General features: G+C 39.5%; 1 protein-coding gene across 2 annotated transcripts; it reads right to left on the bottom strand.

The window, feature by feature from the left end:
* Nucleotides 1–67,536: 67,536 nt before the first annotated feature.
* On the bottom strand, nt 67,537–137,950 carry LOC132113919 (gamma-aminobutyric acid receptor subunit alpha-2-like). 2 transcript variants are annotated; one of them, XM_059521977.1, is made up of 10 exons: nt 137,743–137,950; nt 137,316–137,392; nt 131,977–132,092; nt 119,084–119,151; nt 99,715–99,935; nt 94,648–94,730; nt 94,401–94,544; nt 83,451–83,603; nt 75,306–75,508; nt 67,537–69,101 (listed from the first exon to the last, which is right to left on the bottom strand). In XM_059521977.1, the coding sequence occupies exons 2-10, from the start codon at nt 137,375–137,377 to the stop codon at nt 68,796–68,798; spliced, it is 1,356 nt and encodes a 451-aa protein (XP_059377960.1). In that variant the 5' UTR covers nt 137,378–137,392; nt 137,743–137,950; the 3' UTR covers nt 67,537–68,795. The 2 variants fall into 2 exon arrangements, with proteins under 2 accessions (XP_059377960.1, XP_059377961.1); XM_059521978.1 differs by having other exon boundaries at nt 67,537–69,098.
* Between the last annotated feature and the right edge of the window lie 1,976 nt (nt 137,951–139,926).

Genomic DNA, 139,926 nt, shown 5'->3' with positions numbered 1-139,926 from the left:
TTTTAGCCTACGTTATTTGTACAAATAACTTCATAAAGACTTTCCGAGAATGTTGAAATCAGAATGTTTACTCTCAACGTTATAAGAACATATATCAAATCGTTTAAACATTTAGCAATGTTTTGTCCTGACAGTTTGTCAAATGCAACCCATACAGTAAGCTCATTAATTTAAGATAAAAACAAATATTTTCTATAAAAAAGTGTCACTAATTAATTATACAGTTATACATTAGTTATAGCCTACTACGTACTTATAGCCTGCACTCATATATATGTGAATAATAATAAACAAAAAAAGCCAATTTGTTTAAAAGAATGTAGTTTGAACGGTACACACGTGTGCAAAATACTTAAAATAATGAAAGATAATAATAATAAAACAATAAATTATAGCTCTTTCGAGCATTACAATCATTCGGTCATAGCTAAATTTTCACTAATACTATGAAGTAAAATTTCATTCAGTAAATACTTTTCTCGAATGAAAGATATTTATTTACACATATGATCTTAATTAGTTTTATTTCATTTGATTTATGGCAGGACGAAAATATAATAGGCCTATAATGGAAGGAAATTGAAGATGTTTGTTATGGTTAAAAAGTTTGTTGGCTAAGATTTAAAACAGTTCATTTGTGAATAAAAAGGAATTTTAAAAGTTCAAATGAGAAAACAGCAGCTTGAACACTTTTAGAATAGAATAGAATAGAGTAATAGATTTGAATGATAGAATAGTATAGAATAGAATAGAATAGACATCATATTGAATTTATTTACACTGTTTTATGGAGTTTTTGTCTACTGTGAGTTTTTCGTCAGCAGAACAATCAGTATTATTAAGCAACAGTACAACTCATTGACTGCACTTCTATCCCTCAGAGTCTTGTTGTAAGTCCTGTTAAAAATACAATGACTAAGGTCTATAGAATAGAATAGAACACTGTAAAACAAAACTTTCAATACTTTTCTTATAGCCGTTTACTGAGTGTACTTGCTCTTGGTACCCACAAGATGTCACCCTAAACACAATACATTAAGCAGCAGGAATAAGTGGGAAGAAAATCATTACCATGGCAACATAACAGCCCACTCATAGTGAGTAGGTCTCTCTGAATATTGCTTCAGTAAGAAATCAAATGAGAGATGCTTACATGGTTCCGACGGCTGATATTTATCATTGCCATGGCTTTCTGCAGCTTTGTGTTTGCACCTGTCACTTTCTCAACATCAATGCTGAGGACAAACCCTATTTTATTTCATGATCAGATGCCTTTATGAAGGATATTTATAGAATGCTGCTCATGTTCGCTTTGAAAAGTGTTTGCAGCTGTGAGTGTAGTTATGTGAAATTGCAGTTTTTATGTGTTTATGTATATATGCATGTGTAAATTAATCATGGAGAGTTTAATGTATGTATATATGAATTTAGAAGTATGCATCAAGCATTTTGTATGTTTTTGTGCGAGAGAGAATCTGGGAAGCAATAAATTAATCAGCATTTTAAATGTATTCTAAAAAGTGAAAGTGATGTGACAGTTTGCCAAGTATAGTGTCCCATACTCGGCATATGTGCTCTGCAATTATCCCATCCAATGTTAGATTGACATCCAACAAAACATATACCTTTTCATGAAAAAAAAAAAAAAAAACGTTCCACAAATGATCTATAAAAATGTGAATATTTTGAAACCAGAGATCTTTTAACAAACATTCTATTAATGGAAGAATGTTCGTTCATAAAGAGAACCTTAACAGATGTTCCAAACTCTAAAAACGTTCCCTGCTAGCTGCATTAGTTGATTTTATTTTCCTGACATCTGAGCACTTTATTCATCATCTGTGATGTATTTCCCTTCACTCTAAGGAAAAAAAGGTACATAAAGCTTTCAAGTTTGTATATCATTTAACATAAAAGATACATATCTGAAAGGTACATTTTAGTATCTTCTGAGATGTAAAGGTACAAAAGGAAAAGCTGGAAGCAAACAGACTGTGATGGGTTAAGTCACCATCATTAAAATTTCCTCTTCCCGCTGACCTCTCACACTGCCTGATGGATATTTGCTGTAGGCCTCAGCCCCATAATAATGATGTATGACTGTGTTTAACATGACTTTGATAGGCTGTGTGATAATGTGCCCCTCTGTAATGGGAGTTAGTAAAGTATTGCTCATTACAATCGTGCTCTACTGCCTTGCTGATCAGATCCTGAAATAAGCCCTGGACCCATGCGTTCTCCTTGGTGAGATTGTGCCACCCACGTCCAGCCCAGCACTTGCTCACTCCTCCAAGAAATCAGTCTGTTGTGCCGAGGCTGGTCCATAGAGCATTTGAGCATTTAAATCTCACACAACATTTGATTCAAAGATCAAACAGCAGGGTCGCTTATATACTGTACATGTCACATGACGGTCATTGCATAAAAATTTCAGTTGAAAACAATATGCTGCGATTGCAAAATGTTCTATTAAAATAAAAGCATGAAAAATCTTTTAAAGGGTTCATGAACTGCCTATGTTTTTCATTTAGTAGATTTTTACATCAAAATACGTCACAATTTGGGAGTAATAGGCTATTTTCTGTCCTGACACCCATCATCGAACATTCTGTTTGAATGGGCGTGGCAGATTGTAGACACGCCCACTGCAATGACTGGCTAACAATTGTGTATATTTGACAGCCTACATCCTTCACAGATGGACGCTGCTGTGATTTAGGTTAAGAACACAGTAAATACTCAGTTTATTTTAAACAATCTATAATAGCAGACAAAGCAATAGTGATCACATAATAAAAACAGTTACTCACACTTGTGTGGAGTGACATTACTGTCTGGTTTAATATAGTCGCACATCATCGTCTTTAGTTTCAATCTTTCTGAAAATCCTGTCTCGAATTGTGCTTTGTTTGTAAATGAATCTGTGGTATTATGAAGTGAACAAATGACCAAGTTCTTTCTGCATAAACCTGCGTTTGCCTCTCTGGTTATTTACACTACATGTGCTAATCTCTAATATATCAAAAGCTCAAAGGAAATTAGATTTCTAAGTTCATGACCCCTTTAAAGAGGTTTCATATCATATCCGGCAAACCAAACTTGGCATTAAATTAGTGAATAAGCTCTGAGATTTCTTTTTTAACACTTTCATTGAGATTTTGATCAGTGTATGATACACTGATTTAACAGAATACAAAGATGTCCATTTAAAAGTACTGCTCCAGTATCAAGCTGTTTTTCTTCCCTGTGTGGACTGGATGAGTGTGAGATTTCATGGCCTGAAATTGCATCCCAGTTCAGCCCTGCCTTCAACCAGTGTGTGCTCAGTTTTGCTCTGTGCTTTGTGCTGTTGTTATGCATTGACAACTTTCTGGCAGAGGGCAGCAGATTTTCCTCAATAATTTGATGGTATTTTGCTAAGTGCTCCAGTTCCTGCTGCAGAGAAACCCCCATAAAAGGATATGACCACCTGCTGTTATTTGGATGGTGAGCTGTATTGGATTTCCGCCAGGCATATTGTGGCCGAGACCAAATGATACAATTTTAGTCTCATCTGCCTCAGAATCTTTAAGGTGTGTTTAGTCAAAGCTCAGTTGTGACTTCATGTGGCCTTTCTTGAGGAGTGGCTTTTGTTCCTGCAACCCTCCCAAGATTTTGTAATTTTGTTGTCACATGCACACAATGATGGATCTTTGTCATAAATTCCTGCTGCTGCTTCAAAGTTACTGTCAGACTCTTGGACACCTCTCTGACCAGTTTCCTCCTGCTCTTTCATCCAGTTTGGAGCGGCGTTCCAATCAAGGGACGGTCTGTGTTCTTCCTCTTCTTAATAATGGACTTCACTGTACTTCTAGGCATTGATAAAGACTTTTTTTTTGTATCCATCTCCTGACTTGTACCTGTCCTGAGAGATCAGATTTTGACAGTGCCTTGCCACCCACAGTTGATTGTTTGCTTCAGTTGTACTACCAAGAACTGAAATGCTCCAGGAAAGCTCTTTTTATGCTGAGCTAATCAAAATGACCTCAGCTGATCACATTTGAAATTTGAATGGCTTTGTGTGCCATTGAGAAGGTGATTAGGTGCACATGATTGAGTTTACAAGTCAAGAGGGGTGATCCTTTCTTTTTTTCTGACATGTTGGTGTTATATCTTTCACTTGGATGTTATAAGTTGCACTGAATAAATACAGCTGGACAAAACAAAACTGTGTCCGTCTTCATTTCAGGCTGCAAAGCGATTGTGATTATTTTAAAGGTTTCTTTTAAAAGATTCTTTTCTATACCCATTATACACACACACACACACACACACACACACACACACACACACACACACACACACACACACACACACACACACACACACACACACACACACACACACATATATGCCTGATATGTATCTTTAACTACAAGCAGTCAACTCCATTAATGCAAGTCTCATTAGCAAAGCTTTAGTGTTTGATTCACTAAAGATAACTCATTGAATCAACTGTTTGTGAATCAGACTACACTGATTGTGCTATAGATTTTTGTTATAGAAAATAAAATAAAAAAAAATAGGTATGAATACGAACTGTTTCTTGATTTCTGACCCTACTTCTTAACATTTCCATGTATTAACAGCAAGGTTTGCCTGACCCAACATACAACACGTGGTTTGAAGAATGGATTGAATGAGTTTGTGGAAAACGGTCTTTGCTTGTTTTGAGTCTTTATCCACCTTTTCAGAGGATTTTAACATAACTAAGTGATTTATCTAGTAAATGGTTTTGTAAATAAATGCATCTGCCAAGAGTTTAATTGTAAATGTAAATTCATTTCCCGTGATTAAGCAGCCCTCTTGCACAACCTTTGCCAACTAATTATCTGAAAACTGTTTGACAATTATTCTTTTTCGACTTTTCACAATGTGCTTTGTTACTGGCGTGATACAACAGAGTGTTCCCTGCCAATATGCATCTTTTGCCTTGTTCATTTGAGAAAGTAAAGCTAAAGATTGGTTCATTTCTATTGCCTCTCCTCCCTCTTTCTGGAGCAGTTCCCTTGGGTGATTACAAAACAAGCCAAAGAGGGGCTTTGCCATATTGAATTTGAAATCAAATCAGTCAGTTTAAAAAGGTGCTCGTTGTCTTAAAAAAGCTTTGCTTTTTTCCCTCTGCTTTTACTCCCAATTACCTGAGCAGCATTCCACAGCATGAGTAATGGGATGCAAAGTGGTCTGTCTGCCTCGGCCACATCTCTGCAAAGCACTTACATCCTCATACACGCACACACAAAAATAATGCATGCATGAAAGTGTACACATAAATAAACAGTATATCAAAACAATGTGATGCTTTTATCAGCTGTTTAGACTCTCATTCTGACGGCACCCATTCACTGAAGAGGATCCACTGGTGATTAAGTGATGTAATGGTAAATTTCTTTAAACCTGTTTTGTTGTAAAAACAAAATCATCTACATCTACATCTACATTTATCCAAATATGTTCCGATGAAGGAAAAAAACTCATTTTGGAAGGCCTTAGAACATTGATCTATTCATCTGCTCAAGGTCTGATATTTGATCTTAGTATGACTTGATTGATTTCATTTATCATACATTAGTAATCATGCATTTAAATGTTTATCTCATCTAATGACTATTGCCTGCTAATGTCTATAATGCCAGATGGAAACCTCAGGAAGAAAATACAGATACGGATGCGGAGGTGGATGTGACGCCCTGGGTCGGTCTCATATCAAACACATGGAGGTCATTCATCAAACCTTGCTCCTGAATGACATCCACCCCCTCCTCACCATAATGCTTATCAGCCCTATGCTACCCAGAATGCAATATCCTGCTCTGACGACTGCAGACAATATCCAGTTCAGCGTTGCGGATGTGTATTAATTTCAGGAGAATTATACTGTCTTCATGATAGGAACACGCCATTTGAGGTTTAAATAACAGGACAGTGTGCACATAAGAACATATGGACTCATTATCATTCTTTTTCTTTGGATGAATATCTATTTTCATATTGGCCAGAAATAAAACTGAACTTGCACTGTCATATATGTTTTCACCCAATACAATTGAATTTTTTTCTTCTTTCTAACAGGATAGATCTCGTTGGTGTTCACTGTCATTCCAAACACTGCTGGATATAAATAGACTCTGTAAATGAGGACTGTTTCTTAAATTCCTCATGCTTTGCCAGATTTATTCTAGATCTCCAGTCATTTGGTCCACTAGCTAATTGTCTCCATGTCTCAGATCTTACCTGCTATAATTAGAACAATGCCAGAATGCAGAACGCCACACTGTCACTGATCTCAGATCAGAGGAACGTCAGACTTTGTGAAATGCTAACTAAACTGCTATGATAACCTGCTGATGCCTGCAGTAATTTGGAAGGATCTAGCTGCTGTTCTCTCCAGGTATACTTGGATACAAAACAAAATCCTTTTAAAATAATCCATGTGTGCTGTTTACACCATAGGCTACTGTACGTTGTTGAAAACAACAGTTGATTATGGGCATAACACACTTTTGTAAGTGTAATGTTTCTTTTATGCAACAGTTTAATTTACAAGTATGTAAAAACTATTAAAAACAGTTCCAAACAAAGCAGAAACTGAAAACCTGTGTTTTGAACAAATCGGTGGAGTGAATGAATGATTCATTCACAAAGAAAGTCACTCGTTTCGTTGCTGAATGAGTCCTCGATTTTTAACAAATTTTAATGACTAACTCAAAGACAGTCACTTGTATCATTACTGAATTAATTCCTGACTTTTATATTTCACTGCAAGTTGTGTATGTCAAATAAAAAGTCTCAATAAGAAGTAACATTTTTCATAAAGAAAATGAAGACTACTTTAAGACAACTACAAATTTTGCATCATGATATTGTTTATGAAACTTAATAGACATAATCTCAATTTCATTTTTCTACACATTAATAATATTGCCATAATGTGAAAATATCTCCTCTGAAAATTCTCATCTGTCCATCTGTTGGTCTATCTAAATATTTATCTCCAATTTAACGATATATGACCAAAATATTGACATATTGTACTACACAAACTAAGAAATACTGCACAAGGTCAGTGTTTTGTGAATTAAAATTGAATTCAATGGATTTATTACATTGCTTTATGAACCGTTCTCTAATGACCACAGCAGCGTGACATTATCTGCTGGTCTGAAAGGCCACAGGAAGACTAAATGTGCTGCTGCTGCTCACCTGCATGGCTCTCTGAAAGCTGCATGTGAGTTCGATTTGATTCCTGCCAACTGAACCATGAAGTAATCTAACCCTTCCTGACAGGTGCAGCAAGGGCAAACACAATCTCACCCGGTTAGTAAACTGTGTGTTTTGTGCTTGCACACATGAATGCTTGCATGCATGAATATTTCCAGGGGTTTTGGGTCTATGTTTGTCAATTGCAAAAAGGCACAGTGAAAAAACGTGAAGTTACACTCTATTTGTCTATTGAATTTTGTTATTGCCCTTCCAGCTTTGTATGTTTCAGATGTTTCTGCTACAATTCAGTGAAACAGGCAAATATAAGACAATAGCTGACATATAGTAAGTGACATTTCAGTAAATTTTCAGACAAAGAAAGGTTCATTGTCAATAGAGTAGAGATGTATGAAGCACAGCTCGAACAGAAGTCCCTTTCAAACCAAGCAGCTTTCTGTTGATCAGATTGGTGAATTCGCCTGACGAATCTGTGAACTTTTTTTAAAAATTTTTATTCCAGATGGTGCTCCTATTGAAATGTCTGGATCTCACCTGCAACATTCTGCAGAGTGACCAGACTTAATAAATACATATAAACATGGATTGCAGTTCATATAATTTGGTTTTGAAAGCAAGACTAAACCAGAGTCTTGGGTATCCATTTATTCACATTCCCAGCGACAAAAATAACATTACTAACATTCCCAATTAGTTATGAAGATGTTTTTTTTTTAATGTTCCCAAATGTTTTTTTTTTTTAAATCCAGTTTTTTTCTTTGTAGTGTGATACAGTAATTCAATGTTAAAAATGTTATGGTAATATTTCATTTGAATGTTCTCTGAACCATCTGAAACAAGTAGTAGTAATGTTTAAAAATGTTTCAGGAAAAACGTTTTACATGTACTAATAAATGACATTATGTAAGTGCAGCTTGTTAAGGTGATAAGGTGGATACAAATCATGTAATTTTAATTTTTGATTAAATTTTTGATTCATGTAATTTTAATTTTTGACTATCAAAATGAATCAGCTTTCATGCTATCACATTCAGTTTCATATTCCTCTGCTTTGACAGTTGGGTGATAACTTCCAATAGGTTATGCCTAGCCCTGGTGTGTGGGTGTGTTAATCTATTTTGCTTATTTAGATTGGGCAATAGCTGTCAGAGCTGTGAAAGCGTGACTTGTGGAGTGCGTGTGTGTCTTGGTCTCTTTTCATTTTGTATTTTTGCTCATGGGATTCCTTCTGCCATCTTGTCTGGCTCTCGCTGACAGTTCTGAAGAGAGAGAGGTAGGATTCCCTCATCCATGATTTTAACATCTGTTCCTGATTCTCTGCCACCCCACACAGGTTACACTCAAATCTGCTTTCCAGGCTGCGAGGCATCTCCAGTTCCAGTTCCAGCTGACCGTCTAATTAAACAGAAAAATTGTTTGGTTTGAGGTTTTGGTTATTAATTATTTTAATTTGGAATAGTAAATTAAAGCTGCAAACCAGAAGAGGCTATTATTTACAGTGACTTCATTGCGGTTGAAATCCAAATTGGATGCATTTACATTCTTAATGCATGTTCTTGTGCATGAATAATCCACGTGCATTATTCAAAATAATTAAAATGTATGTTTGTAATCTTTCATAAAATTTATATCTAGCTTTGCTTCCAAAATGATTTACCTTTTTGCTGTCATCACCCATTATTATTTTATACTCATCCCCTCTGATATTTTCACATTACAATAAAGTATCATTGGTTTAAATCAAGCCACATCTGCCGCCACAGTTGCTGACCACGTCATGTTACTCTCAGATTTGATGTCTTCCTGAATTAAGATGTGGGCACTTTAGCTCTGTTGTTGGCATGGCAACTGCTTGGCTTGTCAGAATGAAAATCTTTTTATTTACCAACTAGTGCTCTTTTATCTCTTGAGACCATCATGAAGATAATACTTACATACTGGGAAAACATTTCAAGTGAATGTTTAACCTTGAGTGTTATTCAAGTGTATTGTAGCATCCTTCAAGTTTTAGAGCTGTTTAGACATAAACAATAACTGAAGTGCCAAGTCTAACTTAATAAAAAATGGTTTATTTATAAAATGTCCTTTTTATGCTCATACATACAGTACAGACCAAAAGTTTGGACACACCTTCTCATTCAAAGAGTTTTCTTTATTTTCATGACTATGAAAATTGTAGATTCACACTGAAGGCATCAAGGGCTATTTGACCAAGAAGGAGAGTGATGGGGTGCTGCGCCAGATGACCTGGCTTCCTGGTCTGTACTGTACATGATTATTATTACTGTATTTCTCATATGGTATATGCAATAATACCTCACATCATGCGGCTTGTTAAAGGAACACTCTGCTTTTTTTGAAAATAGGCTAATTTTCGAACTCCCCTAGAGTTAAACAGGTGAGTTTTACCGTTTTTGATTCCATTCAGCCGATCTCCGGGTTTGATGGTAGCACTTTTAGCTTAGCTTAGCATAGATCATTGAATCTGATTAGACCGTTAGCATCTTGCTCATAAATGACCGAAGAGTTTCTATATTTTTCTTTATTTTATTGTTTCTGGGTGATTTTAATATACATCTTTGCTGCCCGGGGCATCCTTTGGTTGCTGAGTTTTGTAATATCTTGGACTCGTTCAGTTTTTCTCAAAACATAAATCAAGCAACTCATGGTCTTGGTCACACACTTGACCTTATTATGTCATATGGCTCTTCTGTAGTTGATGTTGTCATTAATGATGCTTCCTTCGCTGATCACAAACCCATTCTTTTTAAGGTTCCTGCTGTAACCTCTTCTAATGTGAATAAGCCTGCTGTTTTTTATTTTCGTTTTATAAACTCACTGACTGTTTCTCAGTTCAGTGATGACGATCTAGCTAATGCCGTTGACAAATCTATCTTACATGCTGCAAAGGCATCCTATGGGCTTGACAATTTTATTTCTCTGTTTTACACAGTTTGTTCTAATATTTTAGATTCTATTGCTCTTTTTAAAATGAAACTACCAAAGATAAAATGTTATTACTAGTTGGATGACAATGCTTGCTCTCTTAGACAGGCGTGCCTTAAGTAGAGAGGAGATAGAAGCATGATCGTCTTACTGTGTCTTTTGAGATTTTTAAAGATTGTCTGGTCAAGTTTCAGAGCGCTGCTAAGTCAACTAGATCAAAATATTTTTCAGAACTGATTAACACACACTGTCATAGACCTAGGGTTTTATTCTCCACAATAAAGTCAGTAATTAATCTGAAATTCCTAGTTCTCTAGGGAGCCGTCAGCAGGGCTCTGTGAGAAATTTTTGACTTTTTATGTTGACAAAGTGAGTGCCATTCACTTATCTTTTACTTCACAGCTCTCAGACATGTCTTTGAACTCACCTGCTAGTCCATTTTTATTTAGGCATTTTCAACATATCTCTTTAATAGAACTTTCCGATCTCATTGACAAAATTAAGTATACTAACTCCTCACTGGATGTTGTTTCTTCCAAGATCATAAAAGCAGCTCTTCCAGTAATTGGCCCCACTGTCAAAAGTGTTGTTTAACTCATCTTTGGACACTAGCGTGGTTCTGAACTGCTTTAAGCATGCGGTTGTTCAGCCTTTGCTTAAGAAACAAGGTTTGGGTGACAGTTGCTTTAACAATTTTCGGCCTGTCTCAAAGTTATCATTTTTGTCAAAGCTTTTGGAAAAGTTGTCCAGTTACAGCTGATCACATTCTTAAATACAGCTAATTTATTAGAACCTTTTCAATCTGGTTTTCCTACTAATCACAGTATGGAGTCTGCTTTGCTTAAAGTGTTCAATGATATTTTGGTTGCAGTTGATTCCGGTAAAAATGTGGTATTGATTCTACTGGATCTTACAGTTGCCTTTGATAACGTGGATCATAATGTTCTTATTTGCCATTTAGAACATCTGATCCGGTATCAGGGGCAAAGCCTTATGATGATTTCGGCTCTTATCTCAAATATAGGTCTTTTTCTGTAAAGCTAGGCAAGTTTTCCGCATCATCTGCCCCAATTATTAGTGGAGTACCTCAGGGCTCTATTCTGGGACCGCTTCATTTTAACTTATATATGCGCTCTCTGGGGGATATTATCAGGAAGCACAATGTTTCTTTTAATTTATATGCTGATAATACACAGTTATACCTACCGTTAAAAGCTGGTGATTCTTCCTCAGCCATTGCTTTCATGCCTCCAGTTGGTACAAAATGCAGCTGAAAGGCTGGTGACTGGGGCAAAGAAATATGACCATATCACTCCAATTTTAGCTTCTCTTCAGTCGCTTCCGGCCCATTTTAGAGTTCAGTTTAAGATTCTGTTGTTTGTTTTTAAAGCTATTAACAATCAAGCTCCATTTTATCTTAAAGATCTTATAATCCCTTTGCCATCTACCAGACTTTTAAGATCTGCTGACAGGGCTCTTTTATCTGTCCCTTGTTCCCGTTTGAAACTTTTCAGTCACTTCCCCCATCTGTGGAACCAATTGCCTCTATACTGCCGCCTTGCACCTTCCATTACCATTTTTAAATCGAGGTTGAAAACATATCTTTTCTCCTTAGCATTTTAATTTCACTTCATTGTTGTTTTGTTGTATTTTAAATCTTGTTTGCTTCTTTTCTGTGTTTCCTTTTCTCTTTTAATTTTATTTTACATTGTTCAGCACTTTGGATAGCTTTGCCATGTTTAATGTGCTATATAAATAAAATTTACTTACTAAGGCCGACAGAAAATGAAAAGTTGCGATTTTCTAGGCTGATATGGCTAGGAACTATACTTTCATTCTGGCATAATAATCAAGGAACTTTGCTGCCATACCATGGGTGCAGCAGGCGCAGTGATATTACGCAGTGCCTGAAAATAGTGTCCAGCTAGTTTGGGTAGTTGCAGAGTTGCTGGGGACTATTTTCATGCTATGGCAGCAACGTTCCTTGATTATCACGCTGGAATGAGAGTATAGATCCTACCCATTATCAGTAAATCGCAACTTTTAATTTTCCGTCGGTCTTAGTACACGATGTGGCAACAGAAGACTCAAGTTTTAAATAGGAACATTTTTGAGCGAGATGCTAACGGTCTAATCAGATTCAATGATATATGCTAAGCTAAGCTAAAAGTGCTACCGCCTGACTGGCTGAATGGATTCAAAAATGGTAAAACTCAACTGTTTAACTCTAGGTGAGTTGGTAAATTAGCCTATTTTTAAAAAAAGTGGAGTGTTCCTTTAAGGAGTGATTGATTTTATAATAAAAATGAATGAATCACTCGCTATTTTAAAATTACACATGGCAATGACATTGAGACTGAAACACTTTTACGCCATGTTTTAATGTTTCCTGCCTGAAGTCCTCATTAAAGCTGAGGAAAAAAAGCTCTTTTATAACATCTTTTCCCACCAAGTGCTAGCTTTTCTGGGCATGGAGGATCTTGTATGGGCACAGAAGCTGGGGCATCCATTCTGCCTGGCCCCTGTGATACAGGTCCATATGCCACTGCGCAAGATGCCAAGAACAAAGTCATGGCAGCCGGAGCACTCTCTAATGTCTGTCTGAGGCAGTCTGGTGCAACCGAGAGAGGATAAGACAGCTAGAACTAATGAAAAACTAACAAGGTCTGAGACTAAACTGTCTAACCGAGAAGCTGAGCTCTGCATGTGTCTTGGAGTCATGTTCAAAAACTGTGAAAAAAAAAACTGTGAGCTTGTCCCAGTTTTAGCATAAAAAACAAGGCAATTTCAATTTACAAGTCTTTCCCTGCATGTAAATAAAACTAAATTAATTACTTGATCATTATAACTGCCTTATAAAAACAAATGATAAAAACAACTATTTTATTATTATTACAATTTGTTATTATTTATTATTTTAAAGTCTATTGTTAAATTAATAAATTAATAAATTAATAATTTTGATAATCTTTCAACAAACAATCTTTCCCTGCATGTATAAACAAATCATCTAAAGTTGACATGTAAATCAAACTAAATTTTGTTTTGATTTATAAATTGGATGAATAATAATAATATTAAGTTGTATTATTATTAATAACAATTATTAAATAAACTATTGTTATTATTATTATTATAAATAGCAAAAACAAAAACAATAAAAAACAACCATTTTTAAATATTAATAATTGATCATGTCTCTGGTTTGATCAACCGGCTTTTGTTTTTCCCACCCTCTTATTATTATGTTCATCGTATCATTATCGCTTCATTCCTCACACCTGTTATCATTTGCTCTCCTCATGAGGTCCTCTATATATTCTCCTTATGTTTTCTGTCTTGTGCCAGTGTTTGCCTCTTGGAGCGCTTCTTGTCTTGTGCCTGCTGGAGAACCAGCCCTTTGTCAAGGACGAAGAAGTGCAAGTTCCAAGCCAGTCATGTTCCTAAGGTATGTCATCTCAGCTAATGGGGTTAAAGCAGATCCTGCTATGGTAATGGCCATTGCAAAGTGGCCACTTCCCTACACCTGTAAGGCTCTGCAGTGGTTTCTGGGTTTCAGCAATGTCAAACCTGGCCCTTGATATTGTCACTTGCCTTCCACCCTTGAAATGTAACACTGGAATCTCGACGGTGGTGGACCGCTTCTCCAAGGCTGCCCATTCTGTCCTTTTGCCCAAAATTCCCTCAGCCAAGAAAACTGCTTGGGTGGTGACTGATCACATCTTCTGGATTCTTTGTCTTCTGGTCAATGTTCTGTTTATCGACCTCCTCTGTTTCTCTCACAGGAACCCACTGTTGCAGTCCTGTCTGTCTTAGCATTTGTCCAGAAGTGTCTACGCACTTGGAGATGGGCTGAGAAGGATCTGGCCCGGACCTCTAGACAAACAAAGGCAGCGGCTAACAGCCTCCAGACTCCCCCTCCTCGTTATGTCTGTGGTCAAAGGGTATGGTTGTCCACCAAGGGTGGCCTCACCTGTAAGTAAGGCACCCAGGTTCATTGGTCCATACCTAATCACTAAGGTTCTGAGTCCAGTGGGGGTTCGGCTCAAGCTTGTTCCTGATCAGCCTGGCTTTGTCTGTTGTGGTCGTTGTCTGAATGTTTTTGTTGTCTTGCAGCACTTTTTATTTATTTTTTGACAGTTTACCATGTGCTTCGCTGTCTTTGTGGTGTTTTTCACCATCCTCTTGTTATCCTGTTCATCATATCATTATCACTTCATTCCCCTCAACCCTCAACATTTACTCTCCTCATGAGGCCCTCTTATATATTTTCCTTGTGTTTGCTATCTTTTCTTGTGTTTGCCTTTTGGAGTGCTTCAACCCAGCCTGTATTCTTCTCGATTCTAATCGCTGTATATTGTCTTGTTTGAGGCTCCTGTACTGTTTTGTTTATCTCTTGATCTATCTGCCTCCTTGGCCACCCCACCCCCTCCGCTGCCTGGCATACTGCGCCTCTTCAGCAGCCTGATGTGCCACTCCTTTTCCGATATCTGAACATCCTGTTACTCTCCGTCGCCCCATAACTTAATTTTAGTAATATGATCTTCTATACTGTAATGCTGTGTGTGTGAGAGAGAAAACAATGGTCAGAATACATGTCTATTTTTGAATGGATGGCAAAGTAGAAAAACTCTTGATGTTAGGTTAGTTGCAACATCTACCAGCAGGTTGTGAAATTACCTATTTAAACAAACAACGTCTTTCAGTAAGCGCTCTGTGTGTGCATGTCAATCTGTCTTGTCAGTCTTATTTATTGTCGTTTGTCACTTTAGCTCCTTTAAGTAGCAATAATATGTCAAAGAGCAAAGCTAAGACTGGCATCTAAAGGCTGAATCCAGACTGCGTTTCAGATTGTGTGTTCCTCCCTGCTCTCACTACATCAGAGCCGGACACACACACAGTCTGTGCGTGGTCTGCCCGGGATCAAAGTGCACTGTGTATGATAGAACAGATGCGGATGCTTCGATCCTGGAGGGCTCTCTTCGAGAAGTAAGCCTTCGCCAGTATTCCTCGCGGTGCCGGTGCCGGTCCCGCTTTCGCCAAGGTGGAGCGGTGCCTGCATTCACTGAGTTCGCAGATAGATCTGTTGGAGGGAATGGAGACGGGCGCGTCCCTATCTCCTACCTCACCCACCAGATCTGCCCGATCTCTGGGTCCGGAAGGCCGAGCTGTGGTCCTTCCCCCGAGGAGCGAGCTCGCCGCTCCACCTTTCTTCGGATCGAGTCGATCCTCACGTCAGTCAAGAGAGTCAAAGAGGGCCAGTCACTCACTGTCAAACAGTTTCAGAGACTGTTAGGGCTGATGGCAGCTGCGTCCAATGTGATATCTTTTGGCCTGCTGTACAAGAGACCACTACAGTGGTGGCTCAAGACCAAGGGATTTTCCCCGAAGGGGAATCCACTTCGAACGATCAAGGTCAGGTGGCGATGCCTTCGTGCTTTAGACACAGGGGCGGACTGGCCATCGGGAGCACTGGGACATTTCCCGGTGGCCTGACGGTCATTCTGGCCTGCCGCTGTGCAGTCGATCAGGCTGACGTGCAATAGACTGGTATGCAACTGCGAATTTATTGATGGACTTATGAATCAGGTGATCTCTGAGTGAAAATGACACCACCACATGACCAAACATCAGCGAAGCACTGCCTAGTTGGCTATATCCAGAGGCAGGCTTTATCTTAGAAAATCGCGCATAAAATGGAGCGTAAACGCAAAGGAGGAGCAGAGAGGGAAAGTATAAAAAGGAGAAAAGCCCTGGCCACAGACGCAGCAAATTTCTGCAAAATCCCAGCCATGTTCGCCAGTAAGGGACCAGGTCAGTCAGAATTACATTTATATTTACTAGGGATGGGAAGGTTCACTGAAAAAAACGAACCGTTCAGTTCACCACACACGGTTCGGCATGCGCTGGGACCGCTGTTCAACTTAAATCTGACAAAGCATCTGTAATATGGTTTACTATAAATAACACGTAAAACAAACAGGGTTCAGTTAATATATGTTTCTGCTGATGGAAGCGCATTCTGGATTCCCAGACATTACAACAGCGATGAAAAAAAAAAAAAAATCCTGTGCAAATTATTCACTCTTGTTCAATAGTAATACGAACACTGGATCAGTGCATTCTCTTAAAGTGACAGTCTTTATATTAATCGAACAGCTACAGCAAAGAAATCACTCACTGCTCTTGATTAAAAAGCTTTTTTTACTTTAATAAAGAATAATCTTTAATTTATAGTCCAAAATGCAATGTTTTACATTTGTTTACTTTATTAAATTTCTGTACCTAAAAACTAATGCAAGACCTACCTAAAAAAACCCTGAAAGTCAGTTTATTTTATTTGTATCTTTACTCTATTGTATTTATTTGTGCTGTTGCTTGTAGTAGAATATTCTTAATAATATGATAATATATATATATAGATATTTTTTGAAAGTATAGTTTTTCCATAAACATAGCAAATACAACGGTACCGAAACCGTGACTCTAAAACCGTGAAACAAACCGAACTGTGAAAAAGTTGAACTGTTCCACCCTAATATTTACATAATCATTTGGCAGATGGACGCTTTCATTCAAAGCGACTTACAATAGATAAAATCTATTTAAAAAAAGAAAAAAAAAATATATATATATATATTACAAATGTATATAATGATAGATGTTTTAAAAGAGCATCTTAATGACAAACTAGAACACAGTTTTACATATGGGGATACAGTATTTTTTAAGTGCCAAAATTGACCAGAAATTGATTTTCCATTTCTAGCCTACAATATGTAACCTAGTGTACAATGCTTATTTATTTATTTTGAAGGTGACGAAGGAAGCAACTGTAGCACTAGTGCTGCTAGTGCTCCCGCTGTTGAACAAGAGAGGGTGGACAGTTCAGCTTTTGAGTCAGAGCAGGAATCTTCAGTTAAAGTTTAAGTTATAAGCAAAACTAAACATGCTGACAATACTCTTAGAAAAATATGTGCTTTTATGATTTATAAGGTCATCAGGACTGTGATCATTGGGACATACAATTGATGGCTGCATAATTAATATAGATTATTGAAAGTGCTTATTTCATATTGCAGAGAAACTCAATGTGCAGATTGAGAGAGAGGGGGATTAAGGGAAAGATGATAGATAAAGTGAATGCCTTGATACTTCTTGATACTTCGTTTGATTATTTTGCCCGTCCACAGTCTAAGGTTTTTTATTTATTTATTTAAGTATAACCCAATTCAAACAACTGAGAGAGCCAAAGAGTTTAGCAGTCTGGTGGACACATGAATTGGGTGGTGGTGACTGCAGCAACAGAGGTGGCCTGGGGTGGAGTCAAATTCCCGGCCTGATTTACTTTCCCAGTCCGCCACTGCTTAGACATGTGGAAAGAACCTTGGTTTTGAATCAGGGCCCGGTGCAGGGAGCTCTTTGTTGCCGTGTAATGCTAGTGACAGATGCGTCCCTCACTGGTTGGGGTGTGGTCATGAGTGGCCACCCTGCCCGCGGTCGGTGGAGCGGTCGCCATCTGACATGGCATATCAATTGTCTAGAGATGCTAGCTGTGTATCGAGCATTGAAATATTTCCTCCCAGACCTGAGAGGTCACCATGTGTTGGTGCGCACCGACAACACATCGGTGGTCTCTAATATCAATCACCAGGGAGGTCTGCGTTCGCACCCCTGCACAAGCTGGTACACCAGATCCTTCTGTGGTCCCAGGACAAAGTCCTCTTGCTCAGAGCAGTGTATATTCCTGGGAGATTGAATGTGGGTGCAGACATACTGTCGAGACAGTGGAGGCTTCACCCCGAGGTGGTGAAGCACATATGGAGAGTTTTTGGACCTCTCTGTGACTCAAGAGACATCGCAAGGTCCCCTCTGGTTCTCTCTAGTTCATCCAGCTCCTCTGGGACTGGACACTATGGTACAGACCTGGCTGAGGCTTCGTCTGTATGCCTTTCCACCTATCGCTCTGCTCCCGGGAGTTCTGGCGAGAGTACGCCGGGACGGGGTCCGTCTTCTACTAGTAGCCTCGTTCTGGCCGGGCCTAGTATGGTTCTCAGATCTGATCTCTCTCCTCGATGGTTCTCCAGATTCTGATCAGGACAGATCTACTCTCTCAGGCGCAGGGCACGATAATTCACCCTTGCCGGAGTTGTGGAAACTGTGGGTGTGGCCCCTGAGGGGGCACAACTCATAGCATCCGGTCTCTCAACCGAGGTTGTTGAGAACCTCCTCCAATCCAGAGATCCCTCAATGAAGAAACTATACACCCTGAGGTGGAAACTCTTCACCTCATGCTGCAGAGACCTCCAGCTTGACCTTGTTAACTGCCAAGTTGGTACAGTTCTGGAGTTTCTACAAGCCAGGCTCTCTGCAGGTTTAACCCACTCCACCTTAAAGGCTCACGTGGCGGCCATTGCAGCTTACCATGTCCCTTCCGGTGATCAATCAGTGGGTAGTGACACGTTTCCTCCAGTACAGTCCCGTGTCCCCCCCTGGGACTTGGTTGTGGTTTTAGAGGCTCTTTGTAAGCTTTGAGCCAATTTGAGATATTTCAGATAGACATCTGACCCTTTAAACTGTAGGCTCCTTCTGTGGCCCCTACCTTCCTAGACTTTACGCCCGGCATGGCCAAAGCACTCCTTTAGCAGGTTATGTTACAAAAGTTTCCTTTGTCACACCACAACCAATAGTACAGCAGACCTTCTGCCCTCCTCCTCCCTTCCGGGAGTCCGACCAGAAGAAGCTAATTGTATGTATCCAGCTCGAGCGCTGGACACATACGTCCACAGAGCTGCCCTGTGGACAAAGACGGACTGACGGCTTGTGTGCCATGGTCCCCCCGAAGGGGGATTTTTCCTGTAACTAAGCAGAACTTTAGTCAATGGATATATGAGGCTATCAACGTTACTGTGGCAGGGGAGACGTGGTTTAGTGAGGTCTGCGACTGGAGAGAGAGTGAAGAGATCAGCGGTGGTAAGTGAGTTAAGTGAGAGACAAGTGACACCTGCTTCTCATTGCAGTGATGGGCGTGGGAAGCAGTATTTAAACCAGCCGCTAACCGGAGACGAGAGAGAGACCTGAGGACTCGTGGGAGGAAGCAGCCGTAAGAACGCGAGAAGCACCTGAGAGTATCAAAGTGAACGTTATTATTTATGCGCATGTGGCGTGAGTTTGTTTTCCCTTCCTTTTATTTTTGTTTGAATAAAGTTCCCACAAGTCTCAGTACGCCGACCCTGGTCTCCTTCCTTCTCTGCCATACGAACATTGCTACACTGGTACCGAAACCCGGGAAGGAAGGAGAACGACGCCGCCATGCAAACCCCGTCAGGATCATCGGGAACGCCGTTTGCGGAGCTCATTACATCGCTCGCGGGCCTGCATCAGGAACAACATCAAGCCCTGCTGGAGCTGCGAGCCGGCCACGAACATCGGTTTCAGGCAATGATGCAGGTCCAGCGGGAGGACCGCGAGCTGTTCCGGAGCATGCTGGACCGGGAGGTTCGGACGAGGTCGGCCTCCCCCAGTTCCAGCCCTGTTGCCCACATGCCTCTTACGAAGATGGGGCCAACAGATGATCCGGAAACGTTCCTAGATCTGTTTGAGAGGACGGCCGAGGCATGTGGGTGGCCGGAGGACAGCTGGCCTGTCCGGATAATTCCTCTGCTGTCAGGGGAGGCCCAGAAGGCTGCTCAACAACTGCCCGTCCAGAACCTCCTGGTATATGCAGACTTAAAAAGAGCAGTGCTCCAAAGGGTCGCCCTCAGCCCCGAGCAGCACCGTCAATGCTTCCGGTCGCTAGAACTGACCGAAGCGGGCCGGCCCTTTGTCTTAGCCCAGCAGCTCCGGGACTCATGCTGCAAATGGCTGTTGGCCGGAGAAAGCGACTCTGAGACCATTATCAACACCGTGGTGCTTGAGCAGTTCATCTCACGACTCCCGAAAAGGACTGCTCAGTGGGTCCAGTGCCACCGGCCGGCGTCACTGGATCTTTCCATCCAACTGGTGGAGGATCAGCTGGCGGCGTGTTCCGGGGTCGGCGAACCCCTTCCATCTGTCTCTCTCTCTCATTCCCCCCCTCTCTCTATCCTCTTTCTCCAAAGCCTGTCCCTTTACCCAGGTCTCGGTACACGGGGCCACCGAGGGGCCGCACCCCGTTGGAGAGCAGGGACGGAGCCGCACGGGGAGGGACTGGCTGAGCTACCTGCTGCTTCCCCACATCAATCACCTGACCCTCTTCCAACCACTAGGGTGGCAGGAAGGCCTGGGCCGGCCTGCTGGCGTTGCGGGGATCCAGGCCATTTCGTGGACCGGTGCCTGGTCATGGAGGTGGGGACGTTGGTCCGGATCCCGAACGACCCGCAGGCTGCCCCCGATCGAGCCGGGTTGTACCAAATACCCGTGAGTATTAAGGGGGGTACCTATCAGGCTTTGGTGGATTCAGGTTGTAACCAGACCTCCATCCATCAAAGCCTGATACAATCTGGGGCATTGGATACGGGCCGCGTGGTTAAGGTGAGGTGTGTGCACGGGGATATAGTGGAATACCCCGTAAAAACCATAGGCATCAAATTTAGGGGACAAAAGCATTATGTGGAGGTGGCCGTTAGTCCGCGCCTCCGGCATCTACTGATCTTGGGAACCAATTAGCTTTTGAACAATTATTGGGGTGTTTAACAGTGGATGCCTCTGGGAAGAAGAGAGGCCCGGTGGGCGGGGCGAGCACTCAGGTGGGAGAATCTGTACCAGGACCCAGTGGGGAAGCTTCAGGGGAACCGAGCGATTTGGCGAGGCTAAACCTTTCCAGTCGCGATGACTTTCCTCTGGAGCAGTCCCAGGATGAGACCCTTAAACATGCATTCGAGCAGGTCCGTTCCATCGATGGGCAGGTCCACCATCCTGACCGCGTGCTCTCTTATCCGTATTTTGCCGTTATTAAGGACCGGTTGTATTGAGTGACCCATGACGCTCAGACAAAGGAAGATACAACCCAATTATTAGTACCTAAGAGCCGTCGGGAAATGCTTTTCCAAACGGTACATTGTAATCCAATGGCGGGGCATTTAGGTATGACAGCCATGCTAAATCGTCTAATGACCCGATTTTTTTGGCCGGGCATTCACGAGAACGTCCGCAGATGGTGCGCGTCGTGTCGGGAATGTCAGTTGGTGACGGACGTTCGGATAGCAAAAACGAAATTCAATATATCATGGACCTGAGAGCAATACTCCATACACTGGGGCGTCTCTCAATGGAGAATTTGCTTCAGGCCCAGAGCAGACAAAGCCAGCTGTATAACAGGGGAACTAAGCTCCGAGAATTTGCACCGGGAGATAAAGTGCTCGTATTACTGCCAACCTCCAGCTCCAAATTATTATCAAAGTGGCAAGGACCCTTTGAGGTCACAAAGCGAATAGGCGATCTCAATTATGAAGTAGTACGGACAGACAAAGGCGACTACAGGCAAATTTACCACCTCAACCTCCTTAAAAAATGGAGCGAAGAGGAGTCAGTGTTGCTAGCGACGGCAGTGAGCGGAGAGGAGGATCTCGGGCCAGAGGCGGTCATTAAAGAAAAATCCCTCGCTCTGGCCCCGGGAGGGGATCACCTCTCGCCCTCGCAGCTCACTGACATTGGACAGTTACAGTCCGAATTTGCAGACGTGTTTTCGCCTCTACCTGGTCGTACTAATCTGATTCAGCACCATATTGAGACGGAGCCGGGCGTGGTGGTTCGCAGCCGGCCATATAGATTACCTGAACACAAGAAAAAAGTGGTTCAGACAGAATTAGAAGCGATGCTGGGGTTGGGAGTAATCGAGGAGTCCCACAGGGATTGGGCGAGCCCGATTGTTTTGGTCCCTAAAACGGACGGCTCGGTGCGATTTTGTGTGGACTATCGCAGGGTGAACGCAGTGTCAAAATTTGATGCTTATCCAATGCCACGGATTGACGAGTTGCTCGATCGGTTAGGTACGGCTCGTTTTTATTCGACATTGGACTTGACAAAAGGATTTTGGCAGATCCCCTTATCTCCCATGTCTAGAGAAAAAACAGCCTACACCATGCCGTTTGGTTTACATCAATTTGTGACGCTTCCGTTCGGCTTGTTCGGGGCCCCCGCTACGTTCCAGCATCTCATGGATCGAGTACTGCGCCTGCATGCTGCATATGCCGCCGCCTACCTGGATGATATTATCATTTATAGTGGGGACTGGCGGCGGCATATGGAGCATGTGAGAGCTGTCCTCGAGGCGCTGAGACGGGCAGGGCTAACGGCCAACCCGATGAAGTGCGTGGTTGGGAGGGTGGAGGTAAGGTATCTGTGCTTCCACTTGGGTCACGGGCAGGTGCGTCCCCAAATTGACAAGACGGCAGCAATTGCGACTTGCCCCAGACCCAAGACCAAAAAAGAGGTGAGGCAGTTCCTGGGGCTGGCGGGATATTATAAGAGGTTTATTCCTGGTTATTCGGACCTCACTAGCCCCCTGACTGACCTCACTAAAAAGGAGGTACCAGATACGGTCCAATGGACGGAGCAGTGCCAACAGGCCTTTACCCGAGTTAAGGCTGCCCTGTGTGGTGGACCGCTCCTGCACTCTCCTAACTTTTCTCTCCCCTTTTTGTTGCAGACTGACGCGTCGGACAGGGGGCTGGGCGCGGTCCTGTCCCAGGAGGTGGGGGGGGAGGATTGCCCGGTGCTGTACATTAGCCGGAAGCTCTCTAAGAGAGAGGTGGGTGGTCCTCACCCTTCGCTACTACCTCCTGGGCCGGGAGTTCATCCTCTGCTCGGACCACACGCCCCTCCAGTGGCTCCACCGCATGAAGGATACCAACGCGCGAATCACCCGTTGGTATCTAGCTTTACAGCCATTTAAGTTCAAGGTGATTCACAGGCCGGGGGCGCAGATGGCTGTAGCCGACTTCCTCTCCAGGAATGGGGGGGGGTGTGGGGGTTGGGCTGCAGGCCGGGTGTCGGGTGGTGGGGGTATGTGGCAGGGGAGACGTGGTTTAGCGAGGTCTGTGACGGGAGAGAGAGTGAAGAAATCAGCGGTGGTAAGTGAGTTAAGCAAGAGACAAGTGACACCTGCTTCTCATTGCAGTGATGGGCGTGGGGAAGCAGTATTTAAGCCAGCCGCTAACCGGAGACGAGAGAGACCTGAGGACTCGTGGGAGGAAGCAGCCGTCAGAACGCGAGAAGCACCTGAGAGTATCAAAGTGAACGTTATTATTTATGCGCATGTGGCGCGAGTTTGTTTTCCCTTCCTTTTATTTTTGTTTGAATAAAGTTTCCACGAGTCTCAGTACGCCGACCCTGGTCTCCTTCCTTCTCTGCCATATGAACATTGCTACAGTTACCTATGAGTCCTCTGGTCTTCCCCCGCTGTTGGGAGCCAAGGCTCACTCTACACGGGGTATGGCAGCCTCTGAGGCCTTCTTAACAGGTGCGTCCCTATTGGACATCTGCAATGCTGCGGGATGGTCCACACCCTCCACTTTCATCAGATTTTACAATAGAGATATGCGAGCCACTCCTGGCTCTTCTGTTCTCTAGCCTTAGCTGTGCTCTTCGGATACACACTAGGCAGGGATTTGGAAGTCTGGCAGCATGTGCACATCGTTTCCCAAAGCGTTCGACGCAGCTCGATTTCCTGAAGAGGAACGTCCCAAGGTTACGAATGTAACCCTAGTTCCTTGAAGGAATGAGACACTGCGTTATATCTCCATACTCCCAGCACCCCTGCCGGCGCTTGCTTCCCTACTCGAAGCTGAAACCAGCTGCATGGCATGTGCTTTTATAGCTTCCTGGTTGTTACCTCACCCCTCCCATGACGTCACGCCCTTCTATTGGACATATTGCACACAATATTCAGAGTCGGTCTCGCCAAAGGCATTCCCCAAAGCTTTCAACACAGCGCCTCATTCCTTCGAGGAACTAGGGTTACATTCGTAACCTTCGGACGTTTTTCTAACATTGATGGTGATCTCACTCCTGAAGGAGAAAAGCAGCATTCAGAAGATGGTGGGCTTAAAAGCAATGCCCCGCTCATGTTGTTGTCATTCTTCACTTTGCTCCTGTCACGGAAAGCTTAGCTGCTCAAACTAGAAAATCCCTTCTTTCTATGGTTACCAAGGAAACTGTTTACTGAGACCCCCCCCCCCCCCACAGCATTTTGCTCAGTTTCCAAATCAAGGAAATTGTTACTTTTTGACTTCTATTCTGTGCGTAATAAGACTATTACAAACACAATATATTATCTGCCTGAAATGCCAGAAGATTGCAGGCTTGTGAGGACCTATGACAAACTGACCTGTTTTTATTGTGTTCCCCCGTAACGCTGAATTGATTGTAATTGGTGATGTCTCAGACATGTATTAGCTTCTGAATTCTGTCATGGTTTGAAAAGGTTTAAAGGATTATTGTGGAAAAGGAGCATGACCTGTAAATGACTGCCTTCATTATTTCACCAACAATAAAGCCACATCAACATTTATAAGTACGAGTGACTTGTGGATCTACTGTATCTGGGTCAGTGCTCAAATCGAAGAAAATAGGTCAAGAGACATCAGAGTCAAAAAAACTAAACACACAAACACCAGTTTTTTTTTTATTCTGGTAGATCTAATCCCAACTGCATAAGAATGTCTGTAATTTTGGATGTAATATTTTTCACAACGCAATCTCATTTATTTTTGTTGAATACCATAACCACTGCTATTTTTCTGTTTGTGGTGCCTTTAAGAATGTATCGATCTGTCCGGGTAAAATACCAATTAGTGCTATAATAAAAGTATTACTGGCTTTCATTTGACATAAAGTAACTGAAAACAATAAAGGAGAGTCAGAGAAACTGCTCATATAGCCATTGTTGCAGAAGTATAGCCATGTATGATCTTCATCTAGTGAAGTTTTTTTCAGCTGTATAGACTGTATAGACGGCACCCATTCAATGCAGAGGATCCATTAATAACAAGTGATGTAAAAAGAAACAAACTCATCTACATCTTGGATGGCCTGAGGATGAGTACCTTTTCATCATATTTTTTTGGGTGAACTATTCTTTATAAATTAAAAGGTAATTAAAAGAATTCTAACAAAGGATTATGTAATGATTTACTCCAAAAAAAATATTCATAGCACATATCATTTGAACAGACATGAAGTGAGAGCTCTACACCAGGAGAATAAAGTGTGCCCACATTTGTGTATTCTCTGATACGCTATGCATAAATAATGTTCTATGTGTCCATTCACTCAAGCACCCACTCACCTGTGTGTTTGTGTGCAATCTTGCATGAGCCAATATGGGCTGATGTGTGTGCATCTGTATGCATGCATGTGCCCACTGCTCTGTGTGTGTTTTATAAAGGTATATAAGTTATGTGTTATGCACGGGAACTAGACAAGGACACAGGGATCCCCTGATCCCCTGCAGGCCCCTTGACACACTTGACATCTGCCTCTCTGGCTAATGTCTGCAATCAACTGAGGAACCTCAAAACAGCACCTAAGCAAAATCTGAACAATGTCCCAGCTGAACTCTCCTCAGGGGCTGAAGTCTGCTCTCACCTCATCTGACACTCAAATGGATTGTGCTCTGTTTCACTAACATGATAAACACACCTCACACAACAGAACAAAATGAAAGGCACAAAGAAAAGGTTCTGCCTCAGAGAAATGAGGAGCATAATGAGACATTTCTCCAAAGCATAATAATGATGAGCAGAGATTAACTTTCGCCGTGTACACACTGCAGCTAAATTCGATTGTCAGTTCATATTAGTGCTAAATCCTGTTCTGTACACACAGAGTTCAGTAATTTACGGGAGAGGTGACCACATTCTACAACCGAATTAACCCCTGAAAATTTCAGATAATGACAACTGCATTTACAGAAATTCTACACAGTTCGTACAGAACCAAACTGAACAACCATTATAATGGCATATTTAAACACATACCAGAGTCTTTTCTCTCTTCAGTATGCACGTTGCAAGAAATCACAGAGAGGGAGGTACGTCTTGAATCATTAGTGTTGCCAAATTGTTCTTTAAACAAATACAAATAAGAACAAGCCCATAATAAATTTAAATCTAAATGATTTATCTTAAAATAATGACCTGCACCTGCCTACTTTATTTGCTTAAGTGTTGCTTATATAATTATTAGGTACACCTTGCTAGTACCTGGTTTGACCACATTTTGCCTTCAAAACTGTCTTAATTCTTTGTGGCAAAGATTCAACAAGGTGTTGGAAACATTCCTCAGTTTTTTTGTTCCATACTGACATGATAGCATCATGCAGTTCCTACACATTTGTCGGCTGACATCCATGATGCGAATCTCCCGTTCCAAAGCACATTCCAAAGTTGCTTTATTGGAATGAGATCTGGTGACTGTGGAGACCATTTGAGTAAACTAAACTTATTGTCATGTTCATGAAACCAGTCTGAGATGATTTGAGCTTTGTGACACAATGCATTATCCTGCTGGAAGTAGCCATCAAGAGATGGGTACATTGCAGTCATAAAGGGATGGACATGGTCAGCAACAATACTCAGGTTGGCTGTGGCATTTAAACGATGTTCATTTGGTACTAAGGGGCCCAAAGTGTGCCATGAAAATATCACCCACACCATTTAACTACCACCACCAGCCTGAACCACTGAGACAAGACATGATGGATCCATGCTTTCATGTTCTTAACGCCAAATTCTGACCCTACCATCTGAATGTCGCAGCAGTAATTGAGACTCATCAGACCAAGTAGTGTTTTTCCAATCTTCTATTGTCCAATTTTGGTAAGCCTGTGCGAATTGTTGCCTCTGTTTCCTGTTCTTAACTGACAGGAGCAGCACCCGGTGTGGTCTTCTGCTGCTGTAGTCCATCTGCTTTAGGGTTTGACGTGTTGTGCGTTCAGAGATGATATTCTGCAAACCTTGGTTGTAATGAGTGGTTATTTGAGTTACTATTGTCTTTTTATCATCTCTAACCAGTCTGCCCATTCTCCTCTGACCTCTGACATTTCAAGGGAACTTCGAACTGCATCCTCTAGGGGGCACGTTGGGGAACACCTCGTCGTGACCCATGTCTGAAGCATACTTTGAAAAACACCAATGCGTTGGCCAGCGACAGCCTCTGACGTCACTACCGGCTTCGTCTTCATTGGCTGTTTTGTTTGAAGCGTGCATCTGAGAAACGACCATGGTAAGAGCGATCTTTCTTTGTTTATCATGGCATCCACTAGCAAGGCGTTTAAACAATGTGTACATCCGTGTCGGCATTATTTGACACCTGATGACAAACAGTCTTTGCGTCTCTTATTTGGGCGAAGAGCACTCGCGGGATGTCCTTGAGGGGGCGATCTGCGTGCATTGTGAGCGTTTTTCTATGAAAACAGCTCCGCTCTCGTTTGTCTCTCTTTTCGAGGAAAGAGGGACAGCCATCTGTGTCCCGCGGTTCAGGACCCGCCGCCGCTGAGGCAAGGAGGAGAATGAGCTTGTGGGGATCACAGGTGGATCTTGTTGAGGAGTTTAGAGAGGGACTTTCCCTTTCACGCTCTTCAGCGGCAGACGAGAGTGAACTTCAGGAGGAAGATGTGTTGTCATTAACCCTTTCTGATACTGAAGTTAGTGCTCTGCTGGGTTCTGCCCAGGAAGAGCAGGAGATGTCTGAGGAAGGCGAAAGAGCTGAGGCCGAGCCTTCTCAATACTCCTGCCCTGCGTATGGGGAGCTGTTAGTTGTTATGGATCGCGCCACGGCAAAGTTGACTTGCCATGGAAGCGTGCAAGCAAAGTAACGCCGCAAGGTCACCTTGATGAGCGTTATTTGTCTGACCACAGCCCTCCAGCCCAGGTGAGCCTTCCATTCTTGCCTGATTTACACACTGTCCATAAAATGTAAAATGTAGTGCTTGTCTTGGTAAGTTTTCTGTTGTGCTTCTCTGTTGTTCCTCCTATCCACACAGGTTGGGAGAGATACCTGAATTCCTTGTATTCCAGCTCGTTATGGTGTGGGTTGAGCACTATATAAAAGATCCAGAAACCTCCAAACACAGAGAGAGAGAGACTGAGGCTTGCTTCTGAGAGACTGTCACCTTCAGGTCCCAGCACTTGTCACTTTCAGAGTGTTTTGTTGTAACTTGTGGGGTGGTGTAAACACTAAAGAAGGTATGCTGTGTGCTAATTTCTTTAGAGTATGGTAACTCTGTGTGAATAGTTGCCATTAATAGTTGGAGTGTTACAATAACCCTTAGTTGTACGCAGTTGTGCTATGTTGGCCTGTGTGGCCAGATTTACCATTAAGATGATGTTTGTCAACTTTGTTCTATTGTTATTGTGATATCATTTGTAGGGAGGAGGATGCCCTTTAATTTGAGAATCTGTTTTCCCCTGTGTTTGATCAGAGAGTGATTAAGGGAAGTGTTTGTCTTTTTTGTTTCATTTCTTTTAATGCTAGGGAAGGTAGTTTTATAAACCCTCAGTTAGAGTTCCTTTTGTTTGTTGTTTTAGCTTTTTCTCCTCCCGAAGCCTTATGTTTGTATCCCATTGATTCATTTAAAATAAACCTTGTATGTCTTTTTATATTTACAACTGGTGTGACGATTTGTTTGTCCTGGGACCTGGAGACGGGAGTTCTCTCACTCTCTCCCCACAATTTTGTTACGCTTTCCCCCAGGCCCTAGACTAGAAAGGGGGGAAACGTAACACGAAAAAGAATGGAAGAGGCCATTTTCTTCTCGCATCCATCGGTTTCAGCATACGAGTTATGCTAACATCGAGGGCATGCGCTGAAAATGGCTATGAGAAGATGCCCCGTGGTTTGGTTGCACACGATGGCAGTGCTTCAGGCCTATCAGGCTGACCTGCTGAAGGACCTGGATAAAGGCGAGGACCTTTCAGCTGACCAGGTAGACGAGCTGTGCCGCACCACAGACCTCTCTCTCCGTGCTACCAAGCAGGCCGCCTCCGCCATGGGTAAGTCTATGGTGGCCATGGTAGTAACGGAGAGACATCTGTGGGTGAACCTGGCAGACATCGGGAGGAAAGAAAGGGGATTTCTTCTCAATGCTCCGGTCCCAGAGCTTTTCGGTACCTCCGTCGACGGTGGTCGAGAAGTTCAGGGAGGCAAGGGCATGCTCAGCTGCCTTTAAATCCTTCATTCCATGAAGGTCCAGGTCCGAGCCCAAACAACATAGGGGTCCTGGCCCATCTCGATCTGAGGATCAAAGATGGGCGCAGAAGGATAGTGTCGCGGCTCGAGCTCCTCCCCCGCCTTTGGGTGGGGGAAAGAGGAATCGTGGGTCACGAGGAGGTAAGCAGGACCTGAGGGGTGTGATTCAGAAGAGGCAGCGTTCTCGTCCGAATCGGAGCGATACCTAGGTAGCTACTCATTCCCTTTGGGTGTTTTTAACTTCTGCTCTTATCCTCCCCTGCCTAATTCCCCTGTAACCACCAGCTCTCCACCTGATCAAGGTTAGGTAGAAAAATTTCTATGCTGGACCTATGATGTTTTTGGTTGGTTCTATATTCATAGTAACCACCTTACTGATGGTCCGGACTATAAGGAGGCGCACCCCGTGAGCGGGGCTCCAGTACAGGAAGGGGGTGAGTATGTAACCCTTTCTGTATATACTTTAAATTGCGCGTGGTTATGTGTCTACTAAAAAATTCCGTGAGTCTCCTTTACAGTGCTCAGTCACAGCATTTACTAACACCCGTCAGCACCGACCTTCCGGCCTCGTGCTCTGGTAGGCGGCGAGATCACAGACTTCTGCGGGAGCCTCGCTGATCATCAGAATTGGCTCAGCACTGCAGGGGATTTCATGGATGTCCGGCCAGGTCACCCTGAGGGGCCTCCTGGCTGCTTATATGCGCTGTCACATCCAGCAGGAAGGTGGAGGTGGTAGTTACAGAATTCTTCCTGTATATACTGCCTTAGGTGATGCTCCCCTCACCAGAGGTTTGCAAAATTGGAGCTTTCCTCTCCCGTGCGGTTCAGCACCTCTGCGATACTTAGGAACCTCTAAGGGTTCCTAGTAAGGGTTACGTGCTCAGCTTCGTTCCCTTTTCGAGATGGCTAGACCTTGGTTCCTTTGGCTCCATTCAGCCAGAGTGTATCCATACACTCCATATTATGGTAAGTGTGTATGTGAAGTCATTGCGCACTTTCTGAAATCCACACTGTGGTAAGTTTGCACGCTAGTGCTCTGCGTTCTTTCAAAAATCCTTTATGGTGAGGGCTTCACACTGTTGCTTCATGTCCTTTCTTGAGTTGGTGAAAAGCCCCGTTTTATCTTGGGCACCACTCCATTTATGTATCCTCTAATACCGATCTAAACAGGGTATTGCTACCAGGGATCTGTTGAGACAGCTCCTTCAGCAAACTTGTGCCAGAGCAAGCGGTAGCCCCTGTGTGACAGACAAGACCTTGTATAAATACTGGGTTCTTAGCCGTATCCCTTTAAAGGAATCCTTCCTGATTCCAAGCCTTCAGCTCTACCCCGGGCCAAGGCTCTAACAAATAAAACTGGGTATGTAGCTTAGGCCTTTGGCCGTAAGGGATAATGTTACTGACAGCCGTCTAACTGTCCCAGGGGCAACTCCCATGGAAATGGTAGAGTTGGTACTTAGTGTTTGCCATGATTATGGCTTGCACTCCCCTCAGCATGGCGGCATGGGTATACTGTTCCCCAAAGCGCCCCCTAGAGGACGCAGTGTGAAGTTCCCTTGAAAGGGAACATCTCAGGTTACGAATGTAATCATGGTTTCCTGAGAAGGAAACGAGACTCTGGGTCCTCTAGCTCCCTGCCATGCTTTGGACGCAAGCTTCGACGAAGAAGTAAATGACGTGCTCTCCGGGCACTTATTTATAGTCGTGCCGGTAGTGACGTCAGAGGCTGTCGCCAGCCAACGCATTGGTGTTTTTCAAAGTATGCTTCAGACACGGGTCACGACGAGGTGTTCCCCAAAGTGACCCCTAGAGGACGCAGTGTCTCCAGTGAACCATGGTTACATTCATAACTGTTACGTCTGGTGCGGAAAGAAAGGCAGAGAATCCAATAGCGAGTTAATGACAGAGATTTATTATACTCAAGCACTCGTGAAGTGATAATAACAGTTTCGCTGGACGAAGCACAGACAAGTGAAGACGGGCTCTGAGGCAGGCAGGCAGGCAGGCTGAGGATACCACTGCTCAGGACCGTGACGCAGGGAAGCAATGGGCGAACCAGACCGGCGGGATCCAGGAATCCGAAACGGAGAGTGTAGACCAGGAAGAACATGAACAGCCGGAACCCCAAACACATTGAAACGAACTGACAACACGGCTGGGTGAGAGACAGGTTAATATAGCCCCGGTGATGAGTGCAGCAGGTGGCAGTGATCAGAGTGATAGGTAATCAGTAACCATGCCTCCAACACAACCGCATGCACAGAAAAGGTGAGACAGTGAATTCATGAACCGTGACAGTAACCGGAGACGATTTTCGTTCACACTCCACTCACTGGATATTTTCTCTTTTTCGGACCATTCTCTGTAAACCCTAAAGATGGTTGTGTGTGAAAATCCCAGTAGATCAGCAGTTTTTGAAATACTCACACCAGCTCGTCTGGCACCAACAACCATTCCACGTTCAAAGTCACTTAAATCTCCTTTCTTCCCCATTCATAACATTCCGATCAGAAGTGTGTTTACACTTTTCAGTGTGTATGTGGACAACATCTGGATACAGGTCGCATGTTATTGCCAAGTGTAAATGCAGCCTAAGTGGACATGGCAACACTTCAAGATCATGCTCTGCAAAGCAGCTCTCCAAACATAAAACAAGACGGCTCTGTCAGGGATGGTTTAGGTAAAAATCAACAAGCATAGTTAGGCTTTGGTTGGTGTAATATTACTTTGGTCAAAAAATATATCTCACAGTTGCTACTTCATATCTCACAATATAACGGTTTCTTATGATTTCTTACATCCACAAATTATTTTTTGCTCTGAGGCAGGAATATCTTGGAGAAAAACTGTCTTCTTAAAACTGTAAAGACAACATCCAAACAGAGGCTCAAGCTAGTACTTGAGTGTTCTGATTGGTGTAGGATGAGTGGGTGGAGACAACAAGCTTTTATAAGACCAACACACATGACTAGCAGACATTTCAATTAAATTAACAGTGCAAAGCAATAAACTCTGACTGAAAAAAGAAGAGTATATATCCAGTGTTGTAAATTTATCAACATTTCAGACCACTTTAGAAATTTTTAATTTCAAACTTTTATTCAGAATACAACATAGATGACATATCAAATGTTTAAACTGAGGAAATTAATCATTTTAAGGGAAAAATAAGTTGATTTTAAATTTCATGGCATCAACACATGTCAAAAAAGTTGGGACAAGGCCATGTTTACCACTGTGTGGCATCCCCTCTTCTTTTTATAACAGTCTGCAAATGTCTGGGGACTGAGGAGACAAGTTGCTCAAGTTTCGGAATAGGAATGTTGTCCCATTCTTGTCTAATACAGGCTTCTAGTTGCTCAACTGTCTTAGGTCTTCTTTGTCGCATCCTCCTCTTTATGATGCGGCAAATGTTTTCAATGGGTGAAAGATCTGTACTGCAGGCTGGCCATTTCAGTACACGGATCCTTCTTCTACGCAGCCATAATGTTGTAATTGATGCAGTATGTGGTCTGGCATTGTCATGTCATGCAAAATGGAAGGTCTTCCCTGGAAGAGACAACGTCTCTTTCCATGGGAGCATATGTTGTTCTAGAACTTGGATATACCTTTCAACATTGGGGCAGCAGTAGAGAAAACAATTTTTATGTCTAAAATGTAAGTGCTTTAATATTACCTTGTTTATTTAGCACCCTCGCAGTCTTGCTTCTGTTCTGAATATCTGATTGGCTCGTGTGATAGAGTTCAGTTTTCTAATTTGTACTTTAAGCACAAATTCCCAACACTGCTTTCACTGACTGTATCAGTGCTTCCTTAAAAAAAAAAAAAAAAAACCTCCACCACTGCTTCACCTCCATAATAATGGCAAAGAGACAAGTTCTTTAATGTTATCCCTCATCAGCCAATGGTCATTTCTGGCAACCTGACCTCCGGTCACCTCTGCACTCCTCACTGATGGAACATGTTATAATGTCCAGAGAGATTACAGTTCATAATTCACAAACTCCAGTCAATAAAGGAATCCCTGCTTCTTATAATTTGATGTGATGATTCATTATTGTTCCCTAAGCTCATCTCAAGTAGATGCACCTTCAGCTATTAGTACAAATGATATCGAGAACAGCACTTCTTGCTGTTATTATGGGTCACTCATAAATGCAGCTGCTAGCATGCAAGCAAATAAGATGTGGTAAACGTCCTTGCCATTAGTGTGATGGCAATAACACAAGATTGCTGCAAAAATATATGACTGTTTTCTTGATTGGTGAAAGTTTTCAGATTACTGCACATACTGTATAGACAAACATTTTCTATGTCACTTAAGGGTTTTTGTATTTCACCACAAATAATCATTTGTCTTGACTGCGGCTCAGAAAACAAAGAATCACATGGTTCACACAGATTATATGTAAACACAGTGATACTGGTGGTTTTCTTGCCAAATGTCTGACAGGGTTTTAAGAGACTGTTAAAACTTGTTTAGCAGAAGATGAATAGATGTCCTATAGAAAAAATATGGAAGCCCGTTTCTGCCACAAAAAACAAACAAACAAACAAAAACTAATTGCAACTATATCTGCAATTCTTTTTTCTTGGACTTTTGGGTTTACACCTCAGAATTATGACTTTTTTTCTCAGAATTCTGAATTTATATCTCCCTATTCGGTTAGTACCTGCTGCCACAAATACAAAAATAAAAATTGTAAGTGTGACTTTTCATCTCACAATTCTGAAGGCTGTTTAAAACAGGACAAGACCTTGAGTATGTACTCAGCTTGATGTTTTAATAGAAAATACATTAACACAAGAACAACTCATGCTTATAAGTAATAACATTGCAGTATTGCCACCAACAAACCTTTAACGTATTAAATCACATTAGTTCTCTTTACGCTAAAAGCACATTCAAATCATAGACTGAGACATAAAGTACATGAACTACAAGAAAAGAGTGTGTCAGGGTAAATGAGGAAATGTAATGTTAGTCATGGTAAAGAACATCATTTGTTTCCGATTAGCGGTCTCCATAAAGTTTCCGGTCTCTAATGCATCATCCATTTATAGAGTTCACCACATCTCTTCAGGGAATCAGGCAACTTTAAATCAAACGACTCCTCTAAAGTCGGCTGGAATCAGAGGAGTTCAATGATGGTAGTTCTACAACCTACAATGACTAACGACTTAAATCGCTCAATAAATCTACCTGTGACGTTAATGTCTTCTCTCCTCATGACTTCTCACAGAAGGTACTTCATCATTGCACTGTAACACAATTATAATTGTGAAATTAGCTTTGTGATTATGCCATAGGTGCACCTGAGGCGTGTCGTGGAACCGCAGAGCTGAAGGTTCTGTCGGGAATATATTACTCCCACAGTGCTCCCAGCTATTGAAGGTTGAAATTTTATTTCAGATTGCATTGCAATGACAAGCAGAGAAGTCTTGGGTGATAGGAAGTTTAGGAGAACTTTTTTATTTTAGTTTTCATAGACATAGAAAATATTGTTTAGGGCAAGTAATTTTTCACTGGCTCAAGATAAAAAAAACATATGCATCCTAATTGTTAAATACTAAAGATCATATGCTGCGTTCACACCATGTTCTACTTAGAGCTGTTCAAGTCCTTGGACCAGGAACTGTGCATTTGTATGGCAACATTATCGATGCCTAAATTAATGGCATAAGTTCCCATTTTAGATAAAGTAATTTGAATGTATGTACATGTCTGATGGAACAACAACATTATTTTGTTCTTGTATAACTTCCATGTTTGAACATAGAGACAGGGTTTCTTCACTTATAGTAATTAAGAACTTTACTGGTGTGCATCTTGAGACACGACAATGGCAGTGACATATTTTAAGATTTATCAGTACAAGATATTTTCAGTTAAGACAGCTTGATCATGCATTTTAGACTGAGACTGGCCTGTGAATCCGGGGGATAATGTTTATATGACGTTAGCTGTGCTTTCTTTTCACAGTTATGAGGGCCATTCTCACTCTTCCAAAGCTTCTTTTCCATTACTTCTTCCTTCAAAAACAACATAGTAGTTAAGAGGGCTCTGAACCTAGATAGAACAGAAGTATATTCATCCGTTTTTGTATTTATACCATTAATTAATTTAAACGTAATGTTACTTTTTTCGAACAACAGCCATGTCTATTAAACATGGTCATTAAATTATTGCACTCACCATTTTAGTACCACCATCGTCTATCCTCCGCTGGAATCACGGCTGCTGTATGAGTAAAATTAACTTACACTCCTCATAAACAACATCGAGTGAAAAAGAAAAAAGAAAAGATGAAAATGATCTCAGTCTATCTCACGGGTCCAGGGTTCAAGCTCGGTTTTGTCCGCTGCAGGCACGTGAGAAAACTAGCTAACGTTAGCTAACAGATGAGAAATGTCCCATCGTTTAGACAAACAACAATGCTCGCTGATCACAAACTGTCTCTTGAGGAAAAGAAATAGCAAAAAAAGATATATGGCGGAAAATATTGTACATGCACCTAACTTAACTAAAATAAAAATTTCCACCTTCTCATCCACAGCTCGTTAAATTTACACACAATCATGGTGACAAAATGGGGTGCTTCTCAGTATCCCTCCTTGGCTGCATCCGAAAACTGAAAAAGGCTACCTTCGGAGGATGCATTTCAAGGTAGGAAGGCATCAAGTCATGTCCGAATTCAGTGTTAGCTTCAGCTCCTGTCTCATTCTGTGACAGTTAAGCCCAAAAATAAAGATGGCTTTGAAAGTTGCGGTCGGTGGACAGTTTGTGTGTAAATGTATGTTTTTGATCAACGTTTTCCACTTTTTATGTAATTTCTAGTGAGAAATTAATATTGCAGTAATGAAATATCCATTAGTCATCACCAAAGCTCTCTATATTTTGCTGTATATCATTAAACCATTACTCTGCCTCAGAAGCCTGTCCAAAATCAGTTTCATGAGGTGCCTTCATGCAAAATCGCTGCCTGCAAAGTCATTGCCTGATACGGCAGCGAGGCAGCAAAACACCTGTATATGTTTTCTGATGCAGCCCTCATTTCCATGCTCCGCTATCCTATGACCCAAAAACCGATCAAGCTCAGCCATTTTGGAGGACATCTCAATTCTCTAATTGCACCACGAGGATCGAGGAGTAAGGAGGCTTCAAGAGGAGTCATAAGTGAGGATACACAGGTGTATCCTTTGCGTAAGTGTTTTTCATCTAAATACCTGACACACATAAATTCTCCTCCCCCTTCACATCTGTTGTAATAAATTTTATTTTTATTTGAACTTTGCAGTTTAAATAAACCATACATGTCATATTTCAAACAGGACATCTTGGTTAAAGTTTGTTATTTAAGACATTCATAATAAATATTGACAGCATGAATGCAGTCTGGTGGGTTTGCAGTAAAAAGATTAGAAGTGAGTATTGATGACAGTACTGTTGAGACAAGTGCAGCACCTAAACACACAAATGCATGTCACACACCATCATATGCACAAGAGACTGCAGTACGGTTGAGTAGAACATGACACACCACAGAATTATATCACATCCATGCTGAGGAGGAGATGGATTGAATCATTTATCTGCCAAATGAGAAGAGGGAGACTGGGAGGAGAAAGGGGCCAGAGAAAAGATTGATGTCAGATGTGTGTGTGTGAGTAAAGAGAAAAGAAAATATAGAGAGGAGCAGCATTTCGGTGACACTGAGGTCAATTTCTGTCAGCGATGGAGGGAAAGGAGCTGTGAACGATGTCATGTGTTTGAAGTCCATCAGATCAGAGTGCTGACAGATTGTTTTCTGAGGGTGAACACTGACTACACACTTTCTATATTGGGTCAAACTGAAGAAACAAGATTATGGACTTGGCTCGGACTGTCAGGGGCCGACAAAACTGTCTGTCCGGGGTTCTTGCAGGACATGATGTGTGTGTCACCATGAAATACAAATTACATATCAAACGTCTGTATATAAAATATAAAAAATGTCCATATCCCCATCAGATGGTCACTACAGTTTCCTGGATACAGTCCATATACTATCCAGATGGTGGCTGACAGGATCAGCACCTAGAAACGACCTCTACAGCCCTGAATGTCAGCGGAGCCGTAGAAACGGATCCCCTGTGAAGACCTTGTTGGCCATCGACACAAGACCATGAGTCCTCTGCTCAATCTGAGCCGTGTTGCTGCCTGGAATGAATCTACACCATGCTGGTTTCATCTGGCCAGAGGGGAGCGGGCCCCCCAACTGAGCCGGGCTTCTCCAAAGGCTTTTTTTTTTCTCATTTCTGTCACAGATGGAGTTTTGGTTCCTTGCCAATGTCACCTTTGGCTTGCTTAGTTGGGGACACAATTTCTGGCATTGTTGACTTGACTGCACAGCCACTAGAGAGCTGAACTGGATGACATCACTGAACCATTGATGAACTGACCTTAACTGATAAACTGACTGTTTTCTCTTGTCCTTTTGCATTATTACCACATATTTTTCCTGTTTATAACACACTGTAAAGCTGAAGTGCTATATAAACAGTGGGGGGTGGGGGTGGGGGGGGGGGCATGTATAGGTGCATAGAATGACGTAGAAAAGTTAACTTGTGCATTAAATAAATTCAATGCACACAGACTAAAGTAATTTAACTCTTGGTTCTTTTAATTGTGATGATTTTGCCTCACATTAAACGAAGACCCACCAATTCAACAAATTTGAATATGGTGAATATGGTGAATATGGTGACATGGCAATCAGCTAATCAACTCAAAACACCTTCAAAGGTTTCCTGAGCCTTCAAAATGGTCTCTCAGTTTGGTTCACTGGGCTACACAATCATGGGGAAGACTGCTGATCTGACAGTTGTCCAGGAGACAATCATTGACACCCTTCACAAGGAGGGTAAGCCACAAACATTCATTTCCAAAGAAGATGGCTGTTTACAGAGTGCTGTATCCAAGGATGTTAACAGGAAGTTGAGTGTAAGGAAAAAGTGTGGAAGAAAAAATGCACAACCAACCGAGAGAACCGCAGCCTTATGAGCAGGGGCGGACTGGCCATCGGGAGCACTGGGACATTTCCCGGTGGCCTGATGTTCATTCTTGCCTGCCGGCTGCTGCTGTGCAGTCGATCAGGCTGACGTGCAATAGGCTGGTATTAAACTGTGAATTAATTGACGGTTTTATGAATCTACGAATCAGGCGATCACTGAGTGAAAATAACACCACCACATGACCAAACATCAGCGAAGCACTGGCTAATTGGCTATATCCAGAGGCAGGCTTTATCTTAGAAAATCGCGCAAAAAATGAGGCGTAAATGCAAAGGAGGAGCAGAGAAGGAACATATAAAAAGGAGAAATGACCTGGCCACAGACGCAGCAAGTTGCTGCAAAATCCCAGCCATGTTCGCCAGTAAGGGAGCAGGTCGGTCAGAATTACATTTATATTTACTAGAGATGGGAAGGTTCACTGAAAAAACCGAACCGTTCAGTTCTCCACACACTGTTTGGTCCGCGCTGGGACCGCTGACAAATCATCTGTAATATGGTTTACTATAAATAACACGTAAAACAAATAGGGTTCAAATAATATACGTTTCTGTTGATGGATGCGCATTCTGGATTCCCAGACATTATAACAACAGCGATGATAAAAAAAAAAAAACAAAAAAAAAAAACAAACACACCTCACTCAAAAATTCACTCTTGTTCAATACAAATTCGAACACTGTATCTGTGCATTCTCTTTAAGTGACAGTCTTTATATTAATCGAACAGCAACAACAACGAAATCACTCACTGCTCTTGATTAAAAAGCTTTTTTTACTTTGATAAAGAATAATCTTTAATTTATAGTCCAAAATGCAATGTTTTACATTTGATTACTTTATTTAATTTCTGTACCTAAAAACTAATGCAAGACTTACCTAAAAAAAAACCTGGAAGTCAGTATATTTTATTTGTATCTTTACTCTATTGTATTTATTTGTGCTGTTGCTTGTAGATAGAATATTCTTAATAATATGATAATATATATATATTTTTGAAAGTATAGTTTTTCCATAAATATAGCATATACAACTGTACCGAAACCGTGACTCTAAAACCGTGAAACAAACCGAACGGTGAAAAAGTTCTGTTCCACCCTAATATTTACATAATCATTTGGCAGACGGACGTTTCATTCAAAGTGACTTACAATAGATAAAATCTATAAAAAAATAAAACCAAATTTATATATATTTATTTATATATATATATATACATATATATTACAAATGTATATAATGATAGATGTTTTAAAAGAGCATCTTAATGACAAACTAGCACACTGTTTTACATATGGGGATACAGTATTTTTTTAGCGCCAAAATTGACCAGAATTTGATTTTCCATTTCTAGTCTACAATATGTAGCCTAGTATACAATGCTTATTTATTTTGAAGGTGATGAAGGAAGCAACAGTTGACAGTTCCCAAGAGAGGGTGGACAGTTCAGCTTTTGAGTCAGAGCAGGAACCTTCAGGTAAAGTGTAAGCTAGAAGCAAAACTAAATATGCTGGCTATACTATAAGAAAATATGTGCTTTTATGATTTATAAGGTCATCAGTAGTAGGACTGTGATCACAGGGACATACAATTGATGGCTGGATAATTAATATAGATTATTGAAAGTGCTTATTTCATATTGCAGAGAAACTCAATGTGCAGAGTGAGAGAGAGGGGGATTAAGGGAAAGTGATAGAGACAGTGAATGCCTTGATACTTCTTGATACTTCATTTGATTATTTTGCCCGTCCACAGTCTAAGGATTTTGATTTATTTTTTAAGTATAACCCAATTCAAACCACTGAAAGAGCCAAAGAGTTTAGCAGTCTGGTGGACGCATGATTGGGTGGTGGTGACTGCAGCAACAGAGGTGGCCTGGGGTGGAGTCAAATTCCCGGCCTGATTTACTGTCCCAGTCCGCCACTGCTTATGAGGATTGTCAAGCAATATCGATTCAAGAATTTGAATGAACTTCACAAGGAATGGACTGAGACTGGGGTCAAGACATCGAGAGCCATCACACACAGACGTGTTAAGGAAATTGCTGAACCACAAACAACAGAGGTGTCTTACCTGGGCTAAGGAGAATAAGAACTGGACTGTTTCCCAGTTGTTCAAAGTCCTCTTTTCAGATAAGAGCAAGTTTTGGATTTCATTTGGAAACCAAGGTCCTAGAGTCAGGAGGAAGGGTGAAGAAGCTCATAGCCCAAGTTGCTTGAAGTCCAGTGTTAAGTTTCCACAGTTTGTGATGATTTGGGGTGCAATGTCATCTGCGGGTTTTGGTCCATTGTGTTTTTTGAAAACCAAAGTCACTGCACCCGTTTAAGAAATTTTGCTTTCTGCTGACCAGCTTTTTGTAGATGCTGATTTCATTTTCCAGCAGGATTTGGCTCCTGCCCACACTGACAAAAGCATCAAAAGTTGGTTAAATGACCATGGTGTTGGTGTGCTTGACTTTTATTCCTAAAAACTGATTTATTTTTTCTTTTTGTCTTTTTGGTTGTTGACCATATTTTTTGATGTATGTAGTGATAAAATGAGTTGTCCAAAATGTAAAAACCTATAAGTAAAAACCTTTAAAGGGGTCGTGAACTGAGAAATCAAAATTCCCTCATTGTCATTGTATTATAAAAACATCCTGAAAGTTTCAGAATTCAGAACTTTCTCAGTTAAAAACAGCTTTATATTGAAGCAAATCTGTCAAAATGATAGCTTGGGGAATTTCACTTTATGACGTAATATTTTGGCTAAATCCTGCCAGCACGGCCGAAGATCAATGCCTGCTTCTACATCACTGCCGGTTTAGCTCCGCCCACTGATTCACGTAAATAGTGTAAATGAGAGAAATGAATGCAGTTATGCACAGAAACCAAAACGATACAGATGGCTCAGAAAATAAGATGCTGTGCAGTGCCAAATTGTAGAAAAACACAGTCTTTTCATAACCTTGCATCGGATCCCAACATTAGGAAAGAGTGGATTAGCTTTATTTTTTATGAAGATTCAGAGCATGTCAGTAAAAAGTTGGTCGTTTGTTTACTAATTTCACCATGGATTCATTTACAAAAAAGGCACAATTTGACACCGGATTTTCTGAAAGACTGAAATGAAAAGACTGTGCCAAAAATATTGTATAATACAGTAATCTTGAAAACATTAAGTGGACCCTTAGATAACAGTACAAAATAAATAAAAAAAGTCAGTTCGTGACCCTTTTAAATCCCAAAAATGAAACTAGAATCGTATCCATTATTCAGATTTCTGTTCTGGAAATTTATGCAAATATGTGCATTTTTATTAGATTTTTAATATTCACATAGATAAAGCAGAAAACAAAACTACAAACGAAATGATAACACTTTTGAACTGATTCAGCATGTGCATGGACACACACAATCAGCTGAACAAATATGAACAAACTCAAATGGATACCTGGACAATTTTCAATCTGGTTTCCGACCACATCACAGCACAGAGACAGCACTCATTAAGATAATAAATGATATTCACTTAAATTCTGACTCTGGCAAAATATCGGTGCTGGTATTGCTAGATCTCAGTGCTGCGTTTTACACTGTCAATCATAACATACTACTAGAGAGACTGGAAAACTGGGTCAGGCTTTTTGGGATGGTACTCAAATGGTTCAGGTCATACTTAGAAGGGAGAGGCTATTATGGGAGTCTAGGAGAGCATAAGTATAAGTGGACGTCCATGTGGAGTCCCACAAGGCTAAATTCTTGCACCGCTCTTGTTTAGCCTGTATATGCTCCCACTAAGTCAAATAATGAGAAAGAACCAAATTGCCTATCAAAGCTATGCTGATGATACCCAGATTTACCTAGCCTTATCTCCAAATGACTACAGCCCCAATGACTCCCTCTTCCAATGTATTGATGAAATCAATAGTTGGATGTGTTCAGTTAAACAAGGAAAAAACTGAAGTCATTGCATTTGGAAACCAAGATTAAGTGTTCAAGGTGAATGCATACCTTGGCTCTAGGGGTCAAACAAATCACAAGAAGACCATTAGACAGCTGCAGCTCATCCAGGACGCTGCTGCCAGGATTCTGACTAGAACCAGAAAATCTGAGCATATCACACCAGTCCTCAGGTTCTTACACTGGCTTCCAGTTACATTTAGGATTGATTTTAAAGTACTTTTACTTGTTTATAAATCACCCAATGACCTAGGACTGAAATATATTGCAGATATGCTCACTAAATATAAACCTAACAGAGCACTCAGATCATTAGGATCGAGTCAGTTGGAAATACCAAGGGTTCACACAAAACAAGGGGAGTCCGCCTTTAGTTACTACCGCAGCTGGAATCAGCTCCCAGAAGATATCAGATGTGCTAAAACAATAGTCACATTTAAATCTAGACTCAAAACTCATCTGTTTAGCTGTGCATTTATTGAATGAGCACTGTGCGATGTCCGAACTGATTGCACTGTATTTTATGTCAAATCATTGTATATTTTTAAATGTTTTAAATTTCAAAAATGAAACAAGCAATTTAAAAACATTGAAAATGATAAAAAAATTTGTTTTATTTTTGAAATTATTTTTCTTTATGATTTTTACTTTATTTTATGTAAAGCACTTTGAATTACCATTGTGTACGAAATGTGCTATATAAATAAACTTGCCTTGCCTAGATAACGGCACATTTGCATATGTAAACATGTTACACAAACTTTTACATCTTAATTAACTGTATTTACATAACTGGAGAAGTTTGATGAAATATAATAATGTCACCCCATTCACCTGTGGTGTCTTGCAATGCAATGCAAATATTTTTTTTAATTAAGATTTTATTTTTAATGTTCGTTTTTCATAGAAATAAATATTTTATCACAACTAATTTATTTGTCTCAATTTTCATGTTTTACAGTTTAAGTGCAAGTTAAATAGAGTAAAATGTAATTATTTAAACTCAATTTAGCTTAAATTTAGCTATTATTGAAATAAAATTATTATGCTATCACAGCCTCTCTCTCACTCTATTTTTTTTCCTTTAACTTAGTTGTGACATTTTGGCATCATATTTAATAATATTAAAAAAATATTATACTGGGTTTTATAAAATTGTTATTAACATGTTATTAATATAAAATATGAACTGATGAAATCATTAAAATATTATTGCATTACCATACTGATCAATTAATTTCTACAGAAAATATGAATTTTCTGTTATGAATATTAAAGTGGGAAATGTTGTCAAATTTTTATCCTGACCAATGTTTTTACAGAAAATATATATTTTCTTTTATGAAAACTAAAGTGGGCAAATATTACAAAATTATCATACTGATAAATGTTTTTACAGAAAATATTTATTTTATTTTATGTATAGCAAAGTGGGAAAATATTATTAAATTATCTGCAGTTAACTTTAAAAGTTTTTTTTTTTTTGTTTTTTTTTTTTAGCAAAAATGATACCATTTCCTGATAATGACCCACTTACACTTAACCCAGAATGCTACACTCAGCTGCCCAAGTGTTTCTAATGGACATGTGCAGTGATTCATGTTGCACAATTCTCTTATTTTTTTTCTATAATATCTCCATTACCAAAACACATTAGAAACTACACACACACACATTGTGTTATGGCCTTGAAGAATTTGTTTCCTCTCCAAGCGCTGATTGATTTGTCGGAGCAAAAGCAAAACTATTTTTCTGATATAACAGAAACAATTTAACAACCCAACAATCTCAGAAGCAATTCCAGTATCAAGCTGCTAGGGCGTGTTTTTTGAAGAGTGGGTTTCAATCATAAAAAAAAACAAAAACAACCCAATCAGGGATTCTCTACGGTGTTGCCTTGTTCGTGTTTTGTATTCCTCGCAAATTAACCTTCTGCTGTAATGGCCAACTGGTGGGCAACCCTGTGTTATTTACTTAACCAAAGCCAGGTTTACTCACATTTGGCTGTGTGGCGAAGGTAATTTAAGACTCTGCCGGAAGTGTTTTCTAGAGATGAATCGAGAAAGACATTCATGCAGTAGAGTTTACAGGCCTCTCGTCCCTGATGTGAATGCCCAGTTTGAGTGGAGTGACTGGTAAGCAATATGCAAAGGGTATCCCTGTTGGTGTAGCTTTCTGGACAGAGTAGGCCAGAATATTTATTTCAATCTCGCCACACATTCAGATCCATCAGCCTCTGACAAGTTAAATCCAATTTTCAACCTCTCTATGTCTGTCACAATTGCTTTCTGTTATGTTGGACACTGAGAGGCTGTCTACTCACCGGAAATGTTGAAGTTTCAGTAACAGGCTAAAATAAATCACATTTAACACACAGACATTTCTACCCATCTAGAAAAGACCTGAAGATCAGTTTGCATATTTGATTGATCGCAAAAACCCTTTTAAATGGCTTAAATGTGCCATTTTACTTCCAGTGTTTACTCTTTATATGGAACAGGAAGTTAATATCTAAAGGTTGGAATACACACACACGACTTTTGCCAAATGCTTCACATTTTGAGCCAATTTTCGACCATGTAATGTCTTCATTTTTGTCACGTGTCTCCTTTAAATTTCTGTGTGAGTTTGTTGTGTTTGGAATGACTTGAAAGTATTTTAGCATGTGATCCTCAGTGATTTTGATGACTAGTTTTTCCTTTGTAACTATTTACAAAAATTCAGCAAGTGTATGATGCCTAGTGTTTTAAAATCTTCTTTTAAAGTCCAGATTTTAAAAGTTGTGTAGTATATTCCTAGCCTTTATCAAAATTACAGTTGTTTACATTCACTACAGACTATTAACATCACGCTTTTACTTAATCTGAAAAAATACTGTGAATCATTGCAAAGATTTAAGTGTCCGGCTTGATAAAACTTTGTTACAGTGACTGTAATTTTTTTAAATTACTGCAGGAGGGCAAAATCAACATACAAAATCAATCAGTAGTTATGGAAATTATAGAAAACCTAGTCTAATATATACAATGTTTCTCTCTCATATATATATATATATATATATATATATATATATATATATATATATATATATATATATATATATACGTTTGTCTTTGAAGGACTTCATTATATGTCCATTCTGGCCTTTAGCTCATTTACAAAAGTGTACATATTTGAAAAAACAAAACAAAACAAAAATATTTGGTGGGGGGGGGGCGTTGTTGGGGGTAGATATGGTCGATCTAAAAAGTAATGGATAAAAAGCCACACACTACCAATTTCGATTTTACGGGGTCTTATTTTTCTTGCTCATTTGCAATAAAACAATTCAATGTACTATGTAGAAGACTCAACTCCCTCTCCAGTCCACCCACACTTTTTTACTAAACTAAATTGCAAAAATGACTCGTCATTGTTCCCTAATGCACTGAACTCTGGAATGAAGCATCAAGCTACATGGCACTGCGTAGGTGGTGCGGCACGAAAACAAAAACACAGACTGATCCCCGTGTCTATCTACTGTACATACATCAAGTTGCACAATACAAAGGCATGTCATTCAGAGAATAACCACCATAGTATGAACATTATTCTTTGCAAATAAATAAATTCGAAATCTACCTTTTTGTCATGTTTCGTGTAGAGGCCAACTGGTGCATGGCACTTGTGTCGAAGTACATTGAGATCTTCATTGGAGTCATATGAAGGTCTTTGGAATGCATTGTTCCAAATTCAAATAATTATACATTATACAACATACTAGTTGATAATCTTGAGAAAAGACTCAACTAGATAATAGTCACTGAAGTTTCTTTGCAGGATCAGACTGAGACAACTTGCTGGGAGGAAGACAGAAGATGATGGCAGACAGATTCAATGAACAGGTTGGCAGAGCAGGTAAGTAGTCAGGTATGTTGATGCACATTTGTGAATACGACTAAACAGTAAGGTGTTGATGGGAAGGTGGCTTTATACTGTGACTTGATTAGTGTTGACAGGTGAAGTGCATCAGCTGGAAGATCTGTACTGTGTCCGAAAGCTCTTAAATGCTGCCTTTGGAGGCAACATTCCAAGGCAGCATAGATGTTTCCTTCACTGCCTTTGATATCCCAAAGTCCTGTGCATTCCATTCTGTGATGGTTGAGCTAAAAAAAAGATGGTGTCTGAAAGTTGCGTTTGGTGGTCAGATTGTGTGTAAATGTATATTTCTTTTTGCACTTTTGATGTTATTTCTAGTATTATAGTAATATCAGTATCATAGTAATTAAATATTTGTTTAGTTATCACCAAAATTATTTCTGCTTTGTTGTAGATCTTTAAACCATTATGTTGCCCCAGAAGCTTGTCTGAAATCAGTTTAATGAGGTGTCTTCGTGCAAAAACGCTGCCGGCAAAATCATTGCCTCATACTGTCACGATCATTAGACGGAGTGCCCATGAACTTCAGTAGAGGGCACTCCACTCAGGACCATTCCACCCATCATACCACCAGATGTCACCATATCATCACTTGGACACTAGCACCTCTCATACTGTTGCACCACACCTGAGCTACATTCCCCATGAGTCACTGCATCACAATCACCTTGCCACACCTGCACCTCATTCATCAGCCAATTTCCTTGCCACACCTGCACCTCATTTACACACACATAAAAGCAGCACAATCACTCTCACTCACTGCGAAGTCTTGTTTAGCCTGTCTAGCATTTCCGAGCAGTTTCCCTTGTATTTGTTCTTCCCGTGTCTGATCTTGGATTGTATATTTCGACTCTGATTCTCTGCTGCCTGCCCCGATCTCTTGCTTGGTTCTGTTTTCGATTCTGGTTACCCCTAACATACCTGACACCATTCCTGATTTCTGCCTGTCTGACTATTCTCTGAATAAAGTTCTGCAAATGGATCCGAACGCCTCTGACTCTCTTCGTAACAGAAGACTTTGCCACTCAGGATCCAGCAGCTTTTTGTATGGACACTGGTCAGGTATGGAGATGGCAAGCCTATTAGCCCTCAAGCAGGGCACTGGATCACTCGAGGACTATGTACAAGAGTACTTAGGCCTCACTTATTTCTCTGATCTGCCGGATTTTGTGCTGATTGACTTTTTTTGTGATGGGCTAAATGAACCGCTAAGGTCACGAGTAATCAGTGAGGGTCCCCGCTCATCTCATCAGTTTATGGACTATGCATTGCTGATTGTTGGCTCAGCATTCACTGTGGGTGTCGCAGAGGCACACGACCCTGGACTCACTCACGTCATGGCCGCCAGCCCAGCGCCGCTGCACAAGATGGCCGCCAGCCCAGCGCTGCTGCACAAAATGGCCACCAGCGCCGCTGCACAAGATGGCCGCCGCAGTTGATCTTCCAGAGCCAAGTCAGGCCCCCGTCGACTTTCCAGAGCCAAGTCAGGCCCCCGTGGATCAGTTCCCCGTTGATTTCCCAGAGTCAAGTCAGGTCCCCGTGGATCAGTTCCCCGTTGATTTCCCAGAGTCAAGTCAGGTCCCCGTGGATCAGTTCCCCGTTGATTTCCCAGAGTCAAGTCAGGTCCCCGTGGATTAGTTCCCCGTTGATTTCCCAGAGTCAAGTCAGGTCCCCGTGGATCAGTTCCCCGTTGATTTTCCAGAGTCAAGTCAGGTCCCCGTGGATCAGTTCCCCGTTGATTTCCCAGAGTCAAGTCAGGTCCCCGTGGATCATTTCCCCGTCGATTTTCCAGAGTCAAGTCAGACCCCCGTCGATCAGTTCCCTGTTGATTTCCCAGAGTCTAGTCGGGTCACAGCTGACCGTCCAGAGTCAGGTCAAGTCACCACTAACACCCAAGAGTCAATTAAAACAGCAGTTAAACTTGTCACGATCATTAGATGGAGTGCCCATGAACTTCAGTAGAGGGCACTCCACTCAGGACCATTCCACCCATCATACCACCAGATGTCACCATATCATCACTTGAACACTAGCACCTCTCATACTGTTTCACCACACCCAAACTACATTCCCCATGAGTCACTGCATCACAATCAACTTGCCACACCTGCACCTCATTCATCAGCCAATTTCCTTGCCACACCTGCACCTCATTTACACACACATAAAAGCAGCACAATCACTCTCACTCACTGCGAAGTCTTGTTTAGTCTGTCTAGCATTTCTGAGCATTTTCCCTCGTATTTGTTCTTCCCGTGTCTGATCTTGGATTGTATATTTAGACTCTGAATCTCTGCTGCCTGCCCCGATCTCTGCTTGGTTCTGTTTTCGATTCTGGTTACCCCTAACATACCTGACGCCATTCCTGATTTCTGCCTGTCCGACTATTCTCTGAATAAAGTTCTGCAAATGGATCCAAATGCTTCTGACTCTCTTCGTAACACATATGCCAGCGAGGCAGCAAGTCAGCTGCCTAGGCTTTCGAATGCAGCCCTGGTGTTGTTGGTGACAAATTTGTACATTTCGCTAATGTTCAAGTTATGAAAATGTTAATTTTTAATGTTCCTTTAACATTGAAAACATAAAATTTTCTTTGTTATACATTATTGTTGAGTAAACATTCAATTTGATCTTTTTGCAAATATTATAGAATTGTTACCTTTGAAAGTTGTCTGAACTTTCTGAAACAAACAATTATATTTAAAAAAATTTTTAGACAAATATCCAGCTAAAATGATTCAGAAAAAAATAAATAATCATAAATCATAATAAAAATGAATAATTATGATGTAATTATAATCATGAGTGATGTATAAATAACGTTTTAAGATAATGTTTAGAGAACATTATTAAAGAACAGATAACTTGAAACTGACATTCTATTAATGTTACTGGAACTTTGTTCATTCGAGAGAACTGTGCTAGAACGTTCTGAGACTATTCACTGTTAGCTGGGATCTTTGTGTATTTGCATTATATGCACCTGTTTCCAAATTCAGAATTATTCAGAGTAAAAATATCATATAACTCAATATTCAGCATCTATGAAAAGCACAGTTAAATAACACTGGAGCTGCATCCGTCTCCATGTATTTCTTCAACAATACAGATACAAATGTAATGCATGAGTCAGGTTTTCAAATGGCTCTTGGCTTGAAAAGAGATACGCAAACACACACTGTGAAGATGCAACCATGGAGTGTGTGTGTTCTTGCTTCACATATGCCATTCTGTTCTCCTTCACTTTTCATGGCTGAGCAAATAATTAACGAGAAACAGCATGAGTTTTGCTTTTCGTGACGTGCACAAACACATTCAACTCCTCCCCTCTTAACACGAACTAGATTTAAAGAGTTCATCTGGACAATTTGAATGCAAATGATGCATCTTTTTTCTTCTGATATTTAATATTTATCTCCGCATTTCCAAGTCTATATTAAAAATCGTAGTCTGGAGTGAAAAGTGACATGAGCTGAAGCAACAATGATTATTCTGAGAGGCTGTGACTGCGAAAGTTGACCTTGTTATTTTTATGTTTGTATGTAGGCCCAGACTTCTTTGTTACTTCATAATAGACTTTAGGCAGGGTAGTGCCATATTTAATATTTGACAGGTTGTGTGTCAGGAAGCACACAGCGGATCCAGTAGCAAGTACTAATAAAGTTTATTGTAAACCGTCAGTAGACTAAACAGAATCGCTGACAGACAATGGGCACCAAGCAGGTCCTAGGAAACACAACAACTGCAGTGTAGACCCCAAACAGGGCAGACAAGAAATGTGATTTGCCGCGACTATCCTCAAACACAGGCAGACCACAGCTCAGGCAGACATGAAAGCAGGAGATCCGTGCAAACCGAGAGAAGGCCCAGAACTGCACAGAACAGAGATCAGAAAAGGAACAGCAAACCAACGATCGGACACTGAACATGACTGACACAGCCCTACATATAGGACTAATAAACGAGACACACATGCGACTGATCTGATTGCTCGTCAGTGCAGCTGTCGCTGATAGGCAATCAGATCAGTGCAGTACACACAAAATGAGCAAACAAACCCGTGACATTGACTACGTTTAGATGCTGTTAAAATTCGGGTTATGGTCGGGTTAAGGTCACTATTCGGGTTTCTGAAACATTCGGGATAACCCGTTTACATGCGTGAGCAGAGAGAGTTACTCCTGTATGCATGGAATGTGTAATCAGTCGCCAATCCCGATGTAAACGGCGACGCACGGTTAGCGTCTGGACGTACGGACAACAAGACGTAATATGCTTAATTTCCGATTCTTCTTCCTGTATCCAAAGACAACAACAACAACAACAGCAGCAGCAGGCGGATAATGAATAGTTTGGGGCAGATAGCGATAGTCTTTGTTTGCGCTTTGGCGCTGGTACTGATCCACCAGCAGCACTTGACACTACTGTGCCTCTATACTGCACGCGGGGTTTTTTTATGCGCCGTCTCTACTCAAAAGACCAAGATTCCTTGCGAATAGAACATGCGCAGAACACACATTTTGATGGGGATATGCCGAAACGCGTTTACAAGACCAAATATTAGGGTTAGAAAAGGGGTACCCCAGGTATAATATATGAGCATATGAGCATATCAGGGTTTTTACCAGTGTTTACATGGCCGTGCGCGACCGGGTTATTGCTAATATCCCGGTTTTGAACGGGTTATTGGCTGCATGTAAACGTAGTCACTGTGAGGCACTGAAATACAGTGTGGTCAATAGATTTTGTTGTTTAATAGCCGATTGTTCCACTGACGAAATATCTTCTCAAATTTAAAAAGATTTTAAAGTTGTGAGTTATTACATGCTCTAGAACCTTCCCAGACAGCAACATAGTGTTGGCCAATATCCGGCCCATATCCGGCCCATGTGAAATCCATGTGGGCCAGATGTGGGCCGGATTCGGGCCGACACTGCTGTCTGGGTATACAGTGCAAGCCATTGCAAATAAGATGTCAAGTCAATCCCACATTGTTTTCATCTGCGTTAAATTCAATATGACGCCTACCACTGACTACCACTGAATTTTTTTTTTAACAAAACAATCTCACACTGATAAACCCTCATTTAATTGCAATGGTATTTTTGGGTTGTTAGTGGATATTGCATTAATCCTAAATTCTCTATGGCCCTAAAATGTAACTAAATGCAACAGCACTTACCTTTATATCTCAAAACCATGTTAAATATTTTGCTTTAATCAGATCTCCCAGGTGCTAAAAATAGACCAGCATTCACCTTGGCAATTAAACCACTACTTGATCTAATCAGCCTAGCCAAAATTACTGGAAAAGCCCTATTAACTGAGCCTGTGAAATTTTAATAATAGTTTCATTCTCGTGGCGTTAAAGCCAAGTAAACTGCCACACATTCATTTGTCATTATTTTCATTAGGTTGCTTGATAGAGCAGCGGAAATTGTAGCCTTTCCATTTCACTTAGTTTTCCATTAAATCAACAAATTAAAATGGCAGGGTGCTGATCAGTCAAGCCATTGGTTTAGCTACAAATCTGGTTAAATGGAACTTTAATGTGGTCTATTAAACAAGCAGTAGCAAAACCATAGCAGCACTAATTTGCTCGCAGCTAATGGGCAAGAAGCATTCTGTTGATCGGTCATGGAGATCCATCTCACACAGTCACTCAATCCCCAAAAGAATTCGATAACAAACCTAGCCAAGCCAAAAGAAAAAAGACACAAGGAAGGCAATCATTTATTTGAAGCATAGTGCATTCACCAGAAAGGCCACAGATAGCGGTGATAGCTACACAAAAACGTTTGAGAGCTTTTTAAAAGCAGATGGGTGGATCTGGTATGCTGCTGACATCTTAACCGTCAGGCATCTATCACATCCGTGGAAATGACTCTTCTATTTGCGAGCACCAGCTGACGCACAAAGACAACAATCTGTTTAGGGCGGCTCTCGCTGGGTGTACGGCGGGCTGCTGCTGTGCTCGTTCGGTGGATAAATGAGGAAGAGTTTGCAGTTATTTATGAGGGACGGTTCTCACTTTGTCATAGTGTTGCATTTCAGAGAAGGAAAATAGTCTACATAGAAAAACCAGAAGAGAGAAATCTGTGTAGAGAAATTACTTGACTCAAACTGTCTCTTTGTTAAAGCAGCAGTTCAGTACATTGACTGACACAATTGTGTGCTGGAGCCATAATTTTGCCAAATAAAAACAATATTATTTACATTATTTTATATTATTACATTATTTATATATCTTTAGAATGTACTATGTATCAGTCCAAGTCTTAAAAAAAATAGAAATAATAAAAAAAAAATATTAAGCAAGGAATACATTTATAATGTTACTATATATATATATATATATATATATATATATATATATATATATATATATATATATATATATATATATATTAACTTTCTATTTAAATAATCCTGAATAAAGGTGTATTATGGTGTCCAGGAAAAATATGAGGCAGCTGTTTTCAACATCGATAATAATAAATATAACATTTTAAAATATATGCGAATATAAAACAGTTATTTTGAACTGTGTTGACTTGACTTCACTTGACAAATCATTATTTATGAGCTTTAAGTCCTTAAATTTGGATTTGCTGCTTGGCTTATTCAGAGTATGAAATCTTATCTTTAACTCCCTCCTCATGGTGACATTTTCAAAAATGTCACAAGCGAGAATCATATGAAGTCCCTGGTGAGAGCACACCAAAGCCACACTGCAATAACAGCGGCAAATTCCTTTCTTTCTCAAGGGTGAAGAAAATCTCCACAAGCACACTTACATAATTGCTTTTTTTGACCTATACGACCTTGTGAAATACATGACAATCACACATTCCTCTAAAGAAGGACAGAAGATCTTGAAATTCTTAATGCTAGCAGCACATTTGCTAGTAAGATTTGATTCTTATAAGGCAATCCTCACAGGCTTCTAACAGAGTCTCAGTCAACAAGTTCAAACACTACTTTAGCGGAACCTGACTTTGGCAAGAAAAACGTGATATTAAGATTCTGTTTAAGGGATTTTTGTAGATGTGAAGTCATATTAACGCCCTGCAACTTTAAACAGCCATTGACAGATGTAGCAGCAGAGTGAATTTGGCCTTTGACGTTAATATGTAGGTGTACTGATTAACTTTATGCTGAAAAATTATTTGGTTTAGGCTTAAATAAACTGTAAAATGTGCAGCTTGACAATGTCAATAGATAAATTCTCTCTAGCCTAAATGAAGTGCCGTAATCCTTGGTGTTGATAGACAGGAGCCATCTTTCACTGTCATCGGGCCCTTCCTCTGCGGACTGATGAAGGATAACGACCTCTTCCTCTTCCTCCTCATCCATTTTTAGAACTCCATTTAAGGGTTATTCTTTAATCAGTCAGAATAAACCGTCTGGTGCTGCTCGGGAAAACTGCGGCCTTTTCAGAACTGAGACCTCATCTGGATTTCTCTGCCCTCAATTTCATGTGTGATGCCGGGTCACGTATGAAAAACCCAGGATGCCTTGTTCTGCAATCTGGTTTGACAACCAATACAACAGGTTGGGCTCTAAAAATACTAGTTTTAAAATCCCATAAAAGGGACGAACAAAAGGTGAATCTGACGAAATGAAACAAATGTCTCGGTCTCATTTTGTACCCCAAATCAAAAGCAAACAATTCAATAACTTTTCCATGAAGAAAATCCTATTTTAAGATCACTAAGATAATTTGCATTCACATTTTAATGATAATTTATCATATTTAATATTCTCAGTTGCATTACATTACAGTTGCATTACATTTTCTTTTTAATTAAAGACAACACAACTAATAGGAAAGTGCAGTTAAAAGAATATTAAGCCCTGAATGTAAGATTTATGTTTTTGAATATATTGCAGATAAATTCCCATAAATAATTTCCATCCATTTGAACCTAAACTACAACCCGAATTCCGAAAAAGTTGGGACGTTTTTTAAATTTTAATAAAATGAAAACTAAAAGACTTTCAAATCACATGAGCCAATATTTTATTCACAATAGAACATAGATAACATAGCAAATGTTTAAACTGAGAAAGTTTACAATTTTATGCACAAAATGAGCTCATTTCAATTTTGATTTCTGCTACAGGTCTCAAAATAGTTGGGACGGGGCATGTTTACCATGGTGTAGCATCTCCTTTTCTTTTCAAAACAGCTTGAAGACGTCTGGGCATTGAGGCTATGAGTTGCTGGAGTTTTGCTGTTGGAATTTGGTCCCATTCTTGCCTTATATAGATTTCCAGCTGCTGAAGAGTTCGTGGTCGTCTTTGACGTATTTTTCGTTTAATGATGCGCCAAATGTTCTCTATAGGTGAAAGATCTGGACTGCAGGCAGGCCAGGTTAGCACCCGGACTCTTCTACGACGAAGCCATGCTGTTGTTATAGCTGCAGTATATGGTTTTGCATTGTCCTGCTGAAATAAACAAGGCCTTCCCTGAAATAGACGTTGTTTGGAGGGAAGCATATGTTGCTCTAAAACCTTTATATACCTTTCAGCATTCACAGAGCCTTCCAAAACATGCAAGCTGCCCATACCGTATGCACTTATGCACCCCCATACCATCAGAGATGCTGGCTTTTGAACTGAACGCTGATAACATGCTGGAAGGTCTCCCTCCTCTTTAGCCCGGAGGACACGGCGTCCGTGATTTCCAACAAGAATGTCAAATTTGGACTCGTCTGACCATAAAACTCTATTCCACTTTGAAATAGTCCATTTTAAATGATCCTTGGCCCACAGGACACGACGGCGCTTCTGGACCATGTTCACATATGGCTTCCTTTTTGCATGATAGAGCTTTAGTTGGCATCTGCTGATGGCACGGCGGATTGTGTTTACCGACAGTGGTTTCTGAAAGTATTCCTGGGCCCATTTAGTAATGTCATTGACACAATCATGTCGATGAGTGATGCAGTGTCGTCTGAGAGTCCGAAGACCACGGGCATCCAATAAAGGTCTCCGGCCTTGTCCCTTACGCACAGAGATTTCTCCAGTTTCTCTGAATCTTTTGATGATGTTATGCACTGTAGATGATGAGATTTGCAAAGCCTTTGCAATTTGACGTTGAGGAACATTGTTTTTAAAGTTTTCCACAATTTTTTTACGCAGTCTTTCACAGATTGGAGAGCCTCTGCCCATCTTTACTTCTGAGAGACTCTGCTTCTCTAAGACAAAGCTTTTATAGCTAATCATGTTACAGACCTGATATCAATTAACTTAATTAATCACTAGATGTTCTCCCAGCTGAATCTTTTCAAAACTGCTTGCTTTTTTAGCCATTTGTTGCCCCCGTGCCAACTTTTTTGAGACCTGTAGCAGGCATTAAATTTTAAATGAGCTAATTAAGTGGATAAAAGTGTAAAATTTCTCAGTTTAAACATTTGCTACGTTATCTATGTTCTATTGTGAATAAAATATTGGCTCATGTGATTTGAAATTCTTTTAGTTTTCATTTTATTAAAATGTAAAAAACGTCCCAACTTTTCCGGAATTCGGGTTGTAAAACATAAACTAATAACCTAATTGTAATGCACATTTGTCAGTCATACATAAATAAAACATTAAAGAAACGGGTAAGATTTCTATAATAGTACAAATAAACTGACTTTAACACTTAAACACAGTCTTAAACACACACACACACACGCACGCACACACACACACACACACACACACACACACACACACACAGAAACAGTTCCTCTTCAGGAACTCGAGCTGCGTCGAGAACGTTTGGGGAACGCGTCCAGTATGACGTCTCTGAATAATGTGTATAATCAGTCCAAAGGAACGGCGAGACGTCATAGACGGGTGATGTCAGAGACCAGGAAGCATAAAAGCATGAGCGGCGAAGCCGGTAATCAGCCTTGTGTCCTTAGCAAGCAAGCAAGCAAGCTCTGTGTGTGTGTGTCAGTCGCTATCTGTTTGTGAGACTTATTTAGTGTCATTTGTCCACTGATAAACTCCATTGTCAAAGCTTCAATCAAGAGAAGTTTTGGGCGAGAGCAGGCAGCGTTTAGGCTGTGTGTTTTCCCTGCCAAAAACAAAAAAAGGTAGGGACACACGCAGCTCGTGTGTTGTCTGCTTGAGAGTGAAGAGCGCAGTGTTAGCTCTTGAGGGAGTTGACGGCTGCGATGCAAGCATTTGCTTCACTCTCAGAAGGCTCTCTTTGAGGAGAGAGCTTTCACTGGCGTTTCTCACGGTGCCAGCCCCGCTTTCACCGAGGCAGAGCGGTGGTTCTGCTCGCAGGATTCGCTTTTCGGATCTGTTGGAAGGAATGTAAGACGGGCAAGTCCCTATCTTCTTTCTTAGCCACAAGATCCGGCGCCCGCTCTCGGGGGTTCGGAAGCCCGCGTTTGCGATACTTTCTCCCCGATGAGAGGACGCGACGCGCTGCCTGTCTTTCTCTGATGAGATTGATATGGAAAGGCGTCGATGAGCTCACCAGTTGTTCAAGCATCAGTTGCACAAGCACCAGTTATACAAGCATATTATGCCTAATATTATAATAAGCAGCATTAATGAAGAGTGGAGCTCGCGCAGTCGGCTCTCGGGGGGCTGATTGTGCTTTTCTTGCTGTTAAGCGCTCCGCTTTCGCCGGGCATGCTCCGAGGAGTGTGTCCATGCATGCGATCTTGCGGTCGCGGTCGCACTGGGGCTGAGGCACGGCGGCGACCACGATAGCGGGAATCACACATGATCTGGCAAACGGGTTGGAGACGGCCCGTCCTATCTCCACCCGTGTTTACTTGATCTAGAGCTCGTTCTCGAGGCTTGGAAACCAGTGCTGCGGTTTCTTCGCCCTCTGAGACAGCTCGCTGCTGCTGCTGCATGCTCTCTCGCCGGGCATGCTCTGAGGAATGTGTCCGTGCATGCGATCTTGCGGTTGCGGTCGCGCTGGGGCTGAGGCACGGCGGCGACTGCGATAGCGGAAAATTGCACATGATCTGGCGAAAGGGTTGGAGACGGCTTGTCCTATCTCCACCCGTGTTCACTAGATCTAGAGCTCGTTCTCAAGGCTTGGAAATATATATATATATATGTAAAATAAAATAAAAAAAGACATGCATGCTGCCGAGGCAACACGTGTATTACATTGTTTCATTTTTATGTGAGTTTTTTCTACACCAGACCGTGTTGACTTGTTTGGTTGTTGACTACATTTAATACTAAGGAATAAAATGAAAGCATATTTATCTGACTATGTGAAGTTTGATTGTTCAGGGGCTCTAGGGATGTAATTTCTTATGTGAGAACACGTGTGTACCGCTCTTCCTCTGAGGAGGTTGAGGCGGTCAGGGGCTGCTGGACGGAGCAGTCCCAACCGTGTTCCAGCCCCTCGTGCCGGGGGTGTCACTTTTGTACTCCGCAGACGCTAGAGTCAGAGTGGCGCTCCCAGGCTCAGGAGCTCGGAGGGCAGGCCCCTCTGGGGAAGAGCAGTGTGCACCGCATTACACGGGGCCCGTCTCTCCTCAGTGCCCACAGGAGATCGATCTGCCAACCCTGCCGGTGTTCCAGGGCGCAGCGGTCTCCAGCGAGCGCTTCTCACAGTTTCCGCCCGGAAACGTAGCGTGTGAGAACTACTGCCAAATGTGTCTCAGTGGGTCCACAGTCCACAGAGAGGCCACAGAATCCAGTTCTGGTGGGCCCCAAGTAGGCTCTGGTAATGGAACAGAAGTAGACTCTCTCTGAGGACGGAGGCCATCGAGGTGGTCCCTCCTTGGGTTGCAGAGTCCGGGTCCTACAGCTGGTACTTCACTGTTCCGAGGAAGGATGAGGAGTTGTGTCCTTTTTTAGATCTGTGCTTTTTGAACCGCTCAGTCAGGGGACTGAAGTTTGCATGCCTGCACAGGCCAAGTCCGAGGACTGGTGTGTCACGATCTATCAAAAAGATGCACTTATCTCCATCCTTCTTCATCAGAGGTTCCTGAGGTTTGCTTTTGGGGGCAAAAGCCTACCAAAACGAATTTTCCACTGGCCTTGCACTCTCACCCCACACTTTCACGACTCAACCACATTGACGATTGGTTGATATCAGCTCAATCTTAGCAGATGACGGTTCAGCACCGAGGTGTCATTCTCGCTCACATGAAAGAGCTGGGGTTAAGACTTAACGCCAAGAAAAGTGTGCTTTCTTCAGTACAGAGAACCACTTATCTGGGCATGGTGTGGGATTCGACCACGATGCAGGCACGTATGTCACCTGCTCGGATCGAGTCAATCCTCACTGCAGTCATGAGAGTGAGAGAAGGCCGGTCACTTACTGTCAAGCAGTCATGAAGATTGCTGGGTTCTGATGGCAGCTGCGTCCAACGTGAATGCTATTGGCCTGCTGTACATGAGACCCCTACGGTGGTGGCTCAAGACCAAGGGGTTCTCCCTGAAGGGAAACCCACTTCGCATGCTAAAGGTCACGCGGCGCTGCCTACGTGCCTTGGATATGTGGAAGAAGCCTTGGTTCTTGTCTCAGGGCCCGGTGCTGGGAGCTCCTTGTTGCCGCGGGATGCTAGCGACGGACGTGTCCCTCACCGACTGGGGTGCGGTCATGAGTGGCCACCCTGCCCACGGTCTGTGGAGTGGTCGCCATCTGACATGGCACATCAACTGCCTGGAGATGCTGGCCTTGCTTCGTGCACTTCGTTATTTTCTCCCAGACCTAAGAGTTCACCATGTGTTGGTGCGCACCGACAACACAGCGGTGGTCTCTTACATCAACCACCAAGGAGGTCTGCACTCACGCCGTTTATACAACTAGCATACCAGATCCTTGTGTGGGCCCAGGACGAATTCCTCTCGCTCAGAGCAGTTCACATTCCTGGGCATCTTAAAATGGGAGCAGACATCCTGTTGAGGCAGGGGCCGAGGCCCGGGGAATGGCGGCTTCACACCGAGGTGATGAAGCAGAGTTGGAGAGGTTGGCCAGACTCGGGTGAATCTGTTTGCGACTCCAGAGACATCGCACTGTCCCCTCTGGTTTCCTCTGACTCATCCAGCTCCACTGGGGCTGGACGCCATGGTACAGACGTGGCCGAGGCTTCATCTGTAAATTTTTCCCCCGATTGCTCTGCTCTCAGGAGTTCTGGAGAGAGTGCGCTGGGACGGAGTCCGGCTGCTGTTAGTAGCCCCGTTCTGGTTCCTGGGCCTGATTTCTCTTTTTGACGGCACTCCATGGGAGGTTCCCGTCAGGAGAGATCTCCTCTCGCAGGCGGAGGGTGCGCCCCCGCATGGAGCTAAGAGGCTGTAGGTGTGGTCTCTGAGGAGGCACAACTCTTAGCTTCCAGTCTCTCAACCGAGGTTGTAAGACCGTTCTCCAATCCAGAGCTCCCTCAATGAGGAAACTTTATGCCTTGAAGTGGAAGCTTTTCACTTCTTGGTGCGGAGACCGCCAGCTCGACCCAGTTAACTGCCCGGATGGTACAGTGCTGGAGTTCCTGCAGGCTCTCCGCAGGGTTGACCCACTCCACCCTGAAGGTCTACGTGGCGGCCATGGTGGCCTACCGCCCCCCTCTCGGTGGCCAGTCAGTGAGCAAAAACCCTCTGGTTACATGTTTCCTCCATGGTGCGCTGAGGCTGAGGCCTGAGGCCAGAAGAAGCTTATGCTAAGCGGTGATCAGGATGCTATCCTAAGCCTCGAGTCCTCTGATCTCCCCTCTCCTGTGGGGTCAAGACTCACTCCTTCTGAAGTTTGGCCATTGGACGGGTTGTCCGCGATTTCTGTCAGGCTCCTTCTCATTCTCTTGCTTTAGCTGTGCTCTTCCACACTAGGCAGAGATTTGAAAGTCTGGCGGGCATTCTCGTTCCCCAAACGTTCTCGACGCAGCTCGAGTTCCTGAAGAGGAATGTCTAAGGTTACGTATGTAACCCTGGTTCCTCGAAGGAACGAGACGCTGCGTCGCAGTGCCACACTTCGGGCATCTCTGGCTGGCGCTTGCTTCATCCTTTGAGGCTGATTACCGGCTTTGCCCGCTCATGCTTTTATGCTTCCTGGTCTCTGACGTCACCCGCCTATGATGTCTCGCCCTTCCTTTGGACTGATTATACACATTATTCAGAGACGTCACGCTGGACGCGTTCCCCAAACGTTCTCGACACAGTGTCTCGTTCCTTCGAGGAACCAGGGTTACATACGTAACCTTAGACGTTTTATATTATATTATATTATTGTCACGGCTGTATACTTGGTATTGTCGTTTTTGCCGTGTCTGGGTGTGTTTTGCTCCTCTTACAGGTGTGCTGCGGAGCTGAGACAATCAGGTGGATTGGGTACACCGGTGCACAGGTGTGCCTGTCATTAAAAGCTTCCTGTTTGGCGTCCTCAGTTGAGCGTTCCATTCTGTCACATCGATCCCTGGCCAGGACCGAGATGTTGATCGACGTTGCGGCGTATTGCGAGAGCTTGAGAGACAGTCTTTGTTATGAAGAATGTGAAAATAAATAAATATTGTAACTGCCGTAAATGTTTTATCGTCCTTCATTGTTGCTCCCTAATAATCCCGATTTTTGAATTGAAATGTTGGAACGCTCCATTAATTAGTTAGGCTCTATAACATGAGATGTTGGGAATAGGCTATTTAAAGAACAAACCTTCCGGGTAGGTTTAGTGCGTGTCTTTGTGCACGTAGTTTTTTTTATTTTAGTTTGTTATTTTTGGTTGGCTCGGGGCTTAGAGCAGTTGTCTCGGGGGCACAGCCGAGGTTTGGAGGGCGACTTGGTAATTGGTCGTCTTTCCAAACTTGCGGGATTTAGTGCGTAAGTACCCGGTCTTGGGCCAACTGAAGACTAGGGTTTGTTTAGTTTAAATGGATGGTTTAGTTTCTTTAAATAGACCTTGATTTGTCATTTAAAAAAACAAACAAAAAAAAAAAATCGTTTTGTGCGTAATATTTGTTGAGCGTGTGTTTTGTAAGCGTGATTAGTGGTAATTATGGTGACCGATGTTATTGAAACATTTTCTCAGTCTCCTTCTGAGGAATTGTTAAAGGAAATGACCAAAGAGCAATTGTTGGAGCTAGCTGCGCATTATAAAATCGAGCTAACGTATAATCAAAAAAGGTCGAAAGACGGAATTAAGCTAGGCCTTGAAACTGCGCTGGGTGATCTTCAAATCTTGAGAGGATCTAAATTGCCTGATTCAGCTGCGTTGCCTGCTGTAAGTACGCCTATTTCAACTACCCTTCCATTGTCTGCTTTAAGTACCCTTTCATTTGAGCAACAGAAAGAGTTGTTGCTGATACAACGTGATACTGAGTGTGAAAACGTAGCTTGGAATGTGAGAAGGTCCAAATGGAGTTGCAGTTGGAGAAAAGCCGGCAAGAATTAGAGCAACAGAGTTTAGAGATTGAAAGGCGTCGATTAGAGTTACATGAAGAAGGTAAGCCGGTGGGTGCAGGTGTTAATGTTGATTCAGCGAAACTGAGTGTGGCTCGTAATTTACGTTTGGTACCGCCGTTTAATGAGGCTGAGGTGTAGATTTTTTTTCTCCTATTTGAGCGAGTCGCAGTAGCGTATGATTGGAGTGATGTTGAACGCGCTATGCTGCTTCAGTGCGTTTTAACAGGTAAAGCGCAACAAGCCTATTCTACGCTATCTGATGCTGACAGCCAGAATTATGAAGCCATTAAAGTGCCGGTGTTAAAAATTAATGAGTGTGTTACAGAGAGCTATCGGCAAAGGTTCCGTACGTTACAGCGAAAGGTGATTGAAACAAATGTTGAGTTCGTAAGAGAATTGACTGTGCAGTTTGATCGTTGGTGTACAGCGGCAGATAGTACAACAGTGGATAAGCTGAGAGAGTTAATTTTATTTGAACAATACAGAAATACACTACCCGAGATGATAGCCACATGTTGCGGAGCGTCAGATTAAAACCGCTTCAGAAGCTGCACTGCTGGTGGATGACTGGGAGCTTATTCATAAGCCCCGTGCTGATAAATTCAGTGATCGTCCGGTTCATACACGGGGGAATTCTTCCGTTGTCCCTTTGGGTCCAGTCAGGCGTTTTGTGAACTACGACACCTGTCCTTATGGCACCTCAGTTGGAGAAAACTTTTTAAGATTCAGGTAGATGCCAGTAAAGAGGGAGCAGGGGCAGTGTTAATTCAAGAGGATGATGCAGGTATTGAGCGGCCGGTTTGTTTTTTCTCGCGAAAGTTCAATTGTCATCAAATGAACTACTCCACAATTGAAAAGGAGGCACTTGCGTTAATTTTAGCACTCCAACATTTCGAAGTGTATGTTGGTGGGAACAGTTCAGCGGTAATAGTTTACAGTGACCATAACCCGCTTACATTTTTACATTCTCTTAAAAATCCAAATCAACGGCTGATGCGTTGGTGCTTGTTTCTTAAGCCCTTTCATTTGGATGTTAGGCATTTGAAGGGCTCAGAAAATATAGTTGCCGATGCGCTGTCTAGGGCACCATTGTAAAACACATGCTGTGCCTTGAAGAGTTAACAGGTTTGTTTTTCTATTTATTATTCTATCCACGTGGGGGAATGTTGTTGATATTGTGTAAGTATAGGCCTACTAAAGTGTGTTGGTGCGGTTATGTATGCTTATTGTTGGCGGAAACTTATTTGTTTCCTTTTCTTAAGGGGGGGAGTGTCACGGCTGTATACTTAGTATTGTCGTTTTTTCCGTGTCTGGGTGTGTTTTGCTCCTCTTACAGGTGCGCTGCGGATCTGAGACAATCAGGTGGATTGGGTACACCGGTGCACAGGTGTGCCTGTCATAAAAAGCTTCCTGTTTGGCGTCCTCAGTTGAGCGTTCCATTCTGTCACAGGCCAGGACCGAGATGTTGATCGGCGTTGCAGCGTATTGCGAGAGCTTGAGAGACAGTCTTTGTTATGAAGAATGTGAAAATAAATAAATATTGTAACCGCCGTAAACGTTTTATCCTCCTTCGATCATTGTTGCTCCCTAATAAGGGCGTAACAATTATATTACATTAATTTAATATGTAATTCAAACACATTAATCTTACAATTATTTTAAAGTTTGTTGGTTTAAGGTATATATTTTTCTTGCATTTAAGGGAATGAGAATTTTCAGGGGGAAAAATTGCAAAAATTGCACTGCAATGCAAAAAATGCAAAAAATACAATAAAAATAAAAATCCCAATAAATTAATATATAAATAATCATAATGGTCCTAAACATGGGCTGTTTTATCTGTTAAAGCAAAATGAAACTCATTATTTCTTTCTTTTAATATGATCCAGACAAAGTTCTTGACAAGTTTCAGATTTTGTATGCTGTGCTCTGGACAAAGACTGTGCACTTTATTAACTGATGTCCAGACAAAGGGATTAAATAAATAAATAAATCCAGACTCAAACCATTCCTGACCTAATTGAAGCATTGGCTTAAAAATCGTTGACCATTAACTTCCTGCTCTCAGTGTCTTGCTAATGGAATTCTCTAATGGATTTGATGGTGGATCTCAGATCTTCGGAGTAGATGAGAGTTAAGCTGCAGTGCAGAGAGAAGCCCCCTCCACTAAAATCACTCTGAATGGGGATTTAGCTGAAGTATTGTATGTCATGCTCATATTATTTTGTTCTCTGACCCTTCCAAGAAAGTCTTGGAGGGAAATCCCATCTAATAGTGTAATTCCATGAGCCCATGTTCTGAAGCGTAAGCTCTTGTCTTAAAGGAATAATTCACCCAGAAAGGAACATTTGGTGAAAATGTACACACTCTCCCATTACAGACTAGAATTTTGTCCAGAAGTTACTGTTTAAATTTAAAATGCCTGAATGATGGCTTTATTTAATAGAAACAAGCAGCTTTTCGTTTAGCAAAAAATGGTCTGCAGTTGTGTGGATTACTTGTGTGATGTTTTTATCAGCTGGTTGGACTCTCATTCTGATGGCACCCATTCATTGCAGAGAATCCATTGGTGAGCAACTGATGTAATGCTACATCTCTCCAAATCTGTGAAGAAACAAACTCATCTACATCTCAGATGGTCTGAGAATGAGTACTTTATTTATTTTTTTATTTTAAGCAAATGTAAATTTTAGGGTGAACTATTCCTGTACTGTTCTAAAGTTGTTTGGATAAAAGTTTCTGGTAAATGCATAAGGTAAGACTTATTTTAAGGACTAAATTATAGCTATTAATTAGTTGCTTATTAACATGCATATTACTAGCATATTGGTTGTTTATTAGTACTTATAAAGCACATATTAATGCCTTATTCTCCATAACCGTATTTTAGATCCCTTAATCCACCCTGTACCTAAAATTAACAACTACCTTAATAACTAATCAGCAAATTAGGAATTTGTTCAGGCAAAACTCTTAGTTAATAGTGAACGTGTTCCCTATTGCAAAGTGTTACCATGCATTAATGTAAATGTAACGATTATCCTAGAGCTTACTTTGCCATTTCAAACTGAAATTCACAGAACATTTTCTTTTTTTTCTATAATAGCAAAATCGAATCAGTTTTTAAACGGAAGAAGAAACACTACTTGCATTTTTTGCTAATGATGCATCCAGTCATACTATACAGTATTTTACACGATAATTTATGTGGCAACATTTTTGATTAGGGAACACATATTCACTATTGATTAAGAGTTTTCCCTCAATAAACTCCTAATTTGCTGCTTATTAATAGTTATAAGGTAGTTGTTAAGATATGGTCATTATGCAACCTGGGACAAAACAATGACAAATACCAGAAAAAGAATGTACAGCAGCATGTGTTTTAGCCACACTAAACACTGGAAAAGGCCCTAAAATAGATAGAAATAAACAAATCAAACACAAATATATTTGTTCCAGTTGTTTATTTAGCAAGAAGCTGTTGAAAGAGTAAGTAGAATGAGGTTTGAAAGAGAAAGTACCAATATTTAGAAAATGAGTCCCAGCAGTTAAAGGACTAAAGCGGTTCTGTTGTTGGTCGTGTGCCTTAATTCACATTTACATTATAGGAAACAACATACTAATTATATAACAGACATTAGTGAGTACTTAACCGGCCTTGGTGATTCATTTCTAAAGACATACAACTAATTGATTCTTCCTCACGTTTTCAGTTAAAGGAATAATTAACCCAGAGTGAAAATGCTGTCATTTACTCACCGTCATGTTGTTCCAAACCTGTATGCAAGTATTTTGCCTGAAAAGCGCAAAATAAGATTTTCTGAAAGATCTTAATGCAGCTTCATAGTAATCATGTCTGTAAACATCCAAAAAGTACACATAAAAAAAATGCAAAATAAATAAATAAAAATAAAATAACAGCATACGGGTTTAGAGCATCATGTAAGTGGCCTAAATGCGACCAAAATTTTATTTTTGAATGCAAAGTTACATTAAATAATAATGCTATCATTAAAAGCTGATTGACATATCAGTTGTAGCACCTATCGAAAAATCACCTACAATATTCAAACATTCTGTTCAAAACATCCCATCTGAAAACATGAACCACCACATGAAACTTTCATTCAGGATGTATTTGCATCGTCTTTCAGCAGGACAATGACAGAGAGCTATACATTCTGTGTGTGGAAAGCTCTTTTCCATGCCAGGAAGTTTACATGTTCACCTCTTCTTTTTTTATTGCTCATACAGTTTATGTATAACAAAGATGCAACCATCATTTAATACAATCCAAGCAATGTGGAAATTAAAGCAGAGCTTCAAACTATATTAAAATCATGCAGAAAAAAATATTTAATATGATAGCATATCGAATAATACTGATAAATAAAGATGATAAATTAATATGCATATATTTAAATAAATATATTGTTAAATAAATTTGAGCTAAAAATACCGAGAAACATATATGGATACTTTAATAAGAACTCAAAACATATTAGAACATTTATATATACATATACAGTATATATATACTGTATATATATATATATATATATATATATATATATATATATATATATATATATATATATATATAAAACAACAACGTATATCATTCTGAAACAATTTGATCATTTTCTATACAGCCAAAAATGCTGCAGCATGCTTAAATGAAAATCATACATCTTTTCCTTAAAATAAATAACTTAATAGCTTGCCTGAAAACTCTGCAATGCTTATTTTTCTGTGTATAAAACTGTACAAACAGACAACATAAAAACAGGCTCATGGTAAATCACACACAAGTGTACCACAACACCTACATAAATATTCCTTATATATATATATATATATATATATGTTGTCAACTCTGTAATAGGCAATTGAAATTTTCAGAATTCAGAGTCAGTGACATTTATATGAAGTTACAGTATCATATTTTGTAACACACTCAATTTTAAGAATATTTAGCTTCATTTAAGAGGGTAAACTATTGTAGTAAACATGCAGTAGTTGAAGCACTTCGGTCTTTTGGTCCAAAAAAATCATCGTCCGTAAGAGTCCAATAACAGTAAAGCACAGTGGAGAAATCAGGATATTACTGAACATGAAATCATCATGATATTATATATATATATATATATATATATATACACACACACACACACACACACACACACACACACACACACACACACACATAATTGTTTAACATGTTCACTAATTTCCTTAGCTCCAGCATGAAAGATGAAGTGGGTCATTGCTGCATCATTAGCAACACCAAACAGCTCCCATTAGTTGAAAAACGAATAGCTCCGCTCTCTTTAAGAAGGCCATATACAGATGTCTTATAATTGGGTTTTCACATTACACCTGGAGAAGGAGTAAAGTATAAAAAAATTATGCACTTCATCTTTGATGGAAGGGTGTGAGGAAAGGTCATCTTGCTGTTATATTCATAGTGGGTTTATTATTATGTAATTTAAGAATAATGAAAAAAAAACAAACAAACAAAAAAAAACCTGCCTAGAAAATAGTGCATTTGTGAACAATCATGAAGCACCAAGTCTAGTTACATTTAATGTTTTATGGAATGAAACTTACTTTCTTAAGGCTAGTTCTTAAAGTAAGAGCACACAAACAATGAAAATGTCCCTAAAGTATTTCACCCTCAGGCCATCCAAGATGTGGATTTGTTTGTTTGTTTCTTTATTGGAGCAGATTGATACAAATTTAGCATTACATCACCAATGGATTGTCTGCAGTGAATGGGTGCCGTCATTATGAGAGTCCAAACAACTGATAAAAACATCATCACAATAATATACAAATCATGTAAATAATACACAAATGGAATGTTTGTAAAAACAAATCTATCATTAAAATAATACACTTTCTTCAGTGAAAAAGTTGCCTCATCTGCAGTCTACAAAAGCAAAAACAATCCAAACGTTATGGTTTAAAGTTAAAACACATTAATGATGGATATGTTTCTTGGAAACGCAAAGCTTTTCACTTCATAAGACATTATTTGATGGACTGGAGTGGTGTGGATTATTTGTGGATTACTGTGATGTTTGGACTCTCATTCTGACGGCACCCATTCAATGCAGAGGATACATTAATGAGCAAGTGATGTAATAATACCAAATATGTTCTGATAAAGAAACAATGTAATCTACATATTGGATGACCTGAGTTGATTTTTAGCAAATTAAAATTTTTAGGTGAGCAATTCCTTTAAGTCAATTAAGATAATGTGTATTCCTAATTCCTTATCCATCAAAATATAACAAATTGCTCCAGCTCTGAAGAAAAAAAAAAGAGTAAACCATGCCATATTACTTTCATAATGTGTCCTATTTTAATAAAAAAAGGACACATTATGGAAGTAATATGGCATGCAATTGTGTTTTCTTCTTAACTTCAGAGTTCAGGTTGAATGAGCTTCTCACACAACCCTGATACAAGCTACTGCATTACAGACCTTTATAAAGGGATGTAGAGTCAAAAATCTGACAGTAAACAGATCTTGCAAAATGCTGTTAAAGGAACATTCCCAGTTCAATAGAAGAAAATAAAATCACATACAGTAAAGATACAGTGATGTGTGTAAACGGTTGATTTTATAAGTTTGGGGCTCAGCACAAAATATCAGACCATAAGCATAAAAGCTTGGTCTTATTAAAAAAAAGAAAGAAAAAAAGAAATATATATTAATAGGATACTTAAAAACAAACACATCACAAAAAGTTTACCTTTTACACCAAATAAATAAATAAATAAATAAATATATTAATCATTATAATTTTCTAATCTATATCACAGATTGAGGTCCAAAGTCAGATTCTCACAGAGCGAAACACGTCAAACTAAACATTACATGTCATTTTCACTACATACATATATACAAAGGCAAATGTCATTTCAAAAGCACTGCTGAAAAAGCTGTAGAAAAGAATGACAGAAAGAGAGAGAGAGATAGAAAGGCATCTTGCAACAATCCACGACACGTCTTTGTGGAGCAGATGGGAAAGAGCGTCGAAGCGTGATTATATTCAGTCCCTGGGTGGTTTTGGCCTAGTCTTTAGTCCTGCTTAATGGATCCCATCACATCCCTGGACATCGTCTAATAAGAGGGCATCATGTCTTTGATCACGGGTTCTCTGTTCAAATATGTTGCCCAGTATACCAGGTTGAATGTCCCGAAGAGAACTGGGAACATGATACGGGACATGCGGTCGATTTTACTCACACTGTTGAAGGTTTTCTTCGCCTCGGCTGGTTTCCCATCAGCTTTGGCCTTACCCTGTTCAGCTATGCTTCCCTTGGCGATGGTGGGGAGGACTGTGTCCTTGGTGATGTTGGGGGCATAGTTCGCTACGGCTACGGCATAGGCGTTGTTCTTCTTGATGACTGAAGCTTTCTCCTTCTTCTGTAAGGAAAGAGAGTTTGTCACTTTTAAAATGGAATACATTTGTCTGTCCTGTGTGGAGTGCTTAATGCAATTCTGTTGACACAATTTGGTTATTATACTGTATATGAAAGTGAGCGAAAACTATAATTTATAACCAGTTAGTGGGATGGGTTGGGGATTGCTGTGGAGTTAACAGCTACACTGGAATACTTATTAGTTTTTTATTAATTGTGTTTTGTTTTGTTTTCCAGTACAAAATATCTAAACATTCTTAAATCAAAATATATTTACTTGAGAAACACAAATACTTCAAATATTAAGTACGTTTTCTGAAAAATGTACACAAACGAAATTAGGTTTTTGCTCAAATCTAGTAAAACACGTACCAAAGTGATAAGAAAGTGTTTTTGTTTTCCTTCATTCATTCTGCCATCTGCAGATATTTTTCTTGTTTTAAGCAAAAATCAGCTTGATACATTTTTCTGCAACTACAAACTTTTCAAATTAAAAAGTGTTGAAAATTTTAATAACGACAACAACAAAAAAAAGACTATTCTATCTAATCTATAAATAGGTAGAAGACCATTCGTGTGCAAATGTAGACAAAAAACAAACAAACACATATAAAGGTACAAATCTTAAAATGCATAAATATAATGTCTAAATATTAAAACTAAAACCATTAAAACTGTTTTCTGTAAGTGCAACAAAGCAGGACAAATTTTATGTAAAAAATGCATGCCTTTTTTGGGGACTAAGGACTAAACTAAAATATATGTAAATATATGTATGTGTGTATGTACTGTATATACTGTACATATATACTTTAAATAATACTACAATAACACAGTGAAGGATTAGGTAGTTTAATTCTTCACTGTGTATTCTCAAATTAAACAAGATTTGTATTGCCATTTGCAGCTTATTATTTGACCAATTTCTGAGTGAAACAGGATATACAATGAGAAAAAAACCTAGGATGTGAAAAGTGGGTTACACACCACAATAAAGCTATATTTAATGTGTTTGCCTTGCCAAAACAATGCTAAATAGCTATGTCTCCTCTTAGTTAACATTCTCTATTAGCTTGTACAGCGTACGTGATTTAAAGACGACGACTGGCTACTGTCCACACTGACAGTATTCAATCTGCTCCAGTCTCCTGTTGTACAAACAGGACAATCTCAGTCTCAGACACTGTGGGAATGCAGCCTGTGTGTCTTATACATCATCCACTTGCCAGAGAAACCCGCCCAAGTTGTAGAACATGTGCGGTAATATGATGAGGAGTTGATGGGACAACTGGAGGTGTCGAGGATGAGCAGACTCATGATGAAGAATGGGAGGAAGATTCATGATTCAATAAGTTCTTGTCAAAACAGCAGCAGGAAAAAATTCAGTTGTGCCGGCGCAGATCGTACACAGAAAAACAACAAGATCCCACACATGAAAAACAGTCATTAATAACAACTTTCTCTCTCCATTAGCATGCGCACACAACACACACACACACACACACACACACACACACACACACACACACACACACACACACACACACACACACACACACACACACACACACACACACACACACACACACACACACACACACTGTAATGTGATACTTTAATTACAATTATGCAACATTTATGCCACAATCTTGCTAAATTTAAAAACAGGTTTATTGGCAGTATGGCAAAGAGAAATTAAACATTTTTGTATTTCTTCCTTTTAGAGTGAAAGCATGACATTATCTTGACAGGTAATAAAAGACTGATTGGATCTATTTCAAGTGCATCAGATTTAGACACCAAAAACTTGGACCACGAAATGGACATCTAGGTCCTGTGACTGACGGAGGAAGACATTGCAAAAATCAGCATAAACATGCCAATTCTACAGGCTGTCATTTCTGATTGGCTGAATGACCTTTAGTGGGAAGAATGTGATTTGTGGAAATTTGAAGGCTTATGAATAAGCAATGATCTTGTGCTACAGAGTCTGACTAGGGGAAGGAAGAGAACCTATGAAACTGATATTAATCAATCTCAGATAATGAGAATAAGACTCCAGATTGGAATTTGTGGTTGTGATGAAGATAAGTCTGTCTGAAAGACAGGCTGACAGTACATTTCAGGGTTGGCTTCACTGGATTACAAAAATTCTTTCAATCACTAAAATCAAATAGTCATTAAAATCATTTGACTGGAAAATAGCATGTAATGCAGTTTTGCTTGGGCTTAATTTTAACTGACAGTGCTGTCATAAATTTTGTCTGCAAACAAATGTCAGGTATATACTGGTCTTGGATCATCTTTCTCTCATTATCGGTTTATAAATGAGATTTTAAAATCTCTAAGATTAACTATTACACTTTGGGGTGTAACTTTTCCCACACTGTTTGCATATGAACATTATTTTAACATAACATTTCCCACCATATCTGCACCATAATCCATATCTAGACCATACAATCATAGAGATTTTTGACCTCAACAGTAAGCAACCATCTAGCAAACACCCAAGCATCAGCTAAAACATGTCAGCAACCACACATAAATGCCCTAGCAACACCTAGAACTCATTAGCAATCCACATCAACGCCTACAACATGTTATCAGCCACATAGCAATGCCTTAGAAACACAAAGAGCTTGTTAGCAAGCTATAGCAACAGATTGCTAACATGTTAGTAACCACATAGAAGAAAGTGACGTGACATACAGCAAAGTATGGTGACCCATACTCAGAATTCGTGCTCTGCTTTTAACCCATCCAAAGTGCACACACACAGCAGTGAACACACACACCATGAACACACACCCGGAGCAGTGGGCAGCCATTTATGCTGCGGCGCCCGGAGGGCAGTTGGGGGTTCGGTGCCTTTCTCAAGGGCACCTCAGTCGTGGTATTGAGGGTGGAGAGAGCATTGTACACGCACTCCCCCCACCTACAATTCCTGCTGGCCCGAGACTCAAACTCACAACCCTTTGATTGCAAGTCCGACTATCTAACCATTAGGCCACGACTTCCCCATAGCCATGCCATAGCAACACCTAAAACTTGTTAACAACCCTATAGCAACAGTTAGAACACATTATCAACCCATAGCAACACCTACTGTAGAACTCATAAGTGACTGCATAGGAATGCTTTAGCAACCTCCCACAGCAACATGGCAAAGTGGCAGTGAGTTTTACACAATAAATCACCACTCACATTTTCTTTACAAACTATATAAATAAAGAAATTTTCTTCTGTAATCAATCAGTTCAGATTGTTTGCATGAATAATTGCTAATGAATCTGTTCTAATAAGATCAAGATGAGTAATCTGTTTAATCTGACACTGACTCTGGCTCAAATGAACAAGATATGAGTGAAAATCTGCAGTACTCCGTAATAAGATCATAATGGACTAATGTGTGGTTATCTCACCCTGACCTGGAGCAGAAATACAGCAAGCTGAATGTATCATAGATGGCGTATGATTCTATCAGCATGGCTTTACAGGCAGGATATCAGGGAACTGCTGGAGAAGAAATTACTTTACAGAAAAAGACACAATGAAGTGCTGTTGTTAAGCATATAAAATTGTGACGAGTGGGGCGGGGCCGAGGGATGTGGAAACGAGCGAGGCCGGTGGAGTGATTGGAGATGAACGAAACCTGTTCGACCCACCGGTCTCGAGTCCCACGGAGGAGATGGAAGGATATAAAACTGGAGCGACGACAGTGAAGGACGAGAGAGGACCAGGCCTGGGCTTTACTTTATGTTTTGGTTTTTATTTGTGCGCATCAGTCGTCCGCAAAGGGGCTGATGCGCTGGTTTGTGTTTATTTTGATTATTAAAGTTTCATTTTGATTGTCCGCCGGATCCCGCCTCCTTCTTCCCGATGATTATGGAGTTTTGATTATTACAAAAATCAACCCCCATCTATTTTAAAAAGGTAAAGCATAATGAGACACAAATTGCTTTGTGTCCTAATCAAATGGAGAAACTTATTGGAAATGCAATAATAAAACATAAAATATAAAAATAAAATAATGGACGATTTATATAAAAATTAATTTATGTAACAACGTTGTCTCATATGTTTCTCCTAAAAAACGTTTGTCAAATATATGAATTTGACAAGAAATATTTCATATGGAAAGATTATGAAATTAAGGAAAGTAAGGCCTGGCATATTAAATAATCGTCTGAAGAAAACAACTTTTTTGAAACCATTTATCGAATATTTAGACAAAAATCTAAACATTTGATACATCAGGCTTTTATGGCTCAGTCTGATGTATGAGAATATGGAGCTCATGGGGAGAAAAAAAAATCACAGTTTTATTCAAAAGCCCAATCTGAGCAAAATATGCAATTTGTTGCTGTTATTTATATGGCCAAAAAGAAAGACACAATGCTGACAGCTTGTAATGTAAATAGGTGATAATATTTATAAGAGTATGCCAGACTACTTAGATAAAATTAATATAAAATATTAGTTGTCACTCTATACCATATGTGCCAATAATATGTCTTACATGTAATGCATAGCTTTATGATCTAAGCTCTGTAGTTTTATTGTGGAGGCAAAACATATAATTCAATGATTATTGAGAGATGAACAAATAAACATCCATCTGACAATCATATTTGACATTGACTTTCAATGTGATTTAAAAAAAAATGTTTATATATATATATATTACATCAAAATATATATTTATATATAAACAATCAGTATTTGCCCCACTCTGTAGAATGTTGCTCCACTCCTCTTCAATGGCTGTGCGAAGTTGCTGGATATCGGCAGGAACTAGAACACGCTGTCATATACGCCGATCCAGAGCATCCCAAACATGCTCAATGGGTGACATGTCTGGTGAGTATGCTGGCCATGCAAGACCTGGGATGTTTTCAGCTTCTAGGAATTGTGTATAGATCCTTGCAACATGGGGCTGTGCATTATCATGCTGCGACATGAGGTGATGGTTGTGGATGAATGGCACAACAATGGGCCTCAGGATCTTGTCATGGTATCGCTGTGCATTCAAAATGTCATCAATAAAATGCACCAGTGTTCGCTGTCCATAACATATGCCTGCCCATACCATAACCCCACTACCACCATGGGCCACTCGATCCACAACGTTGACATCAGCAAACCGCTCACACACACAACACCATACATAGTCTGCCATCTGCCCTGTTCAGTGAAAACCGGGATTCATCCGTGAAGAGAACACCTCTCTAAAGTGCCAGACGCCATCGAATGTGAGCATTTGCCCAAGTTGGTTACGACGACGAACTGCAGTCAGGTCGAGACCCCGATGAGGATGACGATCATGCAGATGAGCTTCCCTGAGATGGTTTCTGACAGTTTGTGCAGAAATTCTTTGGTTATGCAAACAAATTGTTGCAGCAGCTGTCTGGGTGACTGGTCTCAGATGATCTTGGAGGTGAAGATGCTGGATGTGGAGGTCCTATGGCATTGTGCTGTGTGATAAAACTGCACACTTTAGAAAGGCCTTTTATTGTGGCCAGCCTAAGGCACACCTGTGCAATAATCCTGCTGTCTAATCAGCATCTTGATATGCCACACCTGTGAGGTGGATGGATTATCTCGGCAAAGGAGAAGTGCTCATTACCACAGATTTAGACAGATTTGTGAACAATATTTGAGAGAAATAGGCCTTTTGTGTACATATGTATGGATAATCAAATAAACATAAATTGCTACAGTCCGGTATGGGTATATATCGTAAAATATTGCTAACAATATCAAAGCTATTCTAACATTTACTTTATAAAATTCAGTAAAGATTTCATATAGAAAAGACATGTGAACCACGAGCTGAATGTGGACAGATTTACAAATGTGTCTTTTACTTGCTAAAACAATATATAAACGGTCTATAAGATGATAGAAGGCATGTACTACTGTAGATACTGTAGGCTTTATAGGGATAATCACATTGCTGTCTAGGAGGAACAACTGAGATATTTAGGTGATCTTATTTTTTATTTTGATTTCTACATTTTTTTTGGACAAGCCAAATTCACAACAACATGATGTGCTCTTGAATTACCATCAGTCACTTCATTTGCCCCGTGACATCACATCACTCAAAAATGTACTGGACTGTTACCACATCAATCAATCTGATCCATACGCCACCCCACCCAAACAACACAAAGCATGCTGGGACATGATTAATGATCATTACCTTGTCATTGACCACACTCTTGCCATCCCAAGCCCAGCCCCGCTTGGTGAAGTAGTTGACGGTGGCGAACTCGATCAGGGCGGAGAAGACAAAGGCATAACACACTGCGATGAACCAGTCCATGGCTGTGGCGTAGGCTACTTTTGGCAGGGAGTTACGGGCGCTGATACTCAAAGTGGTCATAGTCAGTACAGTGGTCACACCTGAGAGGAATACAAACAGTGTTGGGGAAAGTTACTTTAAAAAATAATGCAATACAACATTGGACTACTTCCTAAAAAAGTACCGTATTATGTTACTTTTTATGGAAAGTAATATGTTACATTACTTTTGAGTTACTTTTAACATCTGGGCGGTGCTTGATTTTTGGTTTTTAATATTAAAAGTTCTTCTTTTACAAATGTAAAAGCCCTTTCACATCAAAAGTTACGTGAATGAATACGTGAATACATGAATACGCCTCAGGGTGAAGGAAATGTAAACTGATGTCTGTACAGTAGAGGGCGCAGCACAAACAAATCGCAGGAGAAGAAAGTTCAACACTATTCAGCAATAATAAAACTGAACACAAATGTGTAATTTTTGCTTAGTATGGTTGAATTGGATCATTGAAGGTCAGATGATAGATGATATTTTGCTGAGTGTGATGTTGTGCTGATATCTTAAGGACTACTGTGGACAGCTGACTCCTAAAGTTTTTGATATTCTGCATATTAAGTGTGGTGGTCAGTTCACAGCAGTGATAGAAAATTTATATTTTCCAATCTTTTAAATGTATTTTTACCTTTTATTGGGCATTTGTACTTTTTTCTAAAAGTGTGTATCATATTTTCAGTCAAATTCTTAAACAGAATCAGTCAATTAGAATATTAAGTCATTTGGGCTGTTACCAGGCAAATGAAATCAGTATTGACAAAATTAATCTTTGCAATGCAGAGAAAACACAGAAGCTGCACTAGAAGGGGCATTTAGATGCATTCACACACTGTGTGAAATGAAAACCGCCAGTAGCTGACAGCAAGTCTCTTTTAATAAGTGAGTAATTATGACTGAACCGAATCATTTAAATGCTTGATTCATTCAGAAACAAAACAGCGTCATATTGCTCAGAGATGCAAATTGGAATTATATTTGTTTGGTGAAATACAGCAAGAACAGTCAATATTGTGTCAAGTGTCACAATTAAGGGTTTTAATATTAAATTCTTGTTTATTGAACTGCTGTATAAAATCAATATTACATTTGCGCGATACAGATTAACTATATGAAATTAAATAAATATATACATTTGTAGCCGAAATGACTCGAACCAGACAAATTAAAGAGTCGATCAGGGCTGTGTTTGTTTCACAGAACAGCTTTCAACATTAACACCACTAGAACAATTATTGACTATTTCAATTCGGAGAAGAGATTTGTCAAATTTGTTGTTCGTAATTGAAATGCAACGCTGGGCATCACATGTAAACCCATGAGAGGTAAACACTTCCATGGACTTCCCCCACTTAACAGAACCAGACTGAAATTCCTAAGGGGGAAGGGGCTTTGAACCTCCGGTCTCTCCACAGAAGTCTTTGTAAAGAGAATGGCAAATAAACTGTCTTTTGTACATATATATGGACCAGAATGAACTCAAAAAGACTTATAAATGAATCAGTCCATCGCTTAACTCCATATTCATTTATATGTAACCCACACCTTTGACTATCTTGTTATAATCACTTATTGTGAATGTCTTTTAATAACTATGGGATAACTTAAGGATTCATAATCATGTTTGGTATGTTTGTGATGGAAACTGCTTGCTTTAAATAGGCCTGACAATCAAATATTTATCAAATGTATCATATTCGTGTTATAGGAAACATGTCCAAAATTATACCCTGCAAGAGCGGGAAAATTCGGACCACATGCTTGGTAAGATAAACATATGATTTATGATGCCCCCGAGCCAAGACAATATCTGATTGGTCAAGACAACATTTGAGGTGTGGCCAACAGTCCAGTTTAAATACACAGGACCCCATAAAATCTATGCTTTTAGTTGTAAGCTTTTAGTCTCTAGCTATGCTTCTGCTATTAGTCATGTCTGCTTTTTAGTTCTAGCCTTGCTTTGGCTATCAGTCATGCCAGCTTTTAGCTTTGCTTCTTAGCTTTAGCTTTTAGCCATGCTGTTTGTCATCACTGTTCTTTGAGCGCGGTTCCAGAGTGCTTCAGCCTGCATGCTGGTTGCTACTTAGCCACGATGAGGAGAAACACCACCTATAGTCTCGTCAAACTTTATTTCTTTTCTTTTCCGTTTGAGAGTTTCGTGTTCTGAGTTAAGTTTTGTAACGCCGTCTGACCTCGTCTGCGCATTCAACTTCAACCAGCCCACACAACTCTGCATCTTCAGCCAACGCCCAACCAACGGGCTTCCCAAGACGTCACTTCAACGGCTACTGAACTTCCAGCCAATCAGCAACAACTTTACACAGGCAATGTACCTTCAGACATTTGTGCTGGTGTATCTAATATAATTTTAACCTCATTGAGGAACTCAGTGCGAGGGTTAATTAAGTGATTGATGGTTGTTCATGTCTATGCAATTTAACATATTGCTGTAAACTTGGGATTCCATATTTCCATTCTCTTAAACTCATCCTTCCCTAACTTTTGATCTTCCTGCAACTTGTGTGAATGTATGAGTGCGTGCGTTTATGTGTTAAATTAGTTTATATGTCTTAGATTTATCTAATAAAGCCTTATTCATATTGAAAAGAGAAGTATCTTGTGTTTTGTGCTTACAAGTTAATGTCTTAAACTGCCGATCTTGTTACTGTGCTAATTAATAGTGTTTTCACTATAGTTTGGATATTAATATCCAGCGCAGATTTGATGTTAAACGGCTCGTTCAGTGAATTGCAGGGCGTCTCAGTGATCAGCCGTGAAACAGTGATTCTGTTCAAATTCCCTTTAAAATCTTAAATGATTCCCTTTGAGCTAAATTGACCTGTTCCCTTTACATATTTCTGCCCCCATATCCCGAATTTTCTGATCACTCAAATGCATATTAATAAACTGAATCATGCAGTGAAAGAACGTGCCCTGGTGCAACCTACTAGACTTCCTTTATTGCCTTAGCTAACTTTAGCTAACTTGCATATAACTTAGCTTTCTCATGAGTCATGGATGTTAGCAAGACAAATTAACTATATTTGCCTTTTGGATAATTAGCTGTAAATTCGAGGCAGGGTAGCTTATTCTGTTTTTTTTCTGATTTCTCTCAATATGTCTACACAAGAGCTGTCAGTCAATACATCGAGAACAAAGTAACTGGCATTACTTATTTGAAAAAAGTAACTCAGATATTTCCTTCTAAATTGAAAAGTAATGCATTACTTTACATGGTTTCCTAATCATCCAAAAACAAGACAAACCTTTGGCCTCTAACGCCTGGATCGTTCTCATTCTTTTACATTTCTGTCAATATCTAAGAACTCTGCTGTTTTTACTGCAATAAAATTAAAAGGAAAGGCTTGAATAAATCCGTTTTTGAGGGGGGCAATAACCTTAATGAGAAATCTCCGGCACTTTCACGACTTTCACTTTGCAGTGCTCTGAAAGCTCTCAGCTGAGACTCTGTGAAATCTAAAGGGATTCTGGAGAGGAACCTGTGCATTCCTGACTCCTGCCTGATCCAGGTCTGCAATGACAGATCGGCCTGACAGACGGCAAGCTTGGGGATGCCAATCGTGAACATGCACATAAACAAATGCCTCCAATTAATTTCCATCGCCGTCAAACTCTTCAGTATTCAATCCCAGGTGGGACGAGCATGACAGTAGTTTGAAATGGGCTGACAAACAGAGAAGTGCAGATAGTGAGTGTAGGATGGATCACCTTCCCCTGACTGTCAGACACCTTCAGCCATAATGCAGGTATCCATCCAGTGACAAAGGAGTCAAAATCTAAAAAAGCCGCTACAGTAAAAGTGAAAGGCGAAGGAGATATATAATTGCACAAAATGGACACATTTCAACTGACCATCTTAAATGTTATTACAAATCATAGGAAGTGCATTACTTCAGCCTGCAAATATCATAGAGAACACATTTACACAGGAAGTGGAGAGACATTTACTGATTAGTCATTGTGAGCCACATCATTAGGCCTACTTCTCAAAATATGGCTAAAGCAAATGGTTACTAGGCAAGTAAAGTGCACCAGTTATGTGATTATAATTTTATTAAAATATTATTAAAATAATAATACATAAGTAAAAAGACATACTAATTCACAACTAATTGGACAATTAACTATTTTTTATATTAAATATCACAACAGTCATTAATCAATAAAATTTAGGGTTTAAATAAATAAATAAACTAGGCAAGTGTACTAGTTTAAAGCGCAAAAGTTATGATTTTAATTTAAATAAAAATAAAAATAATATTTAAATAATACAATTTTACAGTAAGACGACACACTTTAGCCCAATCGTTGTTTTATATTAAACTTCACAACAATCATTCATCACATAATCTAGGGAAGTAAATAAACGAATGAATAAATAAATACTAGTCAAGTGTACAAGTAATGCAATAGATATGTGATTATAATTGTAATGGGGGAAAAAAGACAGTAAAAAGACACCTGCTGTAAATTAATCTAAATAATTTTTATATTAAACATCACAACAGTCATGAATTGTAGGGATAAATAAAGTATAGCAGATTATACTGTAATTTATTGAATATGGAGTCTATTATACAGGTGTACAGGGAGGAGTGAAGAACACAGAGGAACCCCTGATTGCCTGGGTAGCAGGTGATTTGCTTACTGAAATGTTCAAATCTTTAATCATCTCATTCGTAGAGATGCTGTCAGACTCTAGACCACAGGATGGAGAAGTATCAATTTTGGCATGAAGACAAATGTAATAGAACACACTTCAGCACTTCAGGGAGATGAAAGGAGCAGACTCCAAACTACCTGAAACGACTTCAAATGCTTCCTTTGCCACTTTAAAAAAAAGCAAAACACCCTCTGAAAATCCATCATCCTAAATTTAGGTTATAAAATAGCACAGTGACCAGCAGAATGACTGAATTCTGTGAATTTATTTTTCAGTTTCCATCAAGTACCATTATGGACCAATCTGCAAATAAACCCAGCTGAGCCATCATACATGGCGAGACCAGACAATTTCTTTTCCACTGTCAAATTAAAGAAATATTTAACCTAATAATGAAAGTATAATTACCCTCAGGCCATCCAAAATGTAGATCAGTTTGTTTCTGCATCAGACAAAGTTATATTACGGATTGAAGTTAAAAATGTCTTGATGGATTTGTTTATTATAAACATGCAGCTTTTCGCTTTACAAGATGTTAACTGATGGAATGGAGTCATGAGGATTTCTTCTGGATTATTGTGATGTTTTTATCAGCTGTTTGGACTCTCATTCTGATGGCACCCATTCACTGCAGAAGATCCATTACTCAGCAAGTGATGCTACATTTCTCCAAATCTGTTCTGATGAATGAACAAATTAATTTACATCTTGGATGGCTTGATTGTGAGTAAAATGTTATTTTCTAGGTAAACTATTCTTTTAAACTTTGCTTTCAATTCCTTTAAGCATTTGAATGCATTTTCACAGAAAAAAAGAACATTCTTCTCTGATTAATTCACACATGTTGCTCCAAACCAGTATGACTTTCTTTCTTCTGTGAAGCACAAAATAAGATGCTAGGCAGGGGCATTTCCCAAAAGCAACTATGGTCGTAAGTTCCATCATTACCAATAGAGTTCAATGGAATTAATGACCATAGTTAGCTAACTATGCTTTTGGGAAACGCACTGCAAAATGGATGCTAATATCCCTTCAACAAACATAAACATGCACTGATGTGCTGTCAATATCCAAAATTAACAAAAAAATTGCTACTTAATTATTCAACATGACTCACTCACTACAAGTCTTCTAAAGTCACATGGCAGCTTTGTTAAGCATTTAGCATATTCACCCCCCCCCCCCCAAAAGACCTTTTAACTTAAAATCTGTCACAATGCGATTATTCACAACATGAATAACCAAGACATTTGTCATCACTGTCGTCAAACCTGTGGTGCAATGTGCTTTTTTAGACACCATATTTGAACTGAACTTGTTGGAAGATTTGAGAGTTGTTGCTGATGGCAAGATTTTCCTCAAACGGCTTCATCATTTTGGTGTACTCCTTTCACGAAGCTATTGCATCACATCAGAGGACTAGAGAATATAATGCATGAGTCATACAGAATGATTTTATGGTGCATTTTTGTTATTTTTGGAGCTCAAAAGCCCCAGTCCTTTTATGAAAAGCACTCTGGGCATTCCAGCGATATAACTGCTTTTGTGTCTCACGGAAGAAAGAAACTCATATGGGTTTGCAATAACATGAAGGTAAGCAAATGAACAGAATTTTCATTTTCAGCTGGACTAATCCTTTAATACTTTTCTAATGCAACAAACAGTGTATGTACAAGTGTCATAATAAAGTATACATTAGATAACGCTCTGGAGCTATTTAGCCTGGAGCAAGTTTTCAATTATGTAGCTCTCGACTGCCTTCATGCTTATCTGAGCTCCATTTTAATGCCATTCTCTCTATTTCGCCTTGATATCTCAACACCTCATAAAACTCTAATAGGCAATCAATGACATGGTAAAAATGTCATAGCGCTTTTCACAAATTCAGGTTCTACAATTAATGCACCCCATTAATACACTGACTTTTCAGGGTTATTATTTGACAAGGCAAGATCTCTTTCGGGAGCACTAACTCTGAACATTTGCCTGATGGCAGGTTGTTTAAAAGGCTCACATAATAGACGGATTAAGCGAGAAAGATAAGAAACAGAAAGAGTGACTGGGACAGCTGAAGAACTGCCAGAAAGACTCCAGGGGACAGAGAGATACAGACAAGAGAATAAAGACACAGGCAAGAAGAAAGAGACAGACGGTAGGGGCAGTAAGACATCTGAACCTATGCCAGATGGGCTCATCTCCTCAGTGTTACCTGCTTAGCAACACAGAGCTCAGGAAATCTCCACGGTAACTGAATTGTTCCGTACCTGAGCTCCATAAATCCTCACAGAAATGCTCAGAAAGGACCGATTTCCCTGTGAAAAGTCTATAATCTAGGGCAGAAGACTCTGGAGCCAGAGGTTCCCTGGGCTCCCTGTGCATTTTATGACTTGAAGGTCACATCTTCAGCTACAATAGTGTTTCTAAGGATCCTGGAGAACAGCGACATTTTGGATGTTTTCAATACCTAAAATAACCAATTTAGGTCATAGAGTCTAACCTAATGAACTAGAATCAGGTGTACTGCAAACTGGAAAACATGCTCCAATTCTTTCGTACTTTCAGCCAAGACATCTATTCAGTTTTCTCCTTAGAAATTAATGGGTAACTATGGTAACTGAGATTTTTATATACCATGAATATTTCTCAGTTAATTTGTTCAACAGCATGCATAAATTATATATAGACAGACACTACATAGAGCACATATATCCATTGTTAGAATTGTAAATCTAAACTCAATATCAGCCATGTCAGTTTTAATCTATGATCATGCCTTCACTTCTTTATTCAGCTCAGTGTGATGTTAGTCCTCCATTAATCACTCACAGTAAATTAATATATGCAGACTTTCTGCATCAGTTCGGCTGGAGGCCAACAGTGCATCATAAAATCCTATATAAAGTCAGAAAATCAGAAACCGTGACTGTGTGGAAAGTTTGCAATTGTAATCAACCATTATATTCATCACCATATGATGGTTATTACTGTCTATTTATGATAATAAAACAACTCACATTTGAATTCTTAAGCAACGATACACACAAAAATAGGCTTCAATTAACCAAAAAAGGGGTCTTGAGCCATGTGAAATCCTGTAAAACTGAGGAAGAACTGCATGCTCATTGAAGTCTCTTAAAGTTGTCAAAATTAATTATGCTCTCGATTTTTACTTTTACTTTTGCCTTTGCAATACTAATGTGGTGTCATAATTCACTTCTTTGAAGTAGTGTCCAAAGTTTTAAATATGTCAAAAACCCAGATCATTCTTTGTTACTTAAGTTTGAGATTCACTCAGAGATTAAACTCACCAAAAACAGTCCGGGCCGGAACAGACTCTCGGTTCAGCCAGAAGGACACTTGGGACAGGATGACGGTCATGATGCATGGCAGGTAGGTTTGAATCACAAAATAACCGATCTTCCTCTTCAGGTGGAAGTGGGCCGTCATCACAGTGTACTCACCTGTGAGGAAAAAAGAGGGGTGTCAGTCCAAAATTAGTCTAAAATTGGCTTTGTTGGGTAAATGACACCAACTGACAGGTATCTTTTGCATTCTCAAAAAAAAAACATGGTTTAATTCATAATATAAATGCAACATTAATGAGTAAGTAATGTGAGAGATTCAAGTCAGATATACATGTGGTTTACTTATAAAGCTTTGTGACTTCTGACAACTTTTATCTTATTGGAAAATTCATCCATTAGATGTTTATCTAGCCTACAAATATTTCTCTAAAAATAAATAGCATATATTTACATGAAATTATATGTTCACAAAGAAATTGTCCCATTTGAGGAATAGTTCTCCCCAAAACAAAAAAGTACTCATATACTCTTCCTCATTAGTTTTTTTTTTTCATGTACAGATTGCAGATTACATCACTTGCTCACCAATTGATCTTCTGCAGTGAATGGGTGCCGTTACAATAAGAGTCCAAACAGCTGATAAAAACATAAAATTCACAAGTAATCCACACACAATAACTACAGTGTGCATTTAGTTCCCAAGGAAGCAGAATGCGTGAATTGAAAGGATTTCTCAATGAAAGCTTAGTTCGTGCCATTCCTATTCTTGAGGGATGTGGGCTGAGTTTTTGCATGGAATGCTGTCTTCTCTATGAGCAAGCTGGATGTGCTAGGTATGATATATTCACAAGACTGACTATGAGAGACAGGAAGGAACTTCTTCCTTTCTGCTGTCTCCTGAGGGATAGCAGTTAATGTTTGCACAAGCACGTTCAGTTTTCAAAGGGGTTAAAGGCACTCATAGTGATTCATTGGCATCTGTTCTCAGGTGATTCTTTAAAGAGTAATAGAATCTGTCGTTTGAAATAGCATGTTTTGAGGTTAAATGCACGCTTTGCGTGATGCAGTCACAGTAATTGGTTCCACTCAGGCTTGGTTCTCTCTTGGCACAGACGAGTCAAAAATTTTTCATATTTTGGCTCCTTGTTCTTAATGTGCCAAGTTCTGAGTAATAAGGGACAGAAATGTGCTGTAGTTAGGTAGAAGCCTAAGTTGTTAGGCTCTCTGTGAGCCTTCTTTTCTACAGTGAGTTAAACCTCCCACTTTAGAGGGTTACCTTTTTTGAGGCTTTCACTCCTTAGAGCTCCGCTACAAAAGCTATTGTGAGTTATACAGTAGGCTCTCTGTGAACATCCTTTGTAAATGCCTTCTCTAAAATCCATGCTTATGGTAAGACCATGCGCTATTGTTTCATGCCTTCTCTAAAATCCATGTTCATGGTAAGGTCACGTGCCGAGTGCTTTGTTGCTCTTAATTAGAGTAGGTCTGCCAAGTTGACTAGGTTATCTGTGAGCCACTGATGATACACGGGGCGACTTTTTTAACAGTGTTGCTGGGCAACTTTGGTTAATGTTGCTGTCAATGGGCAATCAGGTGAGAAACAGGGCCCATGACTAATCTAAAATATTAACACTGCTCCAAAAAAGTTGCATGGCAAAATTGCTCAAAAAGTTCACCCGTGTATCATCAGCCTTAGACCTCTTCTTGCTGGAGAGAGTTATCTTACTGAGGACTGACCGTAGGATATCGTTAGTCTCCTCTTGACTTTAGAGAGTCGTCATGCTGAAGCTTTCATTTCCAGAGCTCAGTTTGCATTTGCTATGTGAGCCTCCTTGGCCATTGTGAGCTTCATCAAGGCCTCCTCTCGTTTGAGAGAGTTAGCTTTATTAAGGCCTACACTCTCCAGTGGTCTGCTAAGACATCATTTTGCAGGTTGTAGGCTCTCTGTGAGCCTCCCTGCACAGTATCCTATGCGTTAAGGGTGTAGTTAGACTTCCTCTCATTTTAGAAATTTGTCATGCTGAAAACTCCATTTCTAGAGTTCTGCCATCTACTGTGAGTGTCATCAGGCCTTCTCTCACAACAGAGAGTTATCTTCATTGAGTCCTCCACTCGCCAGAGTTCTAATAGGACAGCATCTGTGAGTTGGAAGCTCTCTGTGAGTCTCCTTACATGATATTCCGAATGCTGGGCATAGAGAGTGGTGTTGGATACTCAGAAGCGAAGACCAGGAGACTCTTGGGTAATCTTCAGCAGAATTCTTTAATGAGAATGCTCTGCGTGGCGCTGTAGTCATCAAAAGTCTAACTAGTCCTTAATACTTTGTAGTTTATATACATTTCAAGGAGGGGGGATACATAGAGGTGGAGACAATTTAAACAAGGCATGAAAATGCAATACAAGGATCGGCCTGATACTGGCCATCTTCCCATCTTTGATCTTGTCAGCATAACAGTGTCATTTTTAATACAGAGGTGCCTGACAGTATCACCCATACCTTCACATTATCATAGAAACAAAGGCACAGCTGTGCCTTGAGTTTAGCAGGCACCTTTATCTTGGGACCTTGCCCAATCATCAGGAAGTGCATGAAGACAAAAGGTTAATGTCTCAGACACTTGATTTTCCCGATTTGATCTTCTTGGATGACAGCTTTATTACCCCAAAATGTCTACTATTATATTGGAACCTAAATTTAACATTTTATAAATTTGTAATCCCACAATGGTCATGCTGAGGCTTCTGCTCCTAGAGCTCGACTAGGCAGTAGGGTAGTATGCTAGGATGTTAAGCTCTCTGGGAGCCTCCTTGGCTACTGGCCTTAGTATGGTGTGTTGCCTTTTTGTGCTAGTTAGCTCTTAATATTAGGCTTTCTGTGAACCTCCTTGGATGCTGGCCTGAATAAAAATGTACTTAGGCTTCCACTCTCCTGTTAAGGCCTCCGTTCTTGAGAAGCTCCGGTCTATGGTTAGGTTGCTTGTGCAGGGGGGAGGACTCCTTTGGGTCTTCTACTTAGCTCAGCCAATAAAGCACTATTCCCTTCAGCATGGCGGCAAGGGTATACCATTCCCCATAGCGCCCTCTAGGGGATGCATCATGATACCCATTCGAAATGGACCATCTCAGGTTACGCATATACCCATGTTTTCATGATCACTAAGAAATATGTATGGCTGATGAATTTCTGCAACTCACTCACCATCAGAAAGTGCAGACAAAATTCAAATTTTTGATCCTGATGGGAAACCTTAAGAAAAGAGTGTGCAAAATGGGAGCAGGTGAAGAAGTGGCACTCTGTAAACAGAACATCAAAGAGCAGGATTATGAAACGCATATTGCAACTGGGGTTATTCTGAAAGAGCTGATGTCACAAAGCAGGGGAGGAAAAGATAAATGTAATTATAAGCTGGGAGCTCTTTGAGGCATCCCACAATTACACCTAATCTCATGAAGCCCTGGATGAAGAGATCAGGTCAGTATGCAGCGAATCTACAGTTTGTTACTGAGCAAAATGGCATAAAGAGAGAAAATCTCCTTGACATAATCATGAGGTTTTTAACCTCATTATCACACAGCATTATCCCAACCACATAAAAAGACACAGAAATGTGGCAAGCCGCCTGGAAATGGAGAATCTCTACCGGCAAGCGGCCCACAAGACAGAGAGAGTGAGAGAGATGGAAGGCATAACCTGAAAGATGGAGGAAGACATTGGTTGCCCATGGCAACAGAAGAGAGAAATCTATCTGGTGCCTTTGAATCTTGTGGAGGATGCCACACTGGTGCCATTTGGCAAAAGGGGGGATCTCCTCATCCTTTCTGCAGCGGAAGCACAGACAGATTTTAGCCAGCTCTAATCCTGTAAAACCCACTTTTTTCTTTTCTTGTTCAAGTGCACACGGTATCCATTTGGAGTTCCTCCTTTCACAAGCACCAGTTAGCTCAGCACGAAGCTGTGGGTGGGGGGGTGGGGGGGGGGTTTAAGCACAGATGAGGCTGAGCCACATCTGATTTAATTTAATTAACAGCAGTCCACTGGAGAAACAGCATGATGAAATGTAAATGAGTGAACAGAGAGACACAAAAAAGAAAGTGAGAGTTCAGGCCTGTATGTGTGTGAGAATGTGTCTCTACTGGCTAAAAAGATGAGTATTTTAAGAGACTGTATTGCAGAGAAAGAAATAGCTCTTTGAAAACCTGGAGTGCTGTCTACTTTAAATTTACAGGATTTTAAAAGGATTTTAAAGTATCATACAGACCACACTTGACATGAAGACTGGTCCAAATTATAGGCACCAACCTGGCTGGCTTCTTGTATACCACATTGTATACAAAAATAAATTAAACATAAATAAAAAAAAATAATTAAAAAAAGAGAACTCATTAAAGTATTATAAATATAAGATTTAAACCTTACACTAAAGAAAAGTTGGAAAAATTTGTTGAATCACTAAAATTACTATTTGAGAAAAAACAAAACGAAAACTGAAATAACAATAAATGAATCCTAAATAGTAATATCAAATAATAATAATAATTATTATAAAAATGACATAAGCAGATAAAATGACACAAAAAATGTACTAAAATCAAAACAGAAACCGAAAAAAAAAAAGAAACACTAAAGCTGAAATAAGTACATGTTAGATGAAAAATGAAAATCACAAATATTGCCTTGGCAGCTAAAATAAGTTTAAACTGAAGCACTAAAATTACTTACTGGATATAAATAAAAATGGAAACTGAAATAAAACAAACAAAATAAAAAAACAAATGAAAATGACAAAATATAAAAATTAAAGATAAAATAAAAATAAGTTGCACGTGAAATTAACTGAAGTAAGTTCAAGAACTAAAATGACTTAATTTAAATAAATAAAAAATAAAATTGAACTAAAACTAGACTGAAATAAAATAAATGAATCCAAAATAAGAAATAATAATAAAAAAAAGTAATACAAATGACTAATTAAACTAAATAAATTAAAATAAAATGAACTGAAACTTAATTGATAATATAAAAATAAAAGCTAAATAAAATTATTTTATAAAAACTATTATAATATATACATAATAGTAAAATAATTATCCTGCAAGGAGATTTGCAGTCCCAGAATGCATTGCGACAAGCTCATTGAAAAAATAAATAAATAAAAAAGTCCAAGATGGTGGTTTAGCTGAGAGAAATGTTAAATATATTTACTTCAGTACGTATAAAAAAAGGTAAATAAAACACTATTTGTGCTTTATATTATGCATATTAGTGTGTGTTGTTAGCTTAGCAACACGCTAATGTCAGTATCTACTGGAATCAATTGTGTGTTCAAATAGGTTTAGTCTATGCAGATTGTTCCAAATCATTCTCTTATGAGGTCCCATTTTAGTGAGGGTTTTGCCTATGTAGGCACTATAAAGCGATGGAGCTCACCAGGTTTTGTAACAGAGCTAGGCTAGCGCGTGTGCACCGGTGGCGCCAGGGGGGGTCTTGGGGGGTCTCAAGACCCTGCCAAAAAACGCCTTGACTCCTCATTTGACCCCCCACCCTCTTCCTGATTAAAAAATATATATCCGGGATAAATATTAAAAAAATGTTTCTCTTCAAACTACACAGAACAATAATAATAAATAATTATTTCGACATTTATACGTACACTGAACCGAGAACAGTTTCTGTCAGAAGCGTCCGATTCGAGAACAGAGGAGCTGATGATACTGCGCAAGTGTGATTCAGCGTGAAGAACTGATTCTGTGCTAATGTTATGAGCGCGGGTAAACTGAAGGCTTGAATGAAGGGCAGTCATCGCCAATGATATTACATTGGGTGCAAAAGAACCGGTGAACCGTTTTTTTTTTTTTTCAACTGGTTTTTTTGATCGAGCTGCCCGAAAGAACTGGTTCACTTGAGCACCTGCTCCTTTGCCCCTTAAGTGCCCTTTTGTCAAAGCAAAATTTTCTAGAATATTTTTGTAATAACATTCCCTTTTGTGAATGTCTGCCCACAATTTATTAATAATAATTTAGCCGTAAATAAAATGACCAACATGATGACCTTTCACCTGACGACGACGACCTCATCCTACCGGGATTTCTACAATAGCAACAGTGTTTACAACAGCAAGACCACTTTAGCCTGTAAACTCAATAATATCTCTCTGGAAAATAAATGTACAAATATCAATGTCAATAAAAAATGCATAATATACATGACATCAAAGTGCAGTGTGAAGGATATGAATAACAAATGTAGCCTGTCATTTGTTTACATTGCGAAGGTGTTCAGTTTTAGACAACAACAACTACAACAGTAATAATAATATTAATCACTATATTCCAATGTATCAGTTTTTTAATGTTTTGTATCAATATTTAAGGTGGACTTATTGATTAGGTGCAAGAGATATAGATTAATGCTGAAATAGTAAATTGAGCCTTGTTCCTAGATGGACAGAGAGTGGAAAGTAATAGATCAAATGAGGAGATGGAGATAGAGGAAGAAAAAGAGGGAAATGTAGAGGCACAAGTGACAAAGAGAGCAGGTAACAGCAAGTCAGGATACAGAGGCTGGTGAGAAAGAGGAAAATGTAGAGGCATGAGTGTTTTCTATAGTTTTTATTATAACCGCTGTTCTTAATTAACAGAAAAGAAAAAGCCATTAGGTTGGGACAATTTAAGACATTTCAGTTTCTAATCCCAGAGCTGCTATTATTTTAAACTTAAAATTGTCTTTTGTTTCTTTTTCAAAACTGCATCAAAGCATTTGCTGCTATATCAATACATAACCATCCATATCGATACGCGAATCAGCAAGGAATGCATCACAATATATTGCTGTATTGATATTTTGAACAGTGCCATTTAAAGCCTTGTTCCATGTGCCCCTTTTATACTGTGAGCACCTGCCCCTACAAAGGTCCCTGCACGGCCCTGTTCAGAGGGAGTGTCAGCCACGTTAAAAAAGTTAACCGCTTAAGTAATTTGTGGATTAATGTGTATTGGAGACGCGAACTACGCTACGCTTGACACAATGACTCTCATTAATAAGAATCCTGACCTCACCTTGACCTGAAGACCAACACAGGTGTTTTTTTTTTTTTTTTTACACATCATTTAATGAAACAAAGAAATGGCCCTCTGAGACACGACTATGTGGTGGGTCTTTAAAAAGGGCTGTGAAACAGCAATGAAACATCTGCTGAAATCTGTCTTCAAACACAATGTTATGCTCTCAACAGCATTCAATGTACAATATATTATACTGAAAAACGTTTGTCCTTAATATTTCATAATTTTTTACTTAGAAATATCTAAACATTCTTAAACCAAGACACATTTAAACAAAATCTTGTTTTGCTGAAAAAAATTATCAAAAATAAGTCAAAATTAAGTTTATGCATAAAAACAATATTTGTTGTAAGAAAACAAGCTCGTTTAAATTAAGTTTATTTTTCTTACCCCATTGACTAATTTTTTGTAAACACTTTTAATCAGGGCTCCTATAAAGTTAGTTAATTCATTAATTATTGATTTAAGGATGCTTAGATATTTGCACTGAAAAAAAAAGTAAAACTAATACTAAATAAGAAAATGTTTGCAGTGTGAAAATAGCAAATTATTGTGGTCAACACGGTGATGCTGCCTGGGATCCAGATGTCTCAACTCCTCAGCATGATGTCACTGACAGTATGCCAGCATTTGATCTTTCCCATTCTCTCTCTGTCTCACATTTTCCATCTTTTCGTGCTGGGGAAACTCAGCTTCTTTGATGAAACTATCCCCATCAAGCATGTTTGCCAGTAATGATCTCACAAAAACACACAGATCTCAGTGTGTGAACATCATGATAGACAGAAAATGGGTGAACAAAACTGATAGGGGGCAAAGCAGTAGTTCACCTAAAAATAAACAAATGTCATTGTCATGTCATTTCAAACCCATGTCTGTGGTGTTGTCTTGTCATTTTTAAAATTCAATTACATTTTACCATTAAGGTTTTAGAAGACATTGGGTTGAGTGAATAACAAGAGAATGATAATTTTTGGGTGAAGTAGACCTTGAACATTTGCTTTGTACAAGTGAATATCCTGAAAAGGAAAAGGGCACACTTTAACCACTAACCAATATTTATTTATTTATTTAAATGTATTATAAGTATACACACATTATACAGTAAATTAAGAAAATATCTTCTGTCCAAAAGTCCTACAGTGAATTAGGGTTTTCATTTTTGGGCAAACTATGATAACGATGAATGCACACTTGGTGTTGTATAACAATGAGTGAATCTTTTTTCCTGGCCATATTTCACCCCAAAAATCAGGAAAGGAAATACTTGAAATAATATTTTTCTTAAAGAAACATGAAACCTATTTTTAGGACAATTAATTTATGATATTATTTTCGTGTGAGTTCAAGCAGTTTGTTACATTAATGAGAATCTAATGAGAAATTCCACTGAGAATAATGAGAATTACAAAACAAAACAAAAAAACAAATAAAAACATTGCTGGTAAAATGTCCAGAAGTATTACACTAATGAGAATAATGGGAGGGGCGGGGGGTTAATTATCATGAAAATAATGTCACAATACAGCAGATCTTAAAAGGAATAGTTAAAGCCAAGACAAGCCTGAATAACACATGGGCATCACGCACCCTGACATCATGTTTAAGTTCCCTCCTTACACTGTGCCTTTCCACTGCACTTGGCTTTTGTAAACACACCCCTTCATTGCATCATTAATCAATGCACACACACACACACACAAATACACAAACCTGGAGTGATATTACTCTAAGTGTTTTCTGAGCCTGTGACCTTACTGAAGAAAGGTATTAAAAAATCCTTCAGATATATTACGAACACTTAAGTATGCAAAATATAGTGCACACTCAAGTGTAGCAGATGACCCTCTGGAGAAAAGAGCCTCAGGAGAAAAGACCCTCAGGCTCATGCATGTGTGTTTGTGCGAGTGAGTTGCTGGTTCCAGTTTGAGTACATCCACTTGCTATGTGTGATGTAAACAGAGCTTAGCAAATGGGTCTGAATGGAAGACACCAATCCCGCAGGACTTGACAAGCAAAGCCACTTCTCTGGCATAGGAATACTGTTTTAGGAAATTAAATGGAAACAGTTATCAAGTATATTTGAGCATAATGAACAGAATTAAGACTCGTCTCATTACTTTCATGCCCTCACAACATCAGATAGATCACTGATTTGATTTGAGTCAATTTGGGTTATATGTGCATCTACTTTCACTGTACAATTCATTCTAAAAACAGCTTGTTCAGCAAGATTATTTTAAAATGGTTGCTTTTCAAGATACAAGATAGTTTAAGCTTAAAAACGCACACCTGGTGGCAATGCTGAGAATGCATTTGATTAAAAATCTCCAAAATCCCCAAAAAATCCAGTATAAAGCAGCAAACTGTTTTCAACACTGATAATTTTAAGAAATGTTTTTAAGCACCAAATCAGCATACTAGAATTATTTCTGAAGGCGAAATTTCAGCTTTGCCATCACTGGATTAAATTACATTTAAAAATATATTAAAATTGAATATGCAAACCAGCAAAAGATGAAGCAAATGTGTAGGCTTACTAGAAAATTTATATACTGTATATCAAAGTTGATTATTAGCCTACTCTTGACAGAGAGATGGTGTGGTTTTTGAGAGATGGCAAAGCGGCTGTTTGATTGGTGTTTGCCCTGTGCTTATTCCATTAATTTGTGTATCATATCATTCAAGGTTTGAATCACTGACATTAAAATATACACAAATAGTATATTGTACTGTATATGATGTAGTATTTTAGTTGATATTCTCTGATTTCTGGGAGATGCACATAGAGGCAAAAGCAATGCAGTTGTATGATTCTCATTTTATTCATAAACTTCCATTCACTTCGCACACTTATTATAGAATATTGACTTAAGAGGTTTATGTATAATATCGCGCTGATCCCTTGGCTCAGTTTTCCAGCAAATATGACGAGGGACAGTGCCAGCCTCAGCCGAATATTTTCCAGAGGAACAATTTATGTTTTTTATTTTAAAGCCATTATTTGTTCCTTTCCGAATAAGGTATTCAACTTTGAGCACACCCTTACTGTTATTACTGTGCTTTTGATCAATCGAATGTAGCCTTGGTGAGCATTAGACTTCTTACAAAAGCATAAAAAAATCTATCCTTTCAACAGTAGTGTATAGGCCTATTACTTATAGTATATCTGCCATCAGCCATTCTGCCACTTCTCTAGTTACAAGTATCCACATATTTAATCCCATATCTGTTGACGGTTACTGTTGTGCAAGAATAAAATGCTTTAATTTCTTGTACGTTTTGAGTATGCTATCCATTTGTAAAGATAATGTTATAAACCTGACATAAAGTGTGTCTTTTGGGTGTTGTTGTTGCACAGTCCTTCTGGTTTCTCTGTGCTCAACTGAAGTGGAATATCTTGTCTGGCCTCAATCTCACCCCACGTCAAGGATGTGTTCACTTTTTCTAAGCTACCAAATGCCAACACACAAAAAAAAAGCCACTGCAAACCAAAGATGTACATGAGAGAAAGAGAGAGCGACAATGAGTTTGAACCAGACGAAGTGACAGGCAGGATTTGTTGAGTCTTGCCCAGAGATAGTGTTAAAGCAGATTGCAGATTTAGCTTAACAGAACGGATGTGTGCTTGATAAACTATGATAGAATGAAGGACAAATCTGCTGTGAAATCAGGCAATCCTTATATATCCAACATGTCTGTTCATTCTTTGTGGCTTTCAGAGCTTTTGTTTGAGGACAAACTTAACCAAAAATGTAACTTCTGTCATCATTCACATGCTGCCATGTTGTTTCAAATAGATGCAATTGATTTTGGAAGAATTCCTGAAGAATCTTAGATTTTTCAATAGTATGAAACCATATCTAGCAATCTGTAAGTGTCTTGACTCACCAGTGCTGGATCTGATGGTTTCGTTCCCCACGGTTTGCCCCAGTAGGTCATACTGGTTTAATCTAGAGCTTTCCTCTTCTACCACCACCGAGTTGGATGCGTTCTTTGTCCAGGTGTACGTTACTTCTGTCGTTGTGTAAGCATCTGTAGGAATGATTTCAGTGGGGCCACAGTTAAAACTTTGCAGATGATTGTTTGAAATTTTAAACCAATGGGTATAAGAAAGCCACTCCATGCTGTTACTCACAGCTGCCAAATTTGAGAGGACAGGAGTGGAAGTCCATGGGGAAATCTTCAAGATGCATTGGACACTCAGCATGCACTGTCAACCTGTGATTTACATTCACAAACACAACTAAAGCAGACATTTAATGCCATTACCATTACTAGCAGGACTGGACATTTTCTATGTAGTTTGAGGTAAGTAATGAAGGAACTGAAAAATAAATTATTTATTTAGCAAAGATACATTAAATTGATTAAAATGAAAAAGATAGTAAAGAAATTTACACAGTTAAACACGACTCATATTTCAAATAAATGCTGTGCTTTTGAACTCATTCACCCAGTCATCAAAGAAACCTAGAAAAAAATGTATTGCGGTTTACACAGAAATATGAATCAGTACAATTGTTTTCAACATAATAATAAGACGTATTTAAGCAGCAAATCAGCATATAGCATATATATATGTGTGTGTGTGTGCGCGCGTTCTACCATATATATATAAATAATGATCACAAGGAATATTATTTAATCCTTTTTATTCATGCACCTTAAAATATATATTGTAAAATAATGCCACACAAACAAATCTTTGAATCAGAGTTTTGAATTGATTCAGTGACACAAAATAAATTTAAGTTTACAACTCAATTGTGATATTTATTTTCTCTTATCACTCTTATACACATGAAACAAGTGTTTAGCTATTTAGAAAATTTAATTGCAAAATAAAAATGTCAACAATTTAGTTCCAATTCTCACTATTAAGATGCTTATTAGCATGCATATAACTATTGTTGATTAGTACTTAAAAAGCACACGTCTTATATTGCATGCATGACCATATTTTAGATCCCTCAATCCAACACCATACCTACATTTAACAACTATCTTACTAACTTTATAAGCAGCAAATCAGGAGTTTAGATGCAAAAGTCACAATAGTGAGATAAGTTAATAGTAATTCTATATTCTCAATAATCCATCCATCCATCCATCCATCTTCTTCCGCTTATCCGGGGCCGGGTCGCGGGGGCAGCAGTCTAAGCAGAGAACCCCAGACTTCCCTCTCCCTAGACACTTCCTCCAGCTCTTCTGGGGGGACACCGAGGCGTTCCCAGGCCAGCCGGGAGACATAGTCTCTCCAGCGTGTCCTAGGTCTTCCCCGGGGTCTCCTCCCAGTGGGACGCGCCCGGAACACCTTCCCGGGAAGGCGTCCAGGAGGCATCCGGAACAGATGCCCGAGCCACCTCAGCTGACCCCTCTCGATGTGGAGGAGCAGCGGCTCTACTCTGAGCTCCTCCCGGGTGACTGAGCTTCTCACCCTATCTCTAAGGGATCGCCCAGCCACCCTGCGGAGAAAGCTCATTTCGGCCGCCTGTATCCGGGATCTTGTCCTTTCGGTCATGACCCAAAGCTCATGACCATAGGTGAGAGTAGGAACGTAGATTGACCGGTAAATCGAGAGCTTCGCCTTGCGGCTCAGCTCTTTCTTCACCACGACAGACCGGTACATCGACCGCATTACTGCAGAAGCTGCACCGATCCGTCTGTCAATCTCCCGTTCCATCCTTCCCTCACTCGTGAACAAGACCCCAAGATACTTAAACTCCTCCACTTGAGGCAGGAACTCTCCACCAACCTGAAGTGGGCAAGCCACCCTTTTCCGACTGAGGACCATGGCCTCGGATTTGGAGGTGCTGATTCTCATCCCAGCCGCTTCACACTCGGCTGCAAACCGTCCCAGTGCATGCTGAAGGTCCTGGCTTGATGGAGCCAACACGACAACATCATCCGCAAAGAGCAGAGACGAAATCGTGTTGTCACCAAACCTGACCCCCTCCGGCCCCTGGCTGCGCCTAGAAATTCTGTCCATAAAAATCATGAACAGAACCGGCGACAAAGGGCAGCCCTGCCGGAGTCCAACACGCACCGGGAACAAGTCTGACTTACTGCTGGCAATACGTACCAAGCTCCTGCTCCGGTCGTACAGGGACCGGATAGCCCTTAGCAAAGGGCCCCGGACCCCATACTCCCGGAGCACCCTCCACAGGCCGCCGCGAGGGACACAGTCGAATGCCTTCTCCAAATCCACAAAGCACATGTGGACTGGTTGGGCAAACTCCCATGAACCCTCCAGCACCCCGTAGAGGGTATAGAGCTGGTCCAGTGTTCCACGGCCTGGACGAAAACCACACTGTTCCTCCTGAATCCGAGGTTCTACTATCGGCCGGATTCTCCTCTCCAGTACCCTGGCATAGACTTTCCCAGGGAGGCTGAGAAGTGTGATCCCCCTGTAGTTGGAACACACCCTCCGGTCCCCCTTCTTAAAAAGAGGGACCACCACCCCGGTCTGCCATCCCAGAGGCACCGTCCCTGACTGCCACGCGATGCTGCAGAGGCGTGTCAGCCAAGACAGCCCCACAACATCCAGAGACTTGAGGTACTCAGGGCGGATCTCATCCACGTAGGGCGCTGCTTCCCTCTCCTGAGGCGCCGGACGGTTTGCCAGAATCTCTTCGAGGCCGACCGATAGTCCTTCTCCATGGCCTCACCGAACTCCTCCCAGGCCCGAGTTTTTGCCTCCACAACCACCCGGGCTGCAGTCCGCTTGGCCTGCCGGTACCTATCAGCTGCCTCAGGAGTCCCACAAGCCAACCAGGCCCAATAGGACTCCTTCTTCAGCTTGACGGCATCCCTTACTTCCGGTGTCCACCACCGGGTTCGGGGATTGCCGCCTCGACAGGCACCGGAGACCTTACGGCCACAGCTCCGAGCGGCCGCTTCGACAATGGAGGTGGAGAACATGGTCCACTCAGACTCAATATCTCCAGCCTCCCTCGGGATCCGGTCGAAGCTCTGCCGGAGGTGGGAGTTGAAGATCTCTCTGACAGGAGGCTCTGCCAAACGTTCCCAGCAGACCCTCACAGTACGTTTGGGTCTGCCGAGTCTGTCCAGCTTCCTCCCCCGCCATCGGATCCAACTCACCACCAGGTGGTGATCAGTTGACAGCTCCGCCCCTCTCTTCACCCGAGTGTCCAAGACATACGGCCGGAGGTCGGATGAAACGACCACAAAGTCGATCATCGACCTACGGCCTAGGGTGTCATGGTGCCACGTGTACTGATGGACACCCTTATGCTTGAACATGGTGTTCGTTATGGACAAGCTGTAACTAGCACAGAAGTCCAATAACTGAACACCACTCGGGTTCAGATCAGGGGGGCCGTTCCTCCCAATCACGCCCCTCCAGGTGTCACTGTCGTTGCCCACGTGGGCGTTGAAATCCCCTAGTAAAACGACGGAGTCCCCAGTCGGAGCACTTTCCAGCACCCCTCCCAGAGACTCCAAGAAGGCCGGGTACTCTGCACTGCCGTTCGGCCCGTAGGCACAAACGACAGTGAGAGACCTATCCCCGACCCGAAGGCGCAGGGAAGCGACCCTCTCGTTCACCGGGGTAAACTCCAACACATGGCAGCTGAGCTGGGGGGCTATAAGCAGACCCACACCAGCCCGCCGCCTCTCACCATGGGCAACTCCAGAGTGGTGAAGAGTCCATCCTCTCTCGAGGAGTGTGGTTCCAGAGCCCAAGCTGTGCGTAGAGGTGATCCCGACTATCGCTAGTCGGAACCTCTCAACCTCACGCACAATCTCGGGCTCCTTTCCCGCCAGTGAGGTGACATTCCACGTCCCTAGAGCTAGTTTCCGTGTCCAGGGATCGGGCTGTCGAGGCCCCCGCCTTCGACTGCTGCCCGATTCTCTAAGCACCGGCACCTACAGTCCCACCTATTCTCAATAATATTTTTTATATTAAATAGATTAATAATCCCCAATTACTAGTAGTCCTATAAATGCAAGATCATCACATTCATTTCTCCTCTGTTTCACTCTGTCTGCTGCATTCTATTTCTTAGTCTCTCTCTCTCTCTCTCTCTCTCACTCAGTTTGTCTCCTTTTTTTCTTCCTGCACTTCATGGCTGAGTCAGGCTCTCATTGATTTGGGAGTGGTGAAGAGCATTTGTGCTCATAGGAGAAGCTGTGAGCGAGAGAGCGATTCAGAAAAGAGAAAAAAGCAAAAGAAAATTGAGAAGGTACATGTTGGAGAGTGTCATGATGTGTTCTGGAGCGGTGTCAGGATGAACAGAGGCAAAAGCGAGTCATTATGAAAGCAGTGTTAGTTGTGTACACAACACATAACAAAATATCACAGATTCTGCTCTTCCTGTTTCATCTGCAGGTAATTAAGGAGATTGATGAGCATCTTCTCAGACTCTTGAATATGTCAATTTTAATGAGAACTGCGCTTCACTACTTCACTACGAGGAAGTCACTGGTTTTAACTAAATCGGATCCTACAAAAGTGAGTGTCACATTTCTGAAAAGAGATTGAACATCTTAATTAGTGGCTAAATCAATACGGCCGCCTGTCATACTGTGGGAGCCAGTAAGGGGTGAATTATTTTAATTCACGGGAGTACAAGGTGATTCAGGGATTTACATGAGGAATGACTCCATCTGCCACCCACAATATGAGCTAGATGGATCGTTCTACAAAAAATATAAATTCCTGATAACATTATGTGAGGAACAGATCAAAATGAAAGTCATTATTCACTGAAAATTCACTGGAGGGCAACATTTCTTTATTTTGGATATGTTCCTTGTATCAAAAAAAATAAATAAAAATAAAATAATAATAATAATAATAATAATAATTATACATTAAAATCCACAGGATTATAGGCCAGTGTCATTGTGGGTTTTGGTTCTTTTCCTGCTGTAGGCTCTAAGGATCTTTGAAATAACTAAAATAATTAGGTGAAATGATATGGACACTATTTTCCCTGAAAATAATTGCACACCTTAGTTTGATAACCAGTCACGTTCAAGCATTCAACAGCACTGTAGTATAAAAGACAATAAATATTACGTAATAGTACTTAATTACACTGACACTAGCGGACTAGAACAAAATTTCAACTTGAAACTTTAAAAGCACAGCACTTTCCAAATTATGTTATGTGTGGTATCTTTTGAAACTCTTGAAAAAGCAGAGATATGAAAACAGTACAACTAACACCTTGGTTACCTCATGGTGTACAGCAGGGTGCCGTCATCTTGAATCCGCAGCAGTTTGTTGGGCATGGTCATGTTGTGTGCCACAGATTTCTTCCCATTGTGAAAGAATGTGTCTGGAGTCCAGATCTTACTAGCCATCAGGTTGTTCAAACGCAGAATGTTCATCGGTCCCTCAAACTTCAGCCGTTCATCCTTCCAGCTCTGCCTGAAAAATACATCGATGGTGTACTCCTGCATAAAGATGAAACAAAAGCACATTTTAGACTGTATGAGGTTCTGTTGCTCAGACAGTGTTTTGTTTGTGACAGTTGAGCAAACAAAATACCCTCTTACACTGATTGACTGGTGTTTTTTACTGTTGTGTTCACAACTGTAGCAATCCAATCAATTAGACGACCTTATAAAAGTCTGGGATTGTGCTCCTCCTCAGAAGCAAAGCCTCTGAATGCAATTCAAATTCAAACATTTTCTTGCCTTCAAATGACCTGTAGTGTAACATTTTCTATCCGCTTATATTTGCTCTGGTGGATAAACACAGTACGCCAACTGATTTGCAAATGGAGTTTACTGCAAGAGCTGTAGGGGAGAGTAAATCGCTCAAACCTTTAACTAGTACTGAGGGTGATCAGATGCCACTCATCAGATGAGACATTGTGCAGCCCAGAGATATTAAGATCTCATCTTGGCTGGTAGAACAGGAAAAACTTTAAAAAATGCTTTAAAGAATGATTACGAGAAGGTTTTGACTTTAGATTGGGAGATGAAAAGGTAACAGAGTTCTAACTAACTATTCAACTAACAGTGAACCTGCTGTGTGAAGTGACACAATCGAAGCCAAGTAAGACATATTTCCATAAAACTGTAAAGTACTTTGTACTCAATTATTTCTATATTAATATGTAATATGGATGCTTGCAATATTATAAGCAGTGCAGACTGTATCTGTTCCATGTTCATAAGTTGTTTGTGGTAGATTATTTTTTCTTCAGTGTTTTGAAAAAAGTATTCAAAAACTAAATCATAAAAATAAACACATTTCATGTTTAATATATTGATATGTGGACTGGAATTTTGTACCAATTTCACAATGCGTAGGGCTACAAAACGCGTCAAAACACTGACCTGGCATTTCAAATGATGATAGTTGACTAAACGTCAATCAAAAAAAAAACAAAAAAAAAAAAACATTTCATAATTTGAAATAAACATTAACTAAAATATATCTTTTATATTAGAAATTAATTGAATTAATAAAATAACTAAATAAAAGCAGAATAGAAACAGACTAGAACAACTTCCTAATTAACATGCACACAAGCACATATCAGGGAGTAAGGGAAATAAAGTCAAGTAGGTGGAGAGGTCAGGAGTGTTTATGAGATTGTTTCACAGGTGCTGAGTATGCATTTATATTTGGATTATTCAAAGACATGAGTGTGAGCGTGTGTCTGAGTGTGTAGGCTGTTAAAAAATGGGGTTGGTAATAGTTTTTAACGCTTTTGAAAGAAACATTTTCTAATGCTCAACAAGGCTGCATTTATTTGATTTATTTGGATTTATTTTGAAAACACAGTAAAAATACCCTATAATATTGTGAAATATTATTACAATTTTAAAGTTTTCTATTTGAATATATTTAAAATGTAATTTATTCATGTGATGCACAGCTGAATTGTCCTCACCATTACTCCAGTCTTCAGTGTCAAATGGTCCTTCAGAAATCATTATGTTAATTTGCTGCTCAAGAAACATTTCTTCTTATTATCAATGTTGAAAACAGTTGCGCTGCTTCATATTATTTATGGAAATTGTGATACATTTTATTTTGATTATTTGATGAATAGAAAGTTCAAAAGAAAATTTATATGAAATAGTAATATTTTGTAACTTACTTTTAATGTTGTTCAGTTTAATAGGTCCTTGCAGAATAAATGATTTTCTTTTCTTTTTTTCTTTTTCTTTTAAAAGACCTTAATGCCTCTATACATTTGAATGATGCTGAATTGAGATCATAAGAAATTTAACAATTAGCCATTAGCATGCTTCAAACCCTACTTATCTGAACGCCACAAATTCATAGCAGTAAATGAAGAGGTATCATATCAATCACAAGTGCAGTATGGAGTACCTCAAGGCTCAGTATTAGGGCCGTTACTTTTCATGCTTTACATGTTACCCCTTGGAGATATCATCAGGAAACACGGTGTTAGCTTTCAGTGTTATGCTGATAACACTCAGTATCAATTTGAAAAACTAACGGACTGCATAATCTATATGAAAAACTGCCTGACAAGTAATTTCTTACTGCTAAATTCTGAAAAAAAAGAGGTGTTAATTATCAGACCTAAAACCTCTGCATGCAATAACCTAGAATATTGTCTAGACTCAGTGGCTGCTCTGTCAATTTTTCGCCATCAGTTAGGAACCTAGGTGTGCTACTTGATAGCAATATTTCCTATGAAAGCCACATTTCTAGCATTTGTAAATCTGCATTTTTCCATCTCAGAAATATATCTAAATTATGACTTATTCTCTCAATGTCAAATGCAGAAACGTTAATTCATGCGTTCATGACCTCAAGGTTAGACTATTGTAATGCTTTATTGGGTGGTTTTTCTGCACGCTTAACCCTCTGGGGCAGGGGTTGGCAACCTTTTTGGATGACATGCCATTTAAAAATTTTCTGGTTAACCATTGCCAACACCACTACCACTACTCATGCTAAACTTGGCCAAAGCTTCGCACTCTGCTTCTATGAACAGTAAACCCCACCTTCTTTGATTTGATTGGCCATCTCAGTCATTTTGACATTGACGAGCGCTGTTAGACCGCTGACGCTTTGATCTGAAGCGCCTAGTGTGTGCGCATCCATTGACTTGCGCAAATTAATTCTCAAACTTTTATGGTATTTATAGCTACTAACAGGCTGTGTGACTCAGATAAGTTATTACCTCAAAATGTACGTCAGAATGCAGTTTTCCCTATTGCTCGCGTGCCAGCGATTATCCCTCTGCGTGCCACTGTTGCCACGCGTGCCGTAGGTTGCCGTCCCCTGCTCTGGGGTGTTTTGGGGGCCTGGAGAAGTTTTGACATAAACATGGCTAAAGTCTGAGAACACTGTATTGCTCAGACACAGACAGAACACTGCAGTGACTGTAGCTAGATTAATTAAAGATGTGATGTCTACTTTGTTTCGCCTTAGTACGTAGAATCGATCATAAAGTGCACAGTCTCTTTCTTATCCATTTCAATCAAGACTCCAAACACACAGCACATGCAAAATAATAATACTTACTTTGCTGCAGTGTTACTGAATCTACCACTGCTGACCCCATACTTCCATAGGGTGTGTGGACAAAAGACTCGAGAATTGCTGCCTTCAACTCCATATATGGCTCGGAGGTGGTTTTATTAAAATTGCTAGCTATCTAGGTAGAAACAGTCTGCTAATAGAACCAGCTCTCTGAATGACATTTTCAGACTTAGATAGCCTGAAACAAACTGGCTGCATTTTCTTTTCAGCTTTTCTGAGCTGGCAGACATGCCAAAATCTTAAGTAAAAAAAAAAAAAAAAAACCTAAACAATTGAAAATTTAAACTGATGCCCCTTTTAGGAGATCTAAATGTCGGTCTGTTTTGTTCAATTATTGGTTAGTTATTGTGCTTTTAAGGTTTTAAATATTGGTTGGTTTTGATCCATTAAAAGATTTAAATGTCTTTAGTTTTGTTCTATTATGAGATTTAAATGTTGGTCCCTTTTGATCTATTTAGATGTTTAAATGTGAGTCGAATATTATTATGTTAAAAATATCTAAATATTGTTCGGTTTAGTTCTATTGAGAGGTTTAAATGTTGGTATTTTTTTAGATTCATATTGTTTGATTTTGTTCAAAGCAAAAGTAAATTACTCTCAAAAAGTATTAATGAGAATATGATTGAATGTTGCTGATTGAATCTGAAATGTCTGAAAGGTCTTTAAATGTCAAGAAAAACATTTTAACCCAGAAAAAAATTACTCCTAAACTTAAGTGTGGTGTATGTGTTTGCTAGTGCAGAGGCAAAGCAGTTATCAGTTGAGCTGAATCTCGGCTGTCCTCGTCTCACCCCAGCTGTATATGGAGACTCCTGGGGCTGTAGAGCAGTACAGGGGCAAAATAAATACTACTCCTCTCTAACCTCCCTCTCTACTTTCCTTGTTGTGCTTCCATCTCACTGCCTCCTATTCTATACCGTCTGCTCAATGGCTCAGAGGCACACAGCATTAATAGACATGATGACCTTCTGTGGTGGTGGTGTGTGTCTGTGTGTGTTTGTGCATCGTGGCTTTGTTTAGCCCAGATAAAGGAGCACCGGAGGCTCAGCTCAGACCAGGATTATCGGAATACAGAACTACCAGGTTCACCTTCATCCATCACAACCGGACATCTCACATGAGGATGATGTTGGTTTAGATTTCTTAGTGCTACCCACAAGTCATATCTGTCACTGCACTGGCTGACATAAACTAATGATTATAAAGAGAAGGAGGAATGATGGAAGAAAAGAGATGCTGGATCCCATAAGAAAGAGAAACCATAAATTGACTGATCTTTATAAAGTAAATGTTATAATAGTTCTTAGATTAATTAGTATCTAATTAGTATCTCTGACGTCTGATGGCAGACTTTGGTAAATTGACAAATCTAATCACAGTTTCAGACATTGCTGAGGTCTTATTTTCCCAGGAAAATAGGGCATGAGACTTCAGCAACTGTCTCCATTTGAATTTCCTTCAGTGTGTTCTTAAAGTAATATTTCCCATTTTAATTTAGTTTAACTGGCAATAAAATAACTAAAACTTTAGCTAAAATGAAAACGAGTAAAAACTGCATAGATCTATATTAAAACAAAACAAACAAACAAACAAACAAACAAACAAAAAACAATAACAAATAAAAAAGACAAAAACATACAAAACATTACGACAGAAAAAATTATCTAAAATCAATGGAAAATAGAAAAATAAAAACTAATTAAAAATTTTATTTAACATTGTTGTCATGTCATTTCTGTCTATTTCTATTTCTCAGAAGGAGTTTTACTGTAGGAGAAAAATTAATTAAACAATAATATTTTCCTCTGCTACCTGGAAAACGCCTGATGTTCATTTGACATTGGTCTGCCGAATCCTTCTGTGAATCCTATTTGTGTCAACTAACAGAAATACCCTGGTACTGCTTCACATATTCTAATAACCAATGTCAACCTGACAGCAAACATGCGACTGCACAGCAGCCACACCTACCAAACCTCTTTAGCTCATTAACCACAAGTCTTTTCAACTCAGCTGTTTACCTAAGTGTCACACATTTCCCAGCAGGGTCAGGTCTAATGATGAGGGTTAACATGGCCATAGGGCATTGAGACAGAGAGAGAGAGACAGGCTGTCATTGTAAAGCCACAGAGCAGAAAACTAAATCCACAGGCTTTTGCTAAAAGCTCAGATATGTCGGCGATAACAATGTGACCTCAGTCTGACTTGAAAAGGATTCACAAAACAACAAGTAAACAATATTGTCACTTGTTTACCAGGTATTTACAAGCTAAGGTATCATAAGGTAACTTTTGTTTGCTTTAGAATATGTTGCACTCACTGTAGCCATTTCTTCAAATTATTGACATGAATTATTCATCAGGGATGACTCTTGCAGTGTATGTGTATGCAACAGATCTTGAAATGGAAACCCATAGCTCTCTATGTAGGAAACAACTCACAGAATTTTGAAAAAATGAAGCAAGCAATACAATACTCTAAAAAGGGGGAAACACAAATATTGTGTAAAATAACTAAAATAATAAAAATACAAATTAAATGCAATTACAAATGAATTTATATATATATATATATATATATATATATATTACATCAAAAGTTTGAGGTAAGATTTTTGAAATGTTTTTTTAAAATATGTGAAATATTATTGCAATTTAAAATAACTGATTTCAATTTAAACATTTTAAAATGTAATTTACAGTTGCACTGCTTAATATTTTTGTGGATAGATTTTTCAGCAGTCTTTGATCAAAAGAGAGTTAAAAAACAGCACTTTTCTGAAATAGAAAACTTTTGAAACATTTAAATGTCTTTACTGCCCGCTTAATGTGTGCCTGCTGTATGAAAGTATACATTTCTTTAAAAAACATTACTTCCAAACTTTATCAATTGGAAAGTTATGTAGGCATTCAGGGTATCATTTTTTAAAGGTTTCGGTCATATTTAACCAATAGGAAAATAGCTGTATGTATTGGAAAACATACACCTCGCCTGTGGTGTTCCACATGGATCAATGCTTGCTCCTACACTTTTCCCTTTATACATGCTTCCTCTGGGATCCCTGTTTTCTAAACATGGAGTATTGTTTCATTTATATGCTGATGACACTCAGTTGTACCTCCCACTTAAACATAAAAATTCATGCTCTATTGATGTTTTGCTAGCATGCCTACAGGATCTGAAATCATGGCTTTCGTAAAAGTTTTTGGCCTTTGATTAGAAAAAAAACGTCTCAGGTTACGAATGTAACCATGGTTCCCTGAGAGGGAACGAGACACTGCGTCCTATAGGGGTCGCTTTGGGGAACACCTCATCGTGACCCGTGTCTGAAGCATACTTTGAAAAACGCCAACGTGTTGGCCGGCGACAGCCTCTGACGTCACTACCAGCGCGACTATAAATACGCGCCCGTAGGACCCGTCACTTATCTTCTTCGTGAAGCTTGCGTCCGAAGCATGGCAGGGAGCTAGAGGACGCAGTGTCTCGTTCCCTCTCAGAGAACCATGGTTACATTCGTAACCTGAGACGTTCCCTGTCAAGGGAACTTCGAACTGCGTCCTCTAGGGGTCGCTTTGGGGAACAGTATACCCACGCCTCCATGCTGAGGGGAGTGCAGGCCAGAATCATGGCAAACACTAAGTACCAACTCTACCATTTCACTGCGAGTCGCCCCTGGGATGGTTAGACAGCTGTCCATGACATTATCCCTTACGGCCAAAGGCCTACGCTACATACCCAACTTACCTGTAGGGCCTCGGTCCGGGGTAGAGCTGAAGGCTTGGAATCACAAAAGATTCCTTTAAAGGGATACGGCTAAGAACCTAGCATGTTCTTTACCAAGTCTTGCCTGTCACACATGGGCTACCACAAGCTTTCGCAAAACCTTGCCGAAAGAGCTGTCTCAACAGTTTTCTAGTAGCAACGCCCTGTTCTAGATAGGTATCAGAGGATACCTGGGTGGAGTGGCGCCCAAGATGAACGGGGCTTTAACTGACTCAAGAAAGGGCACGAAGCAACCGCGCGAAGCCCTCACCATATAGGATTTTAGAAAGAACGCAGAGTATTAGTGTGCGAACTTACCACAGTGTGGATTTCAGAAAGTGTGCAAAGATTTCACGTGCACACTTACCATAGCATAAATTTACAAATACTGTTCTAAGGAGGGGCTCTCGTGGCACTCTGATAGAGCAGCTCATAGATGGAATGGCCCGGGAGCAGAGCAATTGGAGGAAGAAATGTACAGATGAAGCCTTGGCCATGGCTGTACCATGGCGTCCAGCCCCAGTGGAGCTGGATGAGTCAGAGGAAGCCAGAGGGGATAGTGCAATGCTCTCTCGAGTCGCAAACCGATCCACCCAAGTCTGGCCAACCTCTCCAACTATGCTTCATCACCTTGGTGCGAAGGCGCCATTCCGTGAGCCTCAGCCCCTGCCTCAACAGGAAGTCTGCTCTCACAGTGCATCTCAAAACAGTATGTAGTACTGGAGCGCTCTGGTGAAAAAAACGAGAATTCAGTCTCATATGAGAGGAGGACTCCGAGCTCAGAGTAGCATGCTCATAGGTGACCCTTTTTCTTTTGGAAAACTACCAACAGAATTGCCCAAACAGCACCTCATGTTGAGGGAAGCGATGCTTGAGGTGTATAACAAATACACACTGGCTGAATGAAGCCCAAGGAACGCAGGGCTAATCATCTTAAGAAAGGGAATGAAGCGGAGCGCGTAACCCCTACAGTACAGGATTTCAGAAAAGTGCACAGAGTCTTGCGTGCAGACTTACCACTTGTACTGAAAGGTTCCTAAGCATCGCAGAGGCGCTGGATCGCACGGGAGAGGCCAGCTCCAATTTTCCAAACCTCAATCGAGGGGAGCATCACCTGAGGCGGTACATACAGAAAGACTTCCGTAACTACCACCTCCACCTTCCCATTGGACGTCGCTAAGCGGCCAGGAGGCCCCTCAGGGTGACCTGGCCGGACATCCTGCTGGATGCGGCAAGCGGCCAGGCGGCCCCTCAGGGTGACCTGGCCGGACATCCTTGAAATTCCCTGCAGTGCTGCAAGGAAACTCACAGAGTTTGTTAGTAGACATATAACCACCAGCAATATAACACCCATAAGCAGATAAAGAAAGGGTTACATACTCACCCACCCTCCTGTACCGGAGTCCCGCTTACGGGGCGCCCCCTTTTGGTCCGGACCATCAGTAAGGTGGTTACTATGAATATAGGATCAACCAAAAACATCATAGGTCCAGCATAGGAGACTGTTATGTGAGAAATTTTCCACCTAACCTCGATCAGGTGGAGAGCTGGTGGTTACAGGGGAATTAGGCAGGGGAGGATAAAAGCAGAAGTTAAAAACAACCAAAGAAAGTGAGTAACTACTTAGGTATAGCTCCGATCCGGACGAGAACGCTGCCTCGTCTGAATCACATCCCTCAGGTCCTGCTTACCTCTTCGTGACCCACGATTCCTCTTGCCTCTCCCCTTAGGCGGGGGAGGAGCGCGAGCTGCGACACTAGCCTTCTGTGCCCGTCTTTGATCCTCAGATCGAGATGGGCCAGGACCCCTTTGTTGTTCGGGCTCAGACCTGGACCTTCGTGGAATGAAGGATTTAAAGGCAGCTGAGCGCGCCCTTGCCTCCCTGAACTTTTCGACCACCATCTCGATGGAGGTACCAAAAAGCTCAGAAGGCGAGACCGGAGCATCGAGAAGAAACCCCCTTTCTTCCCTCCCGATGTCTGCCAGGTTCACCCACAGATGCCTGAAGCACAGCCATCGTGTGGAACGAAGCCACAGCCTGACCTGCTGCTGCGTATGCTTAACCATTTAAGCGGGGTGTATCCTGGAGGGGCTTAGATGGCAAAGAGGGAGATTTAAGAGAGGATGTTTCCCCCAGAGAGAGATAGCTAGCCAGCGTCTCTTCTACAGGGGGCATCCTCTCATAGCCGTTTTTGTGCATGCCCTCGATATTAGCATAACTCGTATGCTGAAACCGATGGCTGCGAGAGGAAAACAGCCTCTTCCATTCCTTTTCGACTTCTGCATGTAAGTCAGGCAAGAATGGAAGGCTCACCTGGCACGCTTCCATGGCAAGTCTAATTTTGCCGTGGCGCGATCCACAACCTCTAACAGCTCCCTATATGCAGGGCAGGAGGATTGAGAAGGCTCAGCCTCAGCTTCTTCGCCACTCTGAGATATATCCTTCTCTTTCTGGGTAGAACCCAGCAGAGCACTAACTTCAGTATCAGAATGGGTTAATGACAACGCATCTTCCTCCTGAAGTTCACTCTCGTCTGCCGCCGAAGAGTGTGAAAGGAAAAGTCCCCCTCTACACTCCTCAGCGTGATCCCCACAAGCTCATTCTCCTCCGTGCCTCAGCAACGGCGGGTCCTGAGCCACGGGAACCAGATGGCTGTCCCTCTTTCCTCGAAAAGAGAGACAAGCGAGAGCGGAGCTCATTCACAGAAAAACCCTCGCAGTGCACGCAGATTGCCCCCTCAAGGACATCGCGCGCGTGCTCTTCGCCCAAACAAGAGACGCAAAGACTGTGTGTGTCATCAGGTGTCAAATAACGCTGACATGGATGCACACACTGTTTAAACGCCTTGCTAGTGGATGCCATGATAACAATGATAGATCGCTCTTACCGTTTTGGTCGTTTTCCAGATGGACGCTTCAAACAAAACAGTCAATGAAGACGAAGAAGATAAGTGACAGGTCCTACGGACGGGTATTTATAGTCGCGCTGGTAGTGACGTCAGAGGCTGTCGCCGGCCAACACGTTGGCGTTTTTCAAAGTATGCTTCAGACATGGGTCACGACGAGGTGTTCCCCAAAGTGACCCCTAGAGGACGCAGTTGGAAGTTCCCTTGACAGGGAACTGAAGTTGTATTGTTTGGACCAAGTGACTTTTATGATGGTGGTGATCTGGATTCCGGGTTTTTAAGCTCTCATGTTACTCCATGCACAAAAAAACCTTTGTTTTATTTGAGACAGGACTTTGGTTTGATTCTGTTGACCGGTAACATATATATATATATATTTTTTTATTGCATTACTCCCATCTTGATGTCTCTGCGCTGGCTACCAGAATAGAGTTTAAAAATGTTAGTCTTCATTTACAAATCTTTACACGGCTTAGCTCCAAGCTACCTTTCTATTTTGGTACTCCCTCATAGCCCAACTAGGTCACTTAGGTCTGGGGATCTTGGATTACTCTCTGTGTGTAGGAATAAGCTAAAACATAGAGGGGACAGAGACTTTGGAATGGTTGGCCACAAACTATGGAACAACTTACCAGTGTCAATTTGAACGGTATCATCTCTTTCTATGTTTAAATCAAAGCTTAAATCATATTTTTTTATCTACAGCGTTTAACAACAAATGAATATTACTGTGTGTATTTTAATTTGCTGTTTGAAATTTCCTTTCTTTATGTATTACTTTTAATGTACAGCACTTTGGTCAACCTTTTGATTGTTTTTAAATGTGCTTTATGAATAATTAACTAACTTAAAAAAAAACTATATTTATAAAATTACTTTTAGTTTCATTTTTACTTTAAGCAGTCACCACTTTGCTACTGCTTACTTCCTCATACTTTAAATTAATTAAAATAAAATCTTACCAGCCCCCAAATTTTGAATGGCAGTGTAGGCATATTTATAATCTTTAAATTTTGGAACAGTCTTGGCATTACAAATGCTTTCTAGGTAGGAAGGTCACTAGGTTTCGAAGCAGAGCTGATATTGACACTGAAATGTGTATTTGCATGTTGAATTCATAATGACAGTGTAATATGGTTCAGTGAGGCAGAATTAGTTATTTTAAATTATTGATAGTGCAAAATTTAAGTGCAGTATGAGGAAGGACTATCTGCTACTACATTGAGAGGGAATCTATTTCAAAAGGAATAGAGAAAAAAATTGACCATCAACTGTCAGAGCACTTGAAAAGAAAAAAGAGAGAGGGATGGTGCGGCAGAGGAGGATGATAAGCTCCGGGGAATGTGGAGAGGCAAAGAAATGGAACAATTTGTCTTTGAAAATGAAAAAAAAAAAAAAAAACTTTATCAAAGATGTAGACTTTCCTCTGTGAAATGCTCTCCCTCCTGCCAGACAGGGTCAGCATGCTAACATGTGAAGGCAGGGCAAAGACCTCACTTTACAATAGAGAATGCCATGAATTGTATGTTTCAATACAGAAGAGCAGCCAGAGTTATATTGACTCAAGAATGGAAAGAAAGAGAAAAGTGTGAAGGGTTGATGAGCAGAAGCAAAAGGAGGAGGAGACCGAGCAATAAAGGAATGGAAAGAGAAAGAATGGTTTGTTTTCTTCAGTCTGAGGAGCAGAAGGTGTAGCATCTGGGTCCAATCTCATAGACACAGGAGATCAGGGCTGAGACGCTCATACTGAGACACTGATGAGTGGACACATGGACGCACAGCACGCCCACACACACACACACACACACACACACACACACACACACACACACACACATGCACACACACACACATACACACACATACACACACACACACACACACACAAAATGTATGGTAACTCAGTACTTTAGTACAGTATGTTCATGTTTTCATGTCATTTATTTTGTTGTTTTGCCACAGTCCTGTTCTCTGTTAGTCACATGATTTCCTGTTCCCTCATGTGTCATGTTTTCACTGGTTCCTTTGATGTATGTTTAATGTGTTCATTGGTTGGTTTATGTCATGTGACCCTTATTGTTTGGTATATATAGCACTCATGATTCCATTGTCTCTTGTCTAGCTTTGTTCACTGTACCTGCTGTTGGTGAGTTCTTGTTCAAGTTCTTATCAAGGCAGGTCAAGCTAAGCCAAGTCTTTATTTATGGTCTGTCTGCTCAGCTTTTGGATATAATAAACTGCATGTGGGTAAACATTCAGCTCACCTTCAGTGACCTTTCTTTACAATATATCGTATTTCTAACAAAAGTTTGAATGATTTTAAATAATTAATGATTTTTAATGAGTTATGATTTAAAAAATTTAAAGTAGTCTGATCATCAAGTAATAAAATATTTTTTATTTTTATATTTTTATATTTTTTTGAAGGAAAGGTATGTTTTTAAACATATATTATGCAGTTTTGAATCATGAATGTGACCATTACACCTTTTAACAACTTGAACTAACCTTGCCATGTCATAAAAAGGTTAAAATATGTGATATTTTAGGTCTTCACACAGTCTTCAGGGGTTATCTGTGTGTCATTCCTTGTTTTAGGCCTTTCTTGTCACATGACAACAAAATGCATATATATATTTTGCTGACGAAGTTTAGAAAATATTTATGTCGGCTTGTTTCTGCCACAGAATAAAAATAAAAAAGTAATTATGGCTTTTTGTCTCACAATTATGACTTTTTCCCTCTCCATCCTGAGTTCACATACAACAATTCAGACAGTCAGATTTGTGAGCTTTAGGGGCTCTTGCGTGGCACTTGCAGAGGTGCGACAGGCAGAAATGCCTTGCAGTTATCAAGGACCTGTGCTTCTATTTATATTAATATTTTTAAATGCTACATTCTTAATATTCTTTAATAATAAAATAAAACCAGAGTATTACATCACCGACTGTATTCAGTGATGTGGTATTTCGAAGAAACTGTGGTCAACATTACTTTAATGGAAAGCATGAAAAAGCAATACTGCAAAGAAAAGCAAGACTGGTGTTAGATTGTTTGCAGCTGAATCAAAGTTTAATTTTTTTAATGGCTTTTGAGTTAAGTTTATTTGAAGCTCCAGGGTAGGCTGTTAAGTATGTGTGTAATGTACATCACGTGCAAGTACAATCAGAGCACATTGTTAGCACACATATTCAACGCGGCTTACATGAGACATATATTATCTCTCCAGAACAAAAACTCCATTAAGAAGCTCTAAATCCATTGAGAAGTGTCAGAGCGATGGCGTGAGTCACCAGAGACACAGGCACTAATTCAGAGTGTCACAGATGCAGTCAGGTGTCAAAGCCTTTCATTTCCTGCTTCGGTTTCATCGGATATGAAATTCATCCGGGTCACCGTGGACCACTGGTTATTTACACTGATCGCTTCCCCACATGGATCCAAACAGAGCACGTTGCTTGTTATGTGTTGACATTGATACATTAGCAGTGAAAAATGACACCTGTACAGATGGCGGCCCTCTGTAGCCAGCAGTTAGATAAAAGACTGATCAGCTGTTGTGTGATTCACATTTACATTTATGCATTTGGCAGATGCTTTCGTGTGAAGCGATTTACATTGCACTCAAGGCACATTCCCTGGAAATCAAACCCAAGAGCTGGCCATGATCTAATGTTTAAGCGCCGTTATGAGCCATCACTAGACATAAAGTTTAAGACTCAGACGTCACATCTAAAAAAATAGATCCAATTTCAATGGATGGTGTCTATTATTATTATATTTTATGTTATTTTATTTTTATAATAGAGTGACTAATCGCTGTAATTGCACATTTACGCTGCCTAGAAAAAGGCATATTTTCCTACCAAGCAGAGCTAGTATATGGTTGACATTCGTCTGGGTTGAAATTCAGACCACGAAGTTTACACTCATACTAATTTTTCAAACTATAATTTTGCTCTATCCATTTGCAAAGATGACTGAGGTACATCACTGTAAAAGAAATTAAGAATTTTATTCCTCAAACCATGATGTACTCTATGTGATCATGAAATACATCATACTATTTGTACGATATTTGGGGTAAAACTACCAGTTAATCACGCCAAACATGCAAATGAGGTGTCACAGGGACAAAGAAACACTTTCCCGCTGAAACTATATGCCTTGTTACAGGTCAATCTATCCAAAATGGGTGTTACAGGGAAACCAGAAAAAAACCTCATATACATATATATTATTTCAGCTAACATTTATTTCAAGTGATTTTTTTTATTTTTTATTAGATTTATTTTAATTTAAGGTTTTAATTTTAATTTCAGTTTAATTTTAGTTATACTATAATATAATAACTATAATAACCCTGATATGTACTTTAGGTAACTGTAATAACCCTGTTGTGTACTTTAAAGTCTTTCATTGTGCTGTAACCTACTCCTTTACTGCTTTCGAGGTCCTACATTGTCAATGCTGAACTCTTTTTGATACAAGTATTTGATTTTGATATTTACTAAAGCAATTTTTTCAGTCTTTCTGTCTTTTCTGTCATTGCTGTCTCAAGTTTCATACTGAAGTCATATGTTTCTGAGTGTCCTTGTCGTGAAAGGATGGTTGTGAGCTACAAAGACAGAAAATTGCTTTAGTAAATATCACAATCAATTACCTGTATCAAAAAGAGTTCAGCATTGACAATGTAGGACCTCGAAAGCAGTCAATTAACTTAGAACTCACCTGTTTGCTTCGATAGAAGTGTCGATGGTAGCTCCTTTGACTCTTTGAATGCCTTTATAATGTAAGAATGGAGGGTGAGTGCTGCTTCTTAAAGTTGGTCAGCTGTTCTAAGTTTGTATGCACATCCAACTGCTTCATCTACATTAATGCTGAGCTGTATATGAGGTTCGACTTAATACACCCATGTTGTTGCACCTTGGAGAATGTGAGTTCATGAGAGGTGTCTTTGTCTCCCTGTAACCGTCTTGCCAATTTCTCACTGCGGTATTCAGGATTAGGAAAACCTTGATTTTCCAATGTCTTCATGTACAAGTAGCACAAGTTGATCTTAGCTTGACAACCTCTTTGCATTCAATCACATTCCTAAGAATGTAATCCTTTACCACACAATATGACTTGTTATGTGCTGCTATCTTCTGGGCCTGCAGGCTGTCAGTGTTGTCTGCTGCCTTTTCTACTCTCTCCCTTCCATGCTCATGGGTTTGGTACTCTGTGTTGAAGTTGTTTCTGCATGATGGATGATACTTAGCTTCCATTGCAAAAAGGTCCTTGCCCTGCACCTTGCGATAAAGAGCCTCTTTCTTTAATTCCTGTGCCCTAGGTTCAATAACTTTCCAGGCAGTTTCCTTGTGTATTCAACTCTGAAACTTTGTAAGCTCTTCAGTCTTGCCCTTGAACTTGGAATGATTGGGAAACAAGAAGGAACACCTTCTTGGAGCTCCTTCAGATTGAACTGACAGTGATTTGACATGGCGCAGAGAGTCCCTTTTCAATGATAATGATTCACCAGATGTAGAAGCCTTTGACACTTGTAAACGATCTATACTCTACTAAAGGATTATTAGGAACACCTGTTCAATTTCTCATTAATGCAATTATCTAATCAACCAATCACATGGCAGGTGCTTCAATGCATTTAGGGGTGTGGTCCTGGTCAAGACAATCTCCTGAACTCCAAACTGAATGTCAGCATGGGAAAGAAAGGAGATTTAAGCAATTTTGAGCGTGGGATGGTTGTTGGTGCCAGACGGGCTGGTCTGAGTATTTCACAATCTGCACAGTTACTGGGATTTTCACGCACAACCATTTCTAGGGTTTACAAAGAATGGTGTGAAAAGGGAAAAACATCCAGTATGCGGCAGTCATGTGGGCGAAAATGCCTTGTTGATGCTAGAGGTCAGAGGAGAATGGGCCGACTGATTCAAGTTGATAGAAGAGCAACTTTGACTGAAATAACCACTCATTACAACCGAGGTATGCAGCAAAGCATTTGTGAAGCCACAACACGCACAACCTTGAGGCGGATGGGCTACAACAGCAGAAGACTCCACCAGGTACCACTCATCTCCACTACAAAAAGGAAAAATAGGCTACTATTTGCACGAGCTCACCAAAATTGGACAGTTGAAGACTGGAATAATGTTGCCTGGTCTGATGAGTCTCGATTTCTGTTGAGACATTCAGATAGTAGAGTCAGAATTTGGCATAAACAGAATGAGAACATGTATATTTATTTATTTAGCTGACGCTTTTATCCAAAGTGACTTACAATTGCTATATATGTCAGAGGTTGCACGCCTCTGGAGCAACTAGGGGTTAAGTGTCTTGCTCAAGGATACATTGGTGTCTCACAGTGGATTCAAACCCGGGTCTCTCACACCAAAGGCATGTGTCTTATCCACTGCGCCAACACCACCCCATGGATCCATCATGCCTTGTTACCACTGTGCAGGCTGGTGGTGGTGTAATGGTGTGGGGGATGTTTTCTTGGCACACTTTAGGCCCCTTAGTGCCAATTGGGCATCATTTAAATGCCACGGCCTACCTGAGCATTGTTTCTGACCATGTCCATCCCTTTATGACCACCATGTACCCATCCTCTGATGGCTACTTCCAGCAGGATAATGCACCATGTCACAAAGCTCGAATCATTTCAAATTGGTTTTGAACATGACAATGAGTTCACTGTACTAAAATGGCCCCCACAGTCACCAGATGTCAACCCAGTAGAGCATCTTTGGGATGTGGTGGAACGGGAGCTTCGTGCCCTGGATGTGCATCCCACAAATCTCCATCAACTGTACGATGCTATCCTATCAATATGGGCCAACATTTCTAAAGAATGCTTTCAGCACCTTGTTGAATCAATGCCACATAGAATTAAGGCAGTACTGAAGGCGAAAGGTGGTCAAACACAGTGTTAGTATGGTGTTCCTAATAATCCTTTAGGTGAGTGTATTTTCCCTGTAAAGCTTTTATAGCAGTATTGGTGATAGCCAATTGTATCCAAAGACAAGTCCTCTAATTTCAATGGAATCTGTTCACAAATATCCCTCATGTGGTATGGTGAACTGATGTCTTCACAGAGTCTCATATCTCGTATACTGTGTAGATATGATAGCTTCTCGCTTGCCCTCCCGCCCTGCATGTGTTGAGTGTGGTAACAATACCATACTCAGAAAGAGTTGAGACATGTAAAATACATGTTAGGGAACGAATCCTCTTTGGAGGCACTTCAGCTGTGTTACAATGTTTAATTTTCCCCTTGGTAAGTATGTATGAAGTATTGAGCCTGAAAAAATAAATAAAAAACTTTAGCTAGTAGCTACCAACTAAGCTACCAACACTGCTAGTCAAGAATACAGATTCAATTTCCGAAAGCCTGTGATTATAGTAACAACTATTGAAAAATCACTTTAAGTTATGACTACAAAGGTATATCTTAATTATAGTTTCAAACACTTACTGAAATTCTCCAAAAGAGAGAGCAGTGGGAGATGGCGATCTGCATGTACCAACCGATGACCACCAACTGCCAACTGCAAAGCCCCAAAAATCAACAACTTGCAGTTTATGCTCAGTCAACTTTTTGGACCTTTTTGGATTTTTTCTGTAGTTTTGTATTTATTTATTTTTTTATTTATTTAAGTTAATTTGCTTTGTTTTGTTTACTTCAAAAGTAAAACTATTTTAAATATCTTCAGGTTTAGGATAGGTGAAGTAAAAGGTTAAAATAAACCCTATTTCAGGCTGCTAAGTATAATAAAAACGCTGTCAAATGAACTTTTTTTGCTCTTTTTGGGGTCAGAATTGTATTGAAAAATGTGCCCATTTGTCTCTGTGAGTTGTTTACATCAAAAGTTATGCCACTTTATGTATATCATATTTAGATTTTTCGGGTTTGGTGCAAAGGGTTAATAATAAAGCATTTTGGACATTATTTCAGCTTGGTACCCAATTTAATCTTAAAATAGACACTTGAATGATAAAGAAATAACAGGTTGTGGAAAAAAAAAATCGTTGATCCTCTACACATCTTTGGCCATTTTTTGCTATTTTTGTCCAGAAATAGGGTCAGTATGTTGTCAAATGTCAAAAATAACCATTCCATTAAATTCCTGCGGTCAGAATTGTATGGGAAAATGTGTTCATTTGTCTCTGTATGTTGTTTACTTCTAATATTCTGCCACTTTCTATATGATTTTTAGATTTTCCGGGTTCCAGTCGGGTGCAGCAAAGGGTTAAAAAAGAACCCTTTGGGACATTATTTCAGCTTGGTACCTGGCAGATTATGAAAATAGACACTTTAAGGATTTTAAAAAATCAGGTGGCATAAAAAAAGCCGGGGGGTGCGCGTGGACCCCTATTTCCATCTAGACAAATACTAATATGCTTTTAATATCCAAATCCGTTAAAGGGTTTTATAGGCTGCATTAATTAGGTAAACCAAAACCGGGAACACTTCCCATAACACCCTATGTACTTGCTACATCATTAGAAGAATGGCATCTACGCTAATATTTGTCTGTTTATCTCTTATTCCGAGGTCACCGTAGCCACCAGATCCAGTCTGTGTCCAGATCAGAGGGTCAGTCACCTGGATCCAGTACGTATCCAGACCAGATGGTGGATCAGCACCTAGAAAGGACCTCTACTGCCATGAAAAACAGCAGAGACCAGGACAACTAGAGCCCCAGATACAGATCACCTGTAAAGACCTTGTCTCAGAGGACCACCAGGACAAGACCACAGGAAACAGATGATTCTTCTGCACAATCTGACTTTGCTGCAGCCTGGAATTGAACTTCTGGTTTCGTCTGGTCAGAGGAGAACTGGCCTCCCAACTGAGCCTGGTTTCTCCCACGGTTTTTTTCTCCATTCTGTCACCGATGGAGTTTCGGTTCCTTGCCGCTGTCGCCTCTGGCTTGCTTAGTTGGGGACACTTCATCTACAGCGATATCATTGACTTGATTGCAAATAAATGCACAGACACTATTTAACTGAACAGAGATGACATCACTGAATTCAATGATGAACTGCCTTTAATGCCTATTTAAAAAATGGGGGGTGACAGTTAAGGGGTTAACTATCATTTTGCATTATTGACACACTGTTTTCCTAATGAATGTTGTTCAGTTGCTTTGATGCAATGTATTTTGTTTAAAGCGCTATATAAATAAAGGTGACTTGACTTGACTTGACTGTAAATGATTTCAGATTGATTTCAACAATCTGTGGTTGGCCAGACGGTCTGTTCCTGTCTAGGTAGGTGGTTCTTGGCTTGAAAAATCTGTAATGTGCTGGTCCATGACGCTGATATTGATGGCAAAGTAGAGCTATCTGTCCGCCTTTGACATATTAAACGCACAAAAAAGAATTCCACTCACCATGTCAGTGTCTGAAACAGGGCCAAAACTGGTGACGTAAATGTCGGTCTTCACTGTGGTAACTCGATCTGGGAAAACAAAATGAAAAGACATCAAAATGACCAGTGTTATTTTCCCAGAGTGCAATGGCGACAGCCTTGTCTCATCTATCTTGAAAGGGACATCCTTGTAAAACTGCATTGTCCGAGAAAAGAAATGGTTTGTGAATTTCACATTTTTCTTTTACAATTTCACTTCATAAATAGCATCTTTCTTTGCTGAGTTGAAAGCGTGCATTAGGCAGAGGTAAATGTGCTTGCATTTACTGACCCCTTGTTATGCTGGCTAGTAATCAAATCTTTCTGCTCCTGCTTCAATATATTAATTCCCCCCCACCTCCTTTCTCTGAGCTTTCTTTCTTTCTGGCATTTAAAGGAGCTTCTGATATTTCCTCTGCTCGCTGCACTAAACAACAGTCAGTCAGACAGCAGAATATTGAATACAGAACTACTACACAGACCATTCAGAACAAAACACAGTCTGAGAAATACACACGTCTATACTGCATTTTCACGGACACTTAAAAGCAGAACCAAATAACTGTAAAACATGACTCAAATAAAATACAACAAGATTTCAAAATTACATTACATTACATTTATCTGACGCTTTTATCCAAAGCGACTTACAATTGCTATACATGTCAGAGGTCGCACGCCTCTGGAGCAACTAGGGGTTAAGTGTCTTGCTCAGGGACACATTGGTGTCTCACAGTGGATTCGAACCTGGGTCTCTCACACCAAAGGCATGTGTCTTATCCACTGCGCCAACACCACCCCGTTAATTTAATTAATTTTTTTAATAAAAAATCGTTAATAAAATTAATTTTAAGGACCTCTGTTGCAAATTAGACAATAAAACACCAACAATGTTTGTTGCTTTTCATTCAAATTATGAATACAGGGGCAGATTACTGATGAATAAAGGCTTATTTTATAGAATTTCCGTGCACAATACAATGTTATGACCTCAAAACACTTTAAGATTTTGATGCTTGCATCACTTCATCCAGATAATTGTACTAAGCTCAAATAATTGTAGGTGGAAAAGCAAAAATGGCATGAATGCTTTAGCAAATGCATTTTTATCTCACGTTTTCTTTTTGGGAACACTCTTGGTTCAGGGTATTTTAAAGTGCAATAGAGCATTAAACTTTTAACTCCACTCACTGGATGTTGATACATACCACAAAGCATGCCTAACATTAATAGCACCTCAATAAATGCCAATTTCAGTTCTTTTTCTTATCAGTATTATATTTTATTATTTTGATTGTTTAATCAGTAAGAGTTCTGAAATAGAAGCAAATAAAATATGAGAGTACACATACAACATACATGTGTATAACTTCAATGCTATAGTTAATAAATGCTAGAGAAGAATTGTTCATTGTTAGATTGTTATTCAACATTAATTAAACTGTTTAATTATAAAGGTGTATTTGGTAGCATTGGTTATGAACTAACATGAATGATCATGCTAAAATTATTATATTAATATTGTTATATTGTTATAATGTTAATATTTATGTATTTATTTAGTTTAAAAAGTGAATTACATTTTTTAATGGGTAAGCATGTTTTTTCCTTTTTTTGTAATAAAGTTCAGCTACTTTTCTTGGATTGTTATGTTGTGTTAGTTATGTCATTCAGTATCCCTATTAAAACTATCGGTTGATTAATCAGTTATGGCCAGCTAGTTATTGTTATCTGTATATTCCTCTATTGTTCAACCTCTAGTTGCAACAGTCACATTTTACTGTTTTAGAGAAGTCCACGTGAAATCAAAATAGATTTTATTTACTTTACTAGCGCACATAGCTAGTCTTAATGTGAACAATTAATCCGTGCATGTTAATCTCCTGAAAATAGTTTTTGTTTGTCTTGGAAATCTTTAATCCAAATCTGAACATTTACTTCCGCTCTATAATTCCTTTTCTGGCTTGGGCAGAATATCCTTAACCATTCCCCTCCAACCATTAGTTTGCTATAGAAAGAGAGAGAGAGAGAGAGAGAGAGAGAGAGAGAGAGAGAGAGAGAGAGAGAGAGGGAGAGAGGGAGAGGGAGAGAGGGAGAGAGGAGGAATGCAAAACTAAAACCACGCCCTCTATTCAGTATTCCGTTTCAGCTGGAAATACTGTATGTCACTACACTGAAATAAAGTCGACAGCAACTTCTGGTTCACACTGACCTTAAATAAACATACATCTGCAATGGGGAAACATGATATAGCTTATATCACCTCTTGTGAACATATCAATGAAAAAAGTGTTGCAAAATGTACCCTAAGCAATGTACTTCAAGTTTTGCAGAATTGTAGGTAGAACTGCATATTTCTAATGAGCATAGGTTGCAAGCTACTTACAACAGTTCTAAAAGTTGATTTTGAAATAAAAAAATTACACAGCAATGAAAATTTTGCTTTGCTATACACACACACACATACACACATACTCTGGGACTCTCCATAGGTGTAATGGTTTTTATACTGTACAAACTGTATTTTCTATCGCACTAAACCTACCCCTTACAGAAAACTACTGGCAATTTTTGAATTTAATAAAACACCATTTTGTATGTTATTTAAGCCTTTTGTTTTACATTGTAGTACCCATGTAATTATACACATTTGTGTCCTCATAGACCATATATAACAGTACGCACACATGTGCACAGATGCAAACAAATCCAGAGCAGCCCTTTGTCCCAAATGCAGATAAATATCAGAATTTATGACACATTCTCATAAATGAGCTCATAAGTTCAAAGCGAGAGCCCGGGGGTCTTCAGTTCTTCTTTAGTGCTTAAAGTTGTGATTGTATTCTGAGATTGGAGAGGCTGGTGTATTGTATTAATAGCTGTCTAATGTAGGGGTGGTTTATTCAGAGCTGAGCAGGAGGAGACATGCTCTGAGAAACCAAAATGCTTGAATGTCTTTTCTGTGGGATTTTTATTCACTTATTCTCCTGATTTGCAAACCCAAGCTGATAAAAATACTGAGTAATCAACCGATGACAACTGCAATCAAACAAACAAGACGAAATTAAGACTGCTCAATTTAAAAACAATATCACTCTCTCTTTCTGTCTGTCTCTTTCACGTCTCTAAAATTGCCCTAATTATACAATGTCAATGGGCACCAACCCAATGAGCAAAAAAAAAAAAAAAAACAGAAAAAAGATTTATTCATCTCTGGCTATAGATTTTGCATGCCTTTTCTACCCAGAAATGATAGACTGCTGGGAAAGTATAAAAAGAAAAACAGACATATATTGAAGTTTTATTCAAAGCTAGATGTTTTAGCCTAGTTGTAGTGGTGTTGCTATACAGTTGCTAAGGTGTTGAGAGTAGTTTCTTTCCATTGCTATGTGATTTCTAGATGGATGCTATAGGGCTGAACAAAAATAATGTTTTTTTTTTTTCAAAAATGCTTTAGAAAACCAAGTCGGACCGAGTACTAAAACAAACTTGTAGCCAATCAGTAGTAAGGGGCGTGTCTACTCATGATGAGGATGAGAGAGCGCTCAGTGCACAGGATGGACATTAGAGATGGCGGAAAAAAACTAAAGGGGAAAACGTCATCAGATCAAAAGAAGGCTTATGATAAGGCAAGAAGTAGGACCTGTGTAAATTTCAGATCAGCTTTCCGGTGTTGGAGAGAACTCAAGGAGCGGGAAGGCCTGTGACCGGATACAAAGATGCTTTGTTTCTTCTCAATAGGCGAGAAACACTGGTTTTGCTTTGTTTCACAGAACTAATATATGCTGGCTCTTGCTTGAATATCCTGGTGTGTCATGTTCGCTTGTTTGTTCATCTGCAATCGTATTGTCGTTCCCTTTAGCTATGATATAGACGCATTCATTTCCACACCCTATATGCCTGGAGCGTCTAAACCTCCTCCACTGTCAGCACCTAAAGTGTGTCCGAAAAGTAAGATAATGAAGTTAAGATAATGTTTAATACAGCAGATAATAATAATAATACTGCTATAATTGTTGCCTGGGTTGTATACATACATTTTGTGAAAGTGAAAGTGACATTCAGCCAAGTATGGTGACCCATACTCAGAATTCGTGCTCTGCATTTAACCCATCCGAAGTGCACACACACAGAGCAGTGAACACACACACACACACTGTGAACACACACCCGGAGCAGTGGGCAGCCATTTATCCTGCAGCGCCCGGGGAGCAGTTGGGGGTTCAATGCCTTGCTCAAGGGCACCTCAGTCGTGGTATTGACGGTGGAGAGAGCACTGTACATGCACTCCCCCCACCCACAATTCCTGCCGGCCCGGGACTCGAACTCACAACCCTTCGATTGTGAGTCAGACTCTCTAACCATTAGGCCACAACTTCCCCTAGTTTGGGGCAGAGCTACCAAAATAGGGGCGAGTTTGTTTTGGTGATTTGAAATATCAACACTGGCTGCCAGAAATAATTTATTCCATGTTTCATGTTCTTTTACACACAGGCACCTCATTATGATGCTTTCAGTGTCTCAACATCACCTTTTAATCAGATTTGAAATAAAAACTTTTTAAACCTGGTGCCAACAAATAAGGAGCATTAAAGGACTTGCACTTTTTTTCCACCAAAACAAAAGCTCAATGAATTTAAACTGAAATTAAGAAGATGCTAAATAATGATATTATTTTTTACTATTATGTGATACTTATAGTTACTAATATTAATAAATATGAATATTTGCACATAAAATACATTTTTGCTTTGCAGAAAAGTTTTATTGTTATGATAGTATATATTTATATATGTTTTCTTCTTTTTTATATTTAATAATAATAATAATAATAATAATAATAATAATAATAATGATCACTCTTATTTTTTTATTCTAACTCTTTAATAAAAGGGTCACCACCACAATTTTTATCAGAAGAATATTTTCAACAAATCCTGCAGCACGATGTTGCTTACTGACTCAAAAGTGTTTACCCTTACATCTCTTAAGATATTCTGTCCTTGGGTTCCTCCTCCAGTGTAAGTCTATGAGATTTCTTTGTCCATTTGCCAGGTGAAAATTGTAAGTCATTTTTTTTTGAGACATAATAATGATAATGCAAGTCTAGTAGTGACACTAATAATTAAGACTTTAATCTATAAAACAATAGCTGTCTCACTCTCTTGAATTGCCCTAATTTACTCAATGCCCTACAAGCGTCTGGGCACCATCCCAAAAAGGATAAAAACGAAAAAAAAAAAAACACCAAAGAGAAATTCCAAATTGACAGTCATCTCTGACAGAGACGAAAGACTGCTATGAAGACATAAAAACCCTACTGTTTCAAGTAGCTTTTATAAACCGCAGCTTCTGTTGTGCATGGCTATCAGGTGCCATTATTCTGCGGGGTTAGACGGTTGTGCTGTTAGTGGTCTGTGTGTCTGAGTGAATGTAAAGTGGTTCGGATGGGTCTCAGAGGGATGGGTTGAGAGACTGTCTAAAATGAGACTGGGGGAGGTTTATAAAGAAGTTCTCTTATATACATGACATTATTCACATATGCAGCAGAGTGATGCATAGCCTCCGAGGGAATGCCCTCTTTGTCTGACCTCAACTCTTTCTCTTCTTCCCTCAGGTTTCCATTCATCCTGCAAGACCAAAGCTCTCCCAAAGCCTTGTGAACTGCCTTGCTGTTTACTATTTACATAGGTACTGGCTTTTTAAGGCTATAAGACTACGTCATAATTGAAAGGGAACTTGACTGTATGATTGGGAACGTTCTATAACAGTCATTACCTCACAACCGTTTATGCACACACACACACACACACACACACACACACACACACACACACACACACACACACACACACACACACACACACACACACACACACACACACACACACACACACACACACGTTTGTTTTTGTGAAAAGTGGGGACATCCCATAGGCGTAATGGTCTTTATACTGTACAAACTGTATATTCTATGGCTATTCACCAACCCTAAACCTAACCCTAACCCTCACAGGATATTTTGTGTATTTTAACTTTCTCAAAAAAAAAACTAATTCTGTATGATTTATAAGCGTTTTGAAAAATGGGGAACATGGGTTATGTCCTCATAAGTCACCCTCTCCTTGTAATACCTGTGTCATACCCATGTCATTATAAAGAGTTGTGTCCTGATATGTCACAAAAACAAGAGCACATACATAAAACGTATGATATGTCACAAAAACACACCCACACACTCACGCACACACCCACACGCACACCCCCACACCCACACACACACACACACACACACACACACACACATACACACAGTCTCCCTATCATTTTTATGATAACTTGTTTAAAATGTGAGATATAAATATAGAAAACACTGTCACAATGTGTTGCACCCACATTTCTATCAGTAAAATTCTAGAAGCTAGTTTTTGCACTTGGTCCTAATCCTTCCACTTCCCCAATTCTTGTAGAAAATCTTTTCACGCAATACATTAAAATCAAAACATCTCTGATATTTTCTGATCTCAGTCAAGAAGACCATTATTTATTGCCTACATACTCTTTTCCCCTTGCTTCACTCTTCTTCTCTACACATTTGATTGTTTTGTCTAAACACAAGCATCATTGTACAATTAATCTCAACCTGTCCTCCAACCAATACGCTCGTATAGGTCGTTTGTCCAAATCCCTGAAATACGACCCATCAGAGCGTATCCTACAATTGCACCCCTATCGGCAAAACGTCGTTTTCATATTAATGTTTTGTATTCTTTTATTTGCACTCTGGTTTGTGTTTCGTGTAGCTCAGTTGGTAGATTATTGCGCTATACCTTGATATGTAATCATGCTATCATGGGTTCGATCCCAGGGAACGGACGTTTATGAAAATGTATATGCTCAATAAATCATAATTTAGCATGATTTCTGTGAGGGTTAGGTTTAGGGGTGGGGTTAGGTGTGGTCATTCGAACGAATAAGCAGCCTAGTAAAATATGTAGGAAATACTGTGAGATCGGTGTAAAAAGCCCACACATTGCATTTAAATAAACGTGCGTTTTGATTGGTAATGACGTGATACGTCATTTCATGACGACAGACGCAACGCGATACTTTCATTATTTTTACGCCCGCTAGATGGCGCTTAACTTTAAAACGTAAACATGGGTCTTAATAAGGTGCTTGTACAAACGACCTATATGGTCGTTTTTTATTGGAGGACAGGCTCATTAATCTACAGTGGCAAACTCAATTAACCAGCCTTAAACTTGCTGATGTGGGTGTAACTCATGTAACTTATAGTTTGTGATGTGGATCTGTAATTTTTTTTGTGACAGCATTCTCAAAATAGCCCGAATGTGTGGGAAAAATGAAGCCCTGGCAACACTGATTGCTCACTAGGTTTTTTGAACAGAAATTAAATTTGTTAACTAGCCAGATCACAGTGAATGATTCAGACTGATTCATTTTATGATGCTCTCTATCACATGCCACCAACTACTTTTCAGTCTTCATCAGCCTAGAATCAGAAAGAGCAAACCATTTTGATTCAACCTCTCTGAATCTGAACCTCTCTGAAATGTAAGAAAACACTCGCATGGCAGTTACAACACCATGAATTCACCTTGAACTAAATCAGTAGCCTCATGACGACGAAATGATTATCCAAGTCCAAATGTACCATTTATTAGGTAATTATATCCTCATTCCAACAGTGTTTAACTCCCCTACACTATGAGAGATGCTCTTAGATTCGCTCGCAAAAGTTAATCAGCCATAAACATTAACGGTATAACAACACATTCAGATTTACTGACACATTCGGCCATCCTGAGATTGACTGACGGCTATATTGGATTGAGGAACATGGGGGCTGGCCTCAGGAATGATGAGTATATTGACCGCTCGGGCTGTTTTTCCTGGGTCTGGTGCTATGTATGGATGGGCGTGATGGAGGATGACAAAAAAGATTTACATAAACAAACACATGATTCACAGGATTAACCGTCATGCATACCAGACACAAAAAACAAGGGATTTAAAACGTTAGTGGATTGATTTGAAAAGAGACATTATAACAATATTCTGATATTAAGATATTTAGTCATTATTATCATTAAAATCAAAACTTTTATCTGTTAATATTATAACCAGTGTTATTTTTGTATCATTTAGATACTGTTTTTTATATGTATTTTTAATATATTTGATATATTATTAATATGATGTAAGTTATACTAAGTTTATATTATACAAATGAACAATATTACAACAAATTCATAATATGTAAATCATTGTATGAATTAATTAGATACAATTATTATATTTAGATAAAAAATATCTATCTATCTATCTATCTATCTATCTATCTATCTATCTATCTATCTATCTATCTATCTATCTATCTATCTATCTATCTATTAGATATGTCTGTATAATTTGTATACATTTTTATTTCAGTTTTTGCTTTTGTTTGCTTTTTGCCATGATAACTAGCTGAAATAAGTTTTATAAATTTTATTTCAGTTGCTGTTTATTTTATTTAAAATTACAGATTTAAAAAAATATTATTTTAGTTAACATTTAGTTAAACTATAAGAATTATTAATATTTTTCATTAGTTTAATTTTTTTTTCTGTTTGCAATTTCATTTTTGTAAAAGTTTTAGTAATTTTTTTAGTGTTTTTTGTCATTTTTATTAGTCCTGTTTTTGTCTGTATAAACTGATTTGTTTTTATTTCAGTTTCAGTTTTAGTTTTTTTAGTACATCAAATTAAACTAAGTGAAAATGACAAATGTTGCCATGGCAACTAGCAAAAAAAAAAGTTATTTTTTAATTTTTTATTTAAACTTATTTCAGTTTTTTTTTTTTTAAAGTGAAATATTTCTTTAATGGTTTTAGATTTAACTTACCACGGAGCTAACATGAACTACATGAATATATTTTTATTTTGTAATATTAAAAAATATTAATAAATACTTAATTTGGCAGATTAATCTTAAAATCATTAAAATTTTCTTACGAATCATTTAGACTAATTTACAACTGTTCAACTGAATTACCGACATGAACTGACTCAAAAATAAACAAATCAAACACCACTATTACTCCAAGAGCACTATGGTGGAGAAAGATGATTCCAAAATTTACACATGCCTGAGGAACCCTGAGGTCTGCAAAACATGAGACTAGTTACATCTAGTTACATTAGTCTTTGATGAGATTGTAGATTCTTTTATGAAATTTTGACAGGATGCTGGTAGAAACCTACAAACAAATCTTTGACTGTGAATGAATGACCTCTAGCATTGAGTGTCATCACACTAATGATGCAAGATGGTTCACTCAGTTTACATGAACAAACAACCCAGACCTAGCCCTTGACCTCAGGATTAATGAGACGGTCTGACCAGACCTGGGGTCAAAGGTCATGGATTTAAACTGAGCCGAGAGAATGCAGCTGGGTGGACCAGAGGAAAATTAAAATACAACATGTGTCAAGTGAAAACAGCTCATTCAGCCATGCCGTTAAAAATGGTTCTAAGGATGTAAAGAGATGAAAAGATTCAGCTCTCCTCTCTCCTGAAAATATGCACCTTGTCTTTGAACGGCTGCAATGGAATTACTTATTCATTCTGCTTTGTCTTTTCAAGCTCTTGTATCATCCCCAAAGTGTCAACGGTCGGTACGTTTTATACCAGCTGGTTCTTTAATATGTAAAGACCAGCTTGAACCTCCCTTGAGCTCTAAACACGAAACCGTGAAGGCCCTTACCTGCCTAGAAGAATGATTTTTGCTCTGATATTTTCTTAGCGCAAGCAATTTGCAGCCTTTCTGCAGCTATGTTTCATTTTAATATTAATTTCATTTAGGTACATAATATTTCCTGTAATTAAATTCAAATGACTATATATTCAAATATATAAAAAAAATTGTTGGAGGAGGGACTGTCCAGCTGGTCAGGTTTTATAAACAAGTGTTATGTGTATCTGTGTGATTTATTTATTTTTGAGTCCGTAGGTGGCGTTGTGGGAAGATTTCTTACGCGAGAATTATGTGACGTCATCGGGGATACCGGATAAAAGGCTCCAAGACGGTAATGGCGGTGCTCTCTTTCTCTCCGTTGCTCCGCTTCCCATTCACCAGCGTCTCTCATCACCTCTTGGAGGCGGTTTTGTTTGTTTTATGTTAAGCTTGGGTTTAACGTATAAAGTTGTGTTTTTGAAATTTGGTATATTTCTCACTTTTCAGTTGCGGGTAGTGTATGCATTTATTTATTAGTTCACGTTTGCTTATTTAGTTAGAACTGAGCGAGGGAAGCAGATGTCCAGAAGACTCACCTGTTCTTATTTTTCGGTAGTCAGGTAAGAACTTTATTCTGAGAACAGGTGTAGTTAGGGGACTGTTTTCTTAGTTTCCCTACCCGTGAACTGATTGTTCTCTTTATCATCCATTAGATTGTTTTTCTTTCTTATAAATATTATTTGTGAATGTTTGATTTGAATTCTGTTAATTAAATAGAGACGTCTTGGAACTCGCATCAGGGGTTGTGATTCTTTCTTTTTATATGTTCGGCCTGTGTCCTTAGAATTCACGAGCCTTGAAATAGTAATGGGCCGTAACAACAAGGCACAACATTTTTCACATTTTTGCATTGGTGTGTCTGATTAAAGTTTTTAGCATGCAGCTCTTTTATGTATGCTGGCTTTGTTTTGCTCTCTATGGTCTTTATTTGAATTGTTGGCCTTCTCGAAAGTATGTTCATGTACTGTACATGTTCTCAATACTTGGTAGGGGCTCGGTTTACTTTAATAACTGCCTCAGTTTAGCGTGGCATGGAGGTGATCAGTTTGTGGCACTGCTGAGGTGGTATAGAAGCCCAGGTTTCTTTGACAGTGGCCTTCAGCTCATCTGCATTTTTGGTCTCTTGTTTCTCATTTTCATCTTGACAATACCCCATAGTTTCTCTATAGGGTTCAGGTCTAGTGAGTTTGCTGGCCAGTCATGCACACCAACACCATGGTCATTTAACCAACTTGTGGTGCTTTTGGCAGTGTGGACAGGGGCTGGAAAATGAAATCAGCATCTTCAAAAAGCTGGTCAGCAGATGGAAGCATGAAGTGCTCCAATATTTCTTGGTTAACGGGTGCACTGACTTTAGTTTTCAAAAAACACAATGGACCAACACCAGCAGATGACACTACAACACAAATCATCACAGACTTTGGAAACTTAACACTGGACTTCAAGCAACTTGGGCTATGAGCTTCTCCACCCTTCCTCCAGACTCTAGGACCTTGGTTTCCAAAGGAAATACAAAACTTGCTCTCATCTGAGAAAAGGACTTTGGACCACTGGGCAACAGTCTGGTTCTTCTCCTTAGTCCAGATAAGATGTCTCTGACGTTGTCTGTGGTTCAGCAAATTCCTTGACACGTCTGTGTGTGGCGGCTCTTGATGCCTTGACTTCTTGAATGGATTTTGCTGGACCATCCTCATAAGGCTGTGGTTCTCTCGGTTGGTTGTGCATCTTTTTCTTCCACACTTTTTCCTTCCACTCAACTTTCTTTAAACATGCTTGGTTACAACACTCTGTGAACAACCAGCTGCTTTGGTAATGAATGTTTGTGTCTTACTCTCCTTGTGAAGCGTGTCAATGATTGTCTTCTGGACAACTGTCAGATCAGCAGTCTTCCCCATGATTGTGTAGCCCAGTGAACCAAACTGAGAGACCATTTTGAAGGCTAAGGAAACCTTTAGGGGCAGCTGTGGCCTAATGGTTAGAGAGCCGGACTAGTTATCAGAAGGTTGCAGAGTCGAGTCTCAGTGCTGGCAGGAGTTGTAGGTGGGAGGGAGTAAATGAACAGCGCTCTCTTCCACCCTCAGTACCCATGGCTGAAGTTCCCTTGAGCAAGGCACTGAACCCCCAGTTGCTCCCTGGGCACTGGATATATAGCTGCTAATACATGAGTTTCACAATTTGAATTGAATTACTGAAATAAATGAACTTTTCCACGACATTCTAATTCATTGAGATGCACCTGTAAAATGATCTCTTCAAGAAGGTAAAAAGTAGCTCAGATCATTTGGTCTTGGAAGAATTTGATGAGTACTGTGAGTCCATGAGATCTGAATTTTGATTGCAGACCGAATGTTGTTTGAGAGTAGACAAAAGTAAGAATAAAGTCTTTTAGATTAGAGTCTTTTTGTCAAGAAAAAGAAAAAGTTCAGGAAAGTCACCATTTAATTTAATTGATGTCTAGGAGACATTAAAAAGATTTTCATTTGTGATTTTCTTTTCTATGATACTGCTGTAAGCTCAGTCCTTCTACGCCTATTAAGGGATGAATGACTACAGTGGCTGACAAATCCATAAGGTTCAGTGAAATCCTATATATCTTTATGGCCTTTGTTAGCTAAACTAATCCGCTAATGGAAAAATGTCAGTGATACTTAAGTAGTGGCAAAACATTTGAAAAATTCCTTCTTTTATGCCATTCAATAGAGAGCTGCTTTATAATAGCACTGCGTACATGACCACACAAATCAATAAAAACACGTACACAGTATCTCTTTTTAATCTGGGCTAATGTACTTCTGTTGTCACCATAAGCACTATGATGTGTTCCTGCCTTCATCATCACAACATCAGACACAAACTACACTGATAAAACCACTAGAGATTAATGCACTTAAGGTTAATTGTCAGGGCTTTGTTCAAATCCATTACGCTACAGATGTAGTGATGCTTGAGGAAAGATAAACTCAATTCTAGAGAAGAGCAGAGATGTTTTCAGCATTCATATCTGCTCTGTGGAATCCTTTATATTTAACTGGATATCAAAAGCAACCCATTTATTTCAGACACTACAAACTCACCTCCCAGTCCGGGTCTCAGCCGGTTGTCGTAGCCATCCAGCAGCCGGTCCAGGATACGTGTGAACAGGGTGATGTTATTTTTGAAGGCATCTGTTGTGGCATCTGCAGACACTGACCTACATAACAAAGTCAACAGAGCGTGTGTGTGAACTTAACAGTCTCATAAACAGCATAGGAAAGGCTTTAGAGACTTCAAAAATGAGGATGAAGAAACGACCGATTGAAATGAGGAGTTACTGATATTCACAATGTTCTTGACGTCTTATAGCACTTAAATGATCTTAGTTCCATTAGCTGCAAGTTACAGCTCTCATGTAAGATGTTCTGAGAATTATTGCACAGGATTCCAATAAAATTTTTAATCTTTTAACTTTGACGCTCATTTTAGCTGTCAGACTTGGGGAAGCTACTGTACTTTGAAGACAGCACTACAGTCAAAGTAGTCTTTAAAAAGTAATAGGCTGCAATACAGGTTAGTAAAAACTACTACAGTTAAGTTATAATTAATACAATTAATACAATAACTAAAATAATGATAGGCAACATTATTTATTTAAATACATACATACATACATACATACATACATACAGTACATACAACATAAAGAAAATTTAAGAACTTTTATAAGTAATAAGTAATTTAACCACTTTGTTATAAAACACTGCATACAAAAGCATAATTCTAAACAGAATTTAATAGAATAGCTATTTTACAAAATAAAATAGTAATAATAATAATAATAATAAAATAAATTAATTAATGAATGACATACAGGCAATTTAATTTCTTTTGTAAGTTATTATTTTTTTAACCAATCCATTAAACACTGAATCAAAAGCATTATGTAAAAATCATTTTAAACAAACAAACACATACATAAACACATACAAACATAAAATGACATGCAGGCAATTTTATGACTTATGTCATCCATGACTATTTTTAAAGCATTAAACTGAACAGTGCACTCTTAATGAATCGTTTTGTTGAATTAAACAGGATTTTCTCAATGCTTGAGAGAGACAGAACTATTCTAGGAGTGTGCTTTGATTACTGTCTGAGTTTGCTTGTGTGCAATTCAATGAAACATGAAAACAGCAAGCATTTTGTCAGACTACATTGCTACTTTTTGGAAAAGTATCTCCTTTTTTGGATGTGTAAGCGCTGCTAATGTCCCAACACTGCTGTGATGTGATTAGAGTGGCTTTCACTCTATTCCACATGTTCTATTTGCAGTAAAGTTTATGTGAAACGCTGCTCAGGAATATAATTAACAATTAAGCATAATTGGTTTAATTAGCATAAGCAATCATGCATGCATTATGAGCGTCAGCTTGATCTGTTTGTCAGCTGACTGTTAAAGCCTATGCGCGGACTATTGAGAAAACATTTTGAGGCATCCCAGATGCATTTTCTCTAAAAGCTATTTTCTAAGAATACATTTTTGGTCAAACTGCATTCATGAATGCAACAAGCTAAATAACAAAGTAAAGAAAATATCAGTTAGACCGCTATGCATCTGCATTTGCTGAATAATATCCAATACTTGTTTGTTACAAATTGTGGGGTGCTAATTCCAAAAATAGTGCATGTTTTGCTCGAGCATGTCACATTTCCTTACAAAACATAGTAAATTTTGTAGCATTTTTGCTTTCAACAACCATTTGTAGGGTGAAGAATTCCTGTATTATCCCATAATCACCAGAAAACTGCCACAAAGACATGCTTGCCAACTATTTGCTCAATATTCAGGCAAATGCCATCTGTATGAATGATTCTGAAGACATTATTTTATTTCTAATCCTGATGTTAGAATTATGCTCAGCAGAAATGCAAACATGACCCAGGCATCTTTTATTGCATCTAAACAGTGACAGAAAATACAGATTTACAGAAAGTATCAATAAAATGCTTACAAAATCTAAATAAATTGACTATTTAATGTTGTATGTATTTTATGCTTTATAGTATATCTCATCTTTAGTCTAGAAACATGCTAATGTCAAACTCTATCCTCCTGAGACCCAGCTATGGAGTTAATGTGGTGGACATTATATTTTAGTGAATTTCTCTGAGACCTCACATGTCACAGTTTTAAGTCTGTACAAGAGCACATTCAGGGCTTCCCAGAGATACCAAATGATTGGATGTTTCACCATGGCCGGATTGGCCGCTCCCTCTCCTTGGTTTTTAAATTAAATAAGTGATAGAATTGTTCACCATTAAAGAAATATGATAATATTTTGTAATTATATTTTAAATCTGATTAATTTTAAAATTATCATAAATCAACATCACAGGAAAATGTTATGGGGTTTCAAATCAAAATATGACTTCCTGTTATGAAACAGGACATCATTTCATACATGTCCACCTTAGAGTACACCAGGACTAGATAAAAGAATTGAATAGGTAAAACAAATTATATATCAATATTCTTATGAAATATTATGTTATTCTGAAAATCTGGCCAGTTTCTACCATTATTACACTTCTTTTTTTTTTCAACATGTTGTCCCAGCAGTACTTTAATATGCCAATTAGACACAGTGTATAGCTTAATGGGAAAACCAGTTTATGGAATTTTTAAAAACATATTGCATAAAGCAAAATGGTATATCAAATGATTTTGTTATATATTTTATAACATAGTTGAGTACCATCCTTAAACAAAGTTTGGTATATATAAAAAAAAATCCTGAAAAAATGTATTGATTTACAAAAATAATAATAATACTAATAATAAATTCCCATTGTTTTTGCCTTTTCATGTCTATTCTTGTCATTCAATTTAAAAAAAAACTGAGTCCTGGTGTCTTCACCAGATGACATAGCATAACATATGAATAACATAATTAAAAAAAAAATGTATTTTACCATTTTGTTCTTATACTCTAAACAATGCAATGACATGAACAAAAATAAATAAATACCAGATTCACAAAGCTTTTTATTTCTGGTTCTCAGGAGGATATTGGAATCAGCCGTGACTCATGAGTTGAGTTGTCATGCTAATGAAGTGGTTGCCTACGTAGAGCATTACAAATAAGTCATTTTTCTGCAGGATGCTGCAGTGCAAGGCAGCTGTCTATGTAGGCAGCAGTGAGCCAGCCCACTAGGTTTTGGAACAAAGCCATAGTTCATAAACGGACATGATTGAACAAGTTCTTCTGAATGAAAGAATGAAAATGAATGTCATGACATTTGCCAAGTATAGTAACCCATACTCGGAATTGGTGCTCTGCATTTAACCAATCCAAGTTCATACACACAGCAGTGAACACACACTGGAGAAGTGGGCAGCTATTTGCTCCAGCACCCAGGGAGCAATTGGGCGTTCAGTGCCTTGCACAAGGGCACTTCAGACATGGGTATTGAGGATGGAAGTGAGTGCTGTTAATTCGCTCCCCCCACCTACAACGCCTGCCAGCACTGAGACTCGAACCTGCAATCTTCGGGTCACAAGTCTGATTCTCTAAACATTAGGCCACAGCTGCCCTGGAAATCATTCTGAAAGTGATTTCTGTCCAAAATGTTCCAAAGTCGTTCAGCTGGCAAATCAGCATATGAACAATTCTGCACTCTGCCACGGTGTAATACCTCATTATAGAGCAAATTTGTAGCTAATTCCTACATAAGCCTCACATAAATTAAGAGTATTTTATAGCTAATTATTCATCTTTAAAGCCGGTCATATGTTACTATCTGGGTGAGCATAAAAGGACCTGAAGTTATAGTATCGACCCATTTAGAGTCATAGAAAGCACTCTGTTTTTATGGTTCCTCTACTCCTTTCGCGGGGTGCATCAATGCATGACCCAGATTAGCGAGTGGTTTATCTGATCTCGTCCTGATTCCATTTATTCAGCGTGAATTCACTGCTTGTGGAAACCAGTAAAGCAGATTTCATGAATCAACTTTATGACACATATAGAAGGACGGGGTTGCTTATCACATGCATTATCTAGATTTATATGATATTGGTTTATTGATTGGTAAGGCATGATGTGACCCTCTTGAGAGAGGGTCTAAGTTGATGATTTAATATAAATAAAAAGGAAACGGGCCATCATATTAATATAAAACTAAATTGGCAGTCAACCTGAGCTGAGTTAAAGAGCAGTCAAAGTAATTATAATCCATGTGGTCACTATTTAAACAAGTGTTTGTAAAAACATCAAGGTTGATCCTCTTAATTATTATTTCATCAGGATCAAAGCAAGCTAAATTTCAACCAAAACACTCACTGGGCACTCCAAAGCACACATACATGCACATTGCTGTTATGCACTTGAAGTAAAGTACTACAGGTGTAAACAACCACTTTGGTTGGATTTTACGATTTGCACTTTCCACAATACTTTGCAATTAACAAACTGTCTAAAAACACACAGAATGTTAGAATATACAAACATATTAATTTAAATGATCTTGTGTCACCTTTCACCTCGAAAAATTTGCAGTCGTTTTCTTGCTCAAACTGAACAGTATTTCATTTTTTTTTATCATAGCAAGAGACGCCTTATTTGAAATGGCATTTTTCACTATTATGAAAAGGCCTCTGAGATGAGGGTTTAGAAATTCATGAAATATTCTGAAATAACGCTTTTTTATTACAAAATAAAAACAAAAACATGTTCATATACATTTATATATTCAAATATATACATTTTTTTTAATTAAGATTTTTGCTAAATAAACATCCTTTTGACAAATCGATAGGACAATTACAAACCACCGAAGTCTCGATTACAAAAATAGGCTTAGGCTAAGTGAGAGTGTCTGTATGACTTTTGATGTAATATCCAAATATTTATTAGGATTATGCATAATTAGAATTTTAAACGCTTGAATGGGTACATGCTTTTAGCTTTCAGTTTTAATAATAATAAAAATAATAATAATAAATAAATAAATAACAAAAAATAAATAAAATAAAAAGCAGCTATGCACCTATAGTACCTCCCCTAAATGAGAAAGCCCTCCTCATGGTTCTACGCTGTTCTGCACCACCTAGAGGATTAATCACTGATCATGTACAAAAGCCAGCGATTTCACGAAGCCTCTCAAAGAAAAAACAAAAACGAATCTAATTTGCATGAATTAAACTTGCATTAATTATTCCTATTCCAATAAACAATACGCCAGTATTTGACTTTGGCAGCAGAGCAATTTCTTTTGGTGACCACCGGAGTGCGCGGAAAAGTCTCCAGTTACGCACGAAGACGAGAGGTTTCGAGTCAATCCCGGTATCCTCAGATTAAGGTTGAAGCTATTATTTTTATGCATTACATCCTCAAGCCAATTTAAAAACCGAAGTCAAGACTGTCAGTCCTACCTGGTGTGCCAAAACAGCGTCAACAAGAAGATGAGAAGATGAAACGCGAACCTCTCCCTCATTTCTGCCACTCAAACCTGTGTATAAGAAGACAATTCCTCAAATCAGTTGAAGAAAACGAGGGTTGTTTAAGCAAAATACTGCCAATCGCACACTATGATGGGTTAAGTTCCACCTGCTGATCTTATATGATGGACCACAGACATTTCATTAATATTTACAGCGTGTAACAATTCATGATATGAATATCAATATCCCTTACTAACATTTAGAAATCATAAGATGAGAAAACCATCACCAAATGTCCACAGCTCGCGCTGTGATGATGATTTCCACATTATTGGCAACATGACTGAGTATCATTTACACACATGGCCAGAAACACAATATCCACAACGATGCTCTACTTTATAGAGAGGACACCCACCTGTGATCCACCAGCTCCGCTTTGTTCTTATGGATAAAGGCTGATAAATAACAACCGGAATGTGCAAGTTTATTCCCAGCCAATGTGTTATACAAGAGAGCGCACGTGGATCAGGAACGAGCATGAATTAATTCCCACAACAATTCACTATAAATTCAGATGCATATGAGCATCACTGAGGGTCTCTGATCCTCAACCGCGTCTCTCTCTCTCTCTCTCTCTCTCTCTCTCTCTCTCTCTCTCTCTCTCTTTAACTAACGCACCTACGCGCCTTGACGCGCCGCGATTTCAGATCTTCTTTACTGAATCTCATACTGCACACTATTTTTTTCTCCTGAAAGAAAGAGGGTATAAGTACAACGAAAGAGACAGATAGAGAACTGGGTCCTAAAGACAGTTACATTAGGGCGCTGATCGCTCGCACTCCCTCTCTCGTACTGTACATACACATCACATAATGACACGGTGTGTGATGGTGTAGCCTACATATATTTGCTTTTGATTTTATTTTCTTGGTATATTTAAATAAACAAAATACCCAAAGGTATAGAGTGTGAAACCAATTATAAATGTAAACAATGCTTGCCTTATGAAAAATAATGCATTTGCATAGTTGCAGAAATGTTAATGCCCTGCACATTGCAGCATTAACAGGAATGATAAACATCCTCAAAGATGGATGAGTGGTTATTAAAACAGGTCACGTTCTGTGGTTGTCCAATCAATTGTTTAAACCTCATAAATATGCAAATAAGAATGATTACCAAGCTTTTACAAATTACAAATGACTACATCAGGGTAAAATATTAACAATGTAAAACATAAAATAAGATGACCCAGAATTATGTTAATCAGGTTTAAAAATGACCCAAAATGGCATGAAAAGCTTACATTGAGCTACTATTTTCAAAAAGATTATAATTATTATATAATATCTAGAAAAAAATATATCTAGATTATAATTCTAAATTCATCAGCACTACAGGATGTGGTTGGATTCAAAAAAAAAAAAAAGTCAAGTCACTGGCCATCTGTCTGTTAAACAGAGATCTAGGATCAGGTCTTTTAGTTATGCATTATTAATGCTGAATAAAATGATTTCCACATGAAACATCTTTCATCCAGGCGCTTTCTCTCCAGAATATTTGATGTCCCCCTGTGATATCAATAACAGGGGGTATCACAGTAAAAACTGCATATGTGTGGGCGCATGTTGCATCACATAACCAGACGCAGACTTTATCTTAATCTAGGAAATCTGCAATAAACAATGCCATTCAATAATATTTTATGACCCTATCTGCCTCGTAATGTTTATTTATGCTGGGGTGGCATTCATACATAAATAATCCAACAGACACAATAAGATCCTGCAATGCTAATATAAAAATAAGAGACAGTCAATAACTTTTCCCAGCATTGCATATAGGGTCTTTAAAAATAAAATGAAATTATAATCTCACTATCCGCCAGTCCAGATATTCACAAATTTAATTGCAAATGGCTACATTGTCGACTAATTGTGTCTGTCTGCCGACAATAAACAGGCAAGTATGTAACTTATCTTAAAATAATTTTATTTAGAAACCTGTATTAGCTATTGATCAGGTCCAGATGATGAATTTGTAATTGCTCCCATGTCCCCTCCAGATTCTGCATAAATATTTAAAGCAAAAAGGCAGCCGTGTCGGCCTGCGGCCCCAAGAAGACAGATGACAGTGTAATGCTAAATGCCAAAGCATGTTAGCCAATGCAAATTCACATTCTACACAGTATAAGAGGAGTAGCATTTCATCTAACACAGTGTTGCTTCGAAAACATTTAATTATTCTTCAATATTCCAATTATTTTGTGGAGTCCATTCCTTATAATATTGTTCTGACCTTCAAAAAGAAGCTTGTTGCTGCTCTTGGTGACATTTACTATTGTTCATAGCATTCTACTGTTTCTGCAGTAGATACTTAATATACAAATTTTCCAAAATGTGCATGTGTCCCACTATGCAATGCAATGAATTATGCCTTACATTTCCAAGTGTGACGAATGAACCAGAATCATTAATCATTACACTCTCAGGAAAAAAAGGAACAAAAGCTGTCACTGGGGCCGTAACTTTTGAAAACGTATACTTTTGTACCTTTTAGGTACTAATAAGTACCTTTAAGGTACCAATATGGACTCTTT

The sequence above is a fragment of the Carassius carassius genome, chromosome 33 (assembly GCF_963082965.1).
Source record: "Carassius carassius chromosome 33, fCarCar2.1, whole genome shotgun sequence".
Taxonomy (NCBI): domain Eukaryota; kingdom Metazoa; phylum Chordata; class Actinopteri; order Cypriniformes; family Cyprinidae; genus Carassius; species Carassius carassius.
Note: the sequence above shows the minus strand (reverse complement) of the source record. Positions and strands in the feature narration are given on the sequence as shown.

Coding starts and splice junctions, on each gene's coding strand:
- LOC132113919 (XM_059521977.1), bottom strand. CDS start 137,377: ATGAGGGAGAGGTTCGCGTTTCATCTTCTCATCTTCTTGTTGACGCTG. Junction 99,936..119,083: donor CTGTTTCAGACACTGACATG/GTGAGTGGAATT, acceptor ATCTTTATGCAG/GAGTACACCATCGATGTATT. Junction 94,731..99,714: donor ACCCTGCTGTACACCATGAG/GTAACCAAGGTG, acceptor TGTAAATCACAG/GTTGACAGTGCATGCTGAGT.